Source organism: Microcaecilia unicolor, chromosome 8 (genome assembly GCF_901765095.1).
Source record: "Microcaecilia unicolor chromosome 8, aMicUni1.1, whole genome shotgun sequence".
In the NCBI taxonomy this organism is placed as follows: domain Eukaryota; kingdom Metazoa; phylum Chordata; class Amphibia; order Gymnophiona; family Siphonopidae; genus Microcaecilia; species Microcaecilia unicolor.
The window spans coordinates 113632972-113777150 of NC_044038.1; the positions used below are offsets into that span (position 1 = coordinate 113632972).

A 144179-nucleotide genomic window follows, 5' to 3' on the forward strand; every position below is an offset into this window, starting at 1 on the left:
AAGTTACCAGGAACAACGGGAGGGAAAGTAGAGCAAAAACAAGGGGTTTTGCAGATGGAGACAGAGACTAAAGAGGATGGGAAAGTACAGGAATGGAGTAGTGGAGTACTACAAGAGATGGAAGAAACTGAGAGCAAATATGGTGGACAGAGGGCGGGAACATCGTGGGAACACCACAGTCACTCATGGACAGAATTGGTAGGGCAGACCTCTGAGCAGGGCTGTCCAAGAGCTGCCATCCAATCTCAATCAGAAGTGCTGATGACATCATGGGGGAAGCTCAGTGACAGGCAGGGGCTCCCAATAGATTCTGCCACTCAGAAACAAGAAGAAATAGCAGAAGGGAGCTTCTCAGAAACTCATGCCCATCAAAGCAGGAGTCCCAGAAAGGAGAGAGAGAATTGTGGAGAGTGTCAGCTGCACCAGGAGGCGGAGCCAAGACCCAGATCGAGTAAGACAGTGCCAGATACAGAGAGAGTACATGAAGGAGAGTGTCAGTTGCACCAGGGGGCGGAGCCAAGTCCCAGACCCAGTAAGACAGTGCATGGAGGAGAGTGTCAGCTGCACCAGGAGGCAGAGCCAAGACCCAGACTGAGTAAGACAGTGCCAGATACAGAGAGAGTACATGAAGGAGAGTGTCAGCTGCACCAGGAGGCGGAGCCAAGACTCAGACTGAGTATGACAGTGTCAGAAACAGAGAAAGTGCATGGAGGAGAGTGTCAGCTACAAGAGGAGACAGATCCCAGACCTGGTCTGAGTGGGACAGTTGCAGAGCAAGGGAACGAGTGCTGGTTGGGAACAGCAGCAACTGGCAAAGGACTGGAAGTAGAATATTGCAGAGGGGGAAGAGACAGAAACAGCACAAGTGAACTGAACATAGTGGGGTTAGTGGACATGGGAGAGGAGGGAGGGGAAGAGAGGGGGAGGGGAGGAAGGCAAGAAGAGGATGTTGGGGAAGGGAGTGGGGAAGGGGGGAGCATACTGGTATCAGCCCCTTTATCCTTTGCAGCAGTAGTACGGGGAGGAGGGGCAGAGACAGGGAAGGAGGAGGGGAGGCAGGAGTCAGACATGGGGACAAGGGGAAATCCATTTTCTGGTCCGTTGCGGGGTCCCAGGAGCGGTGTTACCCTAAAACGTTGAAATGTTGTCCAGCTGCGTTGGGTGGGCACAGGGGTAGCACCACCTAGAGAGGTTGTTTTAAGAATGGTATTCTCCCTTGGCTTTATCCCTGAAGATTTGTATGCATGCATACACCCTGTGGGAATCCCTGAATATGATATTAGTTTCTTAAAAGGGCGAGGATTAAGTACACAGAGGTGCAGCATCAGGGTAGATGGGTGGATTTTAAGGCTGTCCCCATCAGTAGACAGGACGCAGTCCAGATTACCATTTTGGTACGTAATGAGTCTCTTACGGCTGCAGACCTGTCGTACTGGTTGGGACGGTATGCCGAAATTAGGACCCCATTAAGCAAAATACCAGACCAGAGTCGTGTGTGGGCGGGGGGGGGGGGGGGGGGGGGGTGGAGTGCCCTTGTAAAATTAAAACAGGCAGGCTATGTCACCCAACATATACCTTCAGCCGCATACATTGGAAGGGATCGAATTCAATGCTTTTATGCAGGACAACCCAGACAGTGCTACAGGTGCGGATCTTTCCGTCACTTAAGCATGTCGTGTACAGTGTTAAAGTGCTCTCGATGTGGCAGTACAGGTCATGACACCAGCGACTGCACTACCTTACGCTGTAACCTGTGTGGGGGCTTGGGGCACCCTTTTAGCAAGTGCCCACAAGCATCGCACAATCAGGTAGAGGGAGAGAGGAGGGGGGAGGAAGGGGCACAAGCAGAAACTACAAGGTGTAAATTTTAAAGGCCCTCTTTGCGCCCTAGGAATAACCTTCTCCTGGGACAAAGGGTCTGTGCTTCCACTAGGTGTTGGGCCGCCTGTCTAAATCCTTCTAATATTCCATCCCGGTGATATTGCTGTTGTGTATATAGCAGAAGGCGTAAGTCTAGGATAATGTCCATGACCATGGCCTTCTGTCTGTCAGGATCTAAGTAGATCTTTGCCCATTTAAGTTCCCATAAATATATGGTATTAGAAATCTATAAAATTTAGTGTAAAAAGAGTGTGTTAATCGTATGTGGCTTAGTTTCTAGTTAGAATGACAGGTAAAGAATAATTGGAAATAAAGACAGAGATAGATTTCAGAAAGAAGACTTTATTCTTACCAAGTTGTTCAATTAAGTTCAGACATCAGACAGACTCTGGTTTCAGTCGCACAGGGCCCTGCCGTCTGAGCAAGCGTTGGGGAGAACTCCAACTCTCTCTCAAAATCTTATCTCTTTTATAGGCCCAAGTCCCAATACAAGTCTATTGTGAGGTACCTTTTTTTTTGCTAATATTTCTCAATTTCTGAGATCATACTTTCGTATCCGGCCATCTGTACCATCTGTCTTTCCGTTCTAGCTATTTCAAGAGATTGCCCCATATCCGTTAAAGTCAACATGTTTTTGGAACATTCTGTTTTGTTCGTTTACCAAAATATCTTTATCAGTTTCACATCTGCCTTTGGTAATACCTTTCATAACATCTTCTGATCTGTGTGCCATCTTATGGAAAATAAGTTCCATTTTAAGAACCTCATTTTATTCCTTTTACCCATTATTCTTTCATTATAGGTGCTATATTCAATTAAAAAGTTGTACCTGGTTGTGTTAAGACTCATTGTTCAGACCTGCTTTTTGCAGATTCTCAAATATGACATCATTTGCTTGTTACTTGGCCTAGTCAATACTCTTTCAGTTGCTTTAGGCTGTGTAGCTTAGCCCACCACTATTCCAGTGGTAGGTCTGAAGCTAGGCCACATATTAACATTCCCCTCTTCACCCTATCCCATAGGGTGACACCAGGGTTAATACACCATGGTACCATCCATTCCAGAAGGTATCCTATAAGGCCATCAAATTTTCTGAGTCTTACAGTTAACTGGTACAGTCAGATTTGTTTTTGGTTTGAGATTACCATCTTGGCACCACTTCTATTATTTCAATCCTTCTTATCTATGTCTGTGGTTATACAAAAACTTATAATTACTATAATAATATTTTTGATTCAACCCTTTAATATGCAGGTTCTAACTTATTCTTACCTATGTGAGTATATATGGTTATCAATCATAAATTCTTTGGTTATATACTGATTATATCTTGAGTATACATTTGCATAGATTTGCATAGGTTATGTAGACATTTTGCTCATGTATCACATCATCTTATAAAGCTTTATATGGTTATATTGTATCCCTGTGTGCTATTACCTGATTATACAGTTGCAGACATCTCTCCAAAAGCTCTATCCATCCAACCAGTCCAGGATGTGTCAACACCAGAGTTCTCTGCCAATTCTTGTGACAGTGAGGTTAAGCCTTCCAAAGCTCTGGTGATTGATCCATCTGGAGCAGTATTGTTGGGGATAAAGGTGCAACACTGTGTACCTATTTTCCGGCACACTCCGCCCTCTGATGCCAAAATCTGGTCAAGAACTAATCTATTTTCCAACGTCATCCTGCTGGTGGCGTCTAATTGTGTTGCAATTCCTTGAACTGCATCTCTAGTGTAGTTCACAAATCTCTGCTGGTTGTAATATATATAGTTGATCCAGTCTAAATTCTTATTTATAGTAGCCCACCAAAAGAAAGCTGATTCGAATCCTGCAGCTATTTGGTTTCTGGCTTTGAACTCATCAGGAACCCCTCTTGGAACTCCAATTGCATCTATATAGACCCGATCATCAAAAGATCCAGGCATTGCATTTCTCTTCACTCGTGAGGAAGAGCTGCTATGAGGAGGGAGCAAAGATGCTATTACAATTGGAATTACCAATTTGACTAAGGCACATCTGCCTGTCCAACTTCTGTGAAGTGTATGGTGGATAGTACGGGTTCCACAATACCACCATATGTCTGCTCTAGCTTGTGAAAAGTCTGTGAGATTTAGATTTCGTAGAGTCCCTTTTTCTAGGGTTGTATTACAATTGGTCAAATTTCCTAGGAACCGTGTGTTTTTCACCCCATATCGTTCCAGACATGTATGATATCTGGTAGCAGGATCTGGAATCCTGAATGCAGGTGGAACCCTCAGCCGAGGGGGTAAGTAGGGGTGGTGCTCGTCAAGATGTTGACAAGTCTGGTTGATATCATCTTTCATTTGTAATAACTCTAACATACACCAAAAACCATCTGGATCATTGTTCAGATCTAAAGGAAAGGGAACTACAGTTGGTTCTGCTCTTGCATGGGAACAAAAATAACAATTAGAGACATTCAAACTCTTTGTAGTATAATGCGCCCATTCAAGCCACAGGTTTGTCTCTCCAAACCCTGTTTCTAGTGCCACTAAGTCTTTAGAATTATTAATTGGCACGATCTGGTAAGGAATCTTTACTTCTGGGATCTTTGTTGGCATCAAAGGATTCTTTTCTGGTTGTGTTGGGGGTGGAACAATCTTAAATTTGCCAATGGGGTCTCTTCCTGTGGCATCAATTCCTAAGGAATAAGTTCGGTATGTAAGAGCCGTTATTCCTCTGAAAGTGATAGCCACTTGATTACATTTGGTCATTGAACAGAGGCCAGTCACTCGCAATTTCATAATGGAAATGCTCTTTTTGAGATCCGGAATCTCACTACCTGAGTATGGAATCCATGAACCTGTGTACCACCATACTTGTGCCCAACTTCCGCAATTGGAGAAGGGACACAGGTATACCTCAAAAGCTGACAAATATTGTTGTACAGGATGTTCCCCACACATTGTGTAAGCACACACATCAAGGGTGATTGTGGTTGTGTCCTCAGTTGTGGGTAATGTTATTTCAGGGGTGGTGATAAACTGTTGCAGAAAACTTTCTAGATCCTGTGCCCCATGTACAATGGGCATGGTGAGCACACACAAGAAAAGGGCCAGGCACTGCATGTTGGTAGTTTTCATGGTTAAATGTAAGATCTGGACTGTACCAAAGGCAATTGGCGGTTAATGAAAATGAGTAACAAAATTAATCCTAAGGTCTTAACCAGAACTGCAATTGCTATAATTAATATTCCTACGTATACCAATGCTTGATATATCATTAGGAAGAATTTGGGTAGGGTGGGTAAATTCTAATAGCTCCTCTTTCAGTAGGGTCGGGGATTTCGAAAAGACTATATACTTCCAAAGGTCTCAATCCAACCTCTCTGATGAACAGGAAGGGTATCCAGTCAGTGCCCAGTACAGCGTATGTGATTAACCAAAAATCTACAACGTCACCAGTTTCTGGTCTTATTAGGAGGTCGTCGGTTTGTTCAACTTGTAAACCTAAGGTTCCTCCAAACAGTACCAGAGTGTGTGTGACCGTTCGACTAGGACCTAGTGTCCAACTCTCGAATAAGGGTTCACACAATGTTTGAAATCGTGTGAAGGGGTCCCAATTGGGATCGTCTTCTGGAGCTGGGTCCCAATGGGGATGTATTAATTCTCTAGGATCAAAAAGGTACTCTGGGGGTTCAGGGATTAACTGTTCGCTTAAATTTAGAGGCGACGGTGGGGGAGAATCAGGTGGAGAAGGCTGGTTATTCCAGTGGTAGGTCTGAAGCTAGGCCACATATTAACAAAGGATACAAGGACAGAAGCGGGAAGCATTAAAGGGACTAATGGAGAAATCAAATACCGCTATTCACACAGAGGTAAGCACTAAGGGAAAGGGAAAGGGGGAGAAAAGGGCATCAGGTTTGGATCACATTCAAAGAAGGGGTATTTGTGAAAGGATGGAAGAAGGAGGTGGGGAGAAGGGGGGAGAAGAAGGGGAAGCATGGACCCTGGTAGGGAAACATGGAGGGAAGGGGGGTCGGAGGAAGGAGGGGAGGGGGCTAGCCCGAGCGGGGAGAACAGATATTCTGGAGAAGAGCCAGAGTAATCGATATGCAGTGTTTCAGGTTTCAGGCGAAGGAGAGGGTGATCTTGAGGTGAATCCACCCCAAAGGGAGGTTTTGGAGGAGAAGAGGAGGGAGGGGAGGGGAGCGAGGAATGAATCATCTGAAAGACTTAACAGAGAGGAGCCAGCAGTGTTACCCCCAAGTCTAACATCACATCCTACTAGTTTAACGAAGGGCCTCATGCAGGAAATAGAGGAGGGTAAGGAAGGGGTGAAAGGGGAAAGGGCAGGTCCAGAGGAAACCAAGAAAAAAAAGGGTAGAAAGAAAGCCGGGGAAGATGACTCAGAGTGGGAGGATTTGGAATTAGAAGAAATTATAGAGGATCCTGAAGAAATGATGAGGGCAGGAATATCTGTGAAGAGGGATTGCGGTGAAGAGATGAGGAGGGGTAAGAAATTTAAGAAATAAACCATGGCTGCCTTGTCCTTAATCTTTGCTACTCTGAATGTAGCCAGCATAAAGGCAGAGAGAACTAGATTTGTCGCCTTTAGCGATTTGATCCAGTGCATGGTAGACTGCATCCTGTTGCAGGAGACTCATTTGGATTCTTTGCAGCTCCTGCACCGGGCCAAGAGAGATTGGAAAGGGGGGCCCTCATTCTGGTCTCTGGCCAAAGAGAGATGCGCAGGGATGGCTATTCTTTTTGCCACCCGAGAAGTGGAGATTACGAGGGAAATAGAGGTGGAGATAGGGAGGTGTGTCGTATTAGACATTTTCATTAGAGGGGTAGCAGTGCGAATCATTAACTTTTATGGGCCCCAGATTAGTTGGGAATGCAAGCAGCTGTTGCTCCGGGTGAAACCGTATTTATATACAAGCAAATTGGTGGTATTTGGAGGAGACTTTAATATGGTCTTACAGCAAGCAGATAGAAAGGGGTCCAGGCGTCAGGTGGGTTATGACAGCCTCCAGCTGGCAGCAATTGTAAAACAGGCAAGACTGGAGGTGGCGGGAGGGAAGGGGTTCACTTTTAGAAGGGGAGACACGGAGAGCCGTATTGACTGGCTCTTTGTAGGCGGGTTGGCTAGGTTTCAGGGGCAGCCGAATAGATGGACGGAATATTCAGATCATGCCTTAGTTTCCACAGTCTTAACAATATGCGAAGGGGCGCAGAAAGGCCCAGGATTTTGGAAACTGAGTGCAAAGTTATTAGAAGTAGAGGAAAACAGACAAATATTTGAGGGTTTTTTAGCAGACCAAGAAACACTATGGGAGGTGATGGATGATAAGGGAGCCTGGTGGGACATGGTAAAGGGGCGAGTCAAGGCCCTTTTCCGGTCCCTAGCCAGGAAGCAGAGTCAGGGGTTACAGGCACAGTGCTGTCGTCTTCGTAAGCAATTGGACCACGCGGTCTCCAACCATCTGGAGAAGGGAGAGATAGAAGCTTTGCAGGCCCAGTTGAGGATGTTGCAATATGATTGATACGCTGCTTTGCTTCTGGAAAGGGAATATGGGCATCGGTATTCCCCGGATCCTTTCCAGAATTGCAAGGTAGCAGTAGGACACAAGGTCATTTATGCTATGAGAGATGAAGCAGGGCAGCGATTGACGAACCAACGTTCAATCGAGGCCAGGGTCATTCGGTTTTACACCCAATTGTGGGGGAAAGAGAGCTTGGTTTCTAACTTCATGCTATCATACGTGCAGAGTGCCCCAGGCTTGGAAAAGGTTTCGGAGGGGGAGATGGAACAACTGCTTAGGCCCATTACCACAGGAGAGGTAGATGATGCTATTGATACGCTATCAGCACGTACAACTCTGGGTCCCGATGGGCTGACCACAGAGTTCTACAAAAAAATTCCGTGTGGTCCTGATTCCAGTGTTTGCTGTGAAGGGGCCAAATGCCCGTTCTGCAAACAATTATTAAAAATTGCAGCTGTGTTCTATTTTGGTTCTCCTCGCAAAGAAGGGAAATCTGGAACTTATCGAGAACTGGAGACCCATAAGTCTGAATGTAGATAGGAAAATAATGGCCAGGATTATTTACAACCGCCTGGCTGGGGCAGTGGGTGGTCTCTTGTCCTCAGCACAGTTTTGCTCGGTGAAGGGGAAAGGGGCAGTGGAAGCAGTTTGTACCATCCGTGAAATAGTGAAAAGGAGTCAAGGTGGGACAAAGGGAAAGTATTTGCTGACCCTTGATCAGTCTAAGGCTTTTGACAGGGTGTCCCAGGAGTACCTATGGCTAGTGCTTCGGTGCTATGGGATACCCGACCAGTTTATAGGGTGGATCCAGACTTTGTATCGCAATGCAAGGAGTAGCACTCTGATAAATGGTTGGGTGGGCAAGAGCTTTGCAGTGAGGTCAGGGGTACGGCAGGGGTGTCCCCTCAGCCCCTTGCTGTACGTCCTTTCCTTAGATCCTTTCCTCAGAAGGTTGAGTGGAGGGTTTAGCGGTCAACTAGAGGGCATCTCTTTGGGTTCATACACATGGCGATGTGTCGCCTACGCAGATGATGTCACAGTAGTAATCAGTAGCAAGGAGGAAGCCGAGCGAGTTCAGACCTGGATGGCAGAATACACACAGGCTGCGGGGGCCCAGATAAACCAGGATAAGAGCTCCGCAATTTGGGTAGGACAGGGCAGACCAGCTTTCAAACTTCCCAGTCAGTACCCAGTAGCAAGGGATGAAGTACAGATCCTGGGTCTCTGGGTAGGCAGACAGGACTATGATACGATCAACTGGGAGAAGGGGCTGGGGAGAGTCGAGGAAAGGGTGGCCCAGTGGAAATCATATAAGTTGCGGTTTGTGGAAAAACTGCATGTCATTAAGACCTATCTGATACCCCTTCTCCTGTTCATATCCAAGGTCTGTTTACTGCCTATATCGTTACATGCCAGAGTATACAGCTTGTTTTTCCAACAGCTATGGGGGAACAGGATGAATATTATCCGGAGGGAGGTGACCTATTTGCCCAAAAGGGAGGGGGGGGGGGTTGGGAATGGTCAACCCTGTGGTACATTTTAGTTGTTTCTTTTTCCAACAAAATCTGGGAGGGGTGTTGCGGGAAGGGAGGCCGCCTTGGGCAGACAGCATGGCCTCCTGGCTTCAGCGGTACTTGAGGGATTGGGTGAGGGGAGGTCAGGCAATGCCCCTGCGAGGGAAGGCGGGATACTTGCCACAGTACATCTCACCTCTGTTGAGATTGGTGAAGAGATGGGGTATCACAGTACAGGAAATCCAGAAGGAGGACAGGAGGCAGCTACAACACCGCATTATTCAGACATACTTTTCAACACGTCTAGCCTTGAGGGACTGCCCAGGTCCAATACAGGAGGAAGGTCTGGCTTTCCTCAATTCATCACGCCTCCCCCGGAAGATCGCGGACATGGCCTGGCTGACTTTCCACAGCCGGCTTTATGTTCGAGCTAACATGAAAAATAGAAACAGCAATGATCGTAAGTGCCCGAGGGGGGAGTGCGTGACGGAGGATGAAACAATGGACCACTTCCTCCTCAAGTGCCCGTTCAATCAACAAGTCTGTCAGGCAGTAGCCCGCCAATTAGGGATTCCTTTCTTCCACCAGCTATCTTATGCAGAATGGGCCTATGGAGGGTTTCCAAAAGGAAAGGGGTGGTGTAGGGAGCAGTGGCGTAGCCACGGGTGGGCTTGGGTGGGCCAGGGCCCATCCATTTAGGGCTCAGGCCCACCCAACAGGAGCACACGTTTAGTGGTATCTGGTGGGGAATCCCAAGCTCCACCAGCTGAAGACTTCCCCCTGATGGTAACGAAAATGCTACTCTCCATGATACCGGCACCTGTGCATGCTCAGTTTTCAGGGCATGCCTGCTGCAGACTGCCAAGCTGGAAAGAAGCATTTTCCCGCCAGCTGAGATATTTTTTTGGGTGGTTGGTGGGGGGGCAGGGGAACACTTGGTGCCCACCCACCTCTTGCCTAGGCCCACCCAAAATCTGTTGTCTGGCTACGCCCCTGGTAGGGAGACACTGTATATCATCGCTGCAGCCCTTTGTTACTTCCTGTGGCAGGCACGCTGCCAAGCTTCATTATATCGGAAGTGGCTGTCTGTACAGGAGGTGGCAGAGGATGTGGTACATTTTGTCCAGCAGCTGGCAGTGAGGAAGAAGGAGCATTGTTCTGGACTACAGTGGGCAAGGCATTGGAGGGGTTTTTCGTTTCAGCCTCCCTGAGTGGGAGGGTTTGTTGAAGGGCGAGGGGTTTTGGCCAGTAAGGTTTTATTTATGTATTAGTTAGCGGGTTTTATTGCTTGTTTTATCGCTTGTTTGTATGCTTGGTTTGTCTTGTTGCAAGTTTCAATAAAGACAATATGACACACAAACGCACACACACAAACACACACACACACACACACACAAACACACATAAACACACACACACACGCAAACACACACACAAATGAACACACACAAACACATACACAAATGCACATGCACACAAACACATACACAAACGCACATGCACACAAACGCACACACAAACACACACAAACACACAAACACACACACACACACACACACACAATCACACACACACACACACACACGCAAACACACACACACACACACATAAACACACACATGCAAACACACACACACATGCAAACACACACACACATGCAAACACACACAAACACACAAACAAATACACACACAAACACACACACACGTAAACACACATAAACACACACACACATAAACACACACACACACGCAAACACACACACAACCACAAACAAACACACATAAACACACACATAAACACACATACACACACACGCAAACACACACGCAAACGCACACACACAACCACACACACACAAAAACACACACAAACACACACACACACACACAAACGCATACAAACACACAAACACACACACACAAACGCATACAAACACACAAACACACACACACAAACGCATACAAACACACAAACACACACACAAACACATACAAACACACAAACACACACACAAACACAAACAGCCTCGACGGTGTACCTCTAAGTGCCCCCCCCCCGCCGCATCGCCACAACAACCCGTGCAACGGGGCATCAGAAAGCCCCTACCCCCTTCCCTCCTCGCCACATCACCCAACCCCTCCCCCGACGCTTCACCAAGCCCCTCCCCCCCCCACATCGACCGCCTCGCCACCAGCAACCGCTAATACAAACTCTCTCCGGCGGCTGCTGCTGCTTCTATTCAGCAACAGCAGCCCGTACATAAAGAAAACAAACAAACAAAAAAACAACCTCCTAAAATGCACCTCCGTGGAGAACCATCTCACATTGGCTGACGTCTCTGCAGCCGCTCCTCCTCTCCCCTCAACGTCAGTGCCCCTGCCGGAAGACCCCGGAGAAACGCCGAGACGTCAGAGGGGAGAGGAAGAGCGTATGTTGAGACTTCAGCCAATGTGAGATGCTTCTCAACGGAGGTGCGTTTTAGGAGGATTTTTTTTTTTGGTTTTCTTTATGTACGGGCTGCTGCTGCTGAATAGCAGAAGCAGCAGCCGCCGGACACAGTTTGTATTAACGGTTGCGGGTGGCGAGGGGTTTGATGAGGGGGAGGGGCTTGGTGATGTGCCATGGTGGGGGGGTCGGGTGATGCGCGAAGGGGGGGACAAGGGGCTTTCTTTGGGTGCTGCGCCAGCTGGGGGGGAAGGGGGGTCTCGCTGGACATGGGTGGCTGGAAGGAATCAGGGGGAGGGGAGGGGAGGGTCGCTGCACATGGGTGGCTGCAGGGGGGGCAGGGAACATGGAGATAGGGATGGGGCTCCACACACCACATGAGTGCCTGCAAGGGGGACAGGCGATACAGGACGGACACTGCAGGGCGGGCAGGGGGACAGAAGGGTTGGTGGTCATCAGGGGGGACAGGTGGGTCGATGGACATGGCTGGCCACAGGGGAGGAACAGGGAAAAAGGAGAGGAGTGTCCTCAGACATGGGTGGCTGCACAGGAGAGGAGGGTCGCTGGACATGAGTAGCTGCAGGGGGGGCAGGGGGACAGAAGGGTCGCTGGACATGGCTGGCTGCAGGGGGGACAGGGGAGAGAGGAGGGACGCTGCACATGCGTGCCTGCAGGGGGACAGGAGGGATGCTGAGGGGGGGGCCTGAGACCACATGGGTGGCTGCAGGGGGAGCAGGGGAGACAGGAAGGACGCAGCAGGGGGAGAGGAGGGTTGATGGGCATGGGTGGCTGCAGGGGGATGCTGGACGTGGGTGGCTGCAGGGGGAACACGGGGAGAGGAGGGTCTCTGCACATGCCTGGCTGCAAGGGGGCAGGGGAGAGGGAGGGGGTGAGGGGGTTCCTCACACCACACACGCAGTCACTCATTCTCTGTCTGCCACATACACTCTCACTCACACACTCACTGTCTTTGTCCCTCTCTCTCACACAGTGTCACACAGAAACACAAACACTGTCTCTCACACACTCTCTCTCTCACACAAACACATACACTCTGTCTCTCTCTCTCTCACATTCTCTCTCTGACACACACGCTCCATCTCTCACACACGCTCTTTCTGAAACATACACTCTAAGGAAAACCTTGCTAGCGCCCGTTTCATTTCTAACAGAAACGGGCCTTTTTTACTAGTGTCCAATAAAAAAGGTATCATCTTATTTTCTTTTCCATGTTTTATTTTGTTTGATTTCTATTGATAACCTTAAGAGTGGACTAACACGGCTACCACACTCCTCTACTTAAAATAAATTTAAAATGGTGGTGTTCCATAAAGTATATATGCAGTTTATGTTGACACAGGACAACTGTTGGGCAGATTATTTACTTATCCTTCATCAAGTACACTCTAAGGCATTATTTTGTAATATCCCATGAAACACTACTCATACTTGTATACATAGTGCCCACCCATATTAGCTCTGGGCCCACCCAAAATGTCAGGTCTGGCTACGCCACTGAACTAGGGGCCCCTCAACCAGCAGGGCTGGTCTTATCAATTGCGGGGCCCTGTGCAGACCAGTTCGGCCCTCCCCCCAGTCCCACCTAGCTCCGCCCCCACCCAGCCCCTCCCCTTGTTGACAAGATATGTAGATATGTTTTAAACATTTTCTTTTATTTCAAATAAAGATAAATCAAGCAAAACTTATATACAAAAACTAATTCAAACATGAAAAATGCTATACTAGGAAACCTTTGGGTTTAAAAAGCAAAACCATGTGCACGTAAGGACTGGGTAAATGAATTAAAATGAATCCCCTTAATATGTAATACTTGTTAGCAATAATGAAACAGTGATTGAATAGCAAACAGCCTGAGCCAACAGATTTATTTTAACTTTTTATGAACTTGGCTGCTAATAGTGTGCTGAACTGGACAATGTTGGCACATTTAGCCACACCCTTTCACTAGCCATGGCGCATATAAATAGTAATCATTGAAAATATTACACCAGAACAAAAGAAAAATAAGTTTTTTTCCATTATAAATAATTTCTGTAAGCTGTTACAGCTCCAGTATACCCAAAATGACACAAACCAAATTAGCATACAGACTCTGCATGCAGCACAACACCAGAAAAACAGAACATTGCTATACATTGCAAAATAAGATAGCAGATGTAAATTCTCAAATTGGACATATTCCAAACACTAAAATGAAAATAAAATGATTTTTTTTCTACCTTTGTTGTCTTGTGACTTTGTTTTTCTGATCATGTTGATCCCAGTCTCTGATTCTACTGCTCTCTATCTGCTCCGTTAACTCCACTTCCAGGGCTTCCTTTCCATTTATTTTTTTACTTTCCTCCTTTCTTAATTTCTTGTCCTACATCCATAGGTAAAAGCTGGGTCCTCCGCGGACTTGACTGGTATAGAGTGGATCCAGCTTTTGCCTATTTTCCCCAGCCATGTGCAGTTTTTCTCCTCTTTTCCCTTTCCCTCATCTCCATCACTATGCATCTCCTTTCTCCCCTCCCCTACACCCATATGCATCTCTTTCCTCTCTCTTCCCTCTCCTCCATCCATGTCCAGCATTTCTCCTCTCTCTCTTCCCCTCCATCCATGTTCATCTCACTTCATTTCACATCCTCTCTCTTCCCTTTCCACCATCCTTGTGCATCTCCTCCTCTGTCTTCCCTCCCCCTCCATTAGTTTTGCATTTCTCCTCTCCCCCTCCCCTCTATCCATGTGCATCTACGTCCTCTGTCTTCTCTCCCCTCCATCCATGTCCAGCATTTCTCCTCTCCTCCTCCCCTCTATCCATGTGCATCTACTTCCTCTATCTTCCCTCCCCTCCATCCATGTCCAGCATTTTTCCTCTCTCCTTTCCCCTCCATTCGTGTGCATCTCCTTCCTCTGTCTTTCCTTTCCTCCAACATTTCTCCTCTCTTCCCTGCCCTCCATGTCCAGCATTTCTCCTCTCTCCCCTCCTCTCCATCCATGTGCATCTCCTTCCTATCTTCCCTCCCCTCCATCCATGCCCAGCATTTCTCCTGCCCTCCCCTCCATCCATCCATGTCCAGCAACTCTCCTCTCTCCCCTGCCCTCCCCACTCATCCATGTCCAGCAATTCTCCTCTGCCCTCCCCTCCCATCCATGTACAGCGATTCTCCTTTGCCCCCTGTCCTCCCCTCTCATCCACATCCAGTGATTCTCCTCTGTCCCCTGCCCTCCCCTCCCATCACATCCCACTTATATCCAGCGATTCTCCTCTGCCCTCCCCTCCATGTCCAGTGACTCGCCCCTGCCCCCAACTTACCCCCCTTTTCAGCCCCCGAGTTTCAGTTCCCAACCCCAGCCCCACCTATGCCCTCAGTTTTCCACAGCCCTCCTTTCCTTCCAGCCACCCTGCGGTGGCAGCATCAGCGAAAAAGCAGGCTTGCCTCTAGCCTTCCCTTCTCTCTCAGTGTGCACTGTGCCACCTTTCTCTGATGCAATTTCCTGTTTCCGGTTTCTGCGAAGGCGTTTTCGCTGCCGCTGCTGTGACATTTTACACACAGGGTGTCTGGAAGGAAAGCTGAGGATCAAATGGCAGGGAGTGAGAGCCCTATGGGGCTCCTGGAGGCGCGAGGCCCTGTGCGACCGCTCCTGTCGCCCCTGCCTAAGACCGGCCCTGTCAACCAGGAAAGAGGGGCATCGCCCAGAAGGCATTCTGGAATCCTTCAAATTGGAAAGAAGCACTGAAACCAACCCTGAGAGTGAAACACTGAGATAAAAACAGAAACCGTCTCCTGGGGAAAGCATTCTCATGGGGGAAGGTGTTCTCTGATGGTCTAATAGGGGAGAAAATTCTCTGTAGAGAGCATTCTCTTGACGGTCTCATGGAAGAGGGTATTCCCTCACTCTCATAAGGTCAGAATTCTCTGACAGTCTCAGGAGGCTGGAGGTATTCAGTTGGACAATTTTGCAGCAATTTTGAAACAAGTGCTGACATAATACCTGTTAAAGAGAGGATTTATAAACTGCAATAAACACACATGCTGAGGCTAATTGATGCAAGCATTCATTAATAACAACAATGTGCCTCATTAACTGAAGCAGGCTTGCTCTGTTCAAAGCAATTTATCACTCTCCAAATCTGCATCAGTGAGTAATAACCCAGTCATACAATATGCAAAGCAGAATAAATGACTCTGTGGGGATAATTTTCCCATGTTGAATTCTGCACGTGTAAACATTTTTCTTTATTTTAGATTTTGCTCACACCTTTTTTGGTAACCCTTCGCTTATTGTTATGCCACATAATCGTTATGGGCAGAGCAGGGTCAGAGCTGTGACGCACACGTGCTGTATAAGAAACATTTCCACCTTCAAGGCATGGGATCAGTTTAGGACATTTGGGCTCTGTTTGGGGTCTGTGTAGGTGCCTATTTTATTGCTTATTAGTAAATTTCCTTCAGATAAAATCGGTTAATAATAAAAACGAAACTCAGCTCTGCTGTCTCCTTTAGCTGGTAGGGCCCGGAGTTCCTGCCTTTCAGACTGCAGAGCGTTGCTCCCTTAGTCCCAACAAAACTTACATATGTACTTTTCTGTAAGGGATACTGTAAATATAGAAAAAAAAAACCTTTACCTTGCCCCCCCCCCCCTTTCCCAGACAGGGGGGCATCTTGCAGAGGACAGGGAGGTAAAGAGGCCTCAGGGCAGCCCAGAAACAGCACTGACACCTTTTAATTTTTAATTTTTTTATTTGTAGCATTTATATCCCGCTCTTTCCCGCTCGATAGCAGGTTCAGTGCGGCTTACAATGTATGGGTTACAAAGTATCACAGAGATAACACAGTTGAATAGAGTAGTACAAGGGGAAGAGGATGTGGTGGGAGGATTGAGGTATGGGTAATGTTAGTGGTGTGGATTAGGTTCGAAAATGAAGTCAGGTCGTTTGGATAGGCTTGTTTGAAGAGGTAAATTTTCGACAGCTTTCGGAAGGGTAGGTGTTCGTTGGTTGTTCAAATAGACCTTGGTATGGCGTTCTATAGTTGGCTGCCTATAACGGAAAAGTTGGATGCGTAGTAGGTTTTGTATTTGAGACCTTTGCAATTGGGAAGGTGAAGATTGAGATATGTTTGAGAAGATTTGGACCCGTTCCTGGCTGGAAGATCGATCAGATTGGTCATGTAACTTGGAGATTCTCTGTGGAGGATCTTGTGGATCAGTGTGTGGACTTTGAAGTTTATTCGTTCTTTGATAGGGAGCCAATGGAGTCTTTCACGGAGTGGTGTTGCATTTTCGAATCATGATTTACCAAAAATGAGTCTGGCTGCCGTGTTTTGGGCGGTTTGGAGTTTTTTCAGGATTTGGGCTTTGCAGCCAATGAAGATACTGTTGCAGTAGGCAGCGTGGGTGATTACTGTGGATTGTATCAGATTACGGAAAGTTTTTAGGGGGAGGAATGGTTTCCCTCTTTTCAGTACCCACATCATGTTGAACATCTTCTTCGTTATGGCTTTTGCATGAGTTTCTAGAGTTAGGTGGGTAAAAGGGGCGATCAAGGAAGACAAAGATGTAGCGGAGAGACTGAATGAATTCTTTGCTTCGGTCTTTACCGAGGAAGATTTGGGTGGGATACCGGTGTCGGAAATGGTATTTCAAGCGGACGAGTCGGAGAAACTTACTGACTTCACGGTAAACCTGGAGGACGTAATGGGGCAGTTCGGCAAACTGAAGAGTAGCAAATCTCCTGGACCGGATGGTATTCATCCTAGAGTACTGATAGAACTGAAAAACGAGCTTGCGGAGCTACTGCTAGTGATATGCAACTTATCCTTAAAATCGAGCGTGGTACCAGAAGATTGGAGGGTGGCCAATGTAACGCCCATTTTAAAAAAGGCTCCAGGGGAGATCCGGGAAATTATAGACCGGTGAGTCTGACGTCGGTGCCGGGGAAAATGGTAGAGGCTATTATCAAAAACAAAATTACAGAGCACATCCGAGGACATGGATTACTGAGACCAAGTCAGCATGGCTTTTGTGTGGGGAAATCTTGCCTGACCAATTTACTTCAATTCTTTGAAGGAGTGAACAAACATGTGGACAAAGGGGAGTCGGTTGATATTGTGTATCTGGATTTTCAAAAGGCGTTTGACAAGGTACCTCATGAAAGGCTACAGAGGAAATTGGAGGGTCATGGGATAGGAGGAAATGTCCTATTGTGGATTAAAAACTGGTTGAAGGATAGGAAACAGAGAGTGGGGTTAAATGGGCAGTATTCACAATGGAGAAGGGTAGTTAGTGGGGTTCCTCAAGGGTCTGTGCTAGGACCGCTGCTTTTTAATATATTTATAAATGATTTAGAGATGGGAGTAACTAGCGAGGTAATTAAATTTGCTGATGACACAAAGTTATTCAAAGTCGTTAAATCGCGACAGGATTGTGAAAAATTACAAGAGGACCTTACGAGACTGGGAGACTGGGCGGCTAAATGGCAGATGATGTTTAATGTGAGCAAGTGCAAGGTGATGCATGTGGGAAAAAAGAACCCAAATTATAGCTACATCATGCAAGGTTCCACGTTAGGAGTTACGGACCAAGAAAGGGATCTGGGTGTCGTCGTTGATAACACACTGAAACCTTCTGCTCAGTGTGCTGCTGCGGCTAAGAAAGCGAATAGAATGTTGGGTATTATCAGGAAAGGTATGGAAAACAGGTGTGAGGATGTTATAATGCCGTTGTATCGCTCCATGGTGCGACCGCACCTTGAGTATTGTGTTCAATTCTGGTCGCCACATCTCAAGAAAGATATAGTAGAATTGGAAAAGGTGCAGCGAAGGGCGACTAAAATGATAGCGGGGATGGGACGACTTCCCTATGAAGAAAGACTAAGGAGGCTAGGGCTATACAGCTTGGAGAAGAGACGGCTGAGGGGAGACATGATAGAGGTATATAAAATAATGAGTGGAGTGGAACAGGTGGATGTGAAGCTTCTGTTCACGCTTTCCAAAAATACTAGGACTAGGGGGCATGCGATGAAACTACAGTGTAGTAAATTTAAAACAAATCGGAGAAAATGTTTCTTCACCCAACGTGTAATTAAACTCTGGAATTCGTTGCCGGAGAAAGTGGTGAAGGCGGTTAGCTTAGCAGAGTTTAAAAAGGGGTTGGACGGTTTCCTAAAGGACAAGTCCATAAACCGCTACTAAACGGACTTGGAAAACTCCAAAATTCCAGGAATAACATGTATAGAATGTTTGTACGTTTGGGAAGCTTGCCAGGTGCCCTTGGCCTGGATTGGCCGCTGTCGTGGACAGGATGCTGGGCTCGATGGACCCTTGGTCTTTTCCCAGTATGGCATTACTTATGTACTTATGTACTTATGTGGTTGTCTAACGTTACTGCTAGGATTTTTAGATTGTCGGATATTGGGATTGTAACGTATGGGGTGATTAGGGTGGTTGGGAGTAGAGTGGAGTGTTGTGATGAGAGGATTAAACATTGAGTTTTTTCTTTATTCATTTTCATCTTGAAAGCATTAGCCCAGGAGGCTAAGATGTTTATGCCAGAGATTATTTTATCAGAGATTTCTGCAAGGTTGGATTGGAAAGGGATGAATATGGTGACATCATCTGCGTAGATGAAGGGGTTTAGACCAGACTTGGATAGGAATGCTTAAAGTGTTTAAAATGCTCCAGCACTATTATAAAACTAAGAACTCAGGTGCCCATAGATGCCAGAGGTGTGTTTAAATTTTATGAGTTTGTAACTGTGGGGGTTGTGCAGTGAAGCCTGTTACAAGGCTTCTGATTGGCTGTCTGAGGCCCCAGGGAGAGCTGGGAGACTGAGGGGCATATAAGGCAATCTTGAGGGGCAGTGTGGAAGGCAGCCAATAGGAGCCAGGATCTGCTGAAAGGCATGAATTTGGACCAATGAGGTGACAGGAGGCAGCCTGACCCATAGATTGGTGCGAATTTCAAGCCAATCCAGGGGATAGGAGGGGTGGAACAGCAGGAAAAAGATAGCAAGCCCAGAGGCAACCTGCAGTGTTGCCAGGTGGGCAGTTTTACCGCCCAATTGGGCGGTTTTCCGCGACCCGCCGCGGGAAATTTTTGCCCGCGGCGGGTTGCGGTTTTTTGAGCGGCTTTTTGGGTTTCTGTGCGGTTTTTTGGGCGGCTTTTTGCCTTTTTCGGCCGCGGGGGGGCGGGGTTAGTGACGTTTTTTGGGCGGGGTTAGTGACGTTTTGGGCGGGCCGATGACGTGGGAGGCGGGGCCGATGACGTAGGAGGCGGGGCCGATGACGGGGGAGGCGGGGCCGGTGACGTGGGAGGCGGGGCCGGTGACGGCGGGGGCGGGGCCGGTGACGGCGGGGGCGGGGGTGATGACGCTGGGGTGGGGGTGTCAGGGGAGGGGTTTGTGTTTGGGCGGGTTTTGGGCTGGTTTTTGGGCTGGATTGGGCTAGAAAAAAATTTTCCACCTGGCAACCCTGGCAACCTGGGAAAGAGAAAGGCAAGCCTGGGCAAAGAGAGGAGGGTGAAATCATACTCTGAGAGGAGAAGATCGGATCCAGGCAGGAGTGTGCTGCAAGCTGGAGCTCAGTCAAGAAGAGGCAGCTGCAGGCTGGAGGAGAAGATCAAACCCAAGCAGGAGTGAGCTGCAGGCTGGAAGAGAAGGACCCACTGATGAGCCCCAGATTAACAGAGAGGACTGGTGAGTCCTGTAAGGGGCCGGGCACCAAAGCAGACAGGTACAGAGGAGGAGGAGAAGGGGGTCTGGAGCGAGCCGGGGGCAAAAGAGGAGCCGAGCTGCAGTAGAACAGGCGAGCTGGGGCCAAGAAGAGGAGCTGTAGCAGTAGCCACAGAGGCCATTCTTCAGGCAGAGAGAGAGAAGCAGAGGAAGAAGAGGGACCACACTGGGGAGCTGAGACGTGTTGGGAGCAGTGCAGAGCTGAATAGAGAGCAGCGTGGCAAGGGCCCTGAATCCCAGAGAAGTCCACCCAGTGCATCCCTCCATGTGTGTGCTTGCCTGTCCAGAGAGGAGAAAGCCAGCCGTGTGACTGCCTGTCCTGTAAAGAAAAGGCCTATCTGGAAAGGGAAGAAGCCCCACTAAGAGAGAGACAGAGACACCCCCCCCCCCCCCCCACTGAGTGCCCAGACTCCAAAGGAACTTTTTTTAGAGTGTCTGCCAGCGTGAGTGTCTGCCTCAGGAGGATCCAGCATAGAAGCCTGCTGGTTCGAGTGTCCACACCTAAGCGAGCCTGCCCTGGGGAAGGAGCTACCTAGCCTAAGCCTCGAGCCCTGTGTGTGCCTGCAGTTAAGGGCCTGCCTTTAGGAGGTTTAGTTTAGCAGTCCATCAATTTGAGTAGAAGGTGTATAACAAAATAAAAGAAAAGGGGTCATGTATTGGGAGGGCTAGATAGGAATTTCCCTTGCTTATTGTAGCTTCCTCATCTCAGAAGGCCCTGCAAGCTCTACTGTTACCCGTAGCCGACTACCTCAAGCTTGCAGTTCACCTCTGAGCTCGGAGACAATTAAACTAACCTCGCCTCCAAAGTCCTAGACCATGGAGGGGAAAGAAAACTAAAAGGATTTTAGGACCCAGTAACCAGACAGATGGTAAGTACAAGTTACTAGTTGTTTGGGGTATGGAAAAAGTGATGTTCTTAACACATTAGGTTCTTTTGTAACATAAAAATACATTTATACATAAACTAATAACATAAATTTTTCTAACAGGTGCAGCAGTAGAACAACAGTGAAACTAACAGACAAGTATTAAACAAAGTATCTTATTTGTTCTATCTCAATCTATACATTTCCTTTATATTGTGTGTCTCAAGAATCAATTATTTTGAATTACTTTGTCTTTTAGGTGTGAACACCCAGATTCAGTCTCTACAACAGGTAAGTCAGATTAAACTGTGACCTTTCAGTGTCCTTTTGCATAGGAGTGAAGACTTATCTTTGGCCCTTCTTGGAGCTTCTTCGTTCTTCCCCTTGCTTGTATGTTGGAGCTCAGGATCTTCTCTTTCAGTACAGGAACCTACTGCCTCACCCTTTAAATGAAATCAACAAAAAAAGGGATAACTGTGGCTTGCTAACTAACAAAATAAATAATAATTGTATAACCTTAGATAGTTTCTCTGTTCTTGTACTGAGTTCCCTAACTAAGGAAGGGCACTCTTCATTGGATCTTATAGTCACACTGCTCACAGCAACTTTGTCTCTCCAAACTCATGCAATCTTCCACTGTAGTGCACCAGCATGTGAACACACATACTGCAAGCCCAACCTTAAGCTTGGAGACCAATTTTCCTAGTGGCTTAACTGGGCTTAATCAACTTGCATAAACCTGTCTTACACAACCTTGCACAGGGTGTCTCCACCACAGGCTTAACTGTAAAACTTTTAAGCAGCACACACACAAAAAAAAGTTTAGTTCTGTCTTTCTCTTGTTCAAATCCAACACCTTTCACCTTCAGCACACTTCACCTGCATTCAGTGTTTCAGCACTAATCACTGGCAGAGAAATTCCCTTTCAGATACTTAAACAGTACACAAAAAAACATCAGTTTTAGAACTTTCTTTCTCTGCTCAAGTCCAACACTTTTCACCTTCAGCTCTCTTCACCTGCATTCAGGAATTCAAAGCTCACAGAAAAACTTACTTTCACACGCTTTTCTGCCTAGAAATCCAAGGTTGCCAGATTGAAAAAATTTTCCCCGCCCAAAACCAGCCCCAAACCACACAAAGTCAAACCCCGCCCCTGATGTCATCAACCCCGCCTCCGTAATCAACCCCGCCTCCGACCCTGCCTCTGATGTCATTAACCCCGCCTCCGACCCTGCCTCTGATGTCATTAATTTCGCCTCCGACATCATTAACCCCGCCTCAGACGTCATTAACCCTGCCTCCGCGGGGCTTGTATTGGACCAAATTGGACCAATAGAAGCCCCGCCGGAAAAGTGCCCAAACCCGCAACGCGGCTATGAAAAAGCCGTCCAATTTCCCGCAGTTCGCAGCCGTCAAAAATTGCCCACAACCGGTCGCGGAAACCCGCCCAATTGGGCGAGAAAACTTCCCATCTGGCAACACAGAGCTCTCCCAAACACATCTTTCCTCTTCAGTGTCTTCAGCCCCTTCCCCACTTCCTGCCAAGCTGTTGCCAAGGGACACTGGGTCTCTGAGTCACCAGCTGACTTCTGCTGGCCAATAAGTTATCAGAACACAGGGTGTTTTCCTCATGGACACTAATTAATATTTTTTCACAATCTCCATTTTGGAAAATAACTTTCCATAGGAAATAATAGAAAAGTTATATTTTTAGACAAAAACCCATAAAATTTCTATACAATCAGATCAAAATATCTTACAATCATTGGTGCCATCAAACTATACATACAGTGTATTTTTTATATGTTTAAACACACATTTAAATATATTTACAGACTTTTATCATAAATCTGTAAAAACTCTTATAAAACTAGAAATGTTCACTCAAAAAAAATAAATCCAACACTCAGAGCATTGGGGCAAGCCGCAGACAGCACAGCTCCGTGCAGGAAGTCCAGAACTACTTCTGGAGTCACAGCACTGGCCATCAACAATCTCTGGGAGCCCAGAGCCTCCCTCGGACCCCAGGTAAAGATAAAAAAATATAACCCACCGGGTTTCATTATCTTTTTATTTGAATTTAGTTAGCCCACAAGGTCCCTTGCCAAAGAAAATACTGATTGAAGTTAGCACACACAACGAGCACAGGGAGTCAGGATTTTCATTTTTTGAGTTCTTTGAGTCAGAGTAGTAGGTATCCTGGAGTTCCTGAGCTGGTGAGCTGACCTCGCCAACTGAGGAGATGTGGATGTGGAGAAGACCAAGATACCCAACGCAAGAGAGCAACGATGCTAGCGAAGATTTGATACACCGGTAACATTATTGTGTGCACACAAATTGAAAAAAATATATATATATCAGATCTGAGTACAAAAATTGGGGTTGTGTACATGTTTGGGATGGTTTGTGTTATTGCAGAAGTGGGGTCGGGGTCTTGGTAACTGTAATTTTGAACATCTTATTGCCTTTGTAACTTTTTTTTTGTTACATTTGTACCCCGCGCTTTCCCACTCATGGCAGGCTCAATGCGGCTTACATGGGGCAATGGAGGGTTAAGTGACTTGCCCAGAGTCACAAGGAGCTGCCTGTGCCTGAAGTGGGAATCAAACTCAGTTCCCCAGGACCAAAGTCTACCACCCTAACCACTAGGCCACTCCTCCACACTTATCACAAAATATTTAACACCTTGCACTATTTTTATTTAATACTAGCAAACTTTAACAATTGGTACCAACATTTAGGAACATATCCAAATGTTTCTATTTACTTTACCATTTAATAAAATATTTAAAATTTTTCTTGTCAAATCCCTTGGTTGCTTGGAGTTTATTTGGGAACCCTATTTGAAACTGTGACATTCCTATATATTTCTTTACTTGTTGTAATTACCTGCTCCACCACTAGGGGGTTTACATTACATTTACTCAGCAATTTGCAACAGAACTACTTCTTTATCATATGTGTCTAGCTATGACAGGCACAGTAGAAACAAATACACAAAGCGTTTTCCTATAAGTGGCTGAGGATACAGGTCTTTTGGTAGCAGCTGCGGTAGCAATGAGAAGGAAAATGTGAAGGAGAAGGACAGTGAGAAAGAGGGTGCGATTAATCAGGATGCCAACCTCTCTCCTAATTCCCCAACACAGTGGCTTGCCCCCAAGGTCTGTTAACTGCTCTTTATATATATTTATATTTTTTTAACCATACATCACCTAATGTAATTGTTAGAGCCATTTCCCCACATGGAAATACATATATGGCAATTCAACATATTTGTGTAGGAAAGTCACAAGCACAAACCCACAAAATCAGTTATGCCACCTGTGTGTTGCTTCTGCCGGTGCCCCTTTGACCTTTGCTGTCCACCCCCATACTCTCGCACTGTTGTCCCCTTGTTTAAACCCCTGAGATCCTTACCTCACCTGACTCCTAAGTAATTTCTTTTGTGTAGAAGACCGGAGTTCTTCTACATGGCCATATTAGACTGACTAACCAGGGATAAGCCCCAAGGTTTATCCTCCTGAGGACCTCAGCGGTTTAAATACCCTGTTCTAAAGGTCATGGTAGAAAAACAGACTTGCAAAGCAGCAGCTAGCAACCCATCAAAACACCCAATATTGTAACAAACAGCTCTAAACCACCAGCGTCCAACTCCACAGGTAACCTTTGATCCCCATCAGGGCCAACTGTGTTTCATACCTACACAGAGATGCTTGGTTCTTCATAGATAGTCATTCAGCACCCATACAGGAGGCTGCTGTCATGTGATGTCCCTATGTATAGCTTTGCTCGCACATAGGCAAGCAAAGTTATACAGATGTACTGACTCTCCACAATAGGTAGCATGACCTGATGCAAAACACACCAAATAAAAATTAGTGAAAGTTTTTTGAATATAATTATCTCACAATTTTTTGCTTCAGCAACCTAAAAAGAAATTCCTATAAAATCAAACACTTTGAAAATAATTTCCATCCACTCTAACCAAAATATCTGTTCTACAGCCTTTGACAATCTGAATTAATCCCAGTACAAGAAACAGATGAAAGTGCATTACACAGGTGAAGAGTAAAAACCACCTTAGCACACAGATTAAAACTGGAATAATCCTAGGATAACTTCACAAACTATCTAATGCCCCAGACCCACAGCCTTACTTCTTACAATTATTAATGTCATGCCAAAAGCTCTAATCTTTCCAGACGTTAGCATGGTGTGTCTAGCTCATCTGTCTCATCTGTTTCAATTCAGATTAGAACATAAGAGTAGCCATACTGGGTCAGACCAATGGTCCATCTAGACCAGTATCGTATTTCCAACAGTGGCCAAACCAGGTCACAAGTACCTGGCAGAAACCAAAATTGTGGCAACATTCCATGCTAACAATCCCAGGGCAAGCAGTTGCTTCCCATGTCTGTCTGAATAGCAGACAATGGACTTTTGCCTACTTTGGCCATTAGTACTCCATCTCCGGGAATTCAATCCAACCCTGCTCTGATGGCGGTTTTGGCAGGCTCAGTGACAATTGTCTCTTGTGCTCTGCGAAGCTTCGGCGGCCATTTTGTCAGTGGTTTCCTCGCCTGCTTGTGTGTCCTGGGATGTCTCTGTCCTGCTGTTTTCGCCTGAATTTGTTCTTTTATTACATCAGGCCTTTTTATTAAAGTCAGCTTAAGCTGCCTCTCTTTCTTCTCCTCATGTTGCTTTTGAAGAGCAGCTTCCTAAGAAACAAGAACTTTCCATTTCACAGGATTTGGACATTTCAGAGGCGGAGGAGGGGGGGGGGGTGATGATCAGAGGTGTAGCCGGACCTTGACTTTGGGAGGTGCCCAAGCCTAAAGTGGAGGAGGGGGCACATTTTACCCCACATCCCATTATGGTGCCCTTCTTGGTTGCCCCTACAGTGGTTTAACTGGTTAAGATTGTGGTCCCCTCTCCAGTGCTTCCACTCTGTAGGACTGCACTGCCATCTCCCTGCTCATCCTGCAGGCACAGGGTTGACAGACAGAAGGAATAAGAATCCCCCAGCCCTGGCAAGTTTCCAGAAGGGCTAGATTACAGTTTAAGTTCTGAGCAAAGAGAAATTATGCGATTGATGCTTTGCAAAATATGTACAAAATTAAAGACCTGGGTTTTTTTTAATACCTTTGGCAGAATGATAACATCAGCAGAACTTATTTATGAGAAAAAATTTGAAATGTGGAGAAATTAGAACAAAATGTACTGAATAGAGGCAGTGGCGTAGCAAGGGTGGGGCGGTGGGGGCGGTCCGCCCCAGGTGTCATCGGGTGGGGGGGTGCTCCGCTCCCACTGCTCCACCTTTAACATTTTTTTTTTCGAAGCGCCGGAGAGTGGCAGGCAGTGCGCCTTGAGTCTGCCCTGCTAGTAAAGAAGATCTTGCTGACGTCGTCGCCCTTCCCACATTGAGTCCCGCCCCCCTCTGAGGCAACTTCCTATTACCGCGAGGGCGGGCGGGACTCAGGGAAGGACCAGTGTTGCCAGGTGGGCGGTTTTACCGCCCCCGCGGGAAATTTTTGCCCGCGGCGGGCCGCGTTTTTTTGGGCTTTTTTTTCTTTTCCGCAGTTTTCGGGCGGTTTTTTCGGCCGCGGGGGCGGGGTTAGTGACGTTTTGGGCGGGGTTAGTGACGTTCTGGGCGGGGCCGATGACGGGGGAGGTGGGGCCAGTGACTGCGGGGGCGGAGTTGATGACGGCGGGGGCGAGGGTGATGACGGCGGGGGCGGGGGTGTCAGGGGCGGGGTTTGAGTTTGGGCGGGTTTTGGGCTGTTTTTAGGCTGGATTGGGTGGGAAAAAATTTTCCACCTGGCAACCCTGGGAAGGACGACGACGTCAGCGAGATGTTCTTTACTAGCAGGGCAGACGCGAGGCACGCTGCCTGCCACTCTCCGGCGCTTCGAAAAAAAAAAAAAGTTAAAGCCAGGACAGGGTAGGAGCAGCAGGAGAATGGATCTCGGGGGGGGGGGGGGAGGGGACTCAGAGGGGAGAAGGGGATTGGGGAGGGGTGGGGGACCTCAGAGGGGTGCTTAAAGGGGATTAGGAAGGGTGGGAGAGCATCAAGGAGGGGAGAAGGGGATTGGGGAGGGGTGGGGGACCTCAGAGGGGTGCTTAAAGGGAATTAGGGAGGGTGGGGGAGCTCAGAGATGGGAGAAGGGGATTGGGGAGGGGTGGGGGAGCTCAGAGGGGTGCTTAAAGGGGATTAGGGAGGGTGGGAGAGCATCAAGGAGGGGAGAAGGGGATTGGGGAGGGGTGGGGGACCTCAGAGGGGTGCTTAAAGGGGATTAGGGAGGGTGGGGGAGCTCAGAGAGGGGAGAAGGGGATTGGGGAAGGGTGGAGGAGCTCAGAGGGGTGCTTAAAGGGGATTAGGGAGGGTGGGGAGCTCAGAGAGGGGAGAAGGGGATTGGGGAAGGATGGGGGAGCTCAGAGGGGTGCTTAAAGGGGATTAGGGAGGGTGGGGAGCTCAGAGAGGGGAGAAGGAGATTGGGGAGGGGTGGGGGAGCTCAGAGGGGTGCTTAAAGGGGATTAGGGAGGGTGGGGGAGCTCAGATGGGTGCTCAGAGAGGGGAGAAGGGGATTGGGGAGGGTGGGGGTGCTCAGAGGGGGGAGGGGAGTGCTCAGATGGGAGAAGGGGTCTGAAGCTGGAACTGGGGTCTGACATGGGGGCAGGAGGGAAAATGGGTCCATGCCTGGGGCAGGTGTGAGAATGGGTCTGGGGCTGAAAGTGGGGGTGCAAGGCATGTGGTGGATGAAGGGGACTGGAACTGGGGGCTGAAAAGAGGGGGCAGAGAGAGAGAGGGGACAGATCCTGGATGGAAGGGGGGCACATGAGGGAGGGCAGACCCTGGACGGATGGGAGAGGGAGAGCAGACGGATTGAAGGGGCAGAGAGAAAGGGCAGATGGTGCGTGGAAGGGGAGAGAGAAAGAAAGAGGGCAGACTGGGGCAAATGGTGGATGGAAGGGGCAGAGATAGAGGGCAGATGATGATGGAAGGGGGAGAGAGAGATGGCAGACTGGGGCAGATGGTTCATGGAAGGGGCAGAGAGAGAGGGCAGACACTGGATGGCAGAGAGAGAGAGCGAAGACAGATGCTGGATAGAAGGAAGACAGTGAAAAGATGAGGAAAGCAGAAACCAGAGACAACGAACTGTAAATATATATTTTTATTTTTTTGCTTTAGGATAAAGTAGTATTGTAGCTGTGTTAATAAATGTTTATAATAGAACATGTAAATAAGGTAATCTTTTTATTGGACTAATTTTAATACATTTTACTTTCGGAGAACAAAACCCCCTTCCTCAGGTCAGGATAGGACACTGTAACAGTACTATACTGAATTGATCTGAGGAAGGAGGTTTTGGCCTCTGAAAGCTAAATGTATTAGTCCAATAAAATGATATTATTTGTTTTATTTCTATTTGTTAATTTGTAAAGTGGTGATTGGTATTTGTTAGTTTTTTCAAATTTACATCTGCTGTCTTTATATTTTGCACAGTACTAGAGGACATTTTCTGTTTCTGTGGTGTTGCATTGTAAGCAGAGTCTGGCATCTTGGGGGTTCAGTTTAATTTTTGTCTAAATAGAAAGTTTATGATTACTTATTCTATAGTGGATTAGGGTGTATCTATTTGTGAAAAAGACATGGCTTTCGGTTGGCATTGACTGTGCAGGATCGACGATCTGTACTAATCTGTCTGTTTTCGTTTTACAATAGGTGAATTGATGTTCTAGTGCTCACTGTAGTGTTTAAGATGCTTTCCTTTTCCTTGTGTGACTCGTACAAATTACTGCTTATGGTATGGTAGAATTGCTATATAGGTCCTGAGTGTTTTGTATTCTCGGTATGCCTAGTACTGGATTTCGGGGGGTGTTAAAAAATGACCGGCCCCGGGTGTCAACTACCCTAGCTACGCCACTGAAGAGAGGTGACAATAAGTGGTCTGCATGAGCATTTCATTCAGGAGCATGAACATGCTGAGGCACTAGAAAGAAAGTTTCCTGTTGAATAGCTTAGCAAATATAGCTAGAATGTGCATGCAGTTCTGTAAAAATAAAATCTGAAATATTGTCCCCCACCCCCCTTTACTATTTTATGTTTAATGTTTTGTTTGGTTTTTTTTGCAGATTCCACATACAAAGCAATGGTATTCCTTTGTTTGTGGAATCTCTTGGGATTTTTTTCTCCATAAAACATTTAACACACACACACACAAAACCCCCTCTGATCAACATTCAGTTTGAGATCATTTCAGACGCTAAAGCAAAGTCCAGGGCAAATTAACAGCAAAGCTTTTGCTCTGCTGATCAAGACAAGAAATGTATTGTGGGGAGCAGGTGAAGGAAGAGGTTGATGATGATGCATCCTTGGGATATCCCAGGTAGAAATAAAGTCTGTGCATTCAAGTAGACTTAACACAGCTACCACACAGCTGTTATCACCAAGGCATAAATGTCTGTTTGTCTTTACATCTTTTTCCTTTAGATAAAGTTGAAGATGAACTAGAAATGACAATGGTTTGTTACCGGCCGGAAGGACTGGAACCCCTGGAGGCCCAAACCAATTTCACAAAGAGGGAGCTGCAGGTGCTCTACAGAGGCTTCAAAAACGTAAGGAATACAACGCATTTTAAATGAGGGTGGTAGCCAGAAGGGGAGAATGACCCAGCCCTTCTCATTTTATTTTGTCACAAAATCATTTTAAGCTACATTCTGCTACGTCTTTGGAGATATCAATATAAAGTAACATAGAAATGTAGGGCCTGATATTCAGCCAGTGGCGATCAATGTTTTGATGACCACTACCAATGTTAAATCTGGAAATTCAGTGCAGGTACCATGTCTAGGCACTGGCATTGCATTCTTGGGTTTCTGGAGCCAGTTAACACATAGCTAGTTAAGTGCGACATTCAGCACTTAACCGGCTATGGGTTACCGCACAAAGATAGGACTGACATTTATGTGGTCCTGTTTATGCGGTTAACCTAGCCAGTTAAGTACTGAATATCAACATTTAACCATCCAAGTGCTGTCTCCAACCCTACAACACCCCCAAAATAGCTGGTTTTGAGATAGGCGCTAACCAGACATTTTCAGCGGCACTAACCGGTTAAGTACATAAGAAAGTAAGAATAGCTGTACTGGATCAGACCCTAGTATCCTGTTTCCAACAGTGGCCAATCTAGGTCACAAGGGCCCGATAGAAACCAAAATAGTAGCAACATTCCATGCTACCAAACCAGGGCAAGTAATGGCTTCCCCTATGTCTGTCTCAATAGCAGACTATAGACTTTTCCTCCAGGAACTTATACAAACCGTTTTTAAACACAGATACGCTAACCGCTGTTACCACATTCTCCTGCAATGAGTTCCAGAGCTTAACTATTCTTTGGGTGAAAAAATATTTCCTCCTATTAATTTTAAAAGTATTTCCATGTAATTTCATCGAGTGTCCCCTAGTCTTTGTACTTTTTGAAAGAGTGAAAAATCAATTTACGTCTACTCATTCTACACTACTCAGGATTTTGTAGACCTCAATCATATCTCCCCTCAGCCATCTCTCTTTCAAGCTGAAGAGCCCTAACCTCTTTAGCCTTTCCTCATATAGGAGGAGTTCCATCCCCTTTATCATTTTGGTTGCTCTTCTTTGAACCTTTTCTAATTCTGCTGTATCTTTTTTGAGATACGGTGACCAATAATCAAGGTAAGGTCGCACCATGGAGTAATACAGAGCATTATAATATTCTTGGTCTTATTTTGCATCCCTTTCCTAATAATTTCTAGCATCCTTTTTGCTTTTTTGGCCGTCGCCTCACACTGAGCAGAAAATTTCAGCATATTGTCTACAATGACACCTAGATATTTTTCTTGAGGGCAGACTCCTAAGGTGGATCCTAGCATCAGGTAACTATGATTCAGATTACTCTTCTCAATGTGCATCATTTTGCATTTGTCCGTATTAAATTTCATTTGCCATTTGGATGCGCAGTCTTCCAGTTTCCTAAGGTCTTCCTGCAATTTTTCATAATCCGCATGTGTTTTGACAGCTTTGAATAGTTTTGTGTCATCTGCAAATTTAATCAACTTACATGTTGTTCCATTTTCCAGATAATTTATAAATATGTTAAATAGCACCAATCCCAGTACAGATCCCTGTGGCACTCTACTATTCTGCCGCAAGTCTTATATTCCGTCAAAACCGTTATTCTCATATCACCCCTCTCCTCAGGTCACTCCACTGGCTTCCGATCAGATACCGCATACAATTCAAGCTTCTCCTCCTTACTTACAAATGCACTCACTCTGCTGCTCCTCACTACCTCTCTACCCTCATCTCCCCCTGTTCCTGCCCGTAACCTCCGCTCACATGACAAATCCCTCCTCTCAGTACCCCTCCATCACTGCCAACTCCAGGCTCCGCCCATTTTACCTTGCCTCACCCTATGCCTGAAACAATCTTCCTGAACCCCTACGCCAAGCCCCCTCCCTATCCATCTTCAAATCCTTGCTTCAAGTTCACCTCTTCAATGCTGCTTTCGGAACCTAACCTTTCGAACATATAGACTGCCCCAATCTGCCTGACCTATCAGATTGACTGTACATTTGTCTCCTAGATTGTAAGCTCCTTGAGCAGGGACTGTCCTTCCATGTTAAATTGTACAGCGCTGCGTAACCCTAGCAGCGCTTTAGAAATGTTAAGTAGTAGTAGTAAGTAGTATTCATCCTCCTCCATTGAGAGAAATGACCATTTAACCCTACCCTCTGTTTTCTGTCCAATAACCAATTACTAATCCACACCAGAACCGTGCCTCTTATCCTATGACTCTTTAATTTTCTCAGGAGTCTGTCATGAGGAACTTTGTCAAAAGCCTTCTGAAAATCTAGATGCACTACATCAACTGGCTCACCTTTATCCACAGGTTTATTCACGCCTTCAAAGAAATGAAGCAAATTGGTGAGGCAAGACTTCCCTCGGCTGAACCCATGCTGACTCTGTCCCATTAAACCATGTTTGTCTATATGTTCCGTAATTTTATTCATTATAATAGTTTCCACTATTTTACCCAGCACTGACGTCAGGCTTTCCGGTCTGTAATCCTCCGACTGCACCTACCTCGACATGCACCCCTGTCTTATCCACATGTTGTTACCCCTTCCTTTGGCTTTCTTGTATCTGTACCCTCCCTGAATTGTAACCATTTGTAATAGTGTAAGCCACATTGAGCCCGCTCTTCTGGGATAATGTGGGGTATAAATGTACTAAAAATAAATAAATAAATAAAATAATTTCTCAGATCACCTCTGGAACCCTTTTTAAAAATCAGGTTTACATTGACCACCCTCCAATCTTCAGTACTACGGATGATTTTTAATGACAGGTTACATATTACTAACAGCAGATCAGGAATTTCATGTTTGAGTTCTTTGGTTAGCCCCAGATAGGCTGTTTTCCTGACCAGGAGCCATTTCTCCATTAGTTACCCCCTTTAGCTGGAAAGTATATTCAGTTTCTACACTGGCACTGTGAATATTACTTCCAGCTCTTCCCCATCTCCACCCCTGGAATGCTCCACTTGAAAACTTCCCCAACTATATTGGAATACTTACTAAGGCCCTGTTTTAGTTATGTGTAGGTCGACCCTATGTCCTTTTATTAAGTTAGCTTTGTAATACCCACTCTTTTTGGCTTTACTGACCATGTAAGTGAACATTAACATTTCTGTAACTGTTCTAACTTCCCCACTCATCTTCTTACCATTGCCCTCTGTGTCATTCTAAAGGATGCTTGAATTCTGTCACCCTTTTGTTATTACTGCCTCTGGTGTTTGGGTATTGCAAGCATTCGCCACCCCTCAGTTAGGCTCATAGGCGGTCGGTGGCCCAACTGTTTGAGGAGGCTAAAGGGGGCGGGGTTAGGGGTGGGGCCAGGAGTGGAGCTTAAATCCATAATTGTCTGATAACACACAGAAAAAATAAATAAATAAAAATAAAAGTCACAATTAATACCTTTTATTAAATTTAGATATTAGATATGTATCATAAGTCAAAGAATAAAGTGGTTGCTCAAACATATACTAACCACAATCGCTCAACTACAAAACACTATGCACAACTTTGTGCAAAAACACACTCAGAACCTTACTGTACCATAAATATTACACTGGGCAGAACCTAATACACCAATATACCACCCATACGGAAACTGCAGACCGTCAATAATATGAAACAAGGATCATAATATCACAATTCTCATGTAGAGCCACAAAACATCCTAATTCATGTTTAATGTGGGATCAAATGCCATACACAAGTAAATAAATATAAACATTTAATGTTGAGCACCTGATTCTCAAAGCCTCAGGGAACATTCTTTTAATTCTATCAGGTGTATAATACCATCTGCTCAGCACTTTATACGCATTGTCTTTAATAAGCACACACACTGAGGCTTTCTTGACTTCCAAGCATACCCTCCTCCATTCTGCCTCCGAAACATCCTGATTCAAGTCCTTTTCCCATGCCTCCATATAGTTCATTTTCATAAAACTCTGCCCCCTGAGGTGTCCATATATCCGTGAAATTCCTTTCCCCAACTTATCCATATCCCCCCATACTTTTTCAAATCCCTCTTGGTCTTTGAATTCCTCCCTGGCCCATTTCTCTGTACTAATAAAATGTTTGACCTGCATGTACGCATATAAATCGGACTCTACTAACCCATACATTTCCTGTAGTTCTTCAAATGTCCGTATTCTACCCTCATCTAGGCACTCATGAAACCGTATGAGCCCTTTTAGAAACCAATTTTGGTATACCTTATTTTCCCTTCCCCCCCCGGGAACCCGGGTTTCTGTGTGAGCCATGCATATGTAGATCTATTCCCTGTCCCTCTTAACTTCCTTTTCAGCCTCCCCCACACCGTGAAGAGATGAGATACAAAAGGATTCAGCGTAAGGCCCTTATATGTTTGCTCCGGGACTGAGGCCCACAGCAGATCATCTAGCTTTCCTTCCCTAACAAAAATTTGCTCTAGCCTAGTAATTGGGGATAAGTCTACTTTACTCCACTCCCCTATCTGTTTTAATTGGGCCGCCCAATAGTATCACTGCACATTTGGCATCCCTCTCCCCCCCCCCCCCTTCCACCTTCCCCCATAAGATTTTTTTCGACAGCCTAGCCGGCCTACTCGCCCACACAAAGGTCCCTATATCTGACTGTAGTTTTAAAATTTCCCTTCTGGGTACTAATATTGGCAGTGTCTGAAATAGAAAAAGCAGTCTGGGTAAAATGTTCATTTTTACTACCACTATTCTCCCCCACCATGACAACCAATTATTCTTCCATTTAATCAAGTCCCATCTCACATCCCTGAGCAAAGGCGTATAATTTAACAAGAAGAGGTTATCTAGATCTTTTGGTATTCTAATTCCCAAATATCTAAAACTATGGTCCATCATTTTAAAAGGGAATGCCTGTTTCAGCTGCTCCAACTCTGCCTCTGTGCTAGTAATTCCCATTATCTCAGATTTATCGTAATTCACTAAAAACCCTGCCACTTTACCATATATTTATTTATGATTTATTTATTGCATTTGTACCCCACATTTTCCCACCTATTTGCAGGCTCAATGTGGCTTACAGAGTGTTGTTATGACATAGTCATGACAGGATCTTAGATACAATTGGTAGTAAGCAGAAGATGTATGAGGGATTACAGAAGGAGGTGTTAGATAGGGTGGTGTAAGAGGTGTATTTTGATACTTGGGTGGGTTGGGTGGTGATTTGTGTCATTACGGGTTCTTTTTGTAGGCTTTGTTGAAGAGATGTGTCTTCAAAGATTTGCGAAAGTTGATTAGATTGTCCATGGTTTTCAGGGCTGTGGGTAGTGCGTTCCATAGCTGTGTACTTCTGTACGATAAGGTAGTGGCGTATGCCTGCTTATATTTAAGTCCTTTACAGCTGGGGAAGTTCAGATTGAGGAATTTGCGGGCTGATCTTTTGGCATTTCTGGGCAGTAGGTCCACTAGGTTTAACATGTAGAGTGGGGCATCTGCGTGAATGATTTTGTGTACGGTCATGCAGATCTTGAACTCAATGTGTTCCTTGAGTGGGAGCCAGTGAAGTTTCTCTCTTAAGTGTTTCGCACTTTCGTATTTGGTTTTTCCAAATATGAGTCTGGCTGCGGGATTCTGGGCTGTTTGGAGTTTTTTAATAGTCTGTTCTTTGCAGCCAGCGTACAAAGTGTTACAGTAGTCCAGATGACTTATTACCATTGACTGTACCAGGGTACGGAAAATGTTTCTCGGGAAGAAAGGTTTTACTCTTTTGAGTTTCCACATCGAGTAGAACATCTTTTTCGTTGTGTTCTTCACGTGGGTATCGAGTGTGAGGTTTCGATCAATGGTGACTCCAAGAATCTTCAGATTTTCTGAAATGGGAAGAGTGCAGTATGGTGTAGTTATGATGGAGTAGTTGTTTGTGTTGTATTGGGAAGTGAGTACTAGACATTGAGTTTTTTCTGCATTGAGTTTTAGCTGGAATGAATCTGCCCAGGAGTGCATGATTCGGAGGTTTTGGTTGATCTCATTGGTGATTTCGTTTAGATCATGTTTGAACGGGATGTAGATCGTGACATCGTCTGCATATATGTATTGGTTAAGGTTTTGATTAGCTAAGAGTTTGGCTAGTGGTATCATCATTAGGTTGAAAAGAGTTGGTGAGAGGGGGGATCCTTGAGGAACTTCGCATTCCGGTATCCATGGAGGTGATCTTTCAGCGTTCGTTGTTACTTGGTAAGATCTGGTGGTGAGGAATCCCTCGAACCATTTGAGAACTGGGCCTCCGACTCCGAAGTATTCTAGTATATGAAGTAATATTCCATGATCAACCATGTCAAAGGCGCTAGACATGTCAAATTGTAGTAGGAGTATGTTTTTACCAGTTGCAATTGTTTTTTTGAATGAGTTCATTGCAGACACTAGTACAGTTTTGGTGCTAGGATTTGATCGAAATCCTGATTGGGACTCATGTAGAATTGAGTGTTTAGTTAAGTATTCAGTAAGTTGTTTCGTCACTATGCCCTCCATCAGTTTGGTTATGAGCAGAATGGATGCAACTGGGCGATAATTGGTTAGGTCCATTGTGTTCTTCTTAGCATCTTTTGGCAGTGGAATGAGTAGGATGTTTCCTTTATCCGTGGGGAATAGACCATTTTGGAGTCTGTGGTTTACCTGGTTCGTGAGGTCTTTTTTGAATTGTTTGGGGGCAGCTCTTATTAGGCTAGTAGGGCAAATGTCTAATTTGCATTGAGGCTTGGCGTATTTTCTAAGCCATTGTGAGAGTTCATCTACTGAGATCTTGTTGAAGTTGGTCCATGATCGATCTGCTGGATATTCCCAAGGTTTTGGATCTAGGCATTCAAGGATGCTTGTGTATTCGATGGTTTTGGTGGGTATCATGCGTCGGAGCTTTATAATTTTTTCGTTGAAATATTTTGCTAAGTTGGTTGCGGATGGGGTGTCTGTGTTATTAGAGGTAACCGGTGTAGTGTTTAGGAGTTTGTTTATGAGTGAGAAGAATTTGTGTGTATCCTTGTAGTTTGGTCCTATTATGGTTTTGTAGTACGTTCTTTTAGTTTGTCTGATGTTGTATTTGTATTTTCTTTGTAACTGTTTCCACTCTTTGAGAGTGTGTTCATCTTTTTTCTTGCTCCATGCTCTTTCTAGTCTTCTGACCTGTGTTTTTAGTTCTTTCAATTCTTTGTTAAACCATGGTATTGAGTTTTTCCTATCTGAGTTTCTAGTTTGGAGCGGTGCTATATTGTCTAGTACTGCTTTGCATCTGTTGTCCCATTCTTGTAGAAATTGGGGTGAGTCTGTAGGTGTTGTTCATTTGTCGGTGTAAAGTTGTTGCCAGAATATTAGTGGGTCTATTTTGCCTCTTGTAGTATAGGTTCTTTTTTCTTGTTTTTGTTGTGGCTCTTTTGTTTTCCAGGAGAGGGAAGTGCTTGCTTTGTAGTGATCGGACCATGGTGTGGCTGTCCATTTTGTGACTGTGATTGTGAGGATAGGTTCTGATGAAAATTTGTGAGTTATAATGTCTAATGTATGGCCTTTAATGTGGGTGGGTTGCATGTTTGGCCAGTGGAGCTCCCATAGTTGGAGGAATTCTTTGCTTCATGTACATTGCTTATGTTAGTATATTCAAGGTGAAGGTTGATGTCTCCTGCTATGAGAAGGTTCTGGGTGGAAACGCAAGTATTTGATATGAAATCCATAAAGTGTGATTGAGAATCTTGCCAATTGCCAGGGGGTCTGTAGAATATGATTAGGTTTAGTTGATCACGTAGGTTGGGGTGGTTGATTCTAACTGAGGCTATTTCAAGTTGGGGAAGGATGGATTCTGCTGTTGTTGTAACTGTGAATTGGGATTTATAGATTACTAGTAAAACATGCCCGTTTCTGGAGGAAATGAAACGGGCGCTAGCAAGGTTTTCCTCCCGAACCCCCCCTCCCTACCCACCCCTTCGGCGTTGTGAAGCCACTGACCGCCATTGCTCCGCACCTCGTCAACGCAGGCCACCTTCCTCCACTGACGCCATTGCGCCGCCCTCGATCTTTGACGCCATTGCTCCGCCCTCGACGTCATCACGTTTGACGCGAGGGCGGGGCCCAGACACAGTGATTCGGTGGCTTCACCACCACGAACCCTTCAACCCGAAGGAAGTGCCCGCAGGAAGTGACACTGACGTCAGTGTCCTCAGAACGTTGAGGGTGAGTTTTATTATATAGGACTAGTAAAAAAGGCCCGTTTCTGACACAAATGAAACGGGCGCTAGCAAGGTTTTCCTCGGAGTGTGTATGTTTGGGAGAGTGTATGTGAGAGTGACTGTTTGAGAGTCGCAGTGAAAGTGTGATTGTGTGAGAGAGAGCGTGAGTCTGAGTGTGTGTGTGAGAATGAGAGTGTGTGCAAGTGTGTATGTGAGACACAGTGTGAGTGAGAGTGTGTGTGTGTGGGCGAGAGAGAGAGTGTGTGTGTGTGGGCGAGAGAGAGAGTGTGTGTGAGACACAGATTCTCTGTTTCAGTGAGTGTATGAGACCAAGCGAGTGTGTGAGTGACTGTGTGGCACATAGAGAGTGAATGTGATACAGTGTGAGACAGTGTGTGTGAGAGTGAGAAAGACATTGTATATGAGAGAGAGAGTGTGAGCCGTGCCCTCCCAATCCTTGGCCATCTGTCCCCTGCCCCCTCCATTCATCCTTTTCCAGCAATTCCCCTCTGTCCGTGAGCCCTGCCCTCCCAATCCATGGCCATCCATGTTTGTCTGTCACCTGCCCCCTCCATTCATCCCTATCCATCATTTCCCCTCTCTGCTTGAGGCCTGCCCTGCAATCCATATCCATCCATGCCCATCTGTCCCCTCCATTCATCCCTATGCAGCAATTCCCCTCTCCCTGAGTCCTGCCCTTCCAATCAATGCCCATCCATGCTCCTCTGTCACCTGGCCCCTCCATTTTTCCCTATCCAGCATTTCCCCTCTCTGCCTGAGGCCTGCCCTGCAATCCATATCCATCCATTGCCCATCTGTCCCCTCCATTCATCCCTATGCAGCAATTCCCCTCTCCCTGAGTCCTGCCCTTCCAATCCTTTCCCATCCATGCTCCTCTGTCAACTGGCCCCTCCATTTTTCCCTATCCAGCATTTCCCCTCTCTGCCTGAGGCCTGCTCTGCAATCCATATCCATCCATGCCCATCTGTCCCCTCCATTCATCCCTATCCAGCAATTCCCCTCTCCCTGAGTCCTGCCCTTCCAATCCATGCCCATCCATGCTCCTCTGTCACCTGGCCCCTCCATTTTTCCCTATCCAGCATTTCCCCTCTCTGCCTGAGGCCTGCTCTGTAATCCATATCCATCCATGCCCATCTGTCCCCTCCATTCATCCCTATCCAGCAATTCCCCTCTCCCTGAGTCCTGGCCTTCCAATCCATGCCCATCCATGCTCATCTGTCACCTGGCCCCTCCATTTTTCCCTATCCAGCATTTCCCCTCTCTGCCTGAGGCCTGCTCTGTAATCCATGCTCCTCTGTCCCCTGCCGCCTCCATTCATCCTTTTCCAGCAAGTCCCCTCTCGCCCTTCCATGACCCCCCCCCCCCCTCGCATCCATGCTACGCTCTCTCCCATGTCCCAGCCTGGCCCGCCCTCTTCTTCCCCCCCCCCCTTCGCATCCATGCCCCCCCTTCGCATCCATGCCTCGCATCCATGCCCCCCCCTCGCATCCATGCCCCCCCCACCCCTTCGCATCCATGCTTCCTTTTTTTTTTTTTAATTCTTTTTAACTTTACCTCCGTGGCGGTTCGTGCAGCGAAGCGTCAGGGAAGGAGGCGGCGCTCCCGACGTCTAGCTTTCCCTTCGCTGTGTTCCGCCTTGTTTTGTTTTGAAGGCGGAACACAGCGAAGGGAAGGCTAGACGTCGGGAGCGCCGCCTCCTTACCTGACGTTTCGCTTCCGGATTTGTTTGTTTTGTCGCGAGGGCGGGGCAGAGACGGCTGGCTGGCTTGAAGGCTTCACACCACGAATCCCCGAACCCTTCAGCCTCAGCCTGGGAGTGACGTCAGATGGCTTCAAGGCTTCAAGGCTTCAGGCTTCAGGCTTCAAGGCTTCAAGGCTTCAGACTTCCGGCTTCAAGCTTCCGGCTTCAGACTTCCGGCTTCACAGAACGTTCACGGTGCGTTTTATTATATTAGATTGCTATGCCTCCTCCTCTTTTTCCTTCTCTTGTCCAATGGGTAATTTTGTATCCTGGAGGACATAACTCTAAGATTATTGGATCTTTGGAGTCATGGATCCAGGTTTCGCTAATGAGTAGGAAGTCAAGATGATCTGCCGTGATCCAGTCAGTTAATGTTGTGGATTTATTGACTACTGATCTGGCATTAGTGTAACTTATTTGTATTAATTGGTATTGTTCTCTTGGATTCGGGATTGTGGTAATATTTATCAGTTGTCTGTCTCCTTGATGTGAGGGTTTGGTGCGTTCTTTCTTGCCTATCCTTTGATGGTATCCGTGGATATTAGGTTTTTCGTGGTCTTCTTTGTCTTTTTGGGTAGGCATGTTATGTGCTTGAGTAGTTTGTGGCTTGTGAAATGTGGGGCTGTTGTTGTCTGTGTCATGGGTTGTAAATGCGTGTTGGAGTAGGGTGAGATAGTAGATGGTTAGGAGTATTTTACTGGCGTTCATATCAGTGTTAGTATGTGTGTTAATTTGTGTGTTTAGAATGTTAGAGGATTTAGCAAGCCTGCAGAGCGAAATGTAATTCATTGTAAACAGTGTGCTCAGAACAAAGCGAACAAAATTTAGTTCATTGTAAGCAATGCATTCAGATCAAGGCAGGCAAAATCTAGTTTGCTGTTAGCAGTGCATTCGAAACAAGGCAGCAATATTTAGTTTGCTGTAAGCAGTGCACTCAGAACAAAGCAGCAATATTTAGTTAGCTGAATTGGCAGTGTCAGTAATGGTTGGGATACATAAAAGAGAATGTTCTCCGAGGACAAGCAGGCTGCTTGTTCTCACTGATGGGTGACGTCCACGGCAGCCCCTCCAATCGGAAAACTTTACTAGCAAAGGCCTTTGCTAGTCCTCGTGCGCCGATGCGCACCGCGCATGCGCGGCCGTCTTCCCGCCCGAACCGGCTCGTGTTCGTCAGTCTTCTTTTGTCCGCGCTCGGGACGGTCGTGTTTTGCGCCGTTTCGCGCCCCTCAAAGTTGACCCTCGCGCGTCTTCGCGATTTTCGCTAAAAAAAAAAAAGGACCTTTATGGTCTTTACCCCTTTCCCGTGCTTCTAGCTTTTGCCCCGCGTAAGTTTCCTTTCGCTTTCGGGGTAGTCCTTTTTTGAGGCCTCGGTATGGGTTTTTTCTCTCCCTATTTTTGGTGCCTATATCGCCATTGCGAATTTTGATTTCGCCGGCGTGATTTTTCCGCCCATGTCATCGAAGTCTCCCAGCGGCTTCAAGAAGTGCACCCAGTGTGCCCGGGTAATCTCGCTCACTGATAGGCACGCGTCATGTCTTCAGTGTCTGGGGGCTGGGCACCGCCTGCAGGCCTGTAGTCTTTGCGCCCTTTTACAGAAGAGGACTCAGGTAGCGAGATTGGCCCAGTGGAATGTGTTGTTCTCGGGCTGTTCGTCGACAACAGCACCGGGGGCATCGAGTGCATCGACGTCGACAGCATCAAGACCTTCGACCTCGGCATCGACTGCATCGAGGCATCGACCCTCTGCATCGTCGGTACCGAGACATCTAAAGGCTGCGTCGGCGTCGGTGGTACCGGGACCTCCACTAGTGCTGATGTCGTCGGACGGTGGTGCTTCGACTGGAGTGCAGGTGAGGGCTGTCCATTCCCCTGCTGGTGGCAGTGAGCCTTCGGGTGGGTCTCCCCCTACCCTGAGGGCTCCTGCGGTACAGCCCCCCCGAGACCGACCTTCTTCGGCCTCGGCCCCGAGGAAGCAACGGCTGGATTCTACGTCCTCCTCGTCGGTACCGGGAAGTTCCAGTGACATGCTTCGTTTGAAAAAGTCAAAGAAGCATCGACACCGGTCTCCTTCCCGCATCGGTACCGAGAGCTCTGGGTCGCCGAGGGAGTCGGCACCCAGTAGGCATCGGCACCGGGAGGACCGCTCACCCTCTGTTCAGGAGGTGTCGATGCGCTCCACCTTGGACAGCCCGGAACAGCCTCCACGCCCGGAACAGACTCTGACCTCGACGCCTGCATCGGCCTCCATGTCTTTCTCCAAAGCCGCTCTGCACGAGAGTCTCCGGGCCGTTCTCCCAGAGATCCTGGGAGAGCTGTTGCGCCCTTCCCCTCCGGTACCGGGGGTGCTTGCGCCACCGGTACTGTCGAGTGAGGCGCCGGCTGGCCCCTTGCCCGGGGTGAGGTCTCCGACATCTGTGCCACTTGCGGTACCGACTGCGGTTGCCTCCCAGGAAGGCTCCCCGACGACGTCGGCGGAGGGAGCTTCGCCGGTGCTGGCGAGGGAGTCTACCTCTCGACGCTCCCACCGTGGCCGTGTTTCCACGGAGTCGAGCCGGGCACGGCTTCAGACACAGGTTCATGAACTTGTGTCTGATACTTGGAGTGGAGGAGTGGCCTAGTGGTTAGGGTGGTGGACTTTGGTCCTGGGGAACTGAGGAACTGAGTTCAATTCCCGGCACAGGCAGCTCCTTGTGACTCTGGGCAAGTCACTTAACCCTCCATTGCCTGCCGCATAGAGCCTGCCATGAGTGGGAAAGCGCGGGGTACAAATGTAACAAAAAAAAAAAGACTGGAAAGCACCCCTCTCACTGCTGGACTGCTGATTCCATCTTAGTACTTTCAAGTTTTTCAATAATTTAAAACTGGCTAAAGTATTAAGGGTATTAGCCTAATATGAAAATGTCTTTTAGTTTATATGATATATTGTGTGATTTAGGAAGTGTTTCCTTCTTAGACAGTAACAAAATGTTTTTAAAACTCTGTAAGAGCACTCCTTGCTTGTTATCCTAATTACAATGACTGACTATAAATGAAGAGTTGTTCTAGGAGTGTGTGGGTGAGTGTTGGGGAGGGTGGGTGGTATGAAGACTAAACTAGGTCCTGCAGTGCCTGCTAGAGGCTATCTGTTAATGCTGTGGTACAAAGTTCAAGTTTTAAAACTAGGGGGAAAAGAGTATGGAGATTAGTTGATTAAGTTTACATAAGTACATAAGTATTGCCATACTGGAAAAGGCCAAAGGTCCATCAAGCCCAGCATCCTGTTTCCAACAGTGGCCAATCCAGGTCACAAATACCTGGCAAGATTCCAAAAAAGTACAAAACATTTTATACTGCTTATCCCAGAAATAGTGGATTTTCCCCATTTAATAATTGTCTATGGACTTTTCCTTTAGGAAGCTGTCCAAACCTTTTTAAAACTCCGCTAAGCTAACTGCCTTTACCACATTCTCTGGCAACGAATTCCAGAGTTTAACTACACGTTGAGTGAAGAAAATTTTTCTCTGATTCGTTTTAAATTTACTACATTGTAGTTTCATCGCATGCCCCCTAGTCCTAGTATTTTTGGAAAGCGTAAACAGACGCTTCACATCTACCCGTTCAACTCCACTCATTATTTTATAGACCTCTATCATATCTCCCCTCAGCCGCCTTTTCTCCAAGCTGAAGAGCCCTAGCCGCTTTAGCCTTTTCTCATAGGGAAGTCGTCCCATCCCATTTATCATTTTCGTCGCCCTTCTCTGCACCTTTTCTAATTCCACTATATCTTTTTTGAGATGCGCCGACCAGAATTGAACACAATATTCGAGGTGCAGTTGCACCATGGAGCGATACAAAGGCATTATAACATCCTCATTTTTGTTTTCCATTCCTTTCCTAATAATAAGTAACATTATATTTGCTTTCTTAGCCGCAGCAGCACACTGAGCAGAAGGTTTCAATGTATCATCAACGACGACACCTAGATCCCTTTCTTGGTCCGTGATTCCTAACGTGGAACCTTGCATGACGTAGCTATAATTCGGGTTCCTCTTTCCCACATGCATCACTTTGCATTTGCTCACATTAAACGTCATCTGCCATTTAGACGTTCAGTCTCATAATTTTTCACAATCCTCTCACGATTTAACGACTTTGAATAACTTTGTGTCATCAGCAATTTTAATTACCTCACTAGTTACTCCAATCTCTAGGTCATTTATAGGTCCCAGCACAGACCCCTGGGGAACCCCACTAACTACCCTTCTCCATTGAGAATACTGACCCTACTCTCTGTTTCTATCTTTTAACCAGTTTTTAATCTGTTTTATATTTATATTCTGCCTATCACTAATCTACAATTTCTCCTTTAAACCCCAATTAATTTCCCAAAGCACAAAGCAAAATATTGTTCACTTACCAGTGAAATGTCCTCTTCTCTCAGAACTTCTCAGAAAGAAAGTTCAGTGACACCTTTCCTCTTTATATAGTTTTGAATTTAAGGGGACTTTTTCATAAGGGGCTCTTTCAATCTAACTCAGGAAGCAGATATTCTACTTCCTCACACCTTAATTAACACCTAATTGAGGTCACTGGCCATGCTTCCTCTCAAGCAACCAAAGAACAGAATCTGTCTTTTTAGGTTTGAGCTTTCCTTCTGTCTTTTAAAGTTTTTTTGGCTGTTAAGTTTCTACCTCTAGAAAAGGTTTCAGTTTATCTTTCAAATCTTTTTATTCAGCAAGAGATAAAATATACAACAACAATTAGCTGTTCAATAACTTTGAAAAATTTTAAACCCTCCCCAGCCCCACTTCCCCCCTCCCCCTACCAAACATAGGAGAAGCATAGATACATGGAATCTCCCCTCACCACTAGTGAGAAAATTTAAATATTTAACACTCTGCATCTAAACTCGCCATCAAAGAAGGCAATTGAAAATGTTGACAGGACGCCATTGCTATTAATAAACGACGAACATTTCCAACAATTTGCCTGTTTTTAACAAAACCTACTTGTTCGGGACTTATCAACCGAGGCAACAGATATGAGAGATGATTAGCTAATATCTTCGCTAGGATTTTAATATCTACATTGAGTAACGATATTGGCCTATACGAGTCTATATGGTTCGCTGGTTTTCCTGGTTTACGCAGCAAAGAGATCAAAGCCTCATTCGTATGTGGAGGAAAGAAGCCCTGCGAAACAACCTGTTCATAATAATCTGCCAGGGGACCCAAAAGTTGTATGGACAGCAGCTTGAAAAACTCCCCAGACAATCCATCCGGCCCGGGTGCTGAGAATAATTTCAAGGACTTAATTACTTCTAGAAGTTCCTTACCAGATATTGGAGCATTAAGGGCCTCTAACTCCTGGCATGTTAACTTAGAGAGGCTAACTTGACTAAGGTATTGTCTTAGTGTAACCCTATGGGTTAAATGTTAAAAGATTACCTGGCTCATTCTGGATCTGGTGTGGAGACAGTGAGCAGTGCAGTGAAACTGAGTGATCTGTGTGCATGCTGATGAAACTCTCAGGAGAGTGACAAACAGCTCAGGCTGGCAGTTGGGAAGGAGCTGTATTGGTAAGAACATGTTACTAGGGAAAGACTGGAAGAAAGTTGATGCTGGAGATCATCACCTGAAAGAAAAGGTGCCCACCGTTAAGAGAGCCAGAGAGAGAAAACAAAGAGAGCAGCTAAGTGACTGAAACTATTTTAAAAAGTGCACATAAGAGAAAATAGTAAAGGAAACCTGAACAATAAGTGAGAGATAACTAAAAGAAGAAAAAAAGAGTAGAGGAAAACTTACATGTTGGGATCCTTGGGGGTCTCCAGGGGTCTGAGGGACAGGAGAGGGGAGTCTTTGAAGAGTCTGGTGTTTTGTGGAATTGAATGTACTTAAATGATTTATGTAACTAATATTTATACTTATCTGAGGATGCTCTCAATGTTTCTAGAGACTAAACTGATTTGTGTTGCTAACCTGTAATTGGAATACATATGTTAAATTTGCAAGTTGATAAGATTTCATTAGCATTTAAATATAATTCACTAATAAAAAAAATATTTTCTTTTTATTGTTAAACTCCCTGGTTGGTGTTGAATCATTTCGGGGAAACACAGTGACATATTTGGTACCATCATTTAATACCTTGCTCTGCCACCAGGGGGTTTACATTAGGCCTGGCCTATCTAGTGGTTCCTGAGTGGAATATAATTTGGAAAAATACTTGGTGAAAATTCTAGCAGTTTTTTCACTCTTATTTTGAATGTGGCCCTGATGATCTTTTAAGGCCATAATGACTCGAGATTGCTCCCAGGACTTAACTACTCTAGCCAATAAGTGGCCCATAGGCGCCCCGTATAAGAGGCTTGGGGAAGCTAAGCCTCTCCAGCCCAATCTTGATGTTCCCCTGGCCTTGACGTTCCCCTGGCTGCTGCCCTCACAAACGCAGGGCTTGCGAGCAGCCAGGGACCTCTCCCACCGTCCCTCCTTCCTTCCTGCTCCCCCCACATGTAACCCCCACCCCCCGCCAGGCCCACCCAACATCCCCTCGCAATTTGCCTGCCCTAGGTCCCTGACTCCCTGCAGCATTCTTGTGGTCATCCGTACCCGTCGCCGTCAGCGCTGCCATTCATTCTCACAGGCAGCCTTGCTCCCGCTCCCCTTTGCCATGTCCACTGACTCCTCCGGCTCTCTCTGATGCACTTCCTGTTAAACAGGAAGTGCATCAGAGAGAGCCGGAGGATGCGGCAAAGGGGAGCGGGAATGGAGCTGCCTGTGAGAATGAATGGCAGTGCTGACGGCGACGGGTACGGGTGAACACAAGAATGCTGCAGGGAGTCAGGGACCGAGGCAGCGCTGGCGGGGAAGACCGAGGCAGCATGCTGGCTGGTGGCAGGGAGAGACAGGACAGGAGCACTGTTGGGGTGATGGGGTAATGTTAGGTAGGTGAGGGAGGGAGGTTGGTGGGAGGAGAGAGAGGGAGAAATGCTGGATGTGAAGGGGGAGGGAGGGACAGATGCACAGCAAGAGAAAAGGGGAAATGTTGAACATGGAAATGGGAGGGAGGGAGACAGAGAGAGAGATGCTGTATGGAGGGATGCTATAAGGGGAAGGAAGAGGAAGAAAGAGATAGATGTTGGGCCCAGGGTGCAAGGAAGGGAGATACTGAGAGTGATGTGGGCAGTGGGAGAGAAGAAGGAGGCATAGGCGCCCCGTATAAGAGGCTTGGGGAGGCTAGCCCAATCTTGACGTTTTCCTGGCTGCTGCCCTCACAAACGCAGGGCTTGCGCAGCAGCCAGGGAGCTCTCCCACACCGTTCCTCCTTCCTTCCTGCTGTCCCCGACCAGCAGCCCTCCTTGCCTCCCCCAACCCCCGCCAGGGCCCACTCAACATCCCCTCGTAATTTGCCTTAATCGTGTCTTCCACGCCCCGTCACCGTCAGCGCTGCCATTCACTCTCACAGGCAGCCTCGCTCCCGCTCCCCTTTGCCGCGTCCACTCCTCCAGCTCTCTCTAATGCACTTCCTGTTAAACAGGAAGTGCATCAGAGAGAGCCAGAGGACGCGGCAAAGGGGAGCGGGAATGGAGCTGCCTATGAGAATGAATGGCAGCACTGACGGCGACGGGTACGGGTGAACACAAGAATGCTGCAGGGAGTCAGGGACCGAGGCAGCGCCGGCGGGGAAGACAGAGGCAGCATGCTGGCTGGTGGCAGGGAGACAGGGAGAGACAGGAGCACTGTTGGGGTGATGGGGTAATGTTAGGTAGGTGAGCGAGGGAGGTGGGAAATGTTGGTGGTGGGGGGAGATGCATGGGGAGAGAGAGGGAGAAATGCTGGATGTGAAGGAGGAGGGAGGGACAGATGCACAGCAAGAGAAAAGGGGAAATGTTGAACATGGAAATGGGAGGGAGGGAGAGAGAGAGAGAGAGAGAGAGAGAGAGAGAGAGAGAGAGATGCTATAAGGGGAAGGAAGAGGAAAAAAGAGATAGATGTTGGGCCCAGGGTGCAAGGAAGGCAGATACTGAGAGTGATGTGGGCAGTGGGAGAGAAGAAGGAGGGAAGAGAGGGATGGATGGGGATGGATGAGAGGGAGGGATATATATACACTAGAGGGGAAAGAGAAAAAGAGGGAGATTGTGGATCCAGGGACAGAAGGGAATGAGGAGAAATGCTGGATATGGATGGAGGGGAAGTTGCTGAATTTAAGGGCTAGATTGAAACACTTTGAGGGCAGATGTTTAAACTGGAGAAAGGATAGGGACAGGGCTACAGATGGTAGACAGGATGCATAAGAACACAGAAGGATGGTGGACATGGTGAGAGAGAAAATATCAAATGGAAAGAAGACACTGCATACAACAGAAGAAACTGGGACCAAAGCTAACAGAAAACTAAATACTCAGACAGCAAAGGTAGAAAACATTTTTTTATTCAGAATGTATTAATTGGAATATGTCAGCTTTTGGAAATGTGCATCTGTGAAATTTTGCATGCAAGTTTAAATTTTTCTAGTATTGCTGCATGCTGAGTCTGACTTCTTGAGGTAACTTTCCAGTTCAGTATTTTGCCTTCATATCTGTTGTGTCATGTGTTTTTCATGTGTGATCAAGGTGCAGTATTCAGCTAGCGTGTAGTATTTGCAGCCCTTTTTATTTTTTTCACTAGCTTCTGTACTGGTGTTTTAGAGCCCAGTGTAATTACAGTGCTGCCTTTCCACGCATAAGGTTGTAGCTCATCCTGTCCTTGTAATTAATGCTGTTATGGTTTGGTAAGGTTATGAGTGTGTTTTTGTACAAGTTTGTGTATAGTGTTTTGCAGTGGAGAGATTGTGTGTTGGCCTTACTGAGGTGGCACCAAAACATCAGAAAGGGTGTAGAGCCTAAATCATGACATTACCTCTTGAAGGATCTACTTATGGTTGTTAATAAAAGGAGCTCATTGTGAACACTAGCCACCCTAAAAGGGTGTTTTGTGGCTCTACATGAGAATTGTGATATTATGATCCATTGTTTCATATTCTTGATGGTCTGCATTTTCCGTATGGGTGGTATATTGGTGTATTAGGTTCTGTCCAGTGTAATATTTATGGTACAGTAAGGTTCTGAGTGTGTTTTTGCACAAAGTTGTGCACAGTGTTTTGCAGTTGAGCGATTGTGGTTAGCTTATTATTATTATTATTAACATTTGTATAGCGCTACCAGACGCATGCAGCACTGAACACCTGACACAAAGAGACAGTCCCTGCTGAATAGAGCTTACAATCTAATATCTAAATTTAATAAAAGGTATTAATTGTGACTATTTTATTTTTATTTTTATTTTTTTCTGTGTGTTGTCAGACAATAATGGAGGTATGCACCCCCCTGGCCCCGCCCTCAACCCCACCCTAACCCCACCCTAACCCCACCCCCTTTAGCCTCCCCAAACAGTTGGGCCACCGACCGCCTATGAAGGGGCCTATTTTATTCCAAATTTCTGGAATCTAAATTTGTGATTTAGAAGGGACCTGGTGGCTCGCTCTTGCAATAACGAGTTTAATGACACTTGGGTGATATGTACCTGTTCTCAATTAGCAGCACTGGGCAATCGTACAAATTTCCATTTAGCCACCTTTAACTTTGCCACAGACCAAAAAAGAATAGGCTCTTCCTTATGTTGTTTATTAAATTCTACATAATCTACTCATTTACTTTGGAGGTAGCTAGCAAAATCAGCATTGCTGAAAAGCGCCACCTCTTCTTCGTTTGATAATAACTCAGTGCTTCCAGATCTATCCAACCCATTGCATGGTCTGATATTTCTACTGCATCTATGGTCACTGAAAGCACCCACGGAAAAAACAAATCTGTACACTAAAATATAGTCAATTCGCGAAAAAGTCCCATGAGCCCTTGATAAATGGGTAAAATCAATTTCTCCAGGATGCAGTGCCCGCCAAGCATGCATTAAATTAAGGCTACACATAAATGAGGGATTCACTCAGGCCCTAGGCCCTCCTCGATGAGCTGCCCGAGGAGTGGAACAATCTAATGATGGTTCTGCTACTAAATTAAAGTCTCCTAAAACCATTAGCTTAAGGGACTTATAAGGCAGGCATGTTTGAACTAAGTTCTGATAAAAATTAGTGTCATTAACATTGGGACCATATAGTGCAAGCACAAAAAACTGTCTATTTTGCATCCACAAATGTAATAACACATACCTGCCCTGGGAGTCTGTTGATAGCAGATCCACTTTAGCTGATAAGCCTTTTCGTATCAAAATTGCTACGCCACCCTTCCGTCCCTTGGCTGGTGAAGAAAAAATTTCTCCCACCCAATTACATTTCAATTTCAGGTGTTCCTCGTCAGAGAGGCGTGTTTTCTGTAGACACACAATATCTGAATTGCGCCAACATAAGGACGCCAAGATCTTTGCTCTTTTCACTGGAGACGTTATTCCACCAACATTCCACGTAACAAACCTTACAGATTTAACCACCTTATTGTTTATGACAGACTGTATCATAGCAGTACTCACAGTTTGTCCCAACGGGTCTAAGTGCCCAGCCCCACTCGAAACCCCTTTCCAAGGACTCCATAAAACCGCTTCCCTAATATCCACCTACAAAGGATCTTACGGTGATACCTAAAATTGCCATAGATGCATTGAGGGAGAAACATCCGTACCCACACTCTCTCACTAAACCCACACCCACCCCTCCTCAACCCTTACCTCCAGCCCCCACCCCGTTTAAACCTCCCCCCTCCCTCCCTCCCACCCACCATATAAATCGCCATAGACCAACATTGGACCCCTAAATCTTCCCCTCTGTCACATCCGTTGCTCCCTCCGGCTGCTCCTCTGCGGGAAGCAAGGGCCAGGAAGAAGGACCTGCAGCCAGAGAGGGCTTACCCGACGGTTTCCCGGATGGGCGCCGGTTCCGGGTGCAGTCGGGGCCGAGCCGGGGTCCATTGCGGTGATGGCCAGCCTTCTCGAGGCTGCGACTGAGAGCCGGGGCTCGCTGCGGCAATGGCCGCCCTGTCCGGGGCCAAGTCCGTAGGCCGGCGATCGCGGCTTCCGGGCTCTCGGTCGCCGGCCATGGGGTTCGGGCTTGCGCTAGCGGGGAGGATGACGCCGAGACGCGATGGCCGGCGTCTCTTCCACTTTCGGGCGCGGGAACCCGAAGCTCCGCCTTGGAGGCACCAGATTGGGATGCCGGTGCTGTAGCCCCGCCTGGGAAGCTGGACGGAACCAACCAGAGAGACTTCCTCAGTAGCCGGGTTCCGATTGGCTGGCCATGTCGGCTGGGACTGGGCGGTTGATGCTGGCAGTACTTAAGGAGCAGGGCTGAAACAGGACGTTGCTTCAGGTTCTGTTTCCCTAGGCCAGTCTTTGTGTGTTCTACCGTGTTTCCCCCGAAAATAAGACAGTCTTTTATTAATTTTTGCTCCCAAAGATGCACTAGGTCTTATTTTCAGGGGATGTCTTATTTTCGGCGAAACACGGTACAAGCCATACCCAAATGCACCACACTAGAGGACCAAATGATTACACATACAAAAAAAAATCCCAACAATGGCCCCGATAGAGGAAGAACGAGGAAAAGAATGCGTTGCTTTGTGTTATAGACGTCCGGCTCTCACAAGGACACAAAAAAACAAACAACCTCCACTAATAAACCACAACACAGTACCTTATCGCCATCACTACCTCCACACTAATGGGAACTGGGCTGGGTGCTAGTTGCCAAATAGTGAGCTTCTGGTGGGAGAGAGTGGGCACCCATCGGGGCCAAACAAAAAGTTTGCTAGGTCTTACTTTCGGGGGAGGCCTTATATTTAGCAATTCAGCAAAACCTCTACTAGGTCTTATTTTCAGGGGATGTCTTATTTTCGGGGAAACAGGGTAGTTTCCAGTATGTTTCCTTGCTCCCCTGGTTGGATCTTTGGACTGTTTCTGGACAACTCTGCTAGCCGCCTGCCCTGACCTGTTGCCTGTGTTTGGACAACACTGTGAGCTGCCTGCCCTGACCTGTTGCCTGTTTTGGACGACGCGGTGAGCTGCCTGCCCTGACCTGCTGCCTGTTATTGGTCTACTCTGTCTTCCACCTATCTCCCTGCTCCCAGTTCCGGTACTGGGTCAGTTCGTCAACCCCGCTGTTCAGGAAGTCCCGTTGGTTGCCTGCAGCTGGGGGCTCAACCCCCGGTGAACGGCGGTCGCCGCGGGTGAAAACTTGGGGTTGCACGGCTGTCCTCTGAGTTCCTGCGGGACCTAAGGGCTCACCTCCTATCCAGACAAGACAGGAACCTGAAGCCATGAGCTCGCCAACGCAACCCAATCTACGAGACCTGGCTAAAATTCTCCAGCAGCAGCAGGAGCAGTTGAACGCCCTATCGGGAGCCCTGCAGAATGTCTGCTCCCAGTTAACCACGGTCCAGGTGCAGAACCAGGCCGCTGCGTCGCACCAGGCCTCTGCAGCGGCTCCCCGTTCGGGAGGGTCCTTCCCGGGACCTCGGTTCCCTGAGCCTACTTGGTTTGATGGTGTCCCTGGAAGCTGCCGGGGGTTCCTCAACCAGTGCAACTTGTACTTCAAAATGCAACCGGAGGCTTTTGCCTCAGACCAGGTAAAGGTGGCCTATGTTATTTCCTTGCTAACTGGACAAGCATTAGCCTGGGCATCCCCGCTATGTGAACAACAAGATCCGCTTTTGGACAATTACACGGAGTTCCAGCGCCGGTTCCGCATGGTGTTTGATCTTCCTGGAAGGCCGTCCTCCACCGCCTCCGAGCAGCTGCGGATTCAGCAGGGCGAAGGACCGTGGCAAACTATGCGATCCGGTTTCAGACTCTGGCGACTGAATTGCGCTGGAATCAGGAGTCCCTATCCGCTATCTTCCTGGAGGGGCTTCAGGATCGGATCAAGGATGAGCTGGCGGGCCAGGAGGTTCCGGGGCAGCTGGACGCTTTGATCTTGCTCTGCGTTCGGGTGGATACCCGATTCCAGGAGAGGGCTAGAGCCCGTGCGGACTGGCGGAAGGGGTCCGGAAGCGGGCCCCGGCCTAGCCGGGTACTTTCCACCCGGTGGGGCTCCAGAGGGCCGAGGGAGGCCTCCGAGGAGCCTATGGTCATTGGCTGTCAACGGTTAACCACGGGTGAGAGGACTCAACGCCTTTGGGGCGGCCTTTGCCTGTATTGCGGCGAGGCCAGTCACTTCATCAGCACTTGCCCCGCACGGCCGGGAAACGCCACTCCCAAGGCGCCATGAGGGGAGGGGTCTTGGGGCACTCAAATCCCCTACCAGACAATTTGATTACTCTCCCGGTGACCCTGCGGTGGCAGGAGATGGTGGTTCACACCCGAGCTTTGTTGGATTCGGGGGCAGGGGGAAATTTTATTAGTCAGGAACTCCTGCGGCAGATGGGGTGGCCTATACTGCCCTATCGGCCCGCCTTGCAAGTAACGTCCATCCAGGGAACGGCGTTACTTGAGGTGACCCCATTTTTGGGGCTCCAGGTGGGGGAAGACCACCGAGAGGAGGCTCAATTTCTGATTCTGCCCCGTACCATTCATCCCGTGGTGCTGGGCTTGCCCTGGTTACAGCGTCACACCCCGGTAATAGATTGGACTCTAGGGAAGATTCAAGCCTGGGTGGGGCCTGCACCGAAACCTGTTTGAGGGGTCGGGAGTCCAGCTGCCCCGCGGTGGTGGCCACTCCCAGAACCGTGCCAGTCTGTCAAGCTGCTCTGCCAGAAGAGTACCGGGACTTCGCTGATGTGTTCAATCCCGTGGAAGCGGACGTGCTACCTTCACATCAGTCCTTTGCGCTATTAATTTGATGAACGGCAAGATTCCACCGCGGGGCCGACTCTATACATTATCCCGAGAGGAATCGAAGGTCATGCAAGCCTACAACCGGGAGAATCTCCAGAAGGGGTTCATTCGCCCCTTCACGTCCCCTGCCGGGGCAGGATTCTTTTTTGTGACCAAGAAGGATGGCTCCTTGAGGCCCTGTATCGACTACCGGGGTCTAAATGCCATCACTGTGAAGGACTGATATCCTCTGCCCCTTATCCCGGAGTTGTTTGATTGGCTGCAGGGGGCCCAGATCTTTACTAAATTGGACCTCCGTGGGGCCTACAACTTGGTCCGTATCTGGCAGGGGGATGAATGGAAAACCGCGTTCAATACGCATGAGGGGCACTTTGAATATCGGGTGATGCCCTTCGGCCTGTGCAACGCTCCAGCGGTGTTCCAGAGGTTCATGAATTTTGCCCTTGAAGACCTGCTTTATTCTACTGTAATTGTATACCTGGATGACATCCTGATTTTCTCTAAAGACCCCCAGGAGCATGTGGCCCATGTTCGAACTGTCCTCCAGCGTTTGCGGCAGTATCGCTTGTTTGCCAAACTCAGCAAATGCTCCTTCCACCAGCAGACTTTGGCATTTTTAGGACATATTCTCTTACCTGGGGGGTCTGCGGATGGATCCAGACAAACTCCACGTTATCCAGGAGTGGCTCCAACCCCAAGGCCTGAAGGCGCTGCAACGGTTCCTGGGATTCGCTAATTACTACTGTCAATTTATTCCCCATTATTCTCAATTGACGGCTCCGTTGACAGCGCTCACTAAGAAGCATGCGAATGTTAAGAACTGGCCAGCCGAGGCGCATACGGCGTTCAGTCAGTTGAAGAAAGCGTTTGAGTCCGCTCCCATCCTTCAGGCCCCGGATCCAGACAAACCTTTTGTGGTAGAGGTGGACGCCTCTGCTTTGGGCGCCGGGGCAGTCCTCTCTCAAGTTAACGCCAAGGGCCGGCGCCAACACTGTTTCTTCTTCTCCCGAAAGTTTTCCCCAGCGGAGCGCAACTATACCGTATGGGATAGAGAACTGCTAGCGCTAAAGTTAGCCCTACAAGAGTGGAGACATCTGCCTGAAGGGGCAGGACATCGATTTACAGTGATTACGGATCACAAGAATCTTTTGTATCTGCAGGAGGCACAAAGGTTGAATCCGCTGGTCGTTGTTCTTTGCAAGGTTCCGGTTTCAACTAGTGTTCCGGTCGGCTGCGCAGAATACCCCTGCGGACTGTCTCTCCAGAGCCTTCGAAGCTCCAGAGGACATCGAGGAACCTCATCCTATGTTGGATCCAGCTTGCTTCTGTGCGGCCCCGGGTGGGGTCACCCCAACGCGGGAATTCGTGCCTCCGCAGAACCGGGAAAAAGTAATGCACTGGGGACACTCGTCTGTATGGGCCGGACACTTTGGGTTTCGAAAAACCCTCCGGCTGATTTCTCGACAGTACCGATGGCTTCGTATGAACCAAGATATCCTTCAGTTTGTCACGACCTGCCCCACCTGTGCCCAGACCAAGTCTGTTGTGGGGCGCCCCTGGGGGGATCTGCAGCCCTTGCCCATTCCTGCAGCCCCCTGGGAAGAATTGTCTATGGATTTCATTACGGATCTTCCCCGCTCCCAGGGACATACAGTGATTTGGGTGGTGGTAGACCGGTTCTCCCGCATTGGGGCACTTCGTGCCCCTGTCAGGGCTTCCGTCGGCAGCACTGTTAGCCCAGCAGTTTATCCAGCACATCTTCCGACTCCATGGGCTACCAGTCAGGATCATCAGCGACCGGGGAGCCCAGTTCACGTCACGATTCTGGAGAGCCCTGTGTTCCGCCCTGGGGGTCGTCACCCATTTCTCTTCTACCTACCATCCCCAGACCAACGGGATGGTCGAGCGGATTAACCAGACATTAAAAGGATTCTTGCAGGCTTTTGTCCACAGGCGGCAAGACAACTGGGCATCTCTTCTCCCTTGGGCCGAGTTCGCTTATAACCACAGTGAACACTCTGCTTCCGGACAATCTCCATTCTTCATTGTATACGGACAACATCTGCGGCTTCCTCCGCCCATTCCCTCTGACTCCTCTACACTCCTGGTTACTCAAACCCTTGCTGACCTGCGGGAAGTCTGGAACATGGCCCGAGAACAACTACAGAAAGCAGCCGCCAGGTATAAGTCGTTTGCAGACCGGCACCGGCGCCCCGCCCCGGTTCTTCAGCCAGGGCAAAAGGTATGGCTAAGTACTAAATACCTGAGACTCCGGATGCCTTCCCGGAGGCTGGGGCCACAGTTCATCGGGCCATTCTTGATCCAGTCTCGGATTGGAGCTGTGACATACCGCCTGCAGCTACCTAAAACTCTACGAATCCATAATGCCTTCCATGTTTCGCTTCTGAAGGTCTTTCGGGGGTCAAAGTGGCTTCCACAGAGTAAAGAATCAGTTGTTCCAGAGGCTGACCCCGATCCTGAGTATGAAGTTGAAGAAATCTTAGACTCCAAGAGGCGCCGGGGAAAACTGCACTACCTGTTGTCCTGGAAGCATTTCGGTCCCGAGGACAACTCTTGGGAGCCAGCCACCAATGTACATGCCCCAGAGTTGGTACGGGCATTCCGTGACCGCTATCTTCAAAAACCAGGACCTAGAAGGAAGGGGGCATCCAGGGAGGATACTGTCACATCCGTCGCTCACTCCGGCTGCTCCTCTGCAGGAAGCAAGGGCCGGGGGGAAGGACCTGCAGCCAGAAAGGGCTTACCCGACGGTTTCCTGGATGGGTGCCAGTTCTGGGTGCAGTCGGGGCCGAGCCGGGGTCCATTGCAGCGATGGCCGGCCTTCTCGAGGCCGCGACTGAGAGCTGGGGCTCGCCGCAGCGATGACCGCACTGTCCGGGGCCAAGTCCGTAGGCTGGCGATCGCGGCTTCCGGGCTCTCAGTCGCCAGCCATGGGGTTCGGACTTGCGCTAGCGGGGAGGATGACGCCGAGACGCGATGGCCGGCGTCTCTTCCACTTTCGGGCGCGGGAACCCGAAGCTCCGCCTTGGAGGCACCAGATTGGGATGCCGGTGCTGTAGCCCGGCCTGGGAAGCCGGACGGAACCAACCAGAGAGACTTCCTCAGTAGCCGGGTTCCGATTGGCCGGCCATGTCGGCTGGGGCTGGGCGGTTGATGCTGACAGTAGTTAAGGAATGGGGCTGAAACAGGACGTTGCTTCAGGTTCTGTTTCCCTAGGCCAGTCTTTGTGTGTTCTAGTTTCCAGTACGTTTCCTTGCTCCCCTAGTTGGATCTTTGGACTGTTTCTGGACAACTCTGCTAGCCGCCTGCCCTGACCTATTGCCTGTGTTTGGACAAAGCTGTGAGCTGCATGCCCTGACCTGTTGCCTGTTTTGGACGACGCGGTGAGCTGCCTGCCCTGACCTGTTGCCTGTTTTGGACGACGCTGTGAGCTGCCTGCACTGACCTGCTGCCTGTTATTGGTCTACTCTGGCTTCCACCTATCTCCCTGCTCCTGGTTCTGGTACTGGGTCAGTTCGTCAACCCCGCGGTTCCGGAAGTCCCGTTGGCCGCCTGCAGCTGGGGGCTCAACCCCCGGTGAATGGCGGTCACCGCGGGTGAAGACTTGGGGTTGCACGGCTGTCCTCTGAGTTCCTTCGGGGCCTTGCGGGACCTAAGGGCTCACCTCCTATCCAGACAAGACACCCTCTACCCAGTGAGGAAAAGAGACAACTGTGATGATAGAACCCCTCCCCCAGCCCCCGCATTCCAGACCGAACCTATACGGACAGATAGCTTAGACAGTATAAACAGTGATAATTTTAAAATAAGCACACCAATCCTTCTACCCCGTCCTCAACAAGAATCGTACTATTGGTAGAAACAAATCTTTCTAACATTTGAACAGAACCACTAGCATACTTGCTGCATTGAGTTTGCTATCTGCCCGTTTAAAGCCTTAAGGCCCACATACCACAATTTAACACCCATGACACATATATTTCCTTTAATCCATTTGCTTTAGTCTTCCTTACCTGGAGTGCACAACCCTGTACAATATACCAATTGCTTAACCCATAACCTGTATAGATTGCATGAAATTCAGTTCTAGTCTGTAGATTATGTACTATGCTTGAATCTGTCAGAACAACATTAAAAAATAGCCCAAATTTACACCTTATACTCCCAAAGCTTAGTAACTATAAGCAGGTAAATATGTCCCTCTATTATCATTCTCAATTAGATACCCCTGTCATTGAACTGATGCTTGCCAAGAATTTTTGCGCCTCCGATGGTTTTCCAAGTGAGTGCCATGCACCGTTGTGGGAGATTTTGAGAGTCACTGGATGTACTAGCATGAATTTATACTTAAAAGAGACTTGCAAATTGGATTAAACAGTCTACAGCGTTCCTGAAGTGCAGGGGAATAATCCTGGAATATTTTTACTGTATGTCCCTCAAAACATAAACTGAACCGTTTTTGGCATGCTCCTCTCAGAATTTCCACCTTGTGTACAAAATTATGCACTTTGGCTATGACCACTCATGCCCTCTTCTCCTCTTCTTGTTTCTGGCCATTCTATGGGCCCTCTACAGACACTGTGGCCCTGCATTATCAGAAAGAGCTGAGGCCATCCAGCGTTCTAGCAATGTGGGAAGGACCTGATCCAAAACCGACTCCGGGATACCCACGATTTGTATGTTGGATCTTCTAGATATATTTTCCAAATCATCGATTTGTTGCGCTTGGGCCTGCACCATCCTCTGATGCGGTAAAAGTGGAATCCTTATCCTCCACCCCCAACATGCTCTGCTCCAGCTCCCCCTTACAACGTGTAGTATCTTCCAGCATCGCCTCCATTATAGTGAGATGGTCTGAGAGCTGAGTCAACTGCGGTTCCATCACACTCTTTACAGCTTCTGATATTTGCTGGAGCTCTGGCGAGGTAAATAACGATTGCTCCACGCTAGGGCTCCGCGCTATTTTGGAGTCACTTTGGCCTGGGATCTTTTCTGCATCTTTTTTGCCTGCTTTACTCGGCATCGCCGCCTCAGAATGGGTGACAAAGACGTCCATACATAAAACACTTTCTGGTTCCGAAGAAAATTTCCACTTTTATGGGTTATTCCGCAGTGGGCCCGGGCGGGAAGGCGGAGAGGTCCCGGAGGAAAGCAACTGCACTTCTGCTTCCCTCAACGCATCACGTGTTCTCATCCAAGGTTTCAGTTTAAAACTATGGGAAAGTGACTACTTGTAGAGAAAATTTCAGTTTAAAACTATGAGAAAAGGGTTGTGCACTATAGAAACTAGTTAATAAAGCTCGCTCTTTTCTCCGTTTGTCTCTCTCTCTCTTTTTCCCCTTCCTTAATGATAAACTAGGTCCTGCAGTGCCTGCTAGAGGCTACCTGTCAATGCTATGGTACAAAGTTCAAGTTCATAACTAGGGGGAAAAGAGTATGGAGATTAGTTGATAGAGTTTTCTGTTTTATATTTGTATTCTGCCTATCACTAACCTACAATTCCTCCTTTAAACCACAATCTTTAAGTTCCCAAAGCATAGGATTACCATATGGCTCCAGAAAAACGAGAACACGTTGATCCAGTCCAGGTTTTGCAATGGAAGTAAAACCCAGACTGGCTCAATCTGTCCTCCTTTTTCTGGAGCCATATGGTAACCCTACCAAAGCACCAAGCAGAATAGTGTTCACTTACCAGAGAAGTGTCCTCTTCTCTCAGAACTTCTCAGAAAGAAAGTTCAGTGGGTCCTTTCCTCCGTGGGATCTTTTGATTTCTCCACACACGTGGATTCTCTTTGGACTCTCCTGTTATGACTTTATCATGTGATCTACTAGGTCAAATGCCACTGAAAGATCAAATTGTAGCAACACTGCACATTTCCCATCACGTAATAAACACCTGACCTTGTCTATCACAGAACTAAGATCAGGTGACCTTCAGGGGAAGGAATGCTGGCTTCGGCCTAACCCCTGATAAGCCTATTCTTGGCTGGGAGGTGTGTTGTGAAGGTGCCCAGTGCTCCCACCAGCTGCCTTCCAGGTGCTGTGGAGGAGTCCATCTGCATATCCTCACAGTTCTTGTCTATGACGAAAGAAAGTCTTCAAAATCCAACCATGATCTGGTTGTAGGACAAAATCTACTATTAGGATAGCGGGGGAGGAATGCTGGCTTCAGCCTAACCCCTGATAAGCCTACTCTTGGCTGGGAGGTGTGTTGTGGAGGTGCCCAGCGCTCCCACCAGCTGCCTTCCAGGTGCTGTGGAGGACGGAGTCCATCTGCATATCCTCACAGTTGAAGATTGAAAGTTCTTGTCTATGACGAAAGAAAGTCTTCAAAATCCAATCAGGATCTGGTTGTAGGACAAAATCTACTATTAGGGTAGCAGTTTGAACTCCAATAGTTTCATCTTCTAATTATCTGAATCAAATTTAACTCATCAAACGGTACTTCAGGACTCACTGTTAATAATTGACCAGAGGGTTTCTTTGTATAAGGTAAAAAATAATAGATTTTTGAAACTGAAGGATAAGCTTGCTCTGGTATTTTCAATATTTCTGATAAGTATTTATCCCCCCCCCCCCCCCCCCCCCCCATCCAATCTCAGGCTATTGACCCTTCTACTCCAGTGTTTGAAAACTCTTCTCAATCACTATATTTTCCAAGTCTGTTAATGAGGCTGTCTCTTCCTATAATATTACTCTCTCCTCTGTTCTGGATACTCTTGCTCCTCCCATTCCCTGTTCTGTAAGGCGTACCAAACCCCAGCCTTGGCTGATCTCTAGAATCCGCTATCTATGTTCCTGTACCCACTCTGCTGAACGCCTTTGGCTGAAATCCAGTGCCTATGCTGACTTCATATATTTCAAATTCTTGATGACCTCCTTATAGTCTGCTATTTCACTTGCCAAACATCCAGTTGACAAATTCTCTTTGCCACACTGTCCTCCAAATCCCCCTTCACTTTCTCCCCACATGATTAAACTTTAATTCTTAACCAACTCACCTCCACCTCTCCTTCTCGTAGTCCATTCTTTCAACCCTCCTTCAACCCCTGCCTCCTTTTCTTCCTTTTCTGAAATCACTGAAGAGGAAACTGCACATTTTCTTTCCTCCTCGAAACTACTTACCTGTTCCTCTGATCCTATTCCCACCCATCTACTTAGCACTATCTCTGCTACTGTCATCTTTTTTTATCTGTCATATCCTCAATCTTTCACTCTCCACTGTGACTGTTCCTTATGCTGTAATCACACCATGCCTCAAAAAGTTTTCATTGGACCCTACATGTCCTTCCAACTATAGCCCCATCTGCTGCCTCTGAGGTGAATGAGGCAGAGATATTGATTCAGAGGTGACTAATTGAGTTGACTGAACTGCAGGCTGATGCATTTTTTGCTGATTTGCTAACAACTTCGTTAGCAAATCCACTATTTTCAATTGTGTAGTGGAAGAAGTCGAAGAACGCCCTCTAGAGGAGGCATGAGAAATTGACCGAGTCGATCCCCTACATCTAGCAGAGTGAGAGGGTGATCGAGCCTGCCTTCTTCATCGCTTCTTCTGAGGAGCAGATGATGAAGAAGATGAAGAACTGGATCGAAAAGTACATCTGCCTCGAGGAGAATACTCATATTTTGAAGAATGACGCTGTGAAGAACGACTTGGTCTAGTAGAACGTCGATGGTGCCGTGCACTGACCTGCCTGGTACCGACATCGGATTCATTGCCCGAAGTCGAGCTCGATGACCTCTTATGATGTCGAGGGTTCTCATGACGACGTCGAGCATCAGCTGATCTCGAAGATCTATGATGCCGACTTCGATCTCGAGAACTGACCTCGATGTCAGTGACTTCTCTCACAGACGCTTGCTGTCCATTTTGTAAAGAAAGAACCTGATCCCCGGGCACTGAGGCAAGAGGGAGAGCAGGAACGGACGCCACCTGATCCCCTGGCACTATGGCAAGGGGGAGAGCAGGGAGAACAGCAACATCCTGAAGCGCTGAAGCTGCTGATGCTGTGACAGCCATAGGCGGTGAAGCTTTGTCAGAGGAGCTGACAGATCGAGTTTCAGACTGAGACGCTGTCAAATACTGCTGTAATTTAAATGCCCTAATGTCCAAGGATTTCTGAGACATATTCTTACAGGCAAAACAGGACTTGGTATCGTGATGTTCACCTAAACACCTCAAACATCTAATATGTGTATCTGTGAGAGACAATTTACGGGGGCATGTAGCACAAGCCTTAAACCCCGTTTTTTTTCTGAGACATAACGTAAATAATTTACAATTGTAGATGACTGACTGACTGACTGAATAGTAAAAACCGGGTCGCTGTCAATCGCGGAAAAAATAAAACTGACTGGTCTGGGCTGTCAAGTGTATTTATACGGTACTTATGGGCAGGAATCCGCTAACTTTCTTGCTTTCTTTTTAAAGCATTGCTATTGGATGGCCGGGTCACGCACGGCATCGTGGCATATATTCAAGGGGTGTGGCTAGAAGATCCTGTCCATGGAAAACAGCTGTCGGCTGCTCAGCCGAAGCGGAAATCCGGTGGAACGCAGGGATTGGAGGGCGGGCGATCATCTAACGACGAGCCCGGCTGGAGAGTACTGTTGCACTTAAAAGCTGACACCGAACCACCGCCGCGGTTGCTGAGGGAACCTTAGACCGCCCAGACAAGCGATCCGCCACGATCACATACACCAACGAGAAGAACACGCGGCACACAACACTGAATAAGGCAAGCTGCAAGTATATACCTGCAAGCATATACTTTCTTTGAGAAACTCTCTTCACACAATAACACAATGTTTCACATACATCTGAACTGCTTGATAATACATTTACTTAGTGCTTAATTGTTCACACTGCTCACACTCATCTGACACTGCTTGCTACTACTTTAATTAGTGCTTAATTGTTCATACTGCTGGCTGTTGACAATGCTTAATGCTGATACTGCTTGATGTTCACACAAAATTGCTTAATATATGCTTAATGCTGATACTGCTTGATGTTCACACAGAACTGCTTAATATATGCTTATATTTGCTTATATATGCTTAACGTTGATACTGCTTGATGTTCACACAAAATTTCATTCACTAACACCAATTACCAACCACTACTAAATACAGCTAACATGAATATCAACAAATTGCTCATCCAAATGGGATATGTAAACGCCAGATCAGTAGTAAATAAAACAGAGACTATAACAGATCGGATCACCACAGACAATCTTGACCTATTCATCTCTGAAACCTGGATTCATGACCTTAAAGACCCCATAATCTTAGATTTATGTCCACCAGGATACTAAATTACCCACTGGACAAGAAATGGAAAAAGAGGAGGAGGAATAGCCATAATATATAAATCCGAGTTCAACATCACAACCACAGCCGAATCCATTCTGCCACAACTTGAAATCGCCTCGGTAAGAATCAACTACCCTAACTTGCAGGAACACCTTAATGCAGTCCTGCTCTACAGACCACCAGGCAATTGGCAAGACTCCCAAACACACTTCATGGACTATCTCGAACACTTGTGTCTCCACCTCAAATCTTATCATTATAGGAGATATCAATCTGCACCTTGAAGATATGAATTCAACAAGCACCCAAGAATGCAAAGAATTCCTACAACTATGGGATCTCCACAGGACAAACACGCAACCAACTCACATCAAAGGACATACACTAGACATTGTCACACACAAATTCGATCCTGACTTAAACCTTGTACTAACAGACACAAAATGGACACCCGCACCGTAGTCTGACCAATGGCGAACTAAAGACGCACCGAATAAATAAAAATGAAAAACCTATACCACGAGAGGAAAAATAGACCCAGTAATATTCTGGCAACAGATCTACTACAACGAATGGACAATAAAAGCAGATACAATCCAATTCCTATTGGAATGGGACGACAGATGCAAATCCATATTAGACAACATTGCTCCAACCCAAACTAGACCCTCACATAGAAAGAACTCAATACCATGGTTCAATGAAGAACTGAAAAAAATTAAAACACAAGTCAGAAGGTTAGAACGCGCATGGAATAAAAAGAAAGACGAACCCACACTTAACACCTGGAAACAACTCCAAAGAAAATACAAATATACCATAAGATAAACTAAAAGATTATATTACAAAACTGCATTTGGACCAAACTACAAGGACACACACAAACTTTTCCAACTCGTGAATAAACTACCAGTCACAACCAACAGCAAAGACGCACCAGGAGCAGACAATCTCGCGAGATACTTCAACGAGAAAATCGTAGAACTGCGACTTAAGATCCCTGTCAGTACCATCGACTATGCTGAATTCCTTGACTGCCTAGACCCAGACTCTGGCATTTACCCAGTAGTCAGAACCTGGACCAATTTCGAGACACTATCAGAGGACATCATCTCCCAAACGCTCAAAAGATTTGCCAAATCTCACTGCAAACTAAAGATATGTCCAAACAACCTTATGAAATCTGCTCCTCAACAATTTATAACAGACATTACGAAACACTTGAATTATATATTACAAAATGGGCTCTTCCCGAAGGAGAAAGGAAACATTCTACTCACCCCCATACCCAAAGACGCAAAGAAAAGCGCCAGTGAACTAACCAACTACAGCCCAGTAGCATCCATTCCCTTAATAACCAAACTAATGGAAGGGTTAGTGACCAAACAACTCACAAACTATCTAAATAAATTCTCAATACTCCACGACTCCCAGTCAGGATTTTGGTCTAACCACAGTACTGAAACAGTACTAGTTACTCTCATGACCAAATTTAAACAAATGATTGCAACTGGAAAGAACATACTACTCCTACAATTTGACATGTCAAGCGCTTTTGACATGGTTGATCATGGAATACTACTACATATCCTTGAGTACTTCGTAATTGGAGGTAACGTTCTCAATTGGTTCAAGGGATTCCTAACCACACGATCATACCAAGTGACATCTAACTCGATTACTTTAGCCACATGGATACCAGAATGTGGACTCCCACAAGTATCCCCCCTCTCGCCGACTTTATTCAACTTAATGATGATACCCTTAGCCAAACTATTATCAAACCAAAACTTCAACCCATACATATACGCAGATGACGTAACGATCTACATCCCATTCAAACACGATCTAAAGGAAATTTCCAATGACATCAACCAAAGTCTCTGGATCATGCATTTATGGGTGGACGCATTTCGGCTGAAACTTAACACAGAAAAAACCCAATGCCTAATACTCACCTCTCAACATAACAGGAACAAATTCACCACCATTAACACACCAAATGTGAAACTTCCAATTTCGGACACCCTAAAAATTCTTGGAATTACCATCGATCGACACCTAACACTTGAGAACCACGCGAAAAACACAACCAAGAAGATGTTCCACTCTATCTGGAAATTAAAAAGAGTAAGACCTTTCTTCCCAAGGTCAGTTTTCCGCAACCTGATACAATCTATGGTGCTTAGTCACCTAGTCTACTGCAACGCACTCTACGCCGGCTGTAAAGAGCAAATAATCAAGAAACTTCAGACTACCCAGAACACTGCAGCTAGACTCATATTCGGTAAAACAAAATATGAAAGTGCTAAACTCTTATGAGAAAAACTACACTGGCTCCCACTTAAAGAACGCATCATGTTCAAAATATGCTCTCTAGTCCACAAAATCATTAACGGAGATGCACCAGCCTATATGTCAGACCTGATAGACTTACCACTCAGGAATGCCAAAAGATCATCCCGCACATTCCTTAACTTGCACTTCCATAACTGCAAAGGTCTAAAATACAAACTAATGCACGCGTCAAATTTTACCTACCGGAGCACACAGTTATGGAACGCATTGCCGTGCAACTTAAAAACGATTTACGAATTAACAGACTTCCGCAAACTACTGAAGACCCATCTCTTTAACAAGGCATACCACAAAGATCAGCCAATGTGAACAAACACAACTCCTCCATGTATATTCAGAACTGTCTTACAATATCTGCTTGTAATACTACTATCATGTTTTATCATTGTCATGTTACCCAAGATCCTGTTGTAATACTAAATGTTTATTTTCTAACATATTTCCACTACTCATGATGTATTGTAAGCCACATTGAGCCCGCAAATAAGTGGGAAAATGTGGGATACAAATGCAATAAATAAATAAATAAATAAATATTCCACCAGTGTCTCTATGTTCATATTAGCCCTCTTCTCAAGTCACTTTATTGGCTCCCTATCCATTTTCCCGTACAGTTCAAACTCTTATCTCTCCCTACACTACTCCCTGGGAATGCCATTCACTGGGTAAATCTCTCGTATCTGCACCCTTCTCCACTGCTAACTCCAGACTGTGTTCTTTTATCTTGCTACACAATATGCCTGGAATAGACTTCCTGAGCCGGTACGTCAAGCTCCATCTATGGCCGTCTTCAAATCTAAGCTAAAAGCCCACTTTTTGATGCTGCTTTTAACTCCTAACTCTTACTCGCTTGTTCAGTACCCGTGTTTTAACATTCCCACCTTAGTAATTCCCTTATCCCTTATTTGTCCTGTCTGTCCTAATTAGATTGTAAGCTCTGTCGAGCAGGGACTGCCTCTTTATGTCCAGTGTACAAGCACTGCGCATGTCTAGTAGCGCTATAGATATATATATTTTATTTTGTTAGTATTTATATTTTTATTTTACATTCACATGTTAAACATAAATGTACAAGCAATATCTGAAAGTTAAAGAAAAAAGAAAAAAAATCTGCAAGAAATTATCTGTCAACTTTGTCCACAACATATTAGATCCAAGTACCAGGAAATTAAAATTACAAAGAAAAAGGAAAACTGTACATCAGTAAAGCAGTAGAGAAAATACAAATACTCACAGCCGAATTACAGCATAATTTAACTAATGGGTGTAGCCAGGGGAACCCTCACTCCTTCTTTAGAATTAATGAATTCCAACAGTTTCTTGGGGTCAAAGAATACATAATTAGTCAAGTTTAGAGACAGTAAGCATCTACAAGGAAATTGTAATACAGATAATCCACCTAAGTTGAGAACTCTTGGTTTTAAGGGCAAGAATTATCTCCTTTTTTTGTGTGTCCCTTGCCAAATCAGGAAAAATCTGAATTTTAGATCCCCCCAAAAAACAGCATTTTTATGACAAAAATAGGAACGAAAAATATTATTTCTGTCTGGCTCTATAATTTCTAAAGAGCTTTCCAGAAATTCTGTGAAATTTAAATCAGGTTGAGTTTGTTCGTTCAAAGGTTTTAAAGTCCCAGTTATATATTGGGCTCTAACTATGGGCGGGTAGCCCTCAGCTAGAACTCCCAATATTTCACCAAAGTATTTCTTTAGCATATCACAAGCAGGAATTAAAGGTGATTTGGGAAAATTTAAGAACCTCAAGTTGTTCCTTCGGCCTTGATTTTCTAAATATTCAAGCTTACGAGCTTGAATATCTTTTTCCCTGATTACTGTTGAAGCCATATTCTGTAACTGCATGATTTCACCTTCTAGTGTAGTAGATTTATTAACTTGCATTTTAATCTTACCAGACAGAGATTGATAGGATTGTCTCAACTCCAAAATCTCTCCCTTAAAGGAGTTAGAAAGCTGTAGAAGGGAAGAGTTCAAACCTTAGATTGCATCCCATAGCGACTCCATTGTCACCACAGCCAGTCTACCCAAAACACCATTCCCTCTGGAAGCAGAGCCCTGGATGAGATAGGAGGAAGACTGATCAACTTGCCTCTCCTCCAATGTTAAGCTCCCCAGGGACGACATAGTGACGGGTCCTCCCCTCTCAGTAGGAGAAGCTTGCTCCCTTCCAGGTGCCTCAACTTGCTGCATCGCCATCGCTAAGGAACTGCTTCCGGGTCATGGGGGGGCTGTGCTAGAGAAAGGACTAAGCGAAGCTTCCTCGATGCTGCGGTCTGCCTCCACCACCGCAGAACCCACCGAAGCGGGCACTGGTTCTCCTAGCGCTCGCACTCCAAAGCTCTCCAGATTAGCCTGACGCGAAGTAGGGGTTTCCTTTGGGCTCAAGGAGGTAAGAGCCCTAGTCTTCCCCTTTCTTTTCACCATTTCCAGCATGGGGAAAAGTTCTTAACATCAGGTATGCTCACGGGTAGTCAGGAGCGCTGAAAACGCCAAACTGCTTCAGTCACCATCTTGGATCCCAGTGCTATAGATATTATAAGTAGTAGTAGTAGTAGTAAGTGACAACCGTTTCCATACTGTGGAAAGACCAAACTCTAGATTGAATTTTTCTCCAGATAGTGTGTTAGCTGTTGAGTAACCAGACTCTCTATCAATTTAGCAAAAAGTGGAATTGAAGCTATAGGTCTGTAATTCAAGCTACTATTAGCATTCATTTTCAAGGCTTTCCATATTGGAGTAATGATAATTTCACATAATACTTTAGGAAAAATACCCAAGGACAGTTGCTCTTGAATCCAATCATATAAAGCTACTTGGAAAAATGATGGTGATGCTTTCATTAGGTAGGGATAGTAACTATCCAAAAAACAATAGGAAACATTATATTTATTATATAAGCTAACAAAATATATTTATTGTATAAGCCAACATATTGGAAGGAAATTGCTCCAGATTCTGTCACCTGTGATCCAGCTTCATCAGATAAGTACATAAGTATTACCATACTAGGAAAGACCAAAGGTCCATCGAGCCCAGCAGCCTGTTTCCAACAGTGGCCAATCCAGGTCACAGATACCCGGCAAGATCCCAAAAATGTACAAAATATTTTATACTGCTTACCCCAGAAATAGTGGATTTTCTCCAAGTCCTTATAATAATGGTCTATGGACTTTTCCTTTAGGAAGCCGTCCAAACCTTTTTTAAACTCCGCTAAGCTAACTGCCTTTACCACATTCTCTGGCAACGAATTCCAGAGTTTAATTACACGTTGAGTGAAGAAACATTTTCTCCGATTCGTTTTAAATTTACTACATTGTAGCTTCATCGCATGCCCCCTAGTCCTAGTATTTTTGGAAAGCGTGAACAGACGCTTAATATCTACCCATTCAACTCCACTCATAATTTTATAGACCTCTGTCATATTTCCCCTCAGCCGCCTTTTCTCCAAGTTGAAGAACCCTAGCCGCTTTAGCCTTTCCTCATAGGGAAGTCGTCCCATCCCCTTTATCATTTTTGTCGCCCTTCTCTGCACCTTTTCTAATTCCACTATATCTTTTTTGAGATGCGCCGACCAGAATTGAACACAATATTTGAGGTGCGGTCGCACCATGGAGCGATACAAAGGCATTACAATATCCTCATTTTTGTTTTCCATTCCTTTCCTAATAATACCTAACATTCTATTTGCTTTCTTAGCCGCAGCAGCACACTGAGCAGAAGGTTTCAACGTATCATCAATGACAACACCTAGGTCCCTTTCTTGGTCTGTGACTCAAAACGTGGAACCTTGCATGACATAGCTATAATTCGGGTTCCTCTTTCTCACATGCATCACTTTGCACTTGCTCACAGTAAACGTCATCTGCCATTTAGACGCCCAGTCTCCCAGTCTCGTAAGGTCCGCTTGTAATTTTTCACAATCTTTCCGCGATTTAACGACTTTGAATAACTTTCCAGCTTATTTTCGAAAGAGATCGCCGGCCATCTTCCAACATAAATCGGGAGATGGCCGGCGATCTCCTGAACCCGGCCAAATCGGAATAATCGAAAGCTTATTTTGGCTGACGCCAACTGCTTTCCGTCGCTGAGCCAGTGAAACTTCAAGGCAGGGTACAGAAGACGGGATGGGGCGGGGCTACGAGATAGCAGGCTTCGCCTGATAATGGAAAAAAGATGGCCGACTCGAATGAGCATTTCGCCGGCTGCACTTGGTCCATTTATTTTTAGGACCAAGTGGCAAAAAAGTGCCCCAATTGACCAGATGACCACCGGAGGGAATCAGGGATGACCTCCCCTTACTCCCCCAGTGGTCACAACCCCCTCCCACCCAAATAAATAAATAAATACATTTGTTGCCAGCCTCTATGCTAGCCTGAAATGTCATACCCAGATCCCTGACAGCAGTATGCAGGTCCCTGGAACACTTTTAGTGGGTGCAGTACACTTCAGGCAGGTGGACCCCGGCACATCCCCCCCTACCTGTTACACTTGTGGTGGTATATGTTGAGCCCTCCAACCCCTTCCCCCAAAACCCACTGTACCTACATGTAGGTGCCCCCCTTCACCTCTTAGGGCTATGGTAGTGGTGTAGAGTTGTGGTGAGGGTGTTTTGGGGGGCTCAGCACACAAGGAAAGGGCGATATGCACCTGGGAGCAATTTTTGAAGTCCACTGCAGTGCCCCCTAGGGTGCCTGGTTGGTGTCCTGGCATGTTGGGGGGCCAGTGCACTACAAATGCTGGCTCCTCCCATGACCAAAAGGCTTGCATTTCACCGGGTTTGCGATGGTCGGGCCCGGTTTCCATTATGGCCAAAAACCGAATCCGGCCATCTCTAAACCCGGCCATCTCAACATTCGACCTAAATGTTGAGATTTAGCCGGCGCCAACTGTATTATCGAAGGAAAAGATGGCCGGCCATCTTTTTCGAAAATACGGTTGGCTCCACCCTTTTAAGGAGCTGGCCCTGGAGATGGCCGCCCACGGAGATGGCCGCCGCCGTTTGATTATGCCCCTCTTTGTGTCATCAGCAAATTTAATTAATTCACTAGTTACTCCCATCTCTAGGTCATTTGGTAATCAGGGAACCCAGCTCGAAGCTTTATAATCTTGTTTTGGAAATAATCGACTAGTTGATTTACTGGTAGTAATTGATCAGTAACATTATTTTGAAAAGGTGACTTAATAAGAGGATTAATTATTTGGAATAATTGTCTTGTATTAGAGTGATCCATATCAATCAAATTAGAATAGAATTTCTTTCTTGCCATTTTTTAAAACCCAGAAACACTAACCGCCAATACCATGTCCTCCGGCAAAGAGTTCCAGAGCTTAATTATTCTTTAAGTGAAAAAATATTTTCTTCTATTTGTTTTAAAAGTAACATAGTAAATGATGGCAGATAAAGACCTGTATGGTCCATCCCGTCTGCCCAACAAGATAAACTCATTTTACATGGTATGTGATACTTTATACAGTATGTATACCCGAGTTTGATTTGTCTTTGCCTTTCTCAGGGCACAGACTGTAGAAGTCCACCCAGTACTGTTCTTGTACTAAGTAACATAGTAACATAGTAGATGGCGGCAGAAAAAGACCTACACGGGCCATCCAGTCTGCCCAACAAGCTAAACTCATATGTGTATACCTTACATTGATTTGTACCAGCCCATCCCTATCCAGTCTTGATCAGGGCATAGACCGTAGAAATCTGCCCAGCTCCCATTTTGTTTCCCAATTACCAGCATCGCCACCCAATCTCCGCTAAGATTCCACGGAACCATTCCTTCTAAACAGGATTCCTTTGTGTTTATCCCACGCATGTTTGAATTCCATTACCGTTTTCATCTCCACCACCTCCCAAGGGAGGGCATTCCACACAACCACCACCCTCTCCGTGAAAAAATACTTCCTGACATTAGTTCTGAGTCTGCCCCCCTTCAACCTCAATTCATGTCCTCTAGTTCTACCGCCTTCCCGTCTCCGGAAAAGGTTCATTTGCGGATTAATACCTTTCAAATATTTGAACGTCTGTATCATATCACCCCTGTTTCTCCTTTCCTCCAAGGTATACCTGTTCAGGTCAGCAAATCTCTCCTCGTACGGTTTGCAACGCAAATCTCATATCATTTTTGTAGCTTTTCATGGCACCGCTTCCAGTCTTTTTACATCTTTAGCAAGATACGGCCTCCAAAACTGAACACAATACTCCAAGTGGGGCCCCTCTTTACGCAGCCTAGCATCCTTCTGGCCACGGCCGTCACCTTGTCACATTGTTTCTTCATCTTCAGATCTTCCAACACCAACACTCCAAGGTCTCTCTCCTGAGTCGAGTTTACTAATCTCTCCCCTCCTATCCGGTATCTCTCTTTTGGGTTTCCGCACCCCAAGTGCATCACTCTACACTTCTTGGCATTAAATTTTAACTAAATTTATCCAAAGATATGAGAAACCATAAAAATAGAAATAAAAAAGGAATAAAACATATTTTTACATCTAAAAAAACACAAACAAAAATTCTTATAGTTTAAATAATATATTGTGCTCAGTTTTTTGGTGTAATACAACAAGACCCGAAGACTCGAGATATGTACTTTCACCATACCACCATCATTGCACACCCTACCTCCACCCCTTATTCTTGTTTATACAGGTTGTAAAAAAACTAGCATATCTTTTGAAAGCAATATTTTAGTACAAGATAAGAAAAGCTGCTTATCTTAAACAAGGAGGAGGACAAGGTGGATTCCTAATCCTCTGGTGAACCAATGTCGGGCGGTGCAAGTCCAAATGCGGGTCAATGTAGTACTTTTTTTTTATCGCAATCACCCCTTGCACCCGTGTTTCTTGATCTACATATTGTTCCTAGTTCTTTACATGGGCCATGTTTCGCCAAAGCTGGCGTCCTCAGGGGAACTGAACTACAAAACAAAAAGTAAAAAAGAATAAATGACACAAAAAACCACATGCTCACTCTGCTAATATTCTTATCATATGCAATGAGAGCAAATATCATCCCACATAATATCGAGACATTTTAAAGCAAACTTGTTTATGAATATAACTTACAGTTCGGTGACTCATAGGAAGGAGCTCCCTCCTACCAGGGTTAAAGCCTGTGAAAAAAACGCTGACACATGCGCAGTATTTTATAGGCCATCAGCTGACTTGCCAACACGGGAAAACTCAAAGAAGAGCTTGCCATTCTATTTCCCTATTCAGGCCACTAGGGACCACTATGTCCCATCTGAAGATCAGCTCTTGTTCCCTTTTCAGCAAAACACGGGATACATCACCACCTTGAGGCATAACAACTTGCATAAGCACTACGAATTTTACATCCTGGACAGTATGCTGGGCTTGTATCCAGTGGTCCACAAGGGGGGCCTCACGTTTGTTGTTCCTCAGATTACTCAAATGTTCACCAATCCTTTGTACCATTTGGCACAACGGCATAAAATCCCATAAACAACTGGGACGAATTACAGTCTGTAGAACTTCTGAGGAAAAAAAGGTTTACCTGTCTTGGGATTGGATACCTTCGTGGTGTGCCACACATATTGACAGTGTACACATCAACCACACCCCTTGTGACCCTTCTCTCCATATGTAGCTACGTTATAGGGAGTGTTTTTAGTAGATGAAAAAAATCTCCCCCAGGTTGCAATCCCTGGTGTAGGCAAATAAGGTGCTTGGTCAAAACCATGGACTGATAGTATTGACCAATGTTTGTTGATGATTTTTCTGATCACCCTAGTTTGATGGGAAAAAGGCAACACACAAGTCAGTCTGTCTGTATTGTTTGAAGTATTTGATGAAGGGTACAGCAACCAATGACGATCAGCATTCATAGCTCTTTTGTACGCCTTCTTAATGATCTTGTTTGGATAGGCTCGAGACTTGAACCTATTACTTAAATCTATAGCTGACATTCTGAAACTTTCTTGAGATGCAGATAGTTTTTTTTAGCTGTAGAAATTGTCCCACAGGAATCTCATTCTTGGCTGTCATAGGGTGAAAACTATGATAATGGAGTAGTGTATTAGAATCCGTGGGTTTTCTGAACACTTGCGTATTGAATCTTCCATTCTCTAGAGTGATAGAAATATCCAGTTAATTCAGGGATAGACCCCCCACTAGAGATTCAAACCCAATGTGTTCATCAACAGAATTTAAATACTGAAGAAATTGTTGAAGCAAATCATCACTTCCACGCCATATGAAAATCACATCATCAATGAAGCGTTTCCATAAGACAATATCCTGCTTATTTTCGAAGGAGAAGGGCACCCATCTTCCGACACAAATCAGGAGATGGGCATCCTTCTAAGGTCGCCCAAATCGGCATAATCGAAAGCCGATTTTGGGCATCCTCAACTGCTTTCCGTCGCGGGGATGACCAAAGTTCAAGGGGGCATGTCGACAGTGTACCGAAGGCGGGATGGGGGCGTGGTTAAAAGATGGGCGTCCTCGGCTATGGAAATGGAAAAAAGAAGGGCATCCCTCACGAGCATTTGGCCGACTTTACTTGGTCCATTTTTTTTCACGACCAAGCATCAAAAGGTGCCCGAACTGACCAATTGACCACCGGAGGGAATCAGGGATGACCTCCCCTGACTTCCCCAGTGGTCTCTAACCACCTCCCACCCCGAGAAAAACAACTTCAAAAACTTTTGTCTTTTTCTTTTAAAGTATGTCCTTCGCGATGGCAGTTGAGGACATCCTTCCCTGTGACTGCAGTTGAGGACGTCCAAAACGTGGATGTTTCTGTGAGAAGGACATCCATGCCTTTGCCTCCGACAGCCTCTTTATTTATTTGTTTGGATTTTGGATCACAAGTAGCAGCAGTGGGATTTGAACCTGCCACCTCTGGATTGCAAGACCAGTGCTCTAACCACTAGGCCACTCCTCCAATCCACTCCCTTGAAATTTGGCCATCCCAATATGCCGACTGCGAGACAGTGGTGCAGCAGGTGGTGAGCGCTATACTGAAAGAAGCAGGCAACCCGTTAGAAGCTACTGCAGTCGTGCTTGAGCGCTCTCACAGAACGCTGGGCCCAGCCCGGAACAACTTGCCTAAGGACATCATAGCCTGTTTTCAGGACTACAAGTTAAAAGAGAAGGTGTTTCAGGCGGCCAGGAGCCTACAAAGCGTCAAGTGGGACATGCATCAAGTGGAGATCTACCAGGACCTGGCGCTGGCCACTTTAAAACGACGAGCGGAGTTGAAGCCGATAACAAGAAGGCTGCAGGAGCTTGGAATCCGCTACCGCTGGACGCATCCTTTTGCTTTGGCATTCTACAAGGAAGGCCGCATGCACCAAGCAAGATCCCTAGCTGAAGCCAGAGCGGTTCTGCCAGAAATACAGCAGGAAGTCCCACCGGAGACTCAGGGGGAAATAAGCCGTGACAGAGCCCCGGCATCCCACTCGAAATGGCAGCGAGTGGGTAAGGGACATAAGAGATTGCAACGTCAGCAGTCGGCTGGCCAACTTACATGACTGTGGGTAAGGGAGCACAAATGGTGTGTTAACATGTGTTGGGTCTGGGCCTGGTGGGAGTTCAGAAATTAAGGCTCGCAAGAGCTATTCGGTTCCGGTTTGAAATGGTTTTGGTTGATACATAGCGGGAGAACAGTTGTTATGTTGTTCAGTTGCACTAATAGGGTGAGTGGAGGGGTGAGTTGCTTCCTCTACGGGATACTCTTTCTCATATGAGAGAGGATCTACATGAACATAGGGGGGGTGGGTGGAAGGGAAGGAGGGACAGGGTGAGGGGGGGTATTGGGGAGTAGATGGACGAGAGGCGAGGAACAAAGGGATGACAAGGCGGGAGACTATAATGGGGCTGGCTTAGGGCGCCTAAGGGAGGTGATGAAATGCAAGATGTAACACTAGCGATCCTGAATGTCAGAGGCTTAAATGTGCCAATGAAGCGACAGCTTCTATTCCGGGAGCTGATCCGCTTAAAAATAGATATAGCCCTGATTCAGGAGACTCATTTAAAAAAGCAACATGAGAGGCTGTGTAGGCATCGCCAATATCCGCATGTGTTCTTTGCATCGAACAATTCAGGTACCAAAAGTAGGGGGGTCATGATAGCGCTTAATGATTCCCACCCATGGCAGACTAAAAAGGTCATTAGAGACAAGGAAGGTCGTTATATCTTATTAGTCATCCAATTGGGAACACAGACCTACACTCTAGTTAACGTTTATGGGCCCAATGCAGACCATCGGGAATTTTTCCATCAACTAGATCAGATATTGCTGGCACATGGGGAGGGAGCCTTGCTGGTGGGAGGAGACTTTAATATTACTCCTAACCCACAGTTGGATAACTCCTCCACATCAATACAATATGCCAAACAGGGACGGGAACTACTTCACACTTTTCTAGCAAGGTGGCAGTTGAGTGATCTGTGGAGGCAGGCCAACCCAACACAAAGAGATTACACCTGCTTTTCCCAAGTTCATAACTCCTTCTCCCGTATTGATTTTTGGCTGGGGGATGCTACGGTGATGGGCAGGGTCAACAAATAGAGTCGCGAACATGGTCAGATCATAGCCCGGTCACCCTTATTTTACAAATTCAAGAGGGGAGGAGGGGTACCCCACAGTGGCGCTTGGATGATGCATTGCTGGCTGAGGTGACTCATGTGCTTCAATTTGAGAAGATAATCAAAGAATATATCCAATTTAACGATAATGGAGAGGTGACCCCAGGGGTGCTTTGGGAGGGCTTCAAGGCGGTGATAGGCCACTTTATTGCCTTGAAAGCTCATGTGCGACAGGAAAGAACTCGAGCAGAGGAGTCAGGGCGCAGGCAATTGGCACAGGTGGAGAGATTAATAAGCAGACAGGGTAAGGGAGGCCCAGCACGAACCCTGCTAGACCAAGCGCATAAGTTAAGGAAAGAGATCAGGGAGCTCCAACTGGCGGACCTCTCTGAGCAATTGCAGAGAGTACGCCAGACCCATTTTGAGTTTGGCAACAAGGCTAGCAGGGTATTGGCGCACAAATTAAAACAGCAGGCAAAAAAAGCGCATGTCATTCTGCTGAGAAATGACAGAGGGGACCATATAACAGATCCTCAGGCCATACAAGAAGCTTTTAGGAGTTTTTATGAAAAACTCTATACTCCGGATATTAGTCCGGAGGAAATTGAGATTGAGGCCTTCCTAGATAGGAATATACTGCCTATACTTACAGAGAGCGCCCAACACAGACTTTCCAGACCAATTGAGTTAGATGAGGTCTTACAGGCAATAAAGGAACTAGCACCCAGCAAAGCCCCAGGACCTGATGGATTTACGAATAAGTTTTACAAAACTTTTGGGTCCCTGGTGGCTCCTCTGTTGCTGAAGATGTTTAATGATCTGGGAGAACGGAGGTCTCTTCCGGAGACCTGGCACCAGGCGAACATCATAGTCCTACCCAAACCAGGCAAAGATCCACAGCTATGCGGCTCTTATAGGCCAATCTCTCTTTTGGGGGTGGACTATAAAATCTTTACCGCGATTCTGGCGTCCCGTCTGCAGCAGTATCTACCGCAACTAGTTCACGAAGATCAAGCGGGGTTCGTGCGGAGGCACCAAACATTTGATAATATTCGCAGGGCACTCCACCTCATTCAATTTGCTCATATAAAACAACAGCCGCTATGTATCCTTTCACTAGACGCAGAAAAGGCGTTTGACAGGGTGCATTGGCCATTCTTGTTCGTAACCCTGAAGAGGGTGGGTATTCCAGAAGGGTTTATGCACTGGATATATTTATTATATCGAGCGCCCACGGCCTCGGTTAGGGTCAGTGGGAGCCAGTCCACACCATTTTTGCTGCGGCGGGCGACGAGACAGGGATGTGCCTTGTCACCGCTCCTTTTCGCCTTGGTCGTGGAGCCATTGGCGGCTTACATTAGATCACATCCAGACATACGAGGATTGAGGATGGGAACCACTGAAACTCGGGTGCTATTATTCGCGGATGATATCCTCCTCACTCTAACAAATCCTAGTACATCACTTCCAATTATAGGGGCGGCATTGCGGGATTTTGGCTGGGTGGCTGGATTTAAGGTTAACATAGAGAAATCAGAGGCGTTGAACATCTCCATCCCAATGGACCAAGTAGCAAGGTTGCGAGCCACTTTCCCCTTTAGGTGGGCCCCCAGAAGTATTAAATACCTAGGGGTAAATATAACAAAACGGTTGGAGGATCTGTATGCGGCCAATTTTCCTGCAAAAGTACGGGAACTTTTCTTGGAAATGGAGAGATGGGAGGGCCTAACGATCTCATGGATGGGTCGGATAAGTGCGATTAAAATGATCCTGCTGCCAAAGCTGCTCTATTTATTTATGGCGCTTCCTATCTCTCTTCCTGACAAGTTTCTTAAGGGTTTGCAGCGCAGAGTCTTCTCCTTCATATGGAAAAGGAAGCTGCCATGGGTGCGTCGGTCAGTAATGCATCAGCCGAGAGTACATGGAGGTATGGGAGTACCCTCGTTTTTGCTTTACCACCAGGCGGCTCCCCTTCGTATTTTAGCAGAGTGGCTGCAGGGAGGTGTGAAGGCCTGGAAGGCTATGGAGCAGACTTGATGCTGCTCGCACCCCTTGAGAGTTATCCCTTGGCTATCTGAACGAGAGATAAGAGAGATAATAAAAGAAGTGCCGCCGATCATTCGGTGGCCACTCACAACTTGGAGTAAAATTCGTAGTAGATTTTTTCGAGGACGCACACACTTTTTACTACAGCAATACGTTGTGCACCAGGATTCACTCCGGGATCCTTGGATTCACGTTAGAGGAATTGGGAGCGGGGAGGCTTATGGGAGTTGGGGCAGATGTGGGAGGAGGGGGAAATACTAACCTTTGCAGAAGTGCAAGAGGAATATGGGATTCCCACTTCTAATGCATTTCAATACAGCCAACTAAGGGACTACATTTTGAGGCGAGCAAAGGAAGAGTTGAGTTTGGAAGAAACGCAACTAGAGAGGGCTATGGCTGGTGGAGGGGGTAGAGGGGGAATCTCTAGGCTATATAAAGCGCTTTTATTACAAACACAGCCAATTCTATATTATACACATAAATGGGAAAAAATACTGGGGGTCTCTTATGAATACTCATTATGGGAGCGGGTGTTTGTTTCTTTGCTTAAGGTGTCAATTTCCAATGCTCTAGTAGAAAATGGCTACAAAATATTATATAGCTGGTATTACACACCACAGAGATTAGCTAAATGTTTAAAGGGGGGTCGGCTCTCTGTTGGTGTCAATGTGAAATGTTAGGAGATATGGCTCATATATGGTGGGCCTGTCCTCATGCTCAACAATATTGGGCAAGAGTGGTGAAATTGATCATCAGCATAACGAAAACAAATTTTCCTATGACAATGGACTTTTGCCTTCTGCATATGTGGCCCCAGGGGTCCAAAAAGCATGTGTATCAGCTGGCCACACAAATATTGGTGGCTAGTAAGTTGGTGTTGGCAGCGGCATGGAAACAACAAACTCTGCCGGGACTCAGGACTGTTATAAGGAAACTGGACTACATTCAGCTAATGTCTAAGCTAACTGCGATGCAACAAGGTCGCCTGATAGTGTATCATCAAATATGGGACACATATATTGAGTGATCGGCGCAGCCTGACCCTGCCTTGCCAATTAACTAGGAGGGAGTGAGGGGGCAGAGGGAGGGGGAGGGGGTAAGGGGCATATAAGGGGGTTAAAGAGTAATAAAAAAAAAAACAGTGTTGATATTGCAGATGGAAGTAGCGATACTGTATGTTTACAATTATCTTTGTGCGATATGTGTATACTCAATAAATATAAATAAACTTGAAAAAAAAAGAAATTTGGCCATCCCTGTGGGGGGGGGGGGGGGGCGGTATGCAGGTCCCTGTGGGGGGGGGAGGTATGTGTGTGTCAGTGGAGGCATAACGAAGGCGTGGACGTCCTTCTTTCAAACATTTTGGATGTCTTCAACTGCCCCCCACAGGGACGGCCAAATTTCAAGGGAGTGGAGGAGTGGCAGAGTGGCCTAGTGATTAGAGTAGGATGTAGGCATGGAGGAGTGGCCTAGTGGTTAGGGTGGTGGACTTTGGTCCTGAGGAACTGAGTTCAATTCCCACTTCAGGCACAGGCAGCTCCTTGTGTGACTCTGGGCAAGTCACTTAACCCTCCATTGCCCCATGTAAGCTGCATTGAGCCTGCCATGAGTGGGACAGCACAGGGTACAAATGTGACAAAAATAAGGAAGAATGGAAAGGAAGCCCTGGAAACAGAGTTAAGAGAACAGATAAAGAGCAGCAAAATCAGAGACTGGGACCAATTTGGATAGAAAAACAAAGTCACCAGACAACCAAGGTAGAAAAAAATCATTTTATTTTCATTTTAGTGTTTGGAATATGTCCAATTTGAGAATTTACGTCTGTTGTCTTATTTTGCACTGGGTATATTGGAGCTGTAACAGTGAGTCCAACTTCACTGCATTTTCCTCCATTGCGCGCCGCCAAGAAGGGGAGACTTTGGCCGGCTGGCGGGGATTGGGGTCCCCCGCCAGCACAGGTATGCCAGAGTGGCTGGGGCAGTTTGGCGGAGGGAACGGGGGCTCCAAACGCTCGCGACAGGGGGGTCCATGGGTAAGGAACTGTGAGGGAGGGGGGGTCTAAAAATCGGTGAGAGAAAGCCATGGAGGTGGGGTCTCGAACTCGGACAGCGTTAGGGAGGGGTCTGGAACACGAAGGGGGGTGTGGAATTCAGATTGAAAGAGGGAGGGGGGTCTGAAACTGGGGGGGGGGGGAGGAGTGATGGGGTGCTGCAACTGGAGGGGCCAGTGATGGGGGGTCTGGAAACTGTGGGGGAGTGATGGGGGGGTCTGGAACTGTGGGGAAGTGATGGGGGGTCTGGAACTGGCGGAGGGGAATGATGGGGGGTTTGGAAAGGGTGGGGGGTCTGGAACTGCAGGGAGGACAGATGGGGTCTGGAACTTGGGGGGTGATGGAGGGGTCTGGAACTGGGGGGGCGAGTGATGGAGGGGTCTGGAAGTGTGGGGGAAGTGATGGGGTCTGGAACTGGGGAGACAATGCTGGGGGGGTCTGGAACTGGCGGGGGGGAGTGATGGGGGGTCTGGAAGTGGGTGGGGGGGTCTGGAACTGGAGGGAGGACTGATGGGGGGGTCTGCAACTTGGGGGGTGATGGAGGGGTCTGGAACTGGGTGGAGAGGAAAACCTTGCTAGCGCCCATTTCCTTTGCCTGAAACGGGCCTTTTTTACTAGTTATTTATAATGAAAAAAATCACGTTATTTTTTTCTCCTATACTAGTATAATATTTTCAATGATGTCTGTTTATAAGCGCCATGGCTGGTATAAGGGGTGTGGCTAATGTGGGTGTGGCTATCAAAGGAGTAGAGCAATATGTGGTGACCCCACCCATAATGAGTACCGGCACTTTTTTTTCTACAAAGAAAGCACTGTCTAAAGATATAAGTTTCACAGAATTGTCGCAAATTTCCATGTCTAGTGGAATTTGTATAAGGTGGGCTGAATCGCAGAGATAGGAGGGGGTCTGAAATACCCTGGGTTTTTATTAGTAGTCCAAGTGTTGTGAAAGTGACTCATTTAAAGATCCGCTGCACGAAACTATGGGCCGGCCCAGGGGCTGTGTCAAGGTTTTGTGAATTTTCACCAGAAGATTGGGAATCCATCTTGTCCTCCTCCTTGTTTAAGATAACCAGCTTTTCTTATCTTGTACTAAAATATTGCTTTCAAAAAATATGCTAGTTTTTTTTAAATCCTGTATAAACAAGAATAAGGAGTGGAGGTAGGGTGTGCAGTGATGGTGGTATGGTTAAAGTACATATCTTGAGTCTTCGGGTCTTGTTGTATTACACCAAAAAACTGAGCACAATATATTATTTAAACTATAAGATTTTTTGTTTGTGTTTTTTTAGATGTAAAAAAATGTTTTATTCTTTTTTTTATTTATATGGTTTCTGATAACTTTGGATAAATTCACTGATTGGGAAACCAAGACTATAGTTGAAGCCCAGAATACTTAGTGAAATTAAATTTGAACTGCCAGACCCTTGACCATTCTTCTAACGTTCAGAGATCCCTTCTCATCGTTTCTACTCCCTCCATGGTATCCACTCTATTGGCTATTTTCGTGTCATCCAAAAAAAAGCACACCTTTCCTTCCAACCCTTCAGCATGGTAAAGCCATGTTGCTTCGGGTCCTGTAACCCTTCTGCTTCTAGAAAGTTTTTTTATTTTATTTTATTTTTACTCATTTCATTTGCTGATGACACAAAGTTATTCAAAGTTGTTAATTTGTGGGAGGATTGCAAAAAATTTCAAGAGGACCTTACGAGACTGGGCGTCTAAATGGCAGATGACGTTTAATGTGAGCAAGTGCAAAGTGATGCATATGGGAAAGAGGAACCCGAATTATAGCTATGTCATGCAAGGTTCCACGTTAGGAGTCACGAACCAAGAAAGGGATCTAGGTGTCGTCGTTGATGATACGTTGAAACCCACTGCTCAGTGTGCTGTTGCAGCTAAGAAAGCAAATAGAATGTTAGGTATTATTAGGAAAGGAATGGAAAACAAAAAAGAGGATGTTATAATGCCTTTGTATCGCCTTTGTATCGACCACACCTCGAATATTGTGTTCAATTCTGGTCGGCGCATCTCAAAAAAGATATAGTGGAATTAGAAAAGGTGCAGAGAAGGGCGAAGAAAATGATAAAGGGGATGGGACGACTTCCCTATGAGGAAAGGCTAAAGCGACTAGGGCTCTTCAGCTTGAAGAAAAGGCGGCTGAGGGGAGATATGATAGAGGTCTATAAAATAATGAGTGGAGTTGAACGGGTAGATGTTAAGCGTCTGTTTATGCTTTCCAAAAATACTAGGACTAGGGGGCATGTGATGAAGCTACAATGTAGTAAATTTAAAATGAATCGGAGAAAATTTTTCTTCACTCAACATGTAATTAAACTCTGGAATTCGTTGCCAGAGAATGTGGTAAAGGCAGTTAGCTTAGCGGAGTTTAAAAAAGGTTTGGACGGCTTCCTAAAGGAAAAGTCCATAGACCGTTATTAAATGAACTTGGGGAAAATCCACTATTTCTGGGATAAGCAGTATAAAATGTTTTGTACATTTTTGGGATCTAGCCAGGTATTTGTGATCTGGATTGGCCACTGTTTGAAACAGGATGCTGGGCTTGATGGACCTTTGGTCTTTCCCAGTATGGCAATACTTATGTACTTATGTAATATCTCCCACAAATATATTAAACAGAATAGGCCCCAGCACCAACCCCTGAGGAACTCCACTGCTTACCTTCCTTTCCTCCGAGTGGATTTGCCGAAGTCCAAGTAGATGACATCTAACGCACGTCTCTCATCCAGTTCTTTGGTCACCCAGTCAAAAAGTCAATAAAATTTGTTTGGCAGGATTTTCCTTTGGTAAAGCCATGTTGCTTCGGGTCCCGTAACCCGTCTTCTTCTAGAAAGTTTTTTTTTATTTTATTTTTACTCATTTCGTTATAATACAAAAATATTCTTGAACAGAAAGAACAATGGCACAAATCTTTAAAGGAAAATTATTATAGTTAACATATTCTCATAAGTAACAATTGTTTCTTAAGTCCACAAATTAACGGAGGCAAGGCACAATTCAAGGAGTCATATCTGAATATGATATAAGTAAGGAGAAGTGTAGGAAGAACCCCTCAGGTTATATAATTCATTTTATGGAGTAGATATTGCAGGAGCAGATCACAGAGGAAGTAAGACCGGTCTTTGTTTAGAGTCCAGAAAAGACACCGAATAGTCACTTTAAAAAAAAACATATTTAACTGACTGTAATTTAATAACACACTTGCAGGGGAAATTAAGCCAGAAAGATCCCCCTAACAGGAGGACATGTGAACAAAATTTTTAAAAAGATTGGCACCTCTTTTGAGTTTGTCTGGATACATCAGGAAAAACCTTGATTTTATAATTCAAAAATAATTCTTGTCTGTAATGAAAAAAAAGTCTTTAGAATCCAGTCACAATCTGGTTGAAGAACAAAATCTACTATTAAAGTAGCAGCTTGTACTCCCAAAGACTCATCTTCTATAGTTTGAGACAAATTTAACTCATCAAGTGGTACCGGTGGATAAAGTTGCTCTGGTATTTTCAAAACTTCTGATAGATATCTCTTAAAGGTAATTAAAGGAGCCACAGCTGGCACTTTAGGAAAGTTTATAAATCGAAAAGTTTTAATTGTTTGCTGATTTTCTAAACTTTCTATTTTCCTCTGTAACAATAAGTTCTGAGATCCTTCCTTTCCTCTATCTCTGCTTGATTATCTCTGGTGGAAAACTGAGCAACGCTATCCTGCGTTGCTACACTCGGCAATCCTTTGCTTGGGGCTGCCCCTGCTCCCAGGTCAGACAACGCCTCCATAGGTTTCATCGATCCAGGATGCCCGTTCTGCAAGGCTGCCGGCATCATCGGAGGGTACATCTGGGCTCAAGGAAATGTCATCTCCAAGTGGGGAGAGCAGTTCACCTCCTGCCGCTTCTCCCCACAGAGGAGAAATCTGCCCAGCAAGATCGCCTGGGGTTGTGAAGCAGTCCATCGGTCCCACCACAGGACTAGCAGAGGGAGCAGGGAATACCCTCTGCCTACCCCTTCTTTTAGGCATAGAAGAATGAAGAAAATTGAATAAACTCAAACGAAGTTAAGGTGAGTCAGAGGAACAGCTTCCAACGCTTCCTACACAGACTCCATCTTGCCCCGTACAGTGGTGGAAATAAGTATTTGATCCCTTGCTGATTTTGTAAGTTTGCCCACTGACAAAGACATGAGCAGCCCATAATTGAAGGGTAGGTTATTGGTAACAGTGAGAGATAGCACATCACAAATTAAATCCGGAAAATCACATTGTGGAAAGTATATGAATTTATTTGCATTCTGCAGAGGGAAATAAGTATTTAATCCCTCTGGCAAACAAGACCTAATACTTGGTGGCAAAACCCTTGTTGGCAAGCACAGCGGTCAGACGTCTTCTGTAGTTGATGATGAGGTTTGCACACATGTCAGGAGGAAATTTTGGTCCACTCCTCTTTGCAGATCATCTCTAAATCATTAAGAGTTCTGGGCTGTCGCTTGGCAACTCGCAGCTTCAGCTCCCTCCATAAGTTTTCAATGGGATTAAGGTCTGGTGACTGGCTAGGCCACTCCATGACCCTAATGTGCTTCTTCCTGAGCCACTCCTTTGTTGCCTTGGCTGTATGTTTTGGGTCATTGTCGTGCTGGAAGACCCAGCCACGACCCATTTTTAAGGCCCTGGTGGAGGGAAGGAGGTTGTCACTCAGAATTGTACGGTACATGGCCCCACTCCATTCTCCCATTGATGCGGTGAAGTAGTCCTGTGCCGTTAGCAGAGAAACACCCCCAAAACATAACATTTCCACCTCCATGCTTGACAGTGGGGACGGTGTTCTTTGGGTCATAGGCAGCATTTCTCTTCCTCCAAACACGGCGAGTTGAGTTCATGCCAAAGAGCTCAATTTTTGTCTCATCTGACCACAGCACCTTCTCCCAATCACTCTCGGCATCATCCAGGTGTTCACTGGCAAACTTCAGACGGGCCGTCACATGTGCCTTCCGGAGCAGGGGGACCTTGCGGGCACTGCAGGATTGCAATCCGTTATGTTGTAATGTGTTACCAATGGTTTTCGTGGTGACAGTGGTCCCAGCTGCCTTGAGATCATTGACAAGTTCCCCCCTTGTAGTTGTAGGCTGATTTCTAACCTTCCTCATGATCAAGGATACCCCACGAGGTGAGATTTTGCGTGGAGCCCCAGATCTTTGTCGATTGACAGTCATTTTGTACTTCTTCCATTTTCTTACTATGGCACCAACAGTTGTCTCCTTCTCGCCCAGCGTCTTACTGATGGTTTTGTAGCCCATTCCAGCCTTGTGCAGGTGTATGATCTTGTCCCTGACATCCTTAGACAGCTCCTTGCTCTTGGCCATTTTGTAGAGGTTAGAGTCTGACTGATTCACTGAGTCTGTGGACAGGTGTCTTTCATACAGGTGACCATTGCCGACAGCTGTCTGTCATGCAGGTAACGAGTTGATTTGGAGCATCTACCTGGTCTGTAGGGGCCAGATCTCTTACTGGTTGGTGGGGGAATCAAATACTTATTTCCCTCTGCAGAATGCAAATAAATTCATATACTTTCCACAATGTGATTTTCCGGATTTAATTTGTGATGTGCTATCTCTCACTGTTACCAATAACCTACCCTTCAATTATGGGCTGCTCATGTCTTTGTCAGTGGGCAAACTTACAAAATCAGCAAGGGATCAAATACTTATTTCCACCACTGTATCTGTGGCTTCTAGAAAGTTAACTATCCTTTCTTTCAGCAGCGACTCCATTATTTTTCCTACCACTGACGTGAGACTTACCGGTCTGTAGTTTCCCACTTCTTTCCTGTCTCCACTTTTGTGAAGAGGGACCACATCCGCTCCTCTTCAATCTCGTGGAACCTCTCCCATCTCTAAAGATCTATTAAATAAATCTTGTTTATTTTCTCTGAATCTGCCTTTGCTAATCAAGCAGCGGAAGCAGTGGCCCGTCTCATCTCTCTCTGGGCAAAGTTACATATGCCCTCCAAATATCTAGCTTTCCCAACCTTGAATCTGCTCATGGCAGTTCAGTACAGGCTCAGCCGTAGCTAAGTCTGTAATTAAAGAGGAACCCAGTTTTAATTAGTTAAAGAGATATAGTTTATTAGTATTAATTAGCATTGATACATTACCCAATAATGAGGATACCAGCAATTCAGTCAATCATACAGTGGAACAGAATCACACGACACATCAGCCCTCGGTGGTACTCTGTCTCTCTCCTCCATCAACATCTGCATCTGCCTCTGTATCTGCGTCTGTCTCTCTCTCTCTGTCTCTCCTTCTGCGTCTTACACTTCTCGGGGTGCTTCCTTTATACTGTCTCAACCCAATGGATTCCAATGGGATCCAGCTTTGTCAGCAGAACTTGCTATCCCTTATCAGTTGATAAGGAACCGATAAGGGTGACTTCATTAGGTCCCAGGTTCCAACTATACACAAAAGGGGTGCAAAGCACAGGTGGCGAGATGACTTCATCGGTCATTCTGCTCTTCTCAGCTATTCTCAGCTCCCCCTCCCTCTGAGTACTCTCTAACTACGTACATCTACCCCTTATCTACTTTCATTAGCCCAAAACATCTTTCATGACTCTTCACTGATGCCAGTCCCAGGCATGTTTATAAGAGCAAAGGACCCCCTCCCTTGCCAGCTCCCTGAGAACTCAGTTCAGCTTGTGCTGCAGAAAAATGTATTTTGTATCAGAGATGACTTTGGATTTTTAAGAGAAGCCCAGCTCTTATTATGAGCCATTTGCTTGTAGAGGCCTAGCTCTTTAGCCTGAGCCATTGACCTGTATTTTACTGAGAGCAAGGGCGGCCATATATATATACAATCTTTAAGAGGTCCTGCCAGGACCTCTCTGAGCTCCTTCAGTATCCTGGGATGTATCCCATCCGGCCCCATAGCTTTGTCCACCTTCAGATTCTCCAGCTGTTTATAAACTCTTTCTTCCGTAAACTGTGCAGTATCCACTACATTCCCAGACGTTCCCTCGGCAGCCAACCACGGTCCTTCTCCTGGGCTTTCCTCCGTGAACACTGAAGAGAAATAATTGTTTAGCATGTTCGCTTTATCTTCATCACTCTCCACATAGCCATTCTCATTATCTTTCAGTCTCCATTCCTATCTCTTCTCCTTTCTCCAATATATCTGAAAAGGTCTTGTCATCTCTCTTTACATCCTTAGCCATTTTTTCTTCTGCTCGCACTTTCGCTGGCCGTATTTCCCTCTTCGCTTCTTTGAGTTTAATTCGATAATCTTTTCCGCGATCCTCTCATTGCGTACTTTTGTATTTCTTGAACAAAGCCTCTTTTGCTCTTATTTTTTCAGCTACTTGTTTGGAGAACCATATAGGCTTCCTGCTTCTCTTGTTTTTGTTTACTTTCCTCACAAAAAGATCAGTCGTCATATTTATAGCAGCCTTTAGCTTGGACCACTGTTTTTCTACTTCTCCTACGCCAACAGCTGCTTCTTCAGGTATTCCCTCATTTTATCAAAATCAGTACATCTGAAATCCATTACTTCTGAATGAAGGTCATAATGATGTGATTCACAAGTGCGAAAAGGTGAACTGTGTGTCAGACTTGTGAGTTCTTGTACCAAGTAGAGCACTGCTGAGCCCGGTACTCGGACCAGGTTCTACTTGGCGGCTGGACAACCCCGGGTTTCACCTGCACTGACCGCCGTTCCCCAGAGGTTGAGCCCCTAGGTGCAGGCAGCCTGCAGGACTTACGGGATGGAGCTGGAAGCGGGGTGATGAATGTATCGGCCAGGCAGGCAGCAGGTCAAGAGAGTAATCCAGGTATAAGTGGCAGCCAGTAGGCAGGTGTCAGGGAAGAGAGTAATCCAGGTACAGGCAAGTCAGTAGGCAGGCGTCAAGCAAGAGAGTAATCCAGGTACAGGTGAAAGTCAGTAGGCAGGCGGCAGGCAGAAGAGTAATTCAGGTACAGGCAAAGTCAGCAACGAGGGACCAGTAGATAAGAAGCAGACTACAGAGTTAGAAACACCTACCAAAGTAGAAGCCGAAGCATAGAGCCCAAGGAGACCTCAGCTGATAAAGTGCTGGCATCTGACATCAGCAGGGAGAAGGAGCACAGCCATAGGACAAGAGCAGGGGAAGGAGGAACCGGAAGACCAATAGGAGAGAAGTAAGGGAAGCCAGGCAGAGGAAGAGCAGACCCAGGTGGGTGGAATCAAAGCAATCAAGGAGCCTGGAAGTCAGGCAGAAAGAGAGAGCAAAAATAGGTGCATGGAAGCAAAGCAATTAAGGAGCCTGCAACCACCGCTCTCTGAACAAACCCAGAGAGGACTACACATACATGGCTCAGGCAGTGCCACTCAAGTGTGCGTGTCGACAGGACCCCGCTTGCATTGAGGTAGGGGACATGACACTATGAGAGGGAATAGCAAGAATTAGGATTGGCCAATTAAGTGTTTTGAAGATACTTAGAAACATAGAAACATGACGGCAGATAAAGCCCATATGACCCATCCAGTCTGCCCATCCTCTGTAACCCCTAATTCTTCCTGTTCCTAAGCGATCCCACTAGCTTATCCCATGCCTTTTTAAATTCTGGAACAGTCCTCGACTCCACCACCTCCACCGGGAGGCCATTCCACGCCTCCACCACCCTTTCTGTGAAATAATACTTCCTTAGGTTACTCCTAAGCCTATTCCCTCTTATCTTTGTCATATGCCCCTAATTCCAGAGCTCTCCTTCATTTGAAAAAGGCTCTCCTCCTGTACATAAATGCCCTTGAGGTATTTAAACATTTCTATCATGTTTCCTCTCTCCCTCCTCTCTTCCAGCGTGTACATGTTGAGGTTCATAAGCCTGTCCCTATAATTTTGCATTCAAGACCGCTTACTAATTCCGTAGCCGCCCTCTGGACCGACTCCATCCTGTTTATATCTTTCCGTAGGTGCGGTCTCCAGAACTGCATGCAGTACTCCAAATGAGGCCTCACCAGAGACTTATACAATGGCACTATCACCTCCTTTTTCCTGCTGGTCATGCCTCTCTTTATGCACCCAAGCATCCTTCTGGCTTTGGCCGTCACTTTTTCTACCTGTTTGAAAGCTATAAGGTCGTCAGACACAATCTTGTCCCTTGTCACTTGATTGCCCTATATAAAGGGAGTTTACCTAGGGGTGGGTGGGACTAGGACACAGGTAACCTCGGTTACCTATCAAACGAAGTCTGAAAATGCCCAGCGCAGCTCACAAGGTAAACTTAGGTTCTACCACACAGCTCAAAACAAAATTGCCCCTTCTCCAGAGCTATGAGTCACCAGATGCTGTGTAACCAAAATTGATTGAATTAAGTTTCTGGCAGTGTAGATTTAACACACAATTCTAATGAAAACAGACACCAGATTCAATGTAACCAGATTAAGTCACAGGTTTAAAACACTTGGCACAGGTGTCACGTCTGTGGCCGTGACCCCTCTCAGACTCACCGTATTTCCGGCGGTCGGCTTCTGAGCTGGCTCCTGTCTGTTCTTCCTGTGTTAGTTCTGTCTCTGTCTCTGTGTGCTGGCTGCACTGGATTGTCTGTGTGCTGTTTCCCATTCCAGACTTCGGCCCAGTCCGGTCCGGATCTTCCGGCCTGCCAGACCTGCTTGTTTTGTTTGAACCTGCACAGCACCCATAGTTGCCTGGTGATTGCTGCAGCTTGAGCCTCAGCTGCTCCTGGGCTTATTAGCCATTTTGAAACTCTCTGCTTTGTCTTTGCATCGCCTAAGGCCCTGGTTTGTTGGTGCTTGCTGCACTTCTGCCTAGTCCAGTTTATAGTCTGTATTCTTGCCTGATTCTAGTTTAGTCTTTGTGTAACTTTGTGTTCTGTACTGCTTGTTTACTGTATTGCTTGTTTCCCAGTCTTGTTCTTGTTTGTATGTCTTTGTCTAGTGCTAGGTTGTCTGTGTTTCTTGTTTCAGTGGCTGCTTACAGCTTTCAGGTCTGAGAGTCCTAGTCTAGTTCTTTGCCTAGCCTCCCTGTGTGCTCTAGTCCCTGTGTGTATCCTGCTGGTATCCAGTTCTAGGCTTGTCCAGTAAGTCCTGCCAGCCACTTGCACTCAGGGGCTCAACTCCTGAGGAATGGTGGCTAAGTGCAGGTGAAGTCTAGCTGACCCTGTCAGAGTTCTGCCTTATCCCTGTGTGGGGTGGTTTTGCCTGCCACTGCTGCTCCTCGGCAGTGGCCCAAGGGCTCACAAACCTAGTTCCTGTTTTTGGAAAACGTGACAGAATGCAAAGGCCATGAGCTCGGCAAGATCATCCTTCCAGCTGGGTTTCCAGCCTAAGACTTTTTCCTTTGTTGGTATTCCAGGTCTAAGCCCAGGTCCAGTCTTTAGTTCCAAGTTGGCTTTCGGTCTCGACCCAGTTTCTGCTCTTGATGAATTGATGACGCTCCGAGATTACCGTGATAAACTTTTTCTTGATCCAGCCTTGAGGAATACTCCTGAAGCTGCAGCTGAGAGAAAGTGGGCCTGGGGGTTTGGGTTTTCTGCCAACCCAGTTTCAGTGATTGATTCTTCTAACATATTGGCATACTACCACTACAAACTTCGCATGGATCCAGCCCTGCGGGATACTTCAGAAGCTGACGCTGAAAGAAGGCGTTGTGAAGATCCAAAGCTCAGGGCTTATGTGCAGTTTGTGTGGAGCAGTTTTTGTTCCAGCCAAGGTGATGTTGAGTCAACTCCGAGTTTGAGTCCCAGCCAAGATGATGCTGAGTCCACCGAGTTTGAGTCCCAGCCAAGATGATGCTGAGTCCACTTCAAGTTGCAGTCCCAGCCTAGATGCTGAGTCTACTCTGAGTTCCAGTTCTGGCCAAGATGCTGAGTCCAAGCCGAGTTCCAGCTCCGGTCAAGATGCTGAGTCCCTGCCGAGTTCCAGCTCCAGCCAGGATGCTGAGTCCAGATCGAGTCACAGTTCCAGTTCCGGCCAAGATGTTGAGTCCCAGCTGAGTTCCAGCTTTAGTCAAGATGCTGAGTCCAGCCCGAGTCACAGTTCCAGCCTAGATGCTGAGCCTAAGCCGAGTTCCAGTTCCAGCCAAGGTGCTGAGTCCAAGTCAAGTTCCAGTTCCAGCCAAGTTGCTCAGTCCCAGCTGAGTTCAAGCTCCAGTCCAGCTAACTATGGTCCAGTTGTGAAGCTCCTCCGCAGGTTTCACCATTGTTACCCATGGAAACATGAGTGCTCCCGTGGGGACACGGGAGCCTTGAGGGGGACGTACTGTCACGTCTGGGGCCGTGACCCCTCTCAGACTCACCATATTTCCGGCGGTCGGCTTCTGAGCTGGCTCCTGTCTGTTCTTCCTGTGTTAGTTCTGTCTCTGTGTGCTGGCTGCACTGGATTGTCTGTGTGCTGTTTCCCGTTCCAGACTTCGGCCTAGTCCGGTCCGGATAGCGGATATAATTAGTGATGTACAAAGATTAAGTGTGGGGTGGTTTTGCCTGCCACTGCCACTCCTCAGCAGTGGCCCAAGGGCTCACAAACCTAGTTCCTGTTTTTGGAAAACGTGACAACAGGTTAAAAAGACAGTTCCAATGAAAACACCTTTGAGACAATTCCAGCATAAAAAGATGAAATCACTAGCACAAAAATATTTCCATGTAACATCCTTGAGTGTCCCGTAGTGTTTGTACTTTTGGAACGAGTAAAAAATGAATTCACTTCTACTCATTTTACAACACTCAGAATTTTGTAGACCTCAATCACATCTCTCCTCATCCTTCTCTTTTCCAAGCTGAAGAGTCCCTAACCTCTTTAGCTTTTCCTCATACGAGGAACCCCTTTATCATTTTGGTCACTCTTCTTTGATCTTTTTCTAATTCCGCTATATCTTTTTTGAGATACAGTGACCAGAACTGAACACAATACTCAAGGTTCGGTCTTATTCATCATCCCTTTCCTAATATGCCCACAGCGCACAAAGTAGGTGGAGTTTGCGCCCACACCTAAAGTAGATGGAATTATAGGAAGCAGTTGATATGTAAAAAAAAATAGGCACCAAAAAAATACGCTTCAGTGGTATTCTACAAGCCACACCTAAAATTTGGAGCAGTTTATAGAATACACATTTAAATGGAAAGTCATGCGTAAGTTAGGCGCAGATATTTGCACCAATGAAAACGAGGTGCAAATGCCCGTGCCTAAATTTATGCACAGAGCACCATTACTCTGTAATTAAGCACATAACTCAAAGCCACGCTCCTGTTCTACCCCAAACTGACCATTTCCGTGCCCCCTTTTTTGGAATGCACGTATATTTTAGACAGGGATCCTGCTCCAACTTTACGCACATGAGCCCCAATTAAATCTAATTAGTGCCAATAATTGCTTGTTAAAAAGCCATTTATTGGCACTAATTAGCTTGTTATTCAATTAAATTACACGTGGATTATATAATGTATATAATGTATATCTCTGTTTTATTGAGAGCTTCTTAGAATTGTAAACCACTGAGAATCCCAAGTGAAACGCTTGCGGCATATAAGACACAAATAGAATAGAATAGGTTACTCCAACCTTCTTGGAAGCCTGATACAGTCATATCACTTCTCTTTCCCCACTGGCTTGAATTTTTTTTCTCTCTAGCCATGTTCTCTAAGAAAAAGCAAAGATTCGCATTTCTTCTGCCTACTATTCCTCACCAGCCCTTACGGTTACACACAAGATCTATCTCGAACATACCTAAATTGTGTCATGGCTGTAGTTGTCACTATCTCTTTAGGTGGTGATTCCAGTTATTCATTTTTGTCATGTTTCCTCTGAAATTTTCTCCATACAACTTTACATCATGAATTTAATTGTCTATGACAATTCCATCTTCCTATATTTTATTGAAATTTGTCATTCATTGGATTAGTTATATTGCATCCTCCCTTTTCTTTCATTCCTCTCATTCCTCTCGATGTCCTTACGAAGGTACCATCTGCAACACTGAACACAATATTCAAGGTGAACATAGAAAAAAAACATTAAAAAAAACATATGGCCTATCCTGTCTGCCCATCCATGTCATCTACAATCCCTTCTTCTCTCTTAGAGATCCTATGTACTGATTGCAAGCTTTCTTGAATTCATATATGGTTTTCAACACTACCTCCACCAGTAGGCTGTTCCATAAATTTACCACCCTTTCCAGGAAGAAGTATTTCCTCAGGTTACTTCTGAGTCTATCTCCTTTCATCTTCATCCTATGCCCCCTCATTCCAGAGCTTTCTTTCAGTTGAAAGAGATTCACTTCCTGTGTATTTATGCCATGTAGGTATTTAAATGTCTCTATCATATTCTCCCCCTTCCACCTTTCTTCCAACGTTAGATAGAATGATAGCTATACAAATGTATGGTCAGGTTCTATTTATTATTATTACTATCATTATTATTTGTAGTAGTAGTATTAAATTGTTGATATACTGCCTTTCATCAGTACTATCAAAGTGTTTTATATATTACATACAGTACTTTCTCTGTCCCTAGTGGACTCACAATCTAGGTTTTTGTACCTGTTTATTCCTTTGCAGTCTTGAGTTTAATGCAGACTTTAATGAACCTTAACTGGAATTCTTTCCTTGCAGAGTGACTGTATTCAATTGTTGTGATTCTGGATGTTGTATTTTTTGTGCCCAGGAATGTCCCAGTGGTGTCGTTAATGAAGAAACTTTTAAACAGATCTACTCTCAGTTCTTTCCTCATGGAGGTGAGTAGGATTCTTTTGTGCTACACTATTGATAAAAAGTGGATTTTGAAGGAGGCCCTCTGAAGATGTGTGGCATTTTTTGGTGTAAGCAGTGATATTTTGGAATGATATCTTGCAAGTCATTTCAAGATATCATTCCAAAATATCACTGTCTATATCAAGATGTCTGTATCAATAGAAGGCAAGTTGTTGCCTTCTATTGAAATAAACATCTTAAAACCTAGGGGTCAATATTCAGCAGGACTTATCCAGGTAGAAATTAATCCTACCTTGATAAGTCATCCATATCTAGATTTTCAGCAGGATTACCTAGATAATGTTGCTGAATATCCGGTAAGACCACCTCTATCTAGGTAGAGGGGAACAAATAGAGACAGGGGATCTGCAGTGTGGATGCAGTAAAACAAATAGCAGACCACCACGTTGGTTTTGCACTATCTGGGTTGTGCCCCTGCAGTCCAGGGGCAGAGCTCTGGTGGAGCCAGGAGTACCAAGTTAGCGGTGATATTCACTCTGCTAACCATAAGTACATGCCACACTAGGAAAAGTCCAAGGGTCCATCGAGCCCAGCATCTAGTCCATGACAACGGCCAATCCTGGCCAAGGGCACCTGGCGAGCTTCCCAAACGTACAAACATTCTATACTTGTTATTCCTGGAATTGTGGATTTTTCCCAAGTCCATTTAGTAGTGGTTTATGGATTTGTCCTTTAGGAAACCATCTAACCCCTTTTTAAACTCTGCTAAGCTAACCGCCTTCACCACGTTCTCCGGCAATGAATTCCAGAGTTTAATTATGCGTTGGGTGAAGAAAGATTTTCTCCGATTTGTTTTAAATTTACTACACTGTAGTTTCATCGTATGACCCCTAGTCATGGGCGTAGACTGGGGGGGCGCGAGGGGGCGTAGACTGGGGGGGCGAGGGGGGGCAATGCCCCCCAAACGACGATGACGTGACGGCACCAGTAGTAAAAAAAAAAAAAACAAGCAGGCACGCGCTCGTCTCCGTCCGCTTTGCTTCCCTGCCCTCTCTGTCTGGGTCCCGCCTTCCTCTGATGTCATTTCCTTTCGGGCGGGACGCAGACAGAGAGGGCAGGGAAGCGAAGCAGACGGAGACGAGCACGTGTCTGTCTACCCCCTCTCTTCCTTCCTCCCTCCGGCGCAGGCAGCAGTCTTCTTCAGCTTTTCTGTGTTCCTGGCAGCGGTAGCGACGTACACGCTGCCTTCGGCTCTGCCCCGAAGCCTTCTCTTCAAGTTCCTGTTCCCGCATAGGTGGGAATAGGAACTTGAAGAGAAGGCTTCCGGGGCAGACCAAAGGCAGCGTGTACGTCGCTACCGCTGCCAGGAACACAGAAAAGCTGAAGAAGACTGTTGCCTGTGCCGGAGGGAGGGAGGAAGAGAGGGGGTAAACCGAGTAACGATCCTAGACCTCGCGGGGGGGGGGCAGCAGAGGGAAGATGGATGGAACTGGGAGGAGTGGGGAGCAGAGGGAAGATGGATGGGACTGGGAGGGGTGGGGCGCAGAGGGAAGGAGCAAGAGATGGATGGGATTGGGAGGAGTGGGGAGCAGAGGGAAGGAGCAGGAGATGGATGGGACTGGGAGGGGTGGGGAGCAGAGGGAAGGAGCAAGAGATGGATGGGACTGGGAGGGGTGGGGAGCAGAGGGAAGGAGCAGGAGATGGATGGGACTGGGAGGGGTGGGGAGCAGAGGGAAGGAGCAAGAGATGGATGGGACTGGGAGAGGAGGTAAGCAGAGGGAAGAAGCAGGAGATGGATGGGACTGGGAGGGGTGGGGAGCAGAGGGAAGGAGCAGGAGATGGATGGGACAGAGGGGTGGGGAGCAGAGGGAAGGAGCAGGAGATGGATGGGACTGGGAGGAGTGGGGAGCAGAGGGAAGGAGCAAGAGATGGATGGGACTGGGAGAGGAGGTGAGCAGAGGGAAGGAGCAGGAGATGGATGGGACTGGGAGGGGTGGGGAACAGAGGGAAGGAGCAGGAGATGGATGGGACTGGGAGGGGTGGGGAGCAGAGGGAAGGAGCAGGAGATGGCTGGGACGGAGGGGTGGGGAGCAGAGGGAAGGAGCAGGAGATGGATGGGACTGGGAGGAGTGGGGAGCAGAGGGAAGGAGCAAGAGATGGATGGGACTGGGAGAGGAGGTGAGCAGAGGGAAGGAGCAGGAGATGGATGGGACTGGGAGGGGTGGGGAACAGAGGGAAGGAGCAGGAGATGGATGGGACTGGGAGGGGTGGGGAGCAGAGGGAAGGAGCAGGAGATGGCTGGGACGGAGGGGTGGGGAGCAGAGGGAAGGAGCAGGAGATGGATGGGACTGGGAGAGGACTGGGAGGGGGTGGGGAGCAGAGGGAAGGAGCAGGAGATGGATGGGACTGGGAGGGGTGGGAAGCAGAGGAAAGGAGCAGGAGATGGATGGGACTGGGAGGGTGGGGAGCAGAGGGAAGCCTACTGGAAAGAAGACACTGCATAAAACAGAAGACACTGGGACCAAAGCGAATAGAAAAACTAAATGATCAGACAACAAAGGTAGAAAAAAGTATTTTATTCAGAATTTATTAATTGAAATATGTCAGCTTTTTGAAATGTGCATCTGTGATATTTTGCCTGTAGATTTCAATTTTTCTGGTATTGCTGCATGCTGAGTCTGACTTCTTGAGTTAACTTTCCAGTTCAGTATTTTGCCTTCATACTTTTTTATTTCTAGTTCCTTGTGTCATGTCTGTTGTGTCATGTGTTTTTCATGTGTGATTAAGGTGCAGTATTCTGCTAGCGTGTAGTATTTGCAGCCCTTTTTGTTTTGCTTTTTTTCACGAGGTAGTGTATTGGTGTTTTAGAGCCTGGTGTAATTACAGTTCTGCCTTTTCACGCATAAGGTTGTAGCTCGTCCTGTCCTTGGAATTAGTGCTGTTATGGTTTAGTAAGGATATGAGTGTGTTTTTGCACAAGTTTGTGTATAGTGTTTTGCAGTGGAGAGATTGTGTGTAGGCCTTACTGAGGTGGCACCAAAACATCAGAAAGGGTATAGAGCCTAAATCATGACACACTACCTCTTGAAGGATCTACGTATAGAGCCTATGTATTTCTAAGGTCAACACTGGTATGGTATGGGAAAGGGGGTGGGGAAATACTACTGGAGATGAAGAGGGAGTGCTGGGTAAGGAGGAAAGAAGGAAGGAAGGAATGGAGAAAGAGCTGGCTTGATATCTCATACATATTCATTATGGTTATTCCCCAAAAAAGCCAGCTCTTTTTCCCTTCCTTCCTCCATATTAGCATATTCATTTGCATATGTATATATGCAAATGAATATGCTAATATGCTCCGCCCCATCCTTTGCCCCCCCCCCCTCCCAAATGAAACAGTCAAACTACGCCTATGCTATCGTCCTATTTATTCCCTATACACTCTAAATGTACTGTCCTGTTCTTCATGCAAATCCCCGGACCCACACACATTCCTACCCCTTATTTCCACAAGGACCCATCTTAATTTGTCTGCCCGAGGTCTATTCAATCCTAGCTATGCCATTGTGACAGATTAAATTTTATTTGAAGAAATGCAAAGTGATGCACACAGAAAAGTTAATCTCAACCACAGGTACAAAATAGAGTCACCGTGAACAGTATGTTGGAACTTTTGTCCCATTGTGCTGCAGGAACAATGAATAGAATGTTAGGAATTATTCAAAAGTGATAAAGCTGAGAATATCATTAAGGTTTTGGTCACCTGATCTCAAAAAGGACATAGTGGTGCTAGAAGATATGATAAAGGGGATGGTACACTTCCTTTATAAAGAAAGACTATACAGTTTAGGGCTGTTCAACTTGGAAAAGAAAGTGACTGAGAGGAGATATCATAGAGTGGGGTGGAAAGGTTAAATGTGTGTGTGTGGGGGGGGGGGGGGGGGGGGGGTTTCAAACAACACAAAAGCAAGAAGGCACTCCATCAAATTATTGACCCACAGACTAAAAAGAAATCATATAAAGTATTTTTTCATGCAACGCATAATTAAACTGTGGAATCTGTTGAGTGAGTAGAATGATTCAAAAAAGGTTTGAAAAGGTCCTGGAGGAAAGTCCATAAAAATGATTAGCTAGTTCGACTTGGAAGAGTTATGGCTTATACCTAGAACTGAGCTATGAGACATTGATCTACTTTTTGGGACTGTTTACTGTTAAAAGATAGAATGTTGGACTCAGCATGGATTTTCTTATTTTGTTATATTCAGCATTGGTTGTTTATAATAGATCACTGGATCTCATGCATTTATGTTTTCCAGATGCAAGTATGTATGCACATTATCTTTTTAATGCCTTTGACACTGCTCAGACCGGATCAGTTAAGTTTGAGGTAAGTTTCCTTCAAATATGGCTATATAATGCACCAGAAACTCTAGGAAATACTGTTCTGCAATTTGCTAAGGTTCCTACATGTGATGAAAAATGTATAATAATAATTAAATATACAAAAAATGTGCACCAACTGTCTATTATAAACAGTATGTAAATTCTTAGTAGAGAAAAAAAGACCTCACACAGTCTCCTGTTTAAAATTGTGGGGCCGATATTCAGCCGGAGACAGGATTTTGCTGATTACCACTGGAGTTAAAACCCCAAAATTCAATACTAGGCCACTTCTGGGCACCAGCATTGAATTTCCAGGTTTCCAGAGGCAGCTAATACAGATCCAGTTAAGTCCAATGTTCACACTTAACCAGCGATGGGGCATCGCATAAAAATAGGACTGACTTTTATGTGGAGCTATTTACGTGTTTAACCTGGCTGGTAAAGTGCCAGCTCCAACCCCCCTCCCCCCTCAAAGAACACTCCTAAAATAGCTGCTTTTTAATTCAGCGCTAACTAGTTATTCAGTAACCAGCAAAGTCCTGCTGAAAATTAGCAGTTAGCCCTGAAGGTAATGTCTCCAAAAACTCCACTATCAAAACTGGCAGGTCAGGAAACCAAAACAAAGAATGTATAATATATTGACCATGGGCGTAGCTACGGGTGGGCCTAGATGGGCCCAGGCCCACCCAGTCTTGCCTCGGGCCTACCCAGAAGCACAGTCCCTCCTACAGTTCCAACACCTCCGTGTCTTCCTCACCCTCTCCCACTCCCACCTCAGTGGTTGCACTTTTCTATCGGTGCTGCCTGGCAGCAACTCACAGACACGGCGTCCTGCTCCGGGGTCTTCCCTCTGCCGCGGTGATACAACTTCCTGTTTACGCAGGATGCCGTGTCTCTGAGTTATTACCAGGTAACGTCGATAGCAAAGTGCAAATGCTGCAATGGAGATGGGAGATGGTGAGGAAGACAGTGGGGTGCTGGCCCTGCAAGGGGAGGGGGCTGAAGGGAAGGGAGAGGTACTGGACTTGTGAGGGGGGGAGGGTAAGGAAAACGCTAAGGTGCTGGACTTGCAGGAGGGTAAGGAAGACATGGAGGTGCTAGTCTTGTTGGGGGAGTGGTAAGGAAGATGCAGAGGTGCTGGCCCTGGGAGGGGAGGGCCCGATAGGAAGAGAAAGGTGCTGGACTTGTGAGGGGCAGGGGGTTGGAGGGAATGGAAGGGAGAGAGGTACTGGACTTGTTAGGGGGGGGGTTGGAGGGAAGGGAGAGAGGTGCTGGATATGCAGGGGGGGGGGGGTTGGAGGGAAGGGGAGAGTGGTGCTTGATATGCAGGGAGGGTTAGAAAAGGGAATGGGACTTGATATACTACCTTTCTGTGTTTTTTGCAACTACAGTCAAAGCGGTTTACATTTGTACCTGGGGCAATGGAGGGTTAAATGACTTGCCCAGAGTCACAAGGAGCTGCAGTGGGAATTGAACCCAGTTCCCCAGAATCAAAGTCTGCTGCACAGATATGCGGGGGTGGGGGAGGTGTTAGAGGTGCTGGATATGGAGGGGGGTTGAGGGGAAAGGGAGATGTGCTGGATATGCAGAGGGTTGAAGTGAAAGGGAGAGGTGCTGGACATGTAGGGTGGCTGGATGAAAGGGAGAGAGGTGCTGGACATGTAGGGAGAGCTGGATGAAAGGGAGAGAGGTTCTGGACATGTAGAGGGGGCTGGAGGGAAGAGAGAGAGGTGCTGGGATATGTACCTCATGAAAGACTCCAGAAGAAATTGGAGAGTCATGGGATAGGAGGTAGTGTCCTATTGTGGATTAAAAACTGGTTAAAAACAGAGAGTAGGGTTAAATGGTCAGTATTCTCAATGGAGAAGAGTAGATAGTGGGGTTCCCCAGGGGTCTGTGCTGGGACTGCTGCTTTTTAACATATTTATAAATGATCTAGAGGTGGGAGTAACTAGTGAGGTAATTACATTTGCTGACGACACAAAGTTATTCAAAGTTGTTAAATCACAAGAGGATTGTGAAAAATTACAAGAGGACCGTACGAGACTGGGAGACTGGGCGTCTAAATGGCAGATGACATTTAATGTGATCAAGTGCAAAGTGATGCATTGGAAAAAGGAACCCGAGCTATAGCTATGTAATAAGAGACACCAACCAAGAAAGGGATCTCGGCATCGTCGTTGATGATACGTTGAAACCCTCTGCTCAGTGTGCTGTGGTGGCTAAGAAAGCAAATAGAATGTTAGGTATTATTAGGAAAGGAATGGAAAACAAAAGTGAGGACGTCATAATGCCTTTGTATCACTCCATGGTGCGACTCTGCTAAAATTGTGATTTGCTTGTCCCAATCCTTAGAGTGGTGGTTCTGGATATTTCTTCTGGTGCATTTAAATGCAGCTCTACAGATAGGTTACAGCAAACACATTCCAAAGGTCTTAAGTTTTCCCAGAAAAAAGAAAAAAAAATCTGTTTATATCTACTCTGCTAATATTGTGATTTTGCTTGCTGTGTTTTAATCTGGTTTGATATGTTTAATCTGAAAACTAGATATAATAACTACCAAAAGAATTAGATCTCTTTTGTTTGCTTCCTAAAAGTGTGCTGAGCCCTCTCCCCATCTGGCTTTGTAAAAGACAATCTGTAGGCTCAAGTTTGGCCGATAGCTTCTGTTGAAGGATGTGCATTTAACCCACAGAGTCTTTTCTTGACTCCTGCCTAAAGGACACTCACAGATAAGAATTGCTCTGACTTTAATTCTGCATTTATATCTTTATATCTTTCCAAAAAACCTTGTTTTTATCTACTCTGCTAAAATTGTGATTTGCTTGTCCCAATCCTTAGAGTGGTGGTTCTGGATATTCTTCTGGTGCATTTAAATGCAGCTCTACAGATAAGTTACAGCAAACACATTCCAAAGGTCTTAAGCTTAAGCCCACCCACCCCAAGACTGACACTTCATAAATAACTTTCCCAAATACACTACTTATCACAAATTAACTCCACCCAAATTACAACTGTCTCTGAAAAGTAAACCCCTCATTATCACAGGAATCCCCAGTCTTCTACTCACCAGCTAAGGATTACTTCTTTAGATAATAAGGACCTTTGTTAACATATCCATAGGCTGCTATTCTCACTATATATCACATAGGATACCATTTTACCTTCTCTTCCTTAAACTTGTTCATCAAGCTCCTCTCGCTGTTGGCAGGATAATCAAAAAATCATTGTTAATCAACTATACCCATAGATCTACTCTCTTTCCTTTCCTTTCCTTTCCTTTCCTGCCTAGCTCTAATAGAGAATAGGCTTTATAATTGCTTCTGGTCCTTTAGCATTCTAACTTTGAGGAAAGGCTCTACCAGTCCTAGTTATATTATAGTGCTATTTGAAAGTTAAATCAATTGAAAATTCTTGATCAGACGGTATCAGTTCTGGTCATACCTAGAGAACTTTTTAACACAGCACTTGGCTGACTCACTGGGAGTAATAAGCCCACCCAACCCAGGGTTTTCCAGTCATATATAAAGCGAAAGCTCGTTGGCTTTGCTCCTCGGTCACACACAGACAGACTGGTAGCTCCATCATAGTACACCTGTTCATACCCATTTCAACCAATCAGGATGACTTTTATTCTCTATAATAATCGTGGTGCTTTATTCAAGACCAATCATCTGGAGATTTAAGGCTTGTCCTATCTGTCTTCCGCTCACTAGTTTAAAACACGAGCTCAGTAAAGTAAAACAGGAACTAGATGCACTTAAAGCAACATCTAGGACTGCACAATATCATACTGCACAGAATCATACCAAATTATCACCACTACCACAAAGGATAAAACCACCCAAAAATAGATGGATCACGGTAGGTTCAGGCAGACTTCGTTATGTGACAAGAAAGCATCCGCCCTCACAAGTGTTGCCTCTACAAAATTCTTTTGTTCCATTACAGCACTGTGATGTTCTTGAAAACAGAACGGAAGCCGAAGAAAAAGCAATAAAAGTGGAACAAAAAGATATGAAGGTACCCAAAAAGAAAAGAAACCTCCAAATCACTAATGTTGAAACACATACCAGGAAATGTAGATGGAAGGCGATGACCACAAATGTTCGCAGTCTAAGCAATAAAGTTCATGACCTTCAAGCCCTGATTTTGGAGGCAGACTTAGATGTTGTTGCAATCACGGAGAAGTGGCTCAATGGTTCCCATGAATGGGATGCAAACATACCAGGCTATAATCTATTTAGGAAGGATAGAGAGGGTCGTAAAGGTGGAGGAGTAGCTCTGTATGTGAGGAATGATATCACGGCGACTGAAATGACAAGGACCTGGGGAATGGAAGAAGCGATATGGATCACCTTAAAAAGAGGGGATAGAACCTCTGTCCACGTGGGTGTTGTCTACAGACCCCCGACACAGAGGAACTAGATAAAGATCTGATTGCAGATATTCAAAAATTGGGAAAGAAGAGAGAGGTTCTGTTGATGGGAGATTTCAATCTGCCGGATGTAGATTGGAAGGTTCCGTCTGCGGAATCGGAAAGAAGTAGAGAGATAGTGGATGCGTTTCAAAGTGCTCTGCTCAGATAAATGGTGACGGAACCCACGAGGGAGGGAGCGACGCTGGATCTGGTGCTCACAAATGGGGATAGTGTGTCAAATGTCCGAGTGGCTGCCCACCTGGGCAACAGTGATCATCAAACGGTTTGGTTTGATATGACGGCTGAAGTAGAGGGCGGCCACTCAAAACTCAGTCTTAGATTCAAGCGTGCTGATTTTAGTAAAATGGGGGAATACCTGAAGAAGGAGCTGATGGGCTGGGAGAACGAACAAGAAGTGGAAGGACAGTGGTCCAGCCTGAAAGAAGCTATAAATAGAGCCACAAGCATTTATGTAAGGAGAGTAAATAAAAGCAAGAGAAAAAGGAAACCGATATGGTTCTCCAAACAAGTGGCTGAGAAAATAAAGGCTAAAGAGTTGGCGTTCCTGAAATACACAAAAACTCAAGAAGCCGAACACAGAGAGGAGTACCAGTGGAAACTGAAAGAAGCCAAGAGAGAGATATGTCTGGCGAAAGCGGAGGAAAAAATGGCTAGAAATGTAAGGAGGGGTGACAAACATTTCTTCAGGTATATTAGTAAAAGGAGGAAGACAAAAACGGGAATTGTGAGACTGAAAGATGCTGCGAACCGCTATGTAGATAATGATGAAGAAAAAGCAAATTTGCTAAATAGATACTTTTGTTCTGTTTTCACAGAAGAAAATCCTGGAGAAGGACCGCGATGGACTGGCAAAAGTGCAAATGAAAATGGAGTAGATATAGCACCGTTCACGGAAGAGAATGTGTATAAACAACTTGAAAAGCTAAAGGTGGACAAAGCCGTGGGACCGGACGGGATCCACCCCAGGATATTAAAGGAGCTCAGAGAGGTTCTGGCGGGTCCTCTTAAAGATTTGTTTAATAAATCATTGGAAACGGGAGAGGTTCCATGGGATTGGAGAACGGCGAATGTGGTCCCTCTTCACAAAAGTGGTGATAGGGAAGACGCTGGAAACTACAGGCCGGTAAGCCTCACTTTAATTATTGGAAAAGTAATGGAAGCAGTGCTGAAGGAAAGGATAGTGAATTTCCTGGAAGCCAATAAGTTGCAAGATCCGAGACAACATGGTTTTACCAAAGGGAAATCATGCCAAACGAATCTCATTGAATTCTTTGACTGGGTGACTGGCAAATTAAATCAGGGATATGCTATAGACATAATCTACCTAGATTTCAGCAAAGCTTTTGACACGGTTCCCCACAGGAGGCTCTTGAATAAACTGGATGGGCTGAAGATAGGACCCGAAGTGGTGAACTGGATTAGGAACTGGTTGACGGACAGACGCCAGCGGGTGGTGGTGAATGGAATTCGCTCGGAGGAGGGAAAGGTGAGTAGTGGAGTGCCTCAGGGATCGGTGCTGGGACCGATTCTGTTCAATATATTTGTGAGTGACATTGCTAAAGGGTTAGAAGGTAAAGTTTGCCTTTTTTCGGATGATACAAAGATTTGTAAAGAGTGGACACCTGGGAGGGAGTGGAAAACATGAAAAAGGATCTGCGGAAGCTAGAAGAATGGTCTAAGGTTTGGCAATTAAAATTCAATGCAAAGAAATGCAAAGTGATGCACTTAGGGAGTAGAAATCCACGGGAGACGTATGTGTTAGGTGGTGAAAGTCTGATAGGTATGAAGGGGAGAGGGATCTTGGGGTGATAGTATCTGAGGATCTAAAGGCGACAAAACAGTGTGACAAGGCAGTGGCCGTAAGTAGAAGGTTGCTAGGCCGTATAGAGAGGGGAGTGACCAACAGAAGAAAAGAGGTTTTAATGCCCCTGTATAAGTCGTTGGTGAGGCCCCACCTGGAGTATTGTGTTCAGTTCTGGAGGCTGTATCTTGTTAAGGACGTAAAAAGAATTGAAGCGGTGCAAAGAAAAGCTACGAGAATGGTATGGGATTTGCATTACAAGACGTATGAGGAGAGACTTGTTGACCTGAACATGTATACCCTGGAGGAAAGGAGAAACAGGGGTGATATGATACAGACGTTCAAATACTTGAAAGGTATTAATCCGCAAACGAACCTTTTCCTGAGATGGGAAGGAGGTAGAACTAGAGGGCATGAAATGCGTGGGATAAACATAAAGGAATCCTGTTCCGAGGGAATGGAACCTCAGAAGCTTAGCTGAGATTGGGTGGCATAGCCGGTGGTGGGAGGTGGGGCTGGTGGTTGGGAGGCGGGGATAGTGCTGGGCAGACTTATACGGTCTGTGACCTGAAAATGAGAGATACAAATCAAGGTAAGGTATACACAAAAAGTAGCACATATGAGTTTATCTTGTTGGGCAGACTGGATGGACCATGCAGGTCTTTTTCTGCCGTCATCTACTATGTTACTATGTTACTATATTGTGTTCAATTCTGGTCGCCGCATCTCAAAAAAGATATAGTGGAATTAGAAAAGATACAGAGAAGGGTGACAAAAATGATAAAGGGGATGGGACAACTTCCCTATGAGGAAAAGCTGAAGTGGCTAGGGCTCTTCAGCTTGGAGAAAAGACGCCTGAGGGGAGATATGATAGAGGTCTATAAAATAATGAGTGGAATGGAGCAAATCGTTTGTTTACTCTATTCAAAAATACTTGGACTAGGGGGCATGCAATGAAGCTACAAAGTAGTACATTTAAAACGAATCAGAGAAAATGTTTCTTCACTCATCATGTAATTAAACTCTGGAATTCATTGCCAGAGAATGTGGAAAGTTAGCTTAGCGGGGTTTTAAAAAGGTCTGGGCGGCTTCCTAAAGGAAAAGTCCAAAGACCATTATTAAATTGACTTGGGGAAAATCTACTGCTTATTTCTGGGATAAGCAGCATAAAATGTATTGAACTTTTTCAGGATCTTGCCAGATATTTGTGACCTGGATTGGCCACTGTTGGAAACAGGATGTTGGGCTTGATGGACCTTTGGTCTCTCCCAGTGTGGCAATACTTAAGTACTTATGAAAGGAGAGAGATTAAACACAAGTATGTGTTAGATATAGAGATGTAGGCCACCTTAAAGGCCTAATGATGGAAAATAAATTAATCCAGGATTGGCCCCCAGGCCCTGTTCTTTCAGGGTCAAGCAGGATAATGGATTTTTATAAGAGTCCAGCTTAGAATAAATTTTAACCATATAGTATAGGATCCTTGTTAGTAGGTGACCTGTCTGTAAGCTTGATTGCCTAGAATATACTGCATGCTTTTTGTTTTCCAGTGTAGTCCAGTGCAATTTCCCCACCCCTAGCTGTCTGTTCGTCTGTCCAATTTAGATTGTAAGCTCTGTTGAGCAGGGACTGTCTTTTCATGTTCATTTGTACAGCGCTGCGTAAGTCTAGTAGCGCTATAGAAATGTTTAATAGTAGTAGTAGTAGTAGATGTGGACCTGCAAGGAGGGCTTGAACAAAGGGAGAAAGGTGCTGGACCTATGGGCTTGGGAGGGGTTAGAAGGAAGGAAGAGAAATGCTGGACAAGGGGATAAAGGAATTGGGGGTCAAATGCTAAACCCAAAGTGGGAGAAAGAGCCAGATGCATAAGGGGAAGGGAAGAGAGAAGAAGAGAAGCTGGTTGGGGTCAGAGAGGAGAGGGACACATTGGTGTGGAGGAGGGAGAAAGTGGACATAGGGAAGTGTATATATACAGAAGAGAAATGATGGGCATTAGGTCGAAGCATGAGGACAGGTACACAAATGAGAGATGCTGTATGGGGATGGCATATGGGCACAGAGGGGGGAGAAGGGGGATTTATTTTATTGCATTTGTATCCCACATTCCCCCACCTATTTGCAGGCTCAATGTGGCTTACATAGATTTGGTAACATAGTCATAACTGGATATCTGATACAGTTAGTAGTGTGTAGCGATTAAGGAAGGGGAGACGGAAGAAGGGAGAGAGTTGTTAGGGTAGTTATAGACGGTGTGTGTTCATAATTGAGGATAAGGAATATATATACAATGCTGGACACTGAAGAGGGAGCTATATGGACATAGAGGGGAGATACCAGACAAGGGGGGGAATAGGAACACAGAAGTGAGATGCTGGGCATGGGGTGAATAGGTGCACAGAGGAATGATGATGGATGAAATGTGACAAGGCAACGGCCCTGGCCATAAGGATGCTAGGCTGCATAGAGAGGGGTATAATCAGGAGGTGTTGATGCCCCTGTACAAGTCGTTGGTGAGGCCCCACTTGGAGTATTCTGTTCAGTTTTTGCTAAAGATGTAAAAAGACTGGAAACGGTGCAAAGAAAAGCTACAAAAACGGTATGGGATTTGCATGCAAATCGTACGAGGAGAGACTTGCCGACATGAACATGTATACCTTGGAGGAAAGGAGAAATAGGGGTGACATGATACAGACATTCAAATATTTGAAAGGTATTAATCCGCAAATTAATCTTTTCTGGAGATGGAACTAGAGGGCATGAATTGAGGTTGAAGGGGGGCAGAGAAGGTGGTAGATACGTGGAATGCCCTCCCATAGGAGGTGGTGGAGATGAAAACGGTAATGGAATTCAAACGTGCGTGGGATAAACACAAAGGAATCCTGTTTAGAAGGAATTAATCTATGGAGATTGGGTGGCAATGCCGTATTTGGAGAGTAAAACCAGTGCAGGGCGAACATCTGTGGTCTGTGCCCTGATCGTGACTGAATAGATATGGATATCTGGAGTGTAAATTTTAAGGGGCTTCGACGTTAGCTTCAGAACTTTTAGTACAGGAACAGTGCTGGGCAGACTTTTACGGTCTGTGCCCTGAGAAAGGCAGGGATAAATCAAATTCAGGTATACTGTTTATCTTTCTGCCCTCTCCCAGGTATAAAGGTACTAGTTACCTGTAACTTCAGGGAATATGGTCCTAACACCACCATGTGGAGAGACAGAAAGACATAGAAGGCTATTGTAATATGAGAATAATCAGTAATTTGTTTATTACACTTATCAATCAGGAATACAATTAGAATAAATAATGTAATTAATTAATTCTCATATGAGACAGCAAGCGGGACACAAATGTGACCTCTGACATTAGCTCTCTGGTTGCCTCTCTCCATAACTCTCCTTTTATTCTCTCATAGGCTACTATTGGAACTACAAAGTCAGCATTTCTCTCATAGGCTAGTATTAGAAGTACAAAGTCAGCATTTCTCTCATATTCCAGCCCATTCTAGCAAATTCTATCTTTACAGAAGCAAAGTTCTTCATAACATATTTGTTTATAATAAGTAAGGTCAGTAAGGTTATCCTACTTTGCAAAAACCATCTTCCCAGCAACTAAAGTTATGTCTCCTTCATTATCTGCTTCCATGGTCAACAGCAAATTTTCCCTCTTACATTACAGTATTTTCTTGCCACACATATCTTTGTTATGACTCCATATCTGCCTGTGTCTCCAACAGAAGGAGCAAGCTGACATGAGACTCACATTCTGTATAATTTCTTATGGTTTAGCTTCTCAGTGATTCTTAACCTGTTCATAGTCTGTTCACAGAGGCATAGCTGTGCTCATAATTCTCAGTTACTGTTGCAAAGTTATTTTATGGTTCATAACCTGCATGTCCCATATAAACAATACATATCTTGTTGGGCAGACTGGATGGACCAGTGGTGTAGCCACAGGTGGGCTTCGGTGGGCCAGGGCCCACCCATTTATGGCTCAGGCCCACCCAACAGTAGCACATGTTTAGTGGTAACTGGTGGGAATCCCAAGCTCCACCAGCTGAAGATTTTCCCCTGATGGTAACGAAAATGCATCTCTCCATGACACCGGCACCTGTGCATGCTCAGTTTTCAATGCATGCCTGCTGCGAAGGTGAAAAGAAGCGTTTTCCCACCAGCTGAGATAATTGGGGGGTTTTTTTTAGGGGGGGGGGAGAACACTTGGTGCCCACCCAATTCTTGCCTAGGCCCACCCAAAATCTGTTGTCTGGCTACGCCCCTGGGATGGACCATTCAGATCTATCTGCCGTCATTTACTATGTTACTACTGGACAAGGAAATATAAGAAAACAGAGATGGGAAATGGGAGATGGACGTGGAGAAAGAAGAAATGTCAAATAGACAGGAGACACTGGCAAGTGAGTTAAGAGAAGACAGAGGGAAGCAGAAACCAGAGACTGGGACCAATATGATTTGAAAAATAAAATGACCAGACAACAAAAAGGTACAAAAAATGATTTTGTTTTCTATCTTGTGAATATAATATGTTGGATTTGGAATGTACATCTTGTCAGAGTTGGTGTTAAACACAACTGGGGTACAGGGTGGAAATCTAGGAGAGGCTTGGAGCTTTCTCTGGCCAGGGAATCAAGCATAATTGCACTAGTTGCAACCCTGGCATGTGTCATCTTTATATTTTGCACAGGAGGCAATGCCTTTGTTTCTTGTTTCTCTGGTACAGGGTCTAGTTTCTTGGGGTTTCTGCTTTATTTGTGTTTCTAGAGTTTGTGGTCACTTATTCTGTATTTGGTATTCGTGTTCTGTATGTGTGACAGGTATTCTGTTAGCATGAAGTTTCTATGTAGCATTCTGTAGTAATTTGGCTTGTTCAGCTTTCCTGATAAATGTATTTGTATTTTAGGGCACTGCCTTTTCATAGGTAGGATCCTTGTTTTAGTGCTGGCATGATAGATTTGCTCTAGGTTCTTAGTGACTTTTTTTAATAGATTTTTTTTTTTTAATTAACTTTATAATATGTCACCATACATAGAAACTAAAATTTCTATGTATGGTGAGTTTTATGGGTAAATGTCCTTGCTCTGCTCTGTATCTATTGTTGGTGGAGGGCTAGGAGCTTTCTGGATGCGGAATGTGTTTGGCTTCAATAACATATGTGTGTTGGAGGACCATAGCTCAATGGGGCTGAAGAGTGCAGTCTATTGTACTTCCCTTAGCTCTCAACTGCTACTCTCATAGCAAAACAAGTAAAGCACCAAACATTTACTTTTCTATAACTTGAAGTCTTCTTTTAGAAAAGTCCTTCATTGAGATAGGTCTTCCAACAATCCTGACAGAAGCCCTGTTTCACCCAAGCTGCGTCAGGGATATATGAAAATTCGCACTCAGAAAGCAAAATTGGCTCCAAAATGGCACCAGCCATTCAAACCTTCTGAGGCAAAGCAATGCCCATTGCCCACCCCAGCATATGCAAATAGTGATCCAGTAGCAGACACAACATTACATTATTTGCCCAGAGTGAAGATGACTGGGATTAGAACTAAAGTGAGCTTTTAACTGTGATAAAAAATGGCCTTAGCACGCCCTTACGCAGGTCTTTCCTGTGTGCCAAGGCCGTTTGTACCACAGGGGTAAAACGGCCAAATTTCCTATTTTCCCATTAATGGCCACACGATACTTTTCCTCTTAGCATGGGAATCTGCACCAGTTAGCACATAGCAATGCTAACACACTAACTGATTTGCATAGATATGCCCACTCTTTGAAAAAATGTAAAATATTTTAGCGCACAGTTTGCAAGCACACATTCCAAAATCACCATAGGATACCTCAGCATGCCCCACAATATGTCTTTTAAAGCTGCGATAAGCATGTGTTAAAGCTTACCGCAGCTCTGTGAAAGGGACTCAATATGTCAATGCAAGATTTGAACTTGAACCATGCCTTCTCCCTAAAGCTTTTCAAATCTTCACCATTGTACCTGTCTACAATTATGACACACATTTAATGCATTTCTCTTTTACAATTAACTTTTGTACCTTCTTAACAGGATTTTGTTATGGCTCTGTCAATTCTGCTGAGAGGAACAGTCCATGAAAAACTAAGATGGACATTTAATTTGTACGACATCAACAAGGATGGATATATAAACAAGGAGGTGAGACCCTCCATTGCATAAATATCTGCAAAGAACTCCAATATGCTCAATCTGAACTATTCAGAGTATGTCTCAGAATGGCTTGGGGAATGGAAACAGAGATGCAGAATGTCATACTACTATGACTGACTTGTTACTGGGGTGCATTCCTTTTCGCAATTAGGACAGGATGTCTTAAGGCATTTTCACACAAGCGTACATTCCTGTCTCTTCCTGTCTCAATATTATCGAAGCGGCCACTCGTTGTGCTGTGGATATTTAAGATAAGTGTAGAAAACCTCTTTATATATCAACTGTATGGCATCCCCTTGAGGGATTTATGCATTGACTCTATATTCAATTACTATGGAATTGTTGGAGTTTGTTGCAATTTATCTTTTTCTACACATTTCACATGGATGCACTTTGAAGGCTTTATGATGCAATAAAGTAGGCAAGTTCATTGTATTGTATTGGACACTATATATTCCTTCCTATCCTTGACCCCAATGTACCTGAATATACCAACCTTACCCACCCTATTATCAAATTATATTCGTTTCGCCTACCGGACCTGGCGATCGCCTTTACGGTACTATGTAAGCCACATTGAGCCTGCAAATAGGTGGGAAAATGTGGGATACAAATGTAACAAATAAATAAATATTACTGGCTCACAGACTTCGGTTAGTCCTGGCTGTAGATCTTCCACTTTTCATGAAATTATTTATTACAGATGTTTGATATTTCTTCAATTCTGTATTTATAGGGTGGTTTTCTGTTTGTGTAATAGTCCCCTCCTATTACTGTTCTTTACTTATGTTTTTGTTCATAGCTGTCTAGAATACCAGCATTTATATGCATACTTGTCATCTAACTTGAGACAGCTCCATATAAAATTACTTCCATGAAAGGTACCATGGATTCTGTATATGAGTCTCACACTCCTGGCTAGTATAGAAAATTCTCTAGATAACAAATTTTTCATGCAAAATTGGAGGTGATGTTAAGAAGATTCCACTGTAGATCTCATGTGTGTTGGTGTATCCTTGGTGTATATTGGCTATAGTGGCATCAATCCATGACTGCAGGATGCTCAATGACAAGAGCAGCTTGTCAGGGAGTTTTGGGAATAACTTTCCTTCCTTCCTTCCTTCCTTAGGAAATGATGGATATAGTTAAAGCAATCTACGACATGATGGGGAAATACACATACCCTGTCCTTCAGGAAGATACTCCGAGGCAGCATGTAGACATGTTCTTCCAGGTAATTAACAATGGACTAGATGGACTTTTAGGGTCATCAACATCAGTATTTATTGATTTTACAATGCTCATATTACTCAAGAAAGAAGCAAAGGATTCTTCTATTTCTCAAGAAGGATTTTAGAGGTTTCTTTATCTCTGCACTGGAGTTTGCTTGATTGCAACCAAGACTACAAAAGAACACTGTCAGTGGTAGGCAGATCTAGCTAACTTCTCTAAACTTCTTCTGAAATTTGCTTTCTCATAGTGTAGGATAAGTGCCTATGTTTTCTTCCATTTTTTATGTTTATTGTTTTTGTTACACACATCAGTTATATAAGTGCTGGGGTTTGATGTGTTTGGTGATTGGACCCCTGCTTGTCATTTGCGACTAGTAATAATACTATTCATTAGGGTTAGCTGAAAATCTGGCCAGTCTGTGGCCCTTGAGGACTGAACTTGGACAGGACTGGTATAGTGCCTTTGAAGAGTTATCCACTTAACAGCAGCTGTAAACATATGACTCCTTAAGATGTTTTCCACTTTTAAATGTGTAGCTCTGGTGTGATTGATTGAGTAGCCCTCTGTGCATCGTGTGGTGCCCTGAAGAGTTGCATGTAGTTTGAGGCCTAAGCTTCTTCCCATGGACACATAATAGGGAAAAAAGCCTTAGTAAATCTGATTTTTAATCCCACCTGGTCTGATCTGGGTCTAGTTATCTCACATTTCAGTAAAGCTCAGCAGCAAGCATGACTAAAATATTCTAGGGTACCAGGTTGCTTAGCATCTGCTACAAAATGGACCAGGAAAGTGCTCAAGCAAGAAGGATGAGCTATGCTGCAGTCAAGCCCAAATAAGAGAGTCGCCAGTGTGGCCACATCAGGTCCAGGTGAAAGAGCCATTGTTGCAGCCAGCTCTCAAGTTATCACTATAGCTGGGTTGGGCCTAGCCCCAGTGGAGGAGCTGGTTGAGTTGTAAAAGAATCAGAAGAATAAAAACCATAAAATTGTAAAAAATCAAAATAAGTAAAGACAAATGAAGAAAAATAAGCTGTAAACAGACCGTTTTTCCATGTTTATAGTTGCCTGAAGATATCTGTTTGGGATATAGAGTCCCCAGTCATTCCAGCCTACGAATAACCAATCTTCAGATCACACAGTACCTGGATTCTGTTTGTTGATTTGCTGAACATTGAAGCAGAAGAGCTAAGTTCTTGTTGCTCTCTTTGTTTCCCTCTCTCATATAGTTCAATTTGCTGTCTTTTCTTTTTGACACCAACCCATGCACCTGTCTGCATGTTTTATCTGTAGCAAGCCTCTGGTTCAACCAATCCACTTTATTCTTTAAACATATATAAAGACTCAACACGACAACCGTGTTTCGGCATGCAAGATGCCTGCCTCAGGAGTCTGTTGTTGTTAGGTATAAACAAATGAGTGGTGGTGATGATAACAAATGAAAGCTCTATGTAGGTCTTTAAAAAGACCTTGCACATATGGAAATATTCTGTGAGGAGAGGAGAGAGTTTGGTCAAAAAAAAACCTAAAGCATTCAGTGTCACAAGGTGGAGGGGATGTGCCTCGATGTGACGGGTTCTCCTATTGATCACCAGAGAACATAACGTAAGAGTAGCCAATGGTCCATCTAGCCAATTTCCTGTTTTCCAAACAGTGGCCAAGCCAGGTCACAAGTACTTGGCAGAAACCCAAATCATGGCAACACTTCATACTACAAATCCCAGGGCAAGTAGTTGCTTCCCATGTCAGACAGTGGACTTTTCCAGTTGTGTGTATAATGTGTCATGCTCTGCCTAATATATTTCTTGCTATCACTCTGAAAGGTGCACTCAGGAAGCCAGCCCTGGATATGAAGTTGGCAGCACTAGTGATCCTGGAATTTGGAGGTTAATCAGCTTGGCTAGTTTCAGTTTGTAAATCAGAGTACAACTTGCTTTTGATGGCTTTCTTGTCATTTGCAAATGAAACATTTTTTTTTTACCTTCTAGAAAATGGACAAGAACAAGGATGGAGTGGTAACTTTGGATGAGTTTATGGAATCCTGCCAAGAGGTAACCACTGGAACTACAGTTTCCATTCTCTTTTTGCAAAATTGCACTCGCTTACACAGAATATCTCCCTCACATGTATCCCATTCTCTAACATATGAACAGTCTCATTCCCCTCCCCATCATACATACGGTCTCCCTCCCCTCCACTTCCCCCCATTCATACTTACCTTAGAGATATTTCCTGAGGGGTCAATATTCAGCCGGCAGCAGTCAGCAGCGTGGCAAACCTTTTTTACCACATCTTTCAGCAAAGAGTGAGCTTAACTATTCGTTGAGTGAAAAAATATTTCCTCCTATTTTTTAAAAGCGTTTCCATGTAACTTCCTTGCGTGTCCCCTAGTCTTTGTACTTTTGGAATTTGGTAGTCCTTAATAGAAAATGCGATTAGAACATATAGTTAAGAAGGTTGCAGTAGTGAAATCACACAGGATCTTGTAGGTCCTGTTTTTATTTTCTCCAAGACCTGGCCAAGAGCACACACAAGAACTAATTGCACAGCTCACTGGACATGCTCTTTATCCCTATCCTGATACCTCTTCATTTCCCATCACACTCTCTCCTAGCTTCTTTCTGGTCTCTCTTTTCCTTTCTCCTATAGTCAATTTCCTCTCCCTTTCGGATGATGCCCATTTCCATATCACCACACCCAGCAAACACATGCATATACCCTGCTACACCTCCACATCCTGCAAAAGCACAAGGTCACTCCTTTATTTTCTCTATAAAGCAGAGGCTTATTTCCTGTGATCTCCACATACTTTTCCTTTCTTCCCTTGAACCCAGCATAGACTCACTTTCCACCCCAGGACAGACTTTTTTAACCCCCGTCCTTTTCCATATGACAAACACTACACTTCCTCTCCCGCACCAAGGCCAGCCTTTGTCTAGAGGGCTAATTAGACAGTTGCCTAGGAAAAGGTGAGACTAGGGGCACCCTGGGCACCTCCAGCACTGAAGAAAATGAAAAGTCTCTAGGGAACCCAGAACCCATTAGTTTAGTTTATTCACTTGTGATTGTTGTGGTTGTCCAGGCCTTGCTGCAGTTGTGTAATCCAGACAACCAGAACTGCCCCAGCACTGTCTCTGCAGGGAAGAAGTCGATGGTCTCCCTTCCTGCTGCCGAGATCTGAACTCCTCATCCTTGCTCAGTTCATATGCAAACTGAGCATGTACGAGATGTACCAATGAAGGTGGCAGGAAGGGATGCCATCAATTTCTTCCATACAGAGACAGCACTGGGGCAGTTCTGGTCATGAATCTCATTGGCTGGTGAGGGATTGGGCATCTCCGCCAGTCAGTCAAAAGTTGTGGAGGGGGCCTGTTCCAAAAGTGGGGAGCCCAGGCTCCAATGTCCCCCCTCATGGTGTTCTGCAGCTTGAGCTTCTGCACATGCTCAAAGGCCCGCCAGGTCATGTCCCTTCTGAAAAAGGATGTTCAGAGGGGGTGGGACTTGTCAGGGGTGTGACATCAGGGGTGTGACAGGTGTTGTGTTGGCAAGAGGACCAATGTGCTGTTGTCTCTGTGGAGGGGGTGAGAAAGGGAAGGGAAGTCACTGAACACCTGTCCATGTTAGAAATATTGCCATTTCCTCACTAATTATAGCCGGCTGCCACTGTGCATCTACAGTCACACTCAGTTGCCCCCTCCCCAAACTCCAATACAACTAATTCTCTCTCTCTCTCATCGCCTCCCAGCATCCCCCTATCCCACACCTCAGAATAGAGTAACTGCTCTCCATCCCCTATCCCCCAATCCAGTACACACTCTTTCCCTCCCTTCTTCCTCTCTGACCCAGGGTGAGCGATTGAGGAACAAGCCATTTAGCTTATATAGCTGTAAACATTTGTGTATAACAGATATTGCAGTTGATTATTTACATTCATTATGAATCTGGAAGGATTTTTCTTACCCAAAATGCATGGACTGGAGGAATAGCCTAATGGTTAGTAACATAACATAGTAAATGACAGCAGATAAAGACCTGTATGGTCCATCCTGTCTGCCCAACAAGATAAACTCATGCAGTGGCCTGAGAGCCAAGAACTGGGCTTGATTCCCACTGCAGCTCCTTGTGACTCGTGGCAAGTCATTTAACCCTCCAAGAAGTACCTGTATATAATATGTAAATTTAGTGTTACCATATGTCCGGTTTGACCCGGACATGACCTCTTTTTGCGGACATGGCCAGGCAACCGGATTTGCGGACAAACGGGCAGGCTGGTGGTCTCTGCCTCTACCTCTTTGGGCCCAGAGCACCTGCAGACTGTTGTTTGCTGACTCCGGTCCCAACGCTGATTCAAAATGGCCACCGAGCATTGAAGTGGCTTCGCAAGACTTCTGCAGAAGTCTTGCAAGGTCACTTTCAGTGACCATTTTGAATCGGCGCCGATATGGAAGGGAGCAAGACAGTCTCTGCAGCCATTCCGGGCAGGAAAGAGGGGGCTCTTTCCTGCCCCAAAGAGGTCATTAGACCACCAGGGCAATACAGTAAGGGGAGGGGACACCCTTAGGGGGGAGGGGACACCCTTAGAGGATGTGTGACAGGGGGGCGGAGTGGAGGGTGTGGAGGGGCGGGGCATGTGTCCTCTTTTGGGGGGTGGGAGCAAATATGGTAACCCAATGTAAATTACTTTGATTGTAACCACCTACAGATTGCCTCAAGATATGCTGCTGTTGTGTACTGTGGAGACCTCAGCACAAGTAAACCAAATACATTAAATACTGTTGACTATTTTTTTGAGTGCTGCTTGGTTTTCTCTTCTTGCAGGATGACAACATCATGAGGTCCTTACAGCTCTTTGAAAATGTGATGTGAACAGGCCCTGTACTGCCATAGACATTTGAGGACTTCAGACAGATACCTTTTTTGTCTCTGTTGTTTACAAGAGCATCTTACATGTCTTGTAAATGTCTCATCTCAGAAATGGGAGAAAAAATATCATACTTTCTTCCCCTTAAGAATCGCCTACTGGATATGATTTCATTTTGGAAGCATGCAGTATTTTATTGCTAAAATAATGAGACTTTGGCACAGAGTCCCCTGTGCCAGGAGCTGGCTCTTCGTGGACAATAACAGCTTACCACATGGCAGAAGTACATTCCTCCAATCCGTACCTCTTCTTTGAAAGGATTATGCATCAACCAGAGAAAACTGTCTTGTAGCTAAATGTACTAAGGCAGTCTGTGATTTAAGTAAGCACACAGAGCAGCTCATTTTACTGCAATTTCTTGTACATCCCCCATTGGTTACTAAGGTATCCCACTGTATAGATGGGGATCTAGGGAGATTCGCTCATATCATAGGCTGGTCAGTAAAGGGAATTCTGCATAGGAACAGCAGTTGGACCGAGCCACTGTGAGTGGAAGGAAACTTTTCCCTATAGGACTCATGAAAATAACAAAACAATGGCCACTAGTATCTTCTATTAGATAATCATCCTTGCCTGGATTTTTAAAGGAAGGGAATTGACATTTTGGGATAGGTAATAGTGGATGATAGCAATGCTCATGCTGCCCACGTATCTCTTTTACTCACACATACGTTCACACTGAAAACTGCCCAAAGAAGGGGGGGATTCTGTATAGGGCACCCAAAGTTAGGGGCCGGGATGATGAGCGCTAAGCACAAATTCTATAGAGACAGTTTGTGTAGAACGTTTTTTCTCCGAGGACAAGCAGGCTGCTTGTTCTCACTTCAAAAACCTTGCGACAGCCAGTAGAGCGCGGGACGGACGCACCGCACATGCGCGGCCATTTTCCCGCCCGCGCGTGTCCGTTTCCACCTCAGTTTTTTCTTTTCTACGGTGGAGAGTGGCTGCGTGTCGGTCTTTCTCCCTCAGGTCCCAGGAAAAACTTAGGCGCCTTTCGAGTGTTTTTTATTGCTTTCTTTTTGTTTCATGTCGCCTTTTGTTTTCTTTTTATTCCAGTTTTTTAAAAAAGGAAACTCTCTTTCTTCCTTAGTTGTCCTGTGGTAAGTTTCTTTTCGCTTCCGTTGTGGCCTTCTTGGGCCGCACGTCCGCAGTACTCCTTTTTTGTGCCCTTGGTTGGCACAATCGAGCCGTTTGATTTCGCCACCGCGATTTTTCCGCTGATGTCATCGAAGCCTCCCAGCATCTTCAAAAAGTGTGCTCGGTGCCAGTGGTCGATCTTGGGCACTGACCCGCACTCCTGGTGCATCCAGTGCCTTGGGCCTGACCATCGCCCAGATGCTTGCAAGTTGTGTCTGAGCTTGAAAAAGCGGACACAGGCGTAGAGAAGAGCTCTTCGGGACCGTCTTTTCGGAGCTCCGACTGATTCCTCAGCGTCGACATCGGTCCTGAGGTCAGCGACATCGATATCGGCACCGGGGATGGTATCGACATCGGGAGCGCAGATAATGGCTGTCCGAACTTCACCTTTAGCTGGGAGTAGTGAGCCGTCAAGTGGGTCTCCACGTGTCTCGAAGGCTCCTGCTGTGCAGGCCCACCGGGACCGACCGATTTCGGACCCGACCCCGAGGAGGCATGTGGATTCCACGTCCTCCTCGTTGGTACCGAGGAGTACCAGTGGCGTGCTTCAAACAAAGGCGAAGAAGCATCAGCACCGGGAGCACCCAGGAGCTCTGGGGCGTCGAAGGATTCGGGACCCGGAAAGCGTCGATGCCGGGAGGAGCGCTCATCCTCCATACAAGAGGTGTCCGTGCGTCGATCTTTGGACAGCCCGGTACTGCCTCCCAGACCTTCACAGATTTTGACTTCAACTCCGGTATCGGCCCCTCAGCCTTCCTCGACAGCGACTCTGGAGGAGAGCATTCAAGCCATTCTTTCAGGTCTTCTGGAAGGGCTGCTGCATCAGTCTGTTCCGGTACCGGGGGTGCTTGCGCCCTCGGTGCCGTCGATAGAAGCGGCGGCTGGCTCCGGGCCTGTGGTGATGTCCCCGACGCCGGTACCGCTTGCAGCATCGGCCTCGGCTGCCACCCAGGTCGACTCCCCATCGACGCCGTCGGAGGGAGCTTCATCGCCGCCGGCATGGGAGTCGACTTCTCTTCATCACCATAGGGGACATGGTTCCTCGGTGTCGAGACAGGCCCGGTTTCGGACTATAGTTCGAGAACTCTTGTCCGATACCGAGAAGGATGCCTCCTGGGATGAAGGGGAAGACCCCAGATATTTCTCTTCAGAGGAGTCTTGTGGTCTTGCTTCTGATCCTACTCCTTCACCTGAGAGGAAGCTTTCTCCACCGGATAGTCTTTCCTTCTCCTCCTTTGTCCGGGAAATGTCTGTGGGCATTCCCTTCCCTGTGGTAACTGAGGATGAGCCCAGGACTGAGATGCTCGAGGTCCTTGACAATCCTTCGCCACCTAAAGGAGTCATCCACTGCCCCTCTGCATAATGTCCTTAAGGAGACATTGCTGAGGATTGGATGAAACCGTTATCTAATCCCACCATCCCCAAGAAAGCGGAATCCCAGTATCGGATCCATGGAGAACCTCAATTGATGAGGTTGCAGTTACCTCACGACTCTGTGGTTGTGGATTCCGCTCTCAAGAGAGCCAGAAGTACTAGATATTTCGCCTCGGCGCCCCTGGAACGAGAAGCTAGGACTTTAGACTCTTTTGGGAGGAAGGCCTACCAGTCCTCTATGCTCGTGTCCAAAATTCAGTCTTACCAGCTCTACACGAGCATTCACAAGTGGAACAATGTTAAGCAACTGGCGGACTTGGTGGATAAGCTCCCTCCGGAGCACGCCAGGCCTTTTCAGGAGGTGGTCACGCAGCTGAAGGCGTGTCGTAAATTCCTGTCCAGGGGTGCTTATGACACTTTTGATGTTGCATCCAGATCCGCTGCTCAAGGTATAGTGATGCGCAGACTCTCATGGCTGCGTGCCTCTGACCTGGACAATCGGACCCAGCAGTGGCATGCGGATGTTCCTTGCCGGGGGGATAATATTTTTGGCGAGAAGGTCGAACAGGTGGTAGAGGAGCTCCACCAGCGGGAAACGGCCCTCGACAAACTCTCCCACTGGACGCCTTCAGCATCTACTTCAACAGGTAGACGTTTTTTCAGGGGGAGGAGGAATGCTCCCTATGCTTACAATAAGCGCAGGTACAATCCACCTTCCCGACAGCCTTCTCAGGCTCAACCCCAGCGCGCTCGTTCGAGTCAACAGCATGCACCTAGACAGGCCCCTGCAGCTCCCCAGCAAAAGCAAGGGACGGAGCACCCCCCCCCCCCCCCACCCATTGACACCCGGGGCGGACCGCCCCCACCGCCCCGCCCTTGCTACGCCTTCCAGTATTTGACCTGGAAGGTCATTTTCTTGGTGGCTGTTACTTCAGCTCGTAGAGTCAGTGAGCTTCAAGCCTTGGTAGCCCATGCTCCTTATACTAAATTTCATCATAACAGAGTAGTCCTCCGTACGCACCCTAAGTTCTTGCCGAAGGTGGTGTCGGAGTTCCATCTTAACCAGTCAATTGTCTTGCCAACATTCTTTCCCCGTCCTCATACCCGCCCTGCTGAATGTCAGTTGCATACATTGGACTGCAAGAGAGCATTGGCCTTCTATGTGGAGCGGACAAGCCCCTTCAGACAGTCCACCCAAATGTTTGTTTCTTTCGATCCCAACAGAAGGGGAGTTGCTGTCGGGAAATGCACCATTTCCAATTACATAGTAACATAGTAGATGACGGCAGAAAAAGACCTGCACGGGCCATCCAGTCTGCCCAACAAGATAAACTCATATGTGCTACTTTTTGTGTATACCCTACCTTGATTTGTACCTGTTCTCTTCAGGGCACAGACCGTACAAGTCTGCCCAGCACTATCCTCACCTCCCAACCACCAGACCCGCCTCCCACCACCAGCTCTGGCACAGACCGTATAAGTTTGCCCAACACTATCCCCGCCTTCCAACCACCAGCCCCGCCTCCCACCACTGGCTCTGCATTTCCTTCACTTACGCACAGGCTGGGCTGACTCTTGAGGGTCATGTCACGGCTCATAGTGTTAGAGCCATGGCAGCGTCAGTGGCCCACTTGAAGTCAGACACTATTGAAGAGATTTGCAAGGCTGCAACGTGGTCATCAGTCCACACATTCACCTCTGACTGCTGCCTTCAGCAGGATTCCCGACGCGACAGTCGGTTCAGGCAGTCGGTGCTGCAGAATCTGTTCGGGGTCTAGAATCCAACTCCACCCCCCCTAGGCCCATTTTTTGTTTTGTTCCAGGCTGCACTCTCAGCTGTTTCTTCGTAGGTCAATCTTCGTTATGTCCTCGCCGTTGCGAGGCCCAATTGACCTTCTTTCTTGTTTTGAGTGAGCCTGGGGGCTAGGGATACCCCACATGTGAGAACAAGCAGCCTGCTTGTCCTCGGAGAAAGCGAAGATACTTACCTGTAGCAGGTATTCTCCGAGGACAGCAGGCTGATTGTTCTCACAAACCCGCCCTCCTCCCCTTTGGAGTTGTGTTATGCTTTATTTGCTTTTCATTTAACAGGTGGGAACGGACACGTGTGGGCGGGAAGATGGCCGCGGATGAGCGGTGCGTATGTCCCGCGCTCTAATGGCTGTCGCAAGGTTTTTGAAGATTTTGCTGGAATATCTCCGTTCCTGGGGCCGCCGTGGACGCCGACCCACATGTGAGAACAATCAGTCTGCTGTCCTCGGAGAATACCTGCTACAGGAAAGTATCTTTGCTTTATCAAATACTAAATGTTTATGCCTAACTACTGTCGGTTTGGCATGGAAATGGAAGTATTCTATAACCTGGGAACATACATGACCCGCCCAAGCCCATCCCTTGGCCACACCCCCTTGAGAGTTGCACACGAGATGAATTAGCAGTGCAGTGCAGTGCAGGTTCTTGCTTAACCTGTAATTAGTGCCAATTAGTGCTTATTAAGGCCAAGTATTTATTATCACCAGTTTACACATATGTCTTTTATTTATTGTTATTACAGCTCAAGCCTAAGTTCTAGGCAGTTCACAAAGGAACACATAATTGGGCACCTAACTTTGGGCAAGCTATACAGATTTTGGGAGAAAAGCTATTAGATTGTAAGCTCTTTGAGCAGGGACTGTCTTTCTTCTATGTTTGTGCAGCGCTGCGTATGCCTTGTAGCGCTATAGAAATGCTAAATAGTAGTAGTAGTAGTAAAAGCATACCTCTACGCCTCTTCTTCTGCATGCTCATTTTTGGAAAAAAAATAATGCACAGATGTTTGAAAATTCAACATGTTTAGGGCACTTCTACCAAGTTGCAGTAAACACTAATGCATACTTGATGCAGCTCAAAATGATGTACCTTAGGGCACGCTGAGGCATCCTGCAGTAAGGTGCACATGTGCACACGATACCCATGTGCTGAAAAATACTTTATTTTTGATCGAGGGGAATGTGTCTGGAGTGGGCATCTCTGTGCTAATCATCGCAGCCTCATTGCCATATGGGCACAGGATAAGCACCTGGCCTACAAAATAGGAGGCGGTAAGGGCAACATTTTCTGGACACAACAAAAAGTGGCCAAAGTACGAGGGAAAGAGCCACGTCACAGTACGCTAAGGCCACAGTTCTTCAAAAACAGAATATTTAGGCAATGAACATTCACATATTTTCAGTCTCTTCCTACAGGAATATCTCCTTCTGTCTCAGGTAAAATTACACCTTTTGTGACACTACACATGTTATTTCACTTGTATGTAATCAGAAAAGCTAGTCCCGTGGGTAAAAACCATGATTTTACCTGTGGAAATGGCTTGAAATATTGCTCTCATTAACTTCTATTGTCTTAGAGGAAAGGACTCATTGAACCTGTATGTAATGTGTTGTAAAAGGCTCCGATTTACTGAACCACAGAAAGGTCAAAGTAATAAAACCCAGGGTCTCTAAAATGTTCATTTAAAAAGTTGTTCAGTGTTCTAAAAGAAATGTTAACTAGCTTTAAAACCTTCTGAATAGAGTTATTACTGCCTTGTTATGAATTAAGCTATTAATTTGGGTTGGAAAATACTTGCAAGTGAGCAAGGATAAAGCTAAGCAGAGTTTGACTGTGCCCCAGGGAAGGGATTTGGGGTTTAGCTCATGCCTTAGTACCTTCTTTTCTTTTTTTAAATTATTTTATATTTCTTAGTTTTACAGAATAAAACCTAGGCACCGCCATTCATGACAGAAGAAAGCCATCAGGAAAATAAATAAATAAATACAATTCTGAAAAACTAAATCATTGCCCATCACTTCTATTCCACAATGAAAGAGAACCCAAGAAACAAATCCAAGGAAATGCTGAAAGAGAAAATAGAGATAAGCAATATATCCATATTTATAGCAAGTTAACTAGCAAGGTTGGAGAGCCAGGCGTATTAGAGGTTATAGCAGAAGAGTTACAGGACTACTGCTCAAGAATAAACTGAGGGGCCCTTTTACAAAGGTGCCCTAGCATGATTAGCACACACTAAATGCTACATTTCTACGTTTCTAGCGTTTAGTATGTGCTTATTTTTAGTGCGTGCTAAAAACGCTAGTGTGCCTTTGTAAAAGGACTCCTCAGAGCATTGTTGAGGCTCAAAACACAAATATCTAACTCCATTATATTTAACCAAACCTTTAAAATGGAATCGAAGGCCTGCAATTTGCAACAAAATTTGCTGTCTAACAAAAATTGCTTCATTCTCTTCTGTGTGGATTTCACAACACCTAGGAACATCCTAATACGACAGTTCATATACATAATAGGGGCACGGCAAAGAAGTGCACAGTGCCAGTTCTATAATGGCATTATGGGGCACCTAACCTGGTATAGATAGACCAAAGCCACTTGAAAATGCCCATGGTACAGCCCATTCTCTCTACCCTTTTCGGTTCAGTGTCCCTTCTCTCTCCACATCCTTCCAGTCTCTCCCCCCTTTCTCTCTACATCCATTCATCCATCTCCCCCTTTCTCTCCCCATCCTTCCATCTGTTTTCCCTCTTTCTCTCCCCATCCTTCCATCCGTCTACCCCCCTCTCCTGATTCTTCTATCCAGTGTCTCTCTCTCTATCCCCTTCTTTCCATCCAGGCCCGCCCACCCAACACAGACCTGCCAAGTCTCCCATGAAACACGCGGCGCCAGCTCCCATTTCAGGCCACTGCTGCTTCTCCTGTTGAGCAGCAGCGGCCGCTACAAAAACAAAAAGAGCTAATTAAACCACCAAAAATGTTTTTAAAAAGCAAGCGCGGCACCGCAGGCAGCCATCAGGCATTGGCTGTCGGCTCTGCAGCCGCTCCTCTCATCTCTCACTTCGCTGCGCTCCTCCGGGGTTCTGCTCCAGGGGCAGTGATGTGAGAGGCAAGAGGAGCGGCTGCAGAGCTGACAGCCAATGCCTGATGGCTGCCTGCGGTGCCGCGCTTGCTTTTTAAAAACATTTTTGGTGGTTTAATTAGCTCCTTTTATTTTTATAGCGGCTGCAGCTGCTCAACAGGGGAAGCAGCAGTGGCCTGAAATGGGAGCTGGCGCCGCGTGTTTCGCGGGAGACTTGGCAGGTCTATGTTGGGTGGGTGGGCCTGGAGGGAAAGTGGCTGGGCCTGGGCCCATCCAGGCCCGGCTGTGGCTACGCCTCTGATGCAGGGGGCTCGGCCCGGTGGCGGACGGAGGGGGGAGCGGCGGCGACCTCAGGGGGGAGCAGTGGTTGCGGCAACCTCGGGGGGTGGAGGGGGGAGCAATGGTGACCTCGGGGGGGTGGAGGGGTGAGCGGTGGTGGCGAACTTGGGGGGTGGTGTGGTGGTGAGGGCGGCACAGGCGGGGCTCCAGGCCCGGCCTTGCCCCGGGCCTGGCCCAGTCTCTCGGTGGCCCTGGGTGGAGATGGTGGTGCATGTGGAGGAAGGGCTGAAGCTGCTCCTGCAACGTTCCAATGTCTCTCACTGCGTTGGTAACCATCTCCTGACGTCAGGCAAGCAGGCTTCTACTGTAAGAGAGTGATGTCAGGAGATGGTTACGAACGCAGGTAGACACATTGGAACATTGCAGGAGCAAATTATTATATTAGATATTCCACCGCGTCTTATAAATTGAATCACATTGTGTGTGAATACAATTCTAGGAGAAGTAACATAACATAGTAACATAGTAGATGACGGCAGAAAAAGACCTGCATGGTCCATCCAGTCTGCCCAACAAGATAAACTCATATGTGTATACCTTACCTTGATTTGTACCTGCCTTTTTCAGGGCACAGACCGTACAAGTCTGCCCAGCAGTATTTCCCACCTCCCAACTACCAGTCCCGCCTCCCATCACCGGCTCTGGCACGGACCGTATAAGTCTGCCCTCCACTATCGTCGCCTCCCAACCACCAACCTCTCTTCCCCCACCTGCTCCGCAGGTTTTTATCCAGTAGATTTATCTCATATCGTACTGACTCCTATTCCTAAATCTATGGGAACAGATCTTTATTTATTTATTTAAAAACTTATATACCACATTTAGCACAAAAGTTCTAGGTGGTTCACAATTTCACATACATAATACATTCTCAAATCTACAAAATACATTTCAGATGAACATATATAATTCCTTAATGAAATACAATAAAATATTGGCTGGCTTTTAAACATCTGTACAATTTATACCCTTCAAAGCCTACAAAAATAAGTGTTTTTAGTTCTTAAAAAAAACCTGAAAATTATTGGCCTATTGTCATGGCTAGGAAAACGTTTAGAAATAATCGTAAATAAGCATTTGAGTTTCTTGCATTATCTGATTCACTCCATTTTACACAATATGGCTTTAAAACTATGCATAGTACTGAAACTATGTTATTAGAAATGATTTCTGAAGCTAGATCTACATTAGATAGGAGTAAATAGGCAGTAATTCTTCAATTTGACATATCTGCAGTGTTTGACTCTGTTGATCACCTGCTAATACTTTATAGACTGAGTGAACTGAGGATATGTGATAAAGTTTTGTCTGACTGGAGGGTTTTCTTTGTACTAGATCATACAAGGTCTGTCAGGGCTCCAGTTTGTATAACCCTTGGAACTCATTTTGTGGTGTTCCTCAGGGGTCTCCATTGTCACTCACTTTAATATAGTTATGAGAACTTTGGGTTTTGTCTTCTTTGGTGTAGATGCTTCTATTTTCTCATATGCAGATGATATATATTTCTGTTGCTTCCAGTTTTAGACCATTCTCAGGATACTTTGACATATCTAGAACGAACTATTATATGGTTAGTTAATAGAGTTTTCAATAACGTTCTGAAACTTAACAAATTAAAAGCTAAAAATAGTTTGATTAGGTAATCATTAATGTGTGCCTGTAAAAGAACTGAAAACTGGTGAGATTTTGAAGATTGAAAACTTGGAATTGTTACTAATTCTAAACTTGAGTTTCAATACCAGATATAAGCTTTGTATAGGAAATTTTTTTTCAGTTTGAGACAGGCGAGAGCTGTATGTATGGTCAATGCTGAGTGTTAGCTGTTTCAGAACTCTTGCTTAGTCAATTTTTCTTCCATACGTGGACTACTGCAATTCTGTTTATGATGGAGGTACTGATAAATTGTTAAGCAGATTACAGTTGCTTCAGGATAAGTTAGCTAAGCAGAATATGAGAGACTATTTCCTTTTTTAAAAGATTGCACTGGTTGCCTAAATAGCTTATTTAAGCGTTATAGTCGCATTAGCGTTTTTAACACGTGTAAATGGTGGATGCGCGTAAAATGCTAATGCGCCCATAGGAATGTATAGGCGCATTAGCGTTTAATGCGCCTTAACTTTAAATGCACATTAAAAATGCTGACACGCCTTAGTAAACATAACCCTTAGTTTTTAAACCGATCTATGGTATGTCTCCGAACTTTTCTACATCACAAACTATTAAGTGTCTAAAACTTAATTTTCCTTCAGAGAAGAATGTTTGTGGGAAGAAACAACTGGAATTTACCTTTGTATATCAGGATGCTAAAGTGTGGAACTCTCAGTATTAGGCAAATTAGATCTTACTTTCGTTTCCGGAAAGCTCTTAAAACCTATTGGTTTAGTATTAACTATTGTTTTAATGCCCCCCTATTAGACCCCTTCTTGACCCCTGTACACGGAGGGGTAAAGAACGGTAGGTCATCCAAAAGGGTTGAATTGTTTCCCTGACCTCCGGGGTTACCCAGTGACCTGGGGGGTCTGTTCTGGGGAGGCATCAGAAGGCGGAGTTCACACCTTATTCCCATGACCACAGCTTTCTGTTTAATAGGGTCTAAGGAGATCTTTGGCCATTTATGTTCCCACATATGAAGATCTACCCTAGTTAATTCAGGGAGTGAGGATCTCTTGTGTATGGTTTTCTTTGTAGAATAAATGACAGATAAAGAATAAGTAGAAATAAAGACACAGTTGGTTTTCAGAAAGAAGGTTCAATTTATTCTTACCAAGATTAAATCTTCAACTTGGTACATTCATCATCAGACAGATTCTGGGTTCAATTGCACAGAGCTGTGCCTTCCGAGAAGAGTTGGAGAAATGTTTCAACTATCTGGCAAAATCTTCTCTCTTTTATAGGCACAGGTCTTAATACAAGTCAATGGCAAGAGCCTTTTTTTCTTAATATTTCACAACCTCTGAATCATTTTTTTTCCTTTTCCGGCAGATGTCCATCTGTACCTTCTTCTTTCCGCTTCAGCTATTACAAGATTTCCGTTATTGTAAACAACATGTTCTTTCTTATTACAAAAATATCTGCACCTGTTTGTGACATTTCCGCTCTTGTCAACATCTTATTTTTCTCTTCTTGATACAAAAATACCCTATTATTGACATCTCAGTTTCATATCTACTTTCATATACTCTTATGATCTGAGTACCACAAACTTCATTTTAAAAACCAAACTTCATCCATTTTTATCCATTATTTCTACATTTTAGGTGCTATGTTCAATCTGACAGTTGTACCAGATTTTGTTAAGACCCATCATGCAGGCCTGCTTTTGCAGGTTCCCATCTATAAGGCCATTGGTGGGCTTTCAGGCCTAGTCAGGGCTGCTCAGCTGGCCAAAGCCCAGTAACTTGGCCCACCACCATTCCAGTGGATAGGCTTCAAGCTACAACACATATTAACATTCCCCTCTTCACCCTATCCCATAGGGTGACACCAGGGTTAACGTACCATGGTACCATCCATTCCAGAAGGTATTCTATAAACTAATCTGGTACTGTCAGATTTATTTGGTTTGAGATTACCATGTTGGCACCACTTCAATTATTACAATCCTTCTTATCCATTCTTGCAGTTAGGCAACATACTATAATTATAAAATATTTTTCTTTACCCATTAATATGCAGGTTCTATCTTACTCTTACCTATATGTGTATATATTGTATATATTGTTCACAATCATACATTCTTTGCTTATATACTGATTATATCTTGAATATACATTCGCATAGATTATATAGAGCTGATTATTGATTACATCATTTCTTCAGGCTTAACACTATTATATTGCATCCCTGTGTGCTTTTACATGATTATACTGTTGCAGACATTTGTACATTGTCTCTAGGATTCGCATAGCGATTGGTCCATCTCATAGAGAGATAGTCCAATGTGTTATCTCCAGTGGTGTTGGGAAGGAGATTTTCGTACAGGGCATACTGTCCTGCTGTTGTCTTCTTTGTTATTGCGGTTTCAATTAAGCGTTCTACTAAGCCTCTAGCACAAGGGATTATGCAACATCCTACTAGTACAAAAATTGCTACCACTATGATTATGGTGGTGGCTGCAGAAATGATAAATGTCTTCCATTTACCAAATGCTTTATCCATCCAACCAGTCCAAGATGTGTCGACACCAGAGTTCTCTGCCAATTCTTGTGACAGTGAGGTTAAGCCTTGTAAAGCTCTGGTGATCGATCCATCTGGAGCAGTATTGTTGGGGATAAAAGTGCAACACTGTGTACCTATCTTGCGGCACACCCCGCCATCCGCTGCCAAAATCTGGTCAAGCACTAATCTATTTTCTAACGTCATCCTGCTGGTGGCATCTAATTGTGTTGCAATTCCTTGGACCGCGTCTCTGGTGTAATTGAGAAATCTCTGCTGGTTGTAGTATATATAGTTAATCCAGTCTAAATTTTTATTTATAGTCGCCCACCAAAAGAAAGCTGATTCGAACCCTGCAGCTATCTGGTTTCTAGCTTTGAACTCATCAGGTACCCCTCTTGGAACTCCAATTGCATCTATATAGACCCGATCATCAAAGGATCCAGGCATAGCATCTCTCTTCACTCGTGAGGAAGAGCTGCTATGAGGAGGGAGTAAGGATGCTATTATAATTGGAATTAGCAATTTGACTAAGGCACATCTGCCTGTCCAACTTCTGTGAAGTGTATGGTGGATAGTATGGGTTCCACAATACCACCATACATCTGCTCTAGCCTGTGAAAAATCTGTGAGGTTCAGACTTCGCAGAGTCCCTTTTTCTAGGGTTGTGTTACAATTGGTCAAATTCCCTAGAAACCGTGTATTTTTCACCCCATATCGTTCCAGACATGTATGATATCTGGTAGCAGGATCTGGAATCCTGAATGCAGGTGGAACCCTCATCCGGGGGGGGGTAAGTAGGGGTGGTGTTCGTCAAGATGTTGACAAGACTGATTCACTTCAGTTGTTACCTGAAGTAACTCTAGCATACACCAAAAACCATCTGGGTCATTGTGGAGATCTAAAGGAAAGGGGACTACTGTTGGTTCTGCTCTTGCATGGGAACAAAAATAACAATTAGAGACATTCAAACTCTTTGTAGTATAATGCGCCCATTCGAGCCACAAGTTTGTCTCTCCAAATCCTGTTTCTAATGCCATTAAATCTTTGGAATTATTAATTGGCACGATCTGGTAAGGAATCTTTACTTCTGGGATCTTTGTTGGCATCAGAGGATTCTTTTCTGGTTGGGCTGGGGGTGGAACAATCTTAAATTTGCCAATGGGGTCTCTACCTGTGGCATCAATTCCTAAGGAATAAGTTCTGTATGTAACAGCCGTTACTCCTCTGAAAGTGATAGCCACTTGATTACATTTGGTCATTGAACAAAGGCCAGTCACTCACAATTTCATAATGGAAATGCTCTTTTTGAGATCTGGAATTTCGCTACCTGAGTAGGGAACCCATGAACCTGTGTACCACCATACTTGCGCCCAACTTCCGCAATTGGAGAAGGGACACAGGTATATTTCAAAAGCTGACAAATATTGCTGCACAGGATGTTCACCACACATAGTGTAGGCACACACATCAAGGGTTATTGTGGTCGTGTCTTTTGTGGTGGGTAATGTTATTTCGTAAGTGGTCGTAAATTTTTGCAGAAATTTTTCTAAATCCTGTGCTCCATGTACAATGGGCATAGTGAGCACACATAAGAAAAGGGCCAGGCACTTCATGTTGGTAGTTTTCATGATTAGATGTTAGATCTGGACTGTACAAAAGGCAATTGGCGGCTAAGAATAAAAGTGAGTAACAGAATCACCCCTAGGGTTTTAGCAAGAGCTGCAATGACAATAATCAATATCCCAAAATATACCAAGACTTGATATATCATTTAGGTATGACTTAGGTAAGGGGGGTAAACTCTGATAGCCCCTTTCTCAGTGGGATCGGGTACTTCGAAAAGACTATATATTTCCAAAGGTCCCAATCCAACCTCTCTGAGAAACAAAAAAGGTATCCAGTCAGTGCCAAGTATGGCGTATGTGAATAACCAAAAATCCACCACGTCACCAGTTTCTGGTCTTATTAGGAGCTCATCAGTCTGTTCAACCTGTAAACCCAAGCTTCCTCCAAATAATGCCAGAGTATGAGTAACTGTTCGACTGGGACCGAGTGTCCAACTCTCAAGTAAGGGTTCACACAGTGTCTGATATCGAGTGAGGGGATCCCAATTGGGATCGTCTTCTGGAGCTGGGTCCCAATGGGGAAATCTTAATTCTCGAGGATCTAAAAGGTACTCTGGGATTACTTGATCATCTAAATTAGGCGACGGTAGTGGAGATTCAAGGGAAGGAACTGTTTGCGGCGGTGAAGGCTGGTTGTTTAGTCTGCTATGGGACATATATTATGTCACGGGTGTAACAGTTAATGGGGGTGTTGGGCTATCTGGGAGGGCGTGTAGCTGGGACTCTGATATTTGGAGTGGTTAAGGTAGTATTCGTGGGAGGGGGAACGTCAGTATTAGGCACCAAAGGATAAGGAGGAGGGGTGGTTCGCAATTCAGACAAGGTAATATTGTCCTCAAAAGTATTTGTAATAGTGGGGACAATATTGTCCGAGCTACTGTTAGTATCGGAAACACTTGTAGAATGCAAAACAAGAGAATCAGTAAGGACAGGAGTAGTCGCAGCGTTTTCAATAGGCACTGTAGGATTGCCAGTTGAAAAGTCTGTTGTGGCAGATGTGTCTGCCCAGGGGGTGGGATTCCTGGTGGCAAGGGGACTGATCTTTTTGATCGTTTGGAGGGATGTGTGTCCAAACAAGCGTGTGAATGTGGTGTACTGTTGGGGCTCTGTGTAGGCTGCTGTAGTAGGTGGTGGAACCGGAGTAGTTGCAAATACAGAAGTAATTGCAAGTACTGCAGGGGTAGTTGCAAGTACAGAAGTAGTTGCAAGTACCGTGGCGTTTCCAACGGGCAAAGTAACGTTGCCAGTGGGAAAGGCACTGAGTGTGATCCAAAGATCAACGAGGTTTCTGTCAGCCGTATAGGTAAACAGGGTAGTGAGAAACAACACCAAACCTATACAAAGTAAGATAAAACACACAAGTCCAACAGCAAACAATCGAGCAGATGGAAAGCAGAAGAAGAGGGTGTACTGATGTAACACCGTAACTGCTGCTGAAACAACACTTGCCACGGTGCTGTTTGCGTCCGTGTCGTCTGGAATGGTGTCGTCTTCCGGATAAGTGTCGTCAAAGTCGTTGGACCAATGGGTATTGGTTTCAGATAACTGCTCAGAGTCACACTTGTCAACAGGGTAAAGTTCAGTTTTTTGTGGATCTGGTTCTTTGATGTCGTCAAGGGCAGAAAGGTTCTCTGAGGTTGGTTCCCTGCGGAGGGTTGATTCCCTGCGGAGGAGTATAGCAACTGGAGTCGCTGAAGAAGGTGGTAAGGGGATTGGAACTTTCTGTAAGGGAATAGTCTGTAAGGGGATGGTTTCTTCTGGAGTGGACTGTGACCGGACTTGGCGTGGCATTTATCTGGCCTGATTCGGGAAATACAAGTGTAAAATGTCGAGCAGCTCACTGATGTTGCTGTACAAATTCTGCAGAGTTAAAAAGTGCTCAGACTCTGGTTCACCCAGATCCAAATCTCCTGCAAAGTTGCGGATTCGGATGAGACGGATACGAAGATCAACGTAGGGAAGTGGAAATTCAGGGACACAGGAAGGTGGTAGTGGTGAGGATGGCCACTCAAAGGCAGGTTCAAGTACTGGTGGTTGTTCAGGTGGTGACTCAGGTGACTCAGCAATCGTTTGGATGGTGATATCAGCAAGATCTAATAGGTGCGATTCGGGAGATGGTTGGTCTTGTGTAACTAGTTGATTAAGTCTCTGGTCTAGTTGATCCAAGTGATTACACAGTGATGCTGGGTGCGGTGTCGGTGGTCTTGGGCTCAGTGGCGGTGGAGATGGGGTCCGCGGTGGGGCAGGTATCTCCAGTGGCTGCTGAACTGGAAACATCAAGGAGGCCTGATTCGGTATTCGGATAGGCTCGTATATCTTTCAGATGGACCCAGGATGTGTGGTCCTCCAGCTTGGCAGCTGTAGCTGACAAAGCCTCTATCTTGAAGGGCCCAATGTAGATGGGATCTCGCCAGGTCTTGTGCGTATAATAACGCCGGTGCACCAGATCACCCACTTTGTAAGGGAGGGATCTATTGGCATCACTATCCCCTCTTCTGTCCGAAATAGCCTGTGGAATTGAGGACAGAGAACTTACAATAGTCTGTAAGATATCCCAATATACTGAGTATTGATCAGGAACTTGAGCGTCTGGATTGCCAGGTAGAAGTCGCATTGGGCGACCTGTACATAATTGGAAAGGCGTCAGTTTAAGGGAAGAGGATGGAGTGGCACGAAGAGATAACAGTGCCAAAGGGAGGGCATCAAGCCAATTCTTTATCCCATTTGCCATAAGCTGACGCATTTTGGTTTTGAGCAATCCATTGTATCTTTCAACCAAACCATTACTGGTGGGTTTGTAGACACAGACAGTTCTGTGAGTAATGCCAAGTGCTGGGAGGAGGTTCTGCAAAAGTTCATTCACAAAGTGTGTACCATTATCCGTGGTTATTTTACCAGGAATACCAAATCGAGGGATAATTTCATTACAAAGTGATTGGGCCATGATCTGTGCAGTTTCTCTAGTGCAAGGGAAAGCTTCCACCCACTTAGAGAAACCGTCCACGCAGACAAGCAGATACCGTTTACCACGGACAGGTGTCTGCATATCTGTAAAATCAATATACCAATGTTGGCCAGGTCCCTGGACAACGGGCAAATGACCTGAAGGAATAACGGGTCCCCGTTTAGGTGTATACAAGAAACATTTGTAACAATTGTGAACTACAGTGTGACACATGGGCATCATTTGAGGAGCCCATAATTTGGAAGACAGTTGATCATACAGTGTATTAGCATTCAAATGCAAAGGGTAATGGAGGGCATGCAGGAGGAGAGACAAAACATGCTGTGAAACACATAGTTGACCATTGGGATGGGTCCAAATACCATTAGGATTAAGAAAACAGCCTGCTTGCTTCCATAAGGTGATTTCTGCTTGTGTAAGTGAGGAAGTGAGGGTAGAAGAGAAGTCGGAAGTTAGGGATTCAGAGGTGATAGGAGGAGTAGGCTCGTTCAGAGGAAACTCCGGTACTGGAGATAAGGGAGGAGTAATGATGGGAGGAGCATGAAAAAGGGGAGGGGTACTTGGAGAGGAGGAATCAGAATGTATGGAATCGGATGGAGTTGAAGGAGGCGTGTCAAGGAGTGGTGCTTCGGACGCAATGACAGGAAATGTCGCATCGGCTGCGGTTCCGGAAGGAAAACTGGAAAGGGAAGTGACCTCATGGGCTAGTTCATCAGCAGCATGGTTGCCGTTGATGGCAAAAGAAAAAACCGTCTCCTGATGTGCCTTAATCCAGGAGATACTAGTGCGGAGACCTTTTTGATGACGCTTCTCCAGTGCATCAAAAAGTGCAGACCACAAAGGTAAGTGACTTAAAGGTTGCCCAGTAGAGGAGATCATCCCTCTCTGGTTCCATTTGCGGACATGGGAATGCAGAGAAGCAAAAACATAGTCCGAGTCGGTGACAATGCTCAAATCTGAGTGTAGTGCTTTAAACAGCAGAACGTATAAAACAGCAGCAAGTTCTGCAGTTTGGGCTGTGAATGCCTCTGGCAGTCTAAATTGTACAGGGTCAAGTATATATTCTTCGGGTGTGTAGCGTAGGGCGGCAAAACCAGCTACCCCGTTTTGCTGAGAACCATCTGTAAACCAAACCTCGCCACTCTGCAAGATTTCAGAATGTACATGGAGAGATTCGGGTACAGATAATTGGGTAGTGCACTCATGGGGAAAGATGGCATTCTGTGCTGTTTCTGTTACGGTGAGCAGTGGATCCAGACGTTGAAGGTCAGTTAAAGTTAATGGGTGAATGGAGTGCACTACACTAAACAAAAGTACTTGATACTTTTGCAAATGGCAGACAGTCATGTGACTAATCTGTTTGTCCAATAGATATTTAACATCATGGGACGTGTGGAGAATCACCGGAAGGTGAGGAATGTAGCTGTAAAGTTTGGTAACAGCAGTACTGGCGGCAACAAGACCTTTCTCACAAGTAGCAAAAGCTCTTTCAACGGGTGAAAAAGTTCCTGAAAGGTAACCGCATGCAAGATCATCATGTTCTTGGGTAATTAGGCAAGGCCAAGTATCCTCGGTATGCACAACCCAAAGGTGCACATCCTGAGAAACATCAATGGTTGCCAATGGTGAGGAAAGCATAACATCCTTCACAAGGGCCATAAGATCAGCTGTTTCCTGAGCTGTAAAGTGTAATGATTCATGTTTTACTTTCTGTTTACCTTGTAGTTTCATGTAAAACGGCTGAGTTCGGGCTGAATAATTGGGTATCCAAAGGCGACAGAAATTTAGCATGCCAAGGACACCTCTGAGATCAGAAACTGTTGTGGGCACACGCAAAGAAGAAACGTGTTGTAGGGTATCGGGACCTAGGCCCTTCTGACGGGGGCCAATGTGATGGCCAAGGAAGGTAACGTGTCTGAGCAACTTTTAATTTCTTCCTGTTAACTTTGTAGCCTTTCGTAGCAAGAAAGCCCAGAAAGTCACAGGTGACTTGAACACAAGTGTCAAAGTCAGGGCATGTGATAAGCATGTCATCCACATACTGAACGATAGAAGTATGTGGTGGGAGAACATACCTGTCACGTTTAAATTCCTGTATGTGTCCTGCTAAAGTTTGGGAAAAGATGGTAGGACTGTCAGTAAACCCCTGGGGAAGACGAGTCCACTGATATGTGGTGTTATTGAATTGGAAAGCCGTTAGCGGGCGGCTTACAGGGTCGAGAGTGATGGAAAAGAAGGCGTTGGATAAATCAATAGTGGAATGGTATGTCTGCAAGGAGATGCTATTGAGGAGTGTAGTCGGGTTTTCTACATTTGGAAATGTAGCGTAAGTGAGGTCATTTAGCGCTCGTAAGTCCTGCACTATGCGGAAGGTTCCAGGATCCTTCTTTGGAACTGGGAATAATGGAGTGTTGTATGGTGAATTACACTTTTCAATAATACCCTGCTGTAATAAGGAATCAATTTGTTCCTGAGCTCCAGCAATAACTTCAGGCTTCAGTGGATATTGGGCGATTTTGGGGCCTTTACAGCCAGGTAAGAGCTGGATACGATGGGGAGGGCCTGTTACTTCACCATAGGGTTTCTCAGGTGTGGCCCAAAGGAAACCTGGTAGGTCATTCAGTGCAACCTCTATTTGTTTCTCAACCATAGAGGTGACAGCCATCAGGAGTGACGTGCTTTCATTAGGGGAAGGATCAAAATGAATTTCAAAATGAAACAATGTCAACAGATCTCTTCCAAGTAAATTGACAGGACATAGTGGAGCATACAAGAAGGGGGCCGAAAGTTGAAGATCGGCATATTTAATGGGCAGGGGTTCAAGCAGTGGTGTGTCCGTTGGGACACCATCAAATCCTGTGGTGGTAATGTTGTCTGGAGAAACTTTGAGAAATTTCTGCAGTTTATGCGGAACGTGGGCAAGCACCGAGCGAGAAGCGCCTGTGTCAATTAAAAAGGGGACGGGAACATCACAGATTAACAAGGTGATCATAGGATCATCCAGTCCTGCTGTAGTGTGGACCACGCCTAGTCACTGTGGACGGCGTTGATCTGGGTTCCACAAAGGGAATGACTGGCGTTCTGGGGGATTTCGGCGGATTTGATTTCTAAGTCCATTTTGTGGTGGTAGCGAGCATTCCCGTGCGTAATGACCGTATTGCTGACAGCGATAGCACTGGACATCTGGAAAACGATCAGGACTAGGCCGGGAACGGTAGTCTCTGGGTCGTCTACTTGCATCAGGGGGCCCCCGTGGGGGACCTCGCTGAGGTTGGGCGCGGCGACCTCGTTCTTCTAGGTAATCAGTTCTACGGTCTGGGCGGTAGGGCCGTGGGCCCTGATTTCGGGTGTTATTGTCATAGCGTTGGTCAGCATACATAACAATAACAGGGGGAGAGGTCTCGGGGGTATTGGGATCTGTGTCAGAGCTCTTGGAGACTCTTTTCTCTTTGAGATCTTCAGTTTGTAGCACTTCTAAGTTAGTGCGTACTGTCTTACGATGTTGAGCTTCATCTTGTTTGCTTTTAATGAGTCTTCTACAATGATGTAGAATGTGTTCACGAATTTTTGACCATTTTTCCAATTGGAGACCAACTGTGTTCTCCAATTTATTTTTGATTTCTGAAGGTAAGGTTCCCTTAAGTAAATGGTAGAACACTGGAAGAGCATTATCAGAGTCAAATTTTTCCTCTGTCTCTTCTTTAAAAAGATCTTGGAGTCTGAGCAAGTAAGCCTCAATAGGCTCTGAGTCCATTTCCCATCTTTGGGAAGTGATAACTGAAAAATCTTTAAGGGCCGGATACATGGTCCGGATTTCCTGAAATACTTTGGTCTGAATCTCTGTCAAAGGATTGCCATCATACTGGGTATCTGTTACAAATTTGGCATAGCCCGATTGGGTAAATATGTCGGTGACACTAGCATGTGGGGTTCTGCCCAATAACGCTTTCATGTCACCAACGGACAGAGCAGTACCTAATGTAATGTCCTGTAATTTTTTTAACCATCGGTTGCCTCCCATTGCAATATCTGGGAGCTGCAGTATAAGGCTATTTAGTTCAACAGCCGAAAGTGGGGTGTACTCCGTATGAGGGACACCACCCGACATCTTATTCAACAGGGGAAAAAGTTTAACAGCCTCAAAGGGTTTAACCGATGAGGATGTAAGAGACTGTATCGCAGCGGCTGGAGGAAATTGATTCTCATACTTTTTCCAAACCTGAAGACCTTGGATTAGGTAAAGGGTTGTTTTCTGATCCCAATGGGGGTCAGGGTGGTCATAAATAAGGTCCCGAACTAACGTGAGCTTGTCAGACCGCAAGGATCCTTCACGTGGGAAAAGGGCGGACTGGGGCTGGAGAGCCTCAGACCATCCTGCAAGATTATCAATCCATGGCTGAACATAATGCCATGAATTCTCATGTAATGCTACATACTGGGCGGGTGTACTAGGTGGGCTAGGTAGGGTATGCTCTGCACTGGCATCTAGGGCAGAGAAAACTGTAGGGTTATGGGGACTGTCGATGACAGGAAGGCACCGGCTAGAACCATCAGTAGTAAGATAACTTTGAGGGTGGCGCTGTCTGGTGTGATGAGAAATAAAATTATGTTGTTGGGGTAATTGGGATCTAGATACTGCAGATGCAACAGTGTCCGGAAGTGCTGTAACGGACTTACGTAAGGAACGAAGTCCATCTGAAACGAATGCGAGGTCATCTCCCATACTGGCCAATATACTGCCATTTTGTGGTATAGGTCGTGTATCCGAAGGGACCGGGGTGGTAAGGGGGAGAGCTGTGGGTAAAGTAAGCCGAGGTGAATCGTCAGCGAAGGACGGGATCGCATCACTTAGTAATGGTGAGGATAAATCGAGCATCGGAGGAGGCTCGGTTCGAATTCCTTCTGTAACTGGTTTGGCTGGAAGTAACAGAGGTCGCTGAAGAAGAGCTTCCAACTCCTCTGCTGAGGGAGGGGATCTGACTTTAGGTCGTGCACCAAGCTTATCCCATGTAGGGGGAGTCAAGCATTCAGGCGCAAGAATGGGCATGGATGGATTATCCGGATTAGGGGGCGATTTTACGTAACCCTGATCGTATAATTCCTGGCAAATTACGCTTGCCTGGGTAGCAGGACTGTATGGAACAAAACCCATCTGTCGTAACTGGGACAGAGTAGGGTAAGGTAATGATGCAGGGGGTAAGGGACCAGTTTGGGCAAAGGAGTCCAAACGCGGTGGCAGAGGTGAAGTTTGAGTTACGTGCCCCATATATGGGTGGGTAGTCGTTTGGGTGGTCATATGTGATACCTGACCGTTTTCCAGGTTCGGGTAAGTAGTTGTTTGAGCGGCTGCATCTATTCCGCTGTTAGATGGGCAGTGGGTGATAATCGGAACCGGCGGGTTCGGGACACAAGGATATTGTTCAATAATGGGGGGGGGGGGGGTATCTCAATCCCATAACCACCAATAGTACGATAGACATGTGGTGGCTGTGGGGTAACTGTCTGGGTCTGGGTAGTTGCTTGCATCGTTGGGGCAGTTGTGACAGTAGGCGACTGAGCGATAGTCTGGGCCACTGGTATTGTTGAAGGGGTTATGGGCGGCTGAGTTGATGCCGACCCCTGGGACATAGGGAGAGGGTTCTTTTGAGATGAAAGAGGAGATATATCGACAACACCAGCAATGTGCACGGTGGTAGGTGGGTTGAAAATCGCAGGAGCTAGAGATCCCGCAGGCAGCGAAGGTGTCACTGTCTGTGATCCCTGGGATGAGGAGATTTCCGTCTGAGATCCCTGGGAATTCTGTAGCAGAGGATCTGTGATAGGTTTATCACAATATCCTGGGGGTATTGGGGTATATCCTACTGCACATGGTAGCAGCTTGGTAGTGCTTGCGGCAGTAGCTGCATCATAAGGTGGTGGGGCGGTAGGTGTCACTGGATCTTGGTAAGGGGCTTGATCGGTATCGGACTTACCTAGACTCCTATCGTGCTGGTTTCGTGCAATAAGTATGAACTTATTAATAGCAGCTAAATGTTTATCCCTAGATTTTCCTGTTTTGTGGGACTCATTGTAGCAGACCAAGGCTTGGAGCTTGCCCTGATCAAATGAACCCTTTGACGGCCATTCCAGTGCTTGATCTTTGGCGGACCAAGCGGTATGCCAGGTCTGACATAAACGGGTAAGTTCTTTTCTATCAGCGGGGAAAAAGTTAAGAACTCTTTCCAGGGGAGTAGGGGATGAGGAGGAGGACATAGTGGAATCAGAAATAAGGGGAAAGCAATCCACATAGGAAAATGTGTGCAATGTAAAGTGGTATTTAAAGGGCAAGGCCCTCAGGCGATGCCAGTTAAATTTCCAGTTGGATTCTAGCTCAGGGATCTATGATAGGAACACCTATAAAATATATGTGGTAAGAACATGCAAAGGAAAATTATTTAAACAAAAAAACATGCATCATGCGTACACGATACACCTTGATACTCATGCGTCTTCAAGAGCGGTCCAGTGGCGGAACCTAAAACAAAAATTACTGATTGGCGGAAAGCTCAATGCTTTTACTGCAAGTTAAATGAACAGACAAATGAAAGTCACAAAGGTGAACAAAGTGTTGATGAAAATAGTGTAGGAGTGAATAGTGTCAGCTATTTCTTATATTTACTACCCTACCCCTAATTGATGGAAACTACTCTCCAGAGTGTGCTTCTAAAAGCATGAGGAACCCCGTTTCCCTGCCTGCCAAGAGCTATCCAGGTTACTTGGCCATGAGCTCCAGCCCATGATAGAGCCCCCAAAAAGGGACATTGCAGACACTCCCAAAATGAACTCAAAAAACCAGCGAATAAGGTCTCATGAGTCGAAGAGCAGCAGTCCAATGGGTTTCCGCTGATTAGAGAACTTCTCGTGTACAACTAACCCCCCCAAGGGACCTGTGATTTGAGAACTTCTCGTGTACACCAACCCACTCAAAAATTTGTGGTTAGGAAACTTCTCGTTTAAAAGCTAACCATGCTACAACATTGAAAAGTTAGGAAACTTCTCGTTTAAAAGCTAACCCTCCAAAAATATTAAAAAGCCCTCGTCAACTAGTCCAAACTCGCAACGAAAAGCGTCAGACGTCTCTATATTGCCCCCACGCTCATCTGTACTAGGTAACTTATATTTGGGTAATAATGCCGAATCCGCAGGCCACTCCGAAAATGGAATGGAAGTCTGCTCCTACTAATTGAGATACCGTCATCCATTGAAGGATCACCTCCAATGGGTGTAAGCCCCAGGCATCGATATCAAACCCAATGGTTATAGCGTGACACTGGTATATAAGAAAATAAAAATAAAAAGTGAAATAAAAATATAGCATATCCCAGGGAAGAGGCCCTAAAACGAGCTGCAAAGATGGTAAAAATAACATAGATATAAATAAATAAATAAATAAATTTTGAAAGAAAGATTTGTAACACTGAACACATGTAAGCTCTTGGGGGATGGTACCATAAGAGAGTCACTAGACAATAGATTTTCTATTAAAAAAATTCATAAGAAGGGAACTCAAAAGCATTAAAATAAAACAGCCGACAGTAAGGAAGCCCGCAAAACCAGGACAATACAATACAAAATAAAATCATTCACACTGTTGTGCTGCATAAACATGCATTAAAGTCTGAAACAAGAGTGACACACGCAAAATAGGGGAGTAGGTGGGACTTGGAGAGGGAGAAAAAATGATTTTGATGGACAAGCAGAGCAAACCAATGAACAAACGACTTCGTATGTTCCCCATATCAGAGGAAGAAAAAGCTGTACAACAAAATTGGAATATCAAGTAAATGAACAAAAAAAAAAACCTGGACAAACAGACTGTAAATCATTATTATGGAACTTGCAATATTACACTGCAGAAACAAAGGCCATTCTAGACAAGCAACAATCCAGCGCTGCCACCGCAAAAATGAAACCGAAAGCATTCAAAACACTGCTGTTCGTGGGAGAGGGCACATACAAAGAAGCTAGAGAACCGGCAACTGAATTATCAAAAGATAAGTGATTTAAAAGAAATATGTACCATTACATAGAAATATCATTATGCATGCTGAGAAAATGTGCCATAAAACAAGGTTAAACTTGCAGAAAACTGAATATATGATTGAACTGAAAACATTGCCGCACACCATTAATTTATAGAACTCGAACATAGTCTTGCAGCCTTAACTAAAAATGAAAACCCAAGCTTTTCACCGCAGAGGTAATCAGTAGTTTAAAGTCTAACTTGCATCCTGAAAAGTTACGGGCAAGCAGTTCTACAGGAAATAAGTGCATATTAATCATGTCGTTCAGAAACAATGGCATAAACTATGTCCCGGAGCCAAAAATACCTCACTAATAAGGGCTAAGTCATATTATCATGAAACTACATTGCGGACCGTCACTTCCATTACCCCTTCAAGGCAAAACAAATGCTGCATATGTGTGTCCAAATTTAAAAACGGACTCACACAATTACAGTTCCCAATATCACATAGCAAAGTATCAATTCAAAGTCTAATAACAATAATCTATAGATATAAATGCTACTACTTTTGATACACTCCGTTAATTACCCCTTAAACTGAATATACAACAGTAGCAGCAAGAAGGAACAATTTTGGAGGGAGGGAAAGAAGTAAAAAGGTGCAAGAGTCGGTAGAGCATCAGAGAAGAGGGCAGGGAGATGTATAAAGGACTCTTATCGGGAGGTGTAGAGTATCACCAGAATAAAAGAACCTTATCAGCCGGACAAGGGAGGGAAGGGGAGAAAGAACAGTGTCATAAGTACATAAGTAGTGCCATACTGGGAAAGACCAAAGGTCCATCTAGCCCAGCATCCTGTCACCGACAGTGGCCAATCCAGGTCAAGGGCACCTGGCACGCTCCCCAAACGTAAAAACATTCCAGACAAGTTATACCTAAAAGTGCGGAATTTTTCCAAGTCCATTTAATAGCGGTCTATGGACTTGTCCTTTAGGAATCTATCTAACCCCTTTTTAAACTCCGTCAAGCTAACCAGAAATAGATGTTACTAAAAAAAAAATATTTAAAAGACAAATTTTGAGAAATACAGAAAGTTTGTTGAAGACCGACTATGGCAGAAAAGGGGAAACAGGGACAACGCCCCAAAAGCCAGAGCAGAGCACAGAAAAGGGGAAGTGGTGCAACGCCCTAAGAGGCTGACCATCACAGAGATAAGAAAAACAAAGTAAAGTAAGTACGCACGTAAAAATTGAGAAGGCAAAGATACAGCAACATGAGAGGATTAGCATAGGACTTTTGGGACTTATAAAAAAGACAAAATACAAATGTAGAAGACTTAGAGCGTAGTAACAGTTTCATATATAGAGTGAGTATGACAGAAAGGTGTGGGAACTGGCAGAGACAGGGGATGAACGCAGCGAAATTTAAACCCGGAAGTGCAGCTATAGTGGCTACGGGGAACAGAGGCGGAATACAGACCGAGACTTATAAATTGGAGATTTGTAATATCATGAAAGTTTCAGACGGGGGTTTCCAAAGCAGGCAGGCATGGATAAAAGTGTGGTTTAATGTTGTATGACAGGAAGGAAGGGGTAAGAGTGCCCATAAAGCGTTGCAAAAACAGAAAAATAAGGAAGAAAGACTTAGTATGCAGTTTTAAGATTGAAATCTTTCACAAAGACACATCAGGACAGTTTCAAACCGGTATGGGGAGAAATCAACATAAGCCAGAAACATAATCATGTAAGGTAGGGGTTAAGTACCTCACGGAGGGTTAAGTACAGCGCAGAAGAAAAAGACAAAAATGACAACAGATCTGTAGGAGGGCAGGGAAGGGACACTCCCTCCGTCCGAGTTCTAGAACCAGAAGTGTAGAAGCAGGGAAGGAGGGGGAGTTCTGTGGGCTGTCAGCTTTGAAGAACAGTCAAAAAACTCACCAACCAGAATGATGCCGCACAGAAGTGCACAAAGAATAGAACAGATAAGCACATGGGGAAAGTACACGCAGGTGACATAAGTAGGGAGGAAGACCCAGTCACAAAATCAACAGATAAAGGTGGACGGGAGAACAGGGAAAAAGGACCGACAAACCGGGGCAAGGAATACAGATACTTGAAATGAGTACACAGGACGAGAGGGCGAACAGAGTTCACTGACTGTGATAGGAAAGAATAAGGGAAGGGAAAGAGGCCGTGGCTTAACCACAGGAAAGAATGCAAACGTAGAGAGAGAAGAGAAGACTGCTATAATAAGGGACATGAGACAACGGGGAGGGAATTTTAAATATCAGTCATCTCCCCAAGATCTATAGACAAAGAGACAGGAGGAAGGCGTGACAGAGAGTGAGTATTGCAAAGGCGTAATACAGGTGTAAAGAGAAGAGAACAGAGAAGAAAGAGAAACAAACATGGGGCAGCATAGAACCCATACGGACAAGAAAAGAATAGGAGAAGACAGGGCAAGTAGGAAAGGTAAAAACTGCAAGAATTAGAGAGAGAGACAAATGGGAAGAAAAACGCAGCCAGAGAGCGAGAAAATAGAAAACGCACAAAATCTAGGCATCGTTGAGCAAGAAGCTCGCATAAAGACCAATGCGTAGAATTGAACGCGAAAGGAACAGCCAACAACCACGAGAGCGGAGTCTCCTCGTCTCATAGGAATGCACCAATCACGCAACAATCACACACTTACACGCATCACGCAAATCAAAAACGACAGAGTAGAAGAAAAAGAAGGAGAAGAGAGACGTGAGACGGGGACAGAAAAGAAGAAGGAGGAAAAGAATAGGGTAAAAGGAAAGGCAGGAGTAACATCCCAAGTTGACCTTGGACGCATAGAATAGAATGTCCCCTCTTGCGGACAAGGTGCAACATAAAAGAAAGGAGAAGGAAAGCTGGGAACAGGGAATACTGGGAATACATCAGCGGAAGGGACTCACCACTGTTTTAATGCCCCCCTTTTAGACCCCTTCTTGACCCCTGTACACGGAGGGGTAAAGAACGGTAGGTCATCCAAAAGGGTTGAATTGTTTCCCTGACCTCCGGGGTTACCCAGTGACCTGGGGGGTCTGTTCTGGGGAGGCATCAGAAGGCGGAGTTCACACCTTATTCCCATGACCACAGCTTTCTGTTTAATAGGGTCTAAGGAGATCTTTGGCCATTTATGTTCCCACATATAAAGATCTACCCTAGTTAATTCAGGGAGTGAAGATCTCTTGTGTATGGTTTTCTTTGTAGAATAAATGACAGATAAAGAATAAGTAGAAATAAAGACACAGTTGGTTTTCAGAAAGAAGGTTCAATTTATTCTTACCAAGATTAAATCTTCAACTTGGTACATTCATCATCAGACAGATTCTGGGTTCAATTGCACAGA

The 144179-nt window shown here is 45.7% G+C and overlaps 1 protein-coding gene and 1 long non-coding RNA gene across 2 annotated transcripts; both read left to right on the forward strand.

The window, feature by feature from the left end:
* The first annotated feature begins 29447 nt into the window (after positions 1–29447).
* Positions 29448–116424, forward strand: KCNIP1 (potassium voltage-gated channel interacting protein 1). The gene is made up of 7 exons (XM_030211805.1): positions 29448–29572; positions 93315–93384; positions 97675–97745; positions 110042–110149; positions 111291–111395; positions 113379–113441; positions 116209–116424. Exons 1-7 carry the CDS (start codon positions 29471–29473, stop codon positions 116254–116256), a joined length of 567 nt encoding a protein of 188 aa, XP_030067665.1. The 5' UTR covers positions 29448–29470; the 3' UTR covers positions 116257–116424.
* Positions 66600–86502, forward strand: LOC115475804. The gene is made up of 3 exons (XR_003943104.1): positions 66600–67020; positions 73410–73416; positions 86491–86502. It is a non-coding gene; the product is annotated as an uncharacterized LOC115475804 (long non-coding RNA).
* Positions 116425–144179: the final 27755 nt, after the last annotated feature.

What these genes read in the sequence shown, in the direction of transcription:
- KCNIP1 (XM_030211805.1), top strand. Translation starts at nt 29,471, where the DNA reads ATGACAATGGTTTGTTACCGGCCGGAAGGACTGGAACCCCTGGAGGCC. An exon ending in TCAGTTCTTTCCTCATGGAG is followed by an intron (nt 93,385 to 97,674) that starts GTGAGTAGGATT and finishes TATGTTTTCCAG; the next exon opens with ATGCAAGTATGTATGCACAT. An exon ending in ATGTAGACATGTTCTTCCAG is followed by an intron (nt 111,396 to 113,378) that starts GTAATTAACAAT and finishes TTTACCTTCTAG; the next exon opens with AAAATGGACAAGAACAAGGA.